Source organism: Leucopleurus acutus, assembly GCF_964270905.1.
Source record: "Leucopleurus acutus genome assembly, chromosome: 4".
NCBI lineage: Eukaryota > Metazoa > Chordata > Mammalia > Artiodactyla > Delphinidae > Leucopleurus > Leucopleurus acutus.
Window position 1 is genome coordinate 122,342,103 of NC_139146.1, and position 144,179 is coordinate 122,486,281.

The window sequence follows — 144,179 nt, forward strand, 5'->3', positions numbered from 1 at the left end:
AGGAGTTAGAGAAGGGGGTTGACACAGGCACTGGCAGATGACATTATCTCATTTGTGCGTCCCCCCCCCCAAGAATGCAGGAATGTGCATAAATACAATTAAAGACAGTATCTACAAATTGATAGAATGCATTTTTAGTCTCTTAAACCTCTGAATCACAGTGCATTGTGTTCTGTTTTCCAGCCAGACCTTGCAATCAATGAACATCCAACCCGTGGGTTTGTGTTTGGACTATCAATACAGTTATTAAACACACATCACGGGGAGAAGGCAAGCGGCTGCCAATACTTCTTTTGTGCTTCTTTTTTTCTACAATATTCTCTAGTTTTTGGAGCATCAGGATAGAAACCTGGTCGGCTTGGGATTGATGGCACATTAAAAGGCTGCACTAACAATCCCAGAGTGTTTTTTCCACAGGCAGTAATCACGGGTCTCTCAATGACAGCAACATATCCAGACCCAACCTTAGCTGTCATCCCACATGGGTCGTTCCGGCGCCATTTGGCTCTGACGTAGCTCCGAGCCCGCAAATCGTGCAGCTGCCCCCGGTTATCCGCAAATCCGGCCCGCGGCGCCGCCCCGCCCCGCCCCGCCCGCGCGCCCGCGCGCCCCGCCCGGCTCCGCGCCACCTCCCCTTCGTCCCGCGCTCGGTGGCGGTGCGTCCTGCGCTCCGCTCAGGCTCCGCGCTCGCTGCTTGGGTCTTACCTCCGCTGCCTGCTCCAGGCCGCCGGGAGGCGAGGCAAGGGGACCCGCGGGCTCTGCGCCCCGAGGCGCCGGGCATACAGGAGGCCGCACGGGAGACGCGTGGCGCGATGGCCGGGCGAGGGGGCCGCGCGCTGCTGGCGCTGTGCGGGGCGCTGGCGGCCTGTGCGTGGCTGCTGGGCGCCGAGGCCCGGGGGCCCCGAGAGCCCCCGGCGGGCGCGAGGCGGCGCCGGCGGCCTCAGGAGGACGGCATCCCCTTCGAGTACCACCGCTACCCCGAGCTGCGCGAGGCGTTGGTGTCCGTGTGGCTGCAGTGCGCCGCGGTCAGCAGGATCTACACGGTGGGGCGCAGCTTCGAGGGCCGCGAGCTGCTGGTGCTCGAGCTGTCCGACAGCCCCGGCGTCCACGAGCCGGGTAAGGGCGCTGCGCTGGGTGGGCTGGCGGTGGGGGAGGAGGGAGAGGGGCACCCGGGGTGGAAGATGGGACGTGGAGGGAGGGATGGCGATGGGGATTGCCGTCACCTAGTCTCGGCCAGCCGCCCTCCCCAGCCTCGAGGCCCCCCCTTGGGTGAGCACAGGCCCGAGGGGCTGCGGCGGATGGAGGTAGGAGCGCAGCGAGCAAATCTGCGCGCCTGCAAACCCGCTGTCACCCCCACTTCGCTGTACCGAAGACCGCAGGGAATAACTTCGAGGCCTCTGCAAGGAGGTCGCCCTTCCTTGCAGACAGGAGTAGAACGATAAGGTGCAGAAGGCAGGAGCTTGGAGGAAATGAGGAAAAGTCAATTATCATTTGTTTCCTAATTTCCAGTTTATTGGTGCTGATGACTCTACGTACCCGCCTCTACCTGTATGTGCGCATTAGGTACACGCGCTGCTGGGATACTCAGGGAATGTTAAGGATCTTGGCAACACTGGGTGGTAGAGGGTGAGAAAGTGGCCTCTGGCAGGCATTCCGATCTTGAAACTGCACACAGTTTTTCTAAGGAAAAAGGAATATTCCATTTTCTCTGCTCTAGCCCTTGGAGATGAGTAGTTTGTGACCAGGATTTTATTCCAACAGATGTTTCCATATGGCCATCTTATGCATCTTCCTCCTGAGTGTGTTAGGGCACGTTTTAACTTATGTTAAATGTTATGCATTTGGTATTAATAAAGAGGTATTTTAAAAAATGTTCTTGGTGCTTCTTTTTCATTGCTTTTTGGAAATGATATAACTCTTAAGGCCTGGTCTTATGTCTTATGATCATAAAGGTACTGTTGAAGTTATCTGGGCTAATGACATTAGTATGGGATGCTTGTTTTTTTGTTTTTAATGACAAAGAAAGCAAGAAAACAGGTAAAAATTCTCAATGTAGCACCAGGATAGTTTTATAATGATATTTATAAACTGAGAAGGGATGAAAATAGGTGATCGATGGAGACACTTTGATCTTGAAATGGAAATAGTATGGGTTGATAAATAATAAATCTTCAAATGGGAAATATCTCTTATCTTCAAATAATATATACAAAAATGTGTGATTTTGCAGTCAAAACCCTAAAATCAGATCCTAGAAAACATTTTCAGTAATGCTCTCTAGCAGGATTCAGCATGTAGAATTGGAAATTTGGAAAATTAGTTTCGTGTTTGTATCTAAAGATAAAGAAAAATTTTAAATGTGACAACTCATTTTCAGTTATTTCAGATAATCAAAGTCAAGACATCCTAGGCTTAGATAAAGATAATTTAAATATTTGTGATTCTCCTGCCTACTTAATTAGAACCTTTGGTTATTCTGTTGTAGATTACTCCTCACATTTTGTTAATTGTTTCTTCAAAGAGATTATATGAAAGCGAATGTTAACTTTTTGTTGTCTTGCTTCAAGTTTAGAAACAAGATTGTAAAGCGATATTACTGTTAGAATGCGATATGCTTTTGAAAATGAAAACCATAATTTTTTTGCTTAAATATCCGGAATGTATAGTCTGTCAAGATCTGCAGATCCCTCTCAGACTACAGGCTCCATGAGGTAGGGCTGTATCTCCAGCACCCAGCCCGGGTCTGGCACATAGCAGACACTCAGGTCACATTAGGGAAAAAATGAATCAGTCATTTGCTGAATAACACAATGCCTTCAATGTTTTATTCCTTTTAAACACAAAATACACCAATTAAATTCATTTTAAGAAGGTGGACAAAGAAGCGTTTACATGTTAAATGAGGGAAACTAAGTTCATGGTATTACTTAATAAATAGAATACAAAATGTCTACCCATTGTATTTTTAAAGGTTGAAGTAAACTATTATGAGCAAACACTAAAAAACCACAGGGTGATTTCCCCCTCCACCACCTTTTTTTTTTTTTTTCCACCACCTTTTTAGAGGAGATGAGCAGGTTGGAAATCTTCAGGGAACTAGTGTTAAAAAAAAATTCAACTGGGTAAATTTTAAAGATCTTATTGACTTTATTCAGTGATTCATGAATTAAATGTCATTCAGTCTAGCAGATAGAAAGGTGTTCTAAGATCTGTACAAAATGAAAGACTTTTATAGGCAGAAGGGAGCAGGAACAAGGAGGTTACACTAGGCAAAAGATGGATTGGTTATCACAAGGTTACTTTCTTTTAGGGGATGGCAGGGGTCCTTGATTACCTCACTTGTGCTGATCACAGGGTTCCTGATTGACTGGTTTAAGATTCCATTTCTGGGAGAACCAAAACTGTAATTAAATTTCAGTTTGGTGATGTGGGACTTAGCATAAGCGACTCCATTTGGGGCCTATTGTCTTGTTTTTAACATTAGTGAATGCAGAGATCTGATCAGTATATGAGTTTGATAGCACTTGTGGGGATTAACTTTTTAGGAAGTTTTGAATGAAGGAAAGTATTCACCATTCTTAAATGGCCTTCATATTCGTTTTTAGATTAAAATATTTTAAGAAATGAGAAGGGAATTTCCATACTTATTTTGAGATAGAAATGGATGCAATCAGTGTGTTTTGAACCATCCACACACTGTAGATGGGGCAAGTTGTATGGGCTGTGCAGCGATACACAGGATGGTCCTTGCCCTGTCGGGGATTGAGAATTGGGAGGTTGGAGGACAGTGTAAAGGTGGTCATTGCTGCAAGAAGGGAGTGGGGGGCCCAGAGAAAGGAGACTGCGAACGTTAGGTCAGGGCATTTGGTTATTGAAGAATAGATGACAAGAAGCCAGGAAATGTACAGATTAGTGAAATTTACCAATTCCAGTGTAGCTCATACAGATGTATGTTTTAACAGAGCCCCTGCTTTTGAAAGAGGGCAACTGTCTTCACTGTTTTCACATTATAAGTGTTTTGGGGAAGGTTAAAATAATGTTTCTGATGATGCTATTCAGAAATAATATTTAGCTTAACAAGTTCATTTACTTGACTAAAACTTTGATCAAGTTGCCCGTATTCATTTTATCCTCCAACAAGAGAGAAGTGTCAGGTTTGTTAGTCCTCTTAGTCTAAATTCTTTTTCTGAACTTTAAAAAAATAGAGCTAACGTCTAAGTATTTATCATAATAGAAAAACTCTCCCAAAACAAAACAACATATATACATCAAGTCTTTCCCTGTGGTAGAAGTTGATGTGGTTAGATTTGCAGATTATGGACAGAGGGAGTTCCTGGATCCCACCAGCTCCCTTCCTGAGCAGGAAAAAGTGATCATTGGACTTGTTTGGTACCAGGCCATGGGCTGAATTTGAACTGATCTCCTGAAAGTGATCAATTCTCTCAGATATTCCACATTTGAATTCATCAAAAGGGAAAGAAAATTCTATTTGGAATTGGTCAGGGAGGAATATCCATACCTATTCTGTCTGCTTGATTCCTGACCAGCTGGACGTTGGGTCTCAGTTTTCATTTTGATCACTTTGGAGGCCTGCACAAATCTACTGGAGGAGGGTGGTAGGTCTCAGCCATTCTCAGAAGAACTGCACGTGGTCTTGGCCCCAGTCTCATCTCCTCACACATCATGAATCTGGACGCCAGACGTGGGGCTGGGATGGAGCATTGGCTAAGATTGAGTCTCTGCTCTTGGGTATGTTCCCATGAGGTGTGATAACTGCCAAGCCTGATCATGTTTCCCATTTTTCTTTCTGCTTGCTTATATTTTATACATTTAAAATGTTTCTACACATAGGGACTCATGTTCTCAAACCCAAATGTATGCGCTCCTAGGCATGCATAGCAATTATTGCAGTACTCATAAAAGAAGCCTTTCTTAATTTATGACTAAGCAATGGAATCTGTATTCCCAGACCAATCATCCTAGGGTTAAACGTGAGTTAAGATTAGTTTGTTTAAAACACTAATTCTTTCACGTGTAGTTTAAGATTGCTCTTGGGGAGAAAATCTGATTTATAGCTAAAATGTTATCTTAGAAACATTCTTTAGGGCATAGATTTTCCTCTCTCAAAGGCTGGAATGATTATTTTGGACTTGTTCCTCCCCAAATATGTTCACATTTAAAGTGTATGAATGCCAGTGTGCATTTGCCAAATATCGTGAGCAACATTAAATGCTGGCAAAATTTCTATACAACTCAAAAAAAAAAAGTGGGGTTTTGGTTATTTCGTATGGCCTCTTTTAATACCAGATTAGTGTGAACTAGTGGGCAATGATTACAGCTGAGTAGCACCTTATAACTGGTGAATATTGACATTAGGTTGTGGAGAAGGATCTAGATATACCACATGTGGTCAAGAGTTATTTTGAGACCCAAGTGAGTCAATGTAGCTCTTGCCAGAAATAATGTACTTGATTGACTTGTGATTGGCTAAAGGAAGAGAGGAAATTGAGCTGGCCCCTAACATTATATCCTGTACTCAGACAAAGTAAGTGTCTTTCTATGGGAACTGATTTGAGAGGTGGCAAAGGAATCATCTGCCCGCATCTCCCTCATTGTGTAGCACAGAGGATATTCCAATACCCACCTTTACCGTTCTTTGGGAAAGATATTTTTGACAAATACAAAAACAGCTCCAGTAAGAAGCGGTGATACATAAACCAGCTTTCCCCAAAGTGTATTCGATGGAACGTTAGTTCAGCTTGGTTTGAGAAGGATTAAGTAAACAAAGATAAACAGGTTTATATATTGCAAGACTTATCAGAGCCTTTAATATACTAATGTATGTTTCAAACCTCCAACTTAGATGTTTGCTGTACAGTATTTTCCAATCTTTTTCAGCATGGAACTCCCTTTTATCCCCCAAGGAGCTTATTTTGTACCTGGTATTGCACTAGTTAGAGAAGCACAGCACTACCTCATTATTATTCATTATCATATTTTGAAGGATTGATTTGGTAATTCTGTAGCAGAGACACTCAAATAGGGAGTTCCTTAGGGGTGGGGAGCATATGTTTTCCATTTTTTTGCCCATAAACAGCTGACTTATTGATTTATGTAGAGTAAGCTCTTAAGTTATGCTTATTGAATTGAGAACATGATTTTTGAGGCAACGAGGCATAGGACAGATGCTTTCGATTGGAAAGATTAAAGTGACAAATGCATTACCATTGTTTTATTGTTACGTAGCTTCATGCTTTTAACTTCTGTGTACCTCCTTTTCTTGTCTATAAACTAGGAATACTTTAAAAACTCAAACCTCACAGGGCTGCTGTGAGGCCAAAGTAGTATAGAAAAGAATTTAATGAAGTTGCTTTCATCTAGTTATTAAGAACATGGGGTAATTTGTTAAAATGTTTCTTCCCAACTGGAAGTTGGTCCATCAGCTTTCATCATTGGGAGGGGGCCTCCTTGGTGTGTCATCACAGGAGACCTTGGATGCTTACCTGTTCCAGTGGAAGCCCATCTGCACAAGCCCGGCAGGCAGCCCTGATGGACTTCTACCCTCTCATCATCAATGTTTCCTTGTTCACAAACGTTTGTCTTCTGTCGATTTTTTTTTTATTTTTATTTTTTTTATTTTTATATATTTTTTTCTTCTATCGATTTTTAAAATGTAGGACATTCCTGCTTTGCTTCAGCTTGACATCTTATTTTGCTTCATTCAATGGAAACAGTGTAAGTGTTCATCGTTAGTTGATGAACTATATCTTCAGGTAGCTAAACAAATCTAGGGCAATTCCAGCATTTACTTTGGCAAACTAACTTATTTTTCTGAAGAATTTATAATAAAACTGTTCAGGTCCTGACTACTTTATTCTTTTACTGACTCAGTGTAAGTGAAAGATCTTCGAAACCTCCTTTCTCACCCCTCCCTAATTTTCTTACCCCTACTGGGGTCTTTTCTTTGTGTTTCCACAGTTCTTTGAAGAGAGGTGAGGTAGCATCAAGGTTTACAGTATATGCTTCAATGTCAGGGGACCTGAGTTTAGATCAGGGCTTCCTATTTTAAACTAAATGTTCTTGGGCAAGTCACTTAACTTCTCTCAAAGCCCCAGATTCGTCACCTACAAAATGACAATAATTTGATGATTAAATGAAGTAGTAAATGTAAAGCTCTTAAGTAAGTATGTCAACAATTATTATTATCTCTATTATGGCATTTTCTGTTGTTGGTATACATGTTCCCCCAGTAAGCTGTGAGATCCTTGTGGTCAGGAGTTGTATTTTGCACATTTCTTTATCCCAAATATCTAGTTCTATGCTTAGGACATAGCAGCCACTCAGTGAATGTTTGTGGAATAATTGAAATTTCTCAAACAGGCAAGAATGGGCATCACAAAACAAAGCTGTGTTGAAGTTCGGTGTTGAGTTAATACATGTTAGCAAGCCAGAAGCATGATATCAAGAAAGGATAGAAATGGTATTTTCCTTATGTGAACACTTGTATTTTGTTGTGATGCATCCGGTTTTGCATAATGGAGAAATCCATCTACTGCACGTCTTTTCGAGTGTGTTTATTGTAAGTGAAGTAGTATGAGGCTCGTTTCCTCTTGGCCTCTTTCGTCTTGAGACATTTTATTGATAGAACGTTAAGCTGCTTTTTAAGCGTTAAATAAAAGTTCTGAAGATAATTAGTAAAAATTCACTTAGTAAAATTTTTGGCTTTTAAGATATCTATTCTGATTCCTTAGTATGGCTGTTTTACACATAGAAGCCCATACATCTCCAGGTTTTAACTTTCCTTCCCTCATGAAAATGGCATTCAAATCATGCACTTGAAAATGCTGAAGAGGAGGAGATTTATCTGAAAGTTAGCTGATGGGTCAAATGAGCTCAAATTTGAGACATGTTTAAATTTGCTCTTTCCTTCCCATCTCATTAATTACAGGAATTGCTGCCAGTCCATTGCTCTGCAAATGTTTCTTTTGAAATTCAGGATGTGGTGTTTTGTAGGCCTTCCAGCAGCCAGCTCTTTCTAATACAATGTGGCCTCAGAGAAGAGACTGTGTTGCCAGTACCTCTTACTATGTTCCAATGCTTTACCTACAACTTTAACTGTCCCTACGTAGTAACTTTTAGGGTGGCTCATGTAGAGAATTACAAAGTTGATTCTTAAACAAAAATAAGTTAATTATGATAATAAACCCTGAAACAACTTTCTACTATGGGTAAATATTTTGTTTTTTTAATAGAAATCTGTTTACTATGAAATCACTCTGAGCATCATAGTTCAATAATAATAATGCCATTCACTTTAAAGGTGTTTGAGTTCAAACAGAAGCTGTTTATTTAAAAAGTGGTTACAGATTACTTATTTTTTAAATGGGACCTTTAACTTAAATCCAGGTTCTAAAAAAATCCCTTGCTGTGGTGATTCATGTCAAGGTAATTGGGAAAAGCAACAATTATCTCATGTATTTGCACATGCAGGCAGCTACTCAGATGTTCAGATCCCAAAGTGATGCCACCAGAATGGGCCTACACAATTTCCCTTCCTGCATAGCCTAAAGTATTCAAAACCAGAAAATCTTCCTTCACTGCCATTCTGTAATTTTTCCCCAAGAAATATCTTGTTTCTAGAGCTCAGTTCAGCAACTTGTACAAATCATAAGCTTTGACCATGAGTGCAGGGTAGGAAAACTTGAATATACAGGTTGGACCATCACATCCCTGACCAATGTCCTCAGTACTGTTATTTTTATTTTCCTAGCCAAGGGGTAATTTTTAAAACAACCTTTTCTCATAACCTTTATAAAAATTGCTGTGTATCATTCTAAGCTAAAATTGACTTTCCAAGAGGAAAAGAAACTGTAGGCTTTTGTCTATATAGCTAGTACTGTCAATTTAATTTAGGGAATAGTTAACAAATGCCCACTCTGTATATGCTATTTTACTCTATCTGCCGGTCACCCTTTTAAGCAGTTCCTTTGCATACTGAAATGTGTATTTGGATACTGGTCTTGGATTCACTCTTTCGCATGTTGAGCTTAACTGACGTGTTTTATAACCAGTGGACATATCCCTTGATTATACAAAATATATGCTGCATATAGATGCAAGGGTCAAATAGTTCCCTATACTATTCTTGATGTAGCAGATATAAAGACAGTATCTGTAGGTGAAACTACTGGGAATGTTAGACATTTGCAAAATAAAATGTTTTTTTGCCCTTTTTGTGTTTTAGGTGTGGTGTCGGACATCTGATTTTAAAGTACAACAGATCTATTGAAATAGTTCTATTTGTCTTAAGTCGTGACATTGTTCAGCATAATTTTTTAAAATTTTATTGGAGAAAACCAGTGTTATTCATTGTGGGAACTCAGTAAATGTCAGGCCAGATTCTGCACATAATCAGCATCATGGGAATTAAGTTAATGTACTTTTGGAAACAGCACTAACTCTACGTAATCAGCAGAACCTATACAGCAAAATATATAGAGAGAAATTGCTTGTTAAATGTATTTTCTGGAGTCAAATTCAGTTTTTGGAAGATGTTAAAGCAATACAAAATATAGGTAGATATTTCTCATGTGAATATTTTATAGATGTATAGTGACTAATGCTATATTGACACATGGACTGAAATACTGTATAGACATGTAGGTTTTGTCTAAGTCTTGATGACAGCAGGATAATCATGAGTGGAGCCGTCATTTTACAGTATTTTAAATTTCACTTGCATCTATAAAATTAATTTTCAATTTAATTGTTTTTAACTTCTTTCTATAGCTTTTATCAGGAATTGAAGAATTTTCTCTTTTATCTAAGTGGCTTATATATATGGAAAAAATCATTTCTCAAAAGGTTTTTTCTTTCAGAAAGTTTTCTTGGGCTCTTGTTGCCTTCTTTAAGTATGGTCAGATATTCCACCAGGATTTTAAATATTTGGCCAAATTTGCCTTTACTTTCACGAGGATTCTGACTGGGTACCCACTGAGGCGGGTTTGGAGACCCTAACAGATGGATGTGGCCCTGCCTGTTCTTCTCCCCCGTACCCCTCTGCTTCCTCCTCTTCTGTGGGTATTAGAATAAGAAAGGGTCATTGTCTGGGTGTCAGCTGGGAGGCTTTCATCTGATAAATGTGGGTCATGAACCCACTGGGACATGTGTTGGCTCATTTGTCAGCCATTTACTCGATGGTTCCCCATAAACAACCTCGTTTAGTCCTAAATGAACAGCTTTTTCATACCTATCACAGGTGAGGAAGTAGATAATATTTACCTTTATGGGGACTTAAAGATGCAGGAAGAGTCTGCCTATTGTTGAAAAGTATTTAAAAGAAAAATTAGAAACGTGGATTTTCTTGTTTTTTAAAGATCTTGTCACAATGATCTTAATTCCCTCTGAAAAGGTACATAAATTGCTGATATTTATGGTGTTATTATGCTGTTATTTATGTTTTGGAAAATCTTGTGAGTCTTAAAATATGCACATTTTGGTTAAGTCTGTGTAGTCATCCCTCATTATCTACAGGGGATTTGTTCATATGTGTGAGTTATACACAATCTTACTGTATCTCTCAAACCCACATTAGTGCCTCATTTGCTCTTCACTGGTACCTGTGGACTGGCCTGGAGAAACTTCGTTGACAGAGTATATTAATTTCACTTCAGTGTCTACATGGGGGGCTGTATGTTGAGGACAATGCTAAGCCTTGCACGAGTGGTAAAAGCCATGAACTATGTGATAAGTGTTTTTAATATTTTTGAGACCTCTTTTCCATTATTTCTAGATTTTTTGGTATGCTTTTCATAGTTGATTCAAATTCCTGGATAGATGGGAGTTGGGGGCACCTGGTATTCTAATAAACCATTTCCCCTTCTCTTTGGACTCTACTTCAGTTTGCACAAACTGTATTTTAAAAAGTGACATGTAACTTTTAGGAACATCAAGCATTTTTCCTGAATAGTTTTAAAACTTGTATTGTTGCTGTTGTTATTTTAACATTGAAGCTGAATCGCTGGCAGCAGTAATTCTATGACCTGTGTGCACAGGGAGAGGGAATGAATGAGAATGTGTTTCTGAAATGAACGTACAGAGGGTGAGACTGGCTGGTATTTTCCCCAAACTTATAGAATAAAGGTAGAATGTTTTATAGCCTCTGTAAAGACAGTAGCATAAGCAAAACATTCATACACCTACCAGCATTTCCAAGAGGCCAAGAAGGCTCTCCTTTATAGCCCATACCACATTTTCCATGGTGTCCTCAGTTCCCAGACCAGGGTAGTAACACTTTATTATTTTTAGACCCTACTAACAACTTGCAGGTATAAATCACCCTAATTGGACAAATCACCAAGAAAACTAAAGTCATTCATTCACTAGACATTTGGAAACACCAGATAGAAATGCTTTTAAATCAGTTCACGTTTAGAAATCAAACTCTTTTGAGTACTGCAGGTCAGAATGAAGTACATCTTTCATTACTGGTGTGTGTTATTATATTTGTAGTTCGAATGTACTTCACAAGAGTTGCCAAGTACCTGCTATATTAGTGACATTTTGCAAATTGAAGAGATACTTACAAAAGGAGCAACAAACAACAGTATTTTACAGAGTACTTAAGATGAAGATATTAATTCAATTTCCACAGGAAGTTGAGAGAGATCATCAAAGGAGGGCTTTCAGAAGGAGGCGGGGACTTGAGCAAGTCTTAAAGGATGAACCACATCTGGAAAGTAGAAGAGAGGACTTCATTCTATGCCAGTGTAAGATCATTCACGCTTCTTGTGTCTTTTCCTCCACTATCCCCCATAGCGGTGACATACCAATATTCAGTAAGTATTGTGACAGATAATTACATTCCATTAACATGTGAAATTTCCACCTTGTTAGAGAGAATATAGTTTTTAGGGTGTTGTCCTTTAGGGTTGATTTCCCTCATCATGAGAGTAAAACTATTTGGGATGGAGATTATGAGATATATATATATATATATATATATATATATATAATGATATGGCTATATATAATATAAATATAATGATATGAAGCATATAATGTATATTATATTGTAATAGGCAATAATTGATTACAATTCCTTTTCCCCTCTAGGTAGCTGTTATTGAACACTCTCTTGAAGGCATGGAGTAAAAAGATGTCAAGTAATTTTGATTTTATTAGGCCAATTTCCAGCAGTTATATACTGCTCAATTCATGTTCTGTTTTGATTATGCATTTCAAAAACTGTATTTAACAAAAATAAGAACCACAGTAAGAAAGTGCTATAGTCTGAGTTATTGAAGGAGGATGCAGCCCATAGCTGCATCCATGCCCTGCAGCCACTCCAGAGCATTCATCTAGCTGCTCTTGTCTAACACTTATATACGACCATGTAGTTTGTTGGATGCTTTTGGGAGAAAAATTCACTATGCAGAAATGTTTATTATTTAAAATTTCCAACTATACATTTTTGATTAGGGTAAATTTATTTTGAATCACTCCTTGTGTTAAGCCCAGTTTTCATTAATGTTACATAGAACTGTGAACATTGAATTATAGTTTTTTTTTCCTAGCTGGAAGGAACACTTTTATAGATGAATAAATTGAGTTTCAGAGAGATTTTAAACAACCTGCTAGAGCTTGTGTAGCCTCGGAGGAGGCTAGAACCCATTTCCTGATACAGGAAGTTGGGCATTCTTTTCAGAATATTCCTCACAGCAATGTATACAGATGGGGGATAAACATAACTTCTGTGGCCCTTGAGGGTCATGAATTATTTACGTGGACTGAAGTCTGTGAGGGAGTGTACAGGAATGTAACTTATCAGTGTGTTTTCAATGTCTTAGAGCAGTTTCCTGACCTATGTGCTGTAATGGGTATGGGTGTTTCCAGGTGGAGGGACCGGGCCTGGGTGGCGGGAGAGTATGTTGAGTGGCAAAAAAATCCAGACAGGATTGAAGTAAATCACTTTAGTATACTGTAGATATATACAGAAAATATTATTTTTCTTGGCAGTAGAATCCTCTCTCAAGGAAGAAACAAGCTTTTGTTGAAAGGCTGTTCTGATGAACTCTTTTGAGGTCTGGGCCTTCAGGGCTCAGGAATGGGCTAAACTTACTCAGTTTAAATACATAAAAATATTGAATAAAAAGAAGAGGCATATTTTCAGAGACTGGGTGGAGAGTCAGAGAGGGAGAAAAGACTTAATGGCTGGTGGCTTACAAGAACTTTGGGGATAACAGACGTGTTGAATGGTGACGTCACAGAATCTTCTATGCTCTGTGATGCTTTGTGTGGTAGATTGCTTTGGGAGATGGGATGAAGTACTTAATCTTGCTTCAAGATTGGCAAAACCAGAGGTTGTCCAAGGAAGGACAGTTACACAGAAGTTATAAAACAAGAACTTATTAACCTTATTAATAAAGATCAGATATATACTACACTATAGTGCTTCCTAGAAGACATAAAGGCAATTTTTTTGGAATGTCAGCCAGACATCCCCCATCTCACTGACCATTTACAGTGAAATCCCACATTCCTGAGTTGTGTATTCCAAATTGGAATCCTGATCCCAGGAGAATGTAAACACTGGGAGAGAGCCTTTAAGTTATGGTTTGTAAGCCAATTCGAGGTTCGTGTGCGCCAAGCAGAATGAATTATATGTTGGAGATTAGGGGCATGGAGTATAAATAACTTAAATTGGGTGAGGTTTCCTTTCAGGAAAATAGTGCTCATGTTGACCTGTTCATGTGTCTGCATTAAATTTTTTTTTTTTTTTAATAAATTTATTTATTTTATTTTTATTTTTGGCTGTGTTGGGTCTCCGTTGCTGCACGCGGGCTTTCTCTAGTTGTGGTGAGCGGGGGCTACTCTTCGTTGCGGTGCGTGGGCTTCACATTGCAGTGGCTTCTCCTGCTGCGGAGCACAGGCTCTAGGTGTATGGGCTTCAGTAGTTGCGGCTCGCAGGCTGCAGAGCACAGGCTCAGCAGCTGTGGCACACGAGCCTAGTTGCTCCACGGCATGCGGGATCCTCCCGGGCCAGGGCTCAAACCCGTGTCCCCTGCATTGGCAGCCGGACTCCCAACCACTGCGCCACCAGGGAAGCCCTGCATTAAATTTTAATGTTAAAAAAGTTATTTGTGCTAAAGAGGATTACGTATTTGTTCAGAATTTTTCCACACCAACGATCAGCATACAGTTTCTTAAAGAAGTTTCTTTCCATATTTGTGAATCCTTTATAAAACATTACTATGGTATAAGAATTATTGATATATTACATATCTAACAAACAGCCTATATTAAAAGAATAAATATGTATAGGAACTATACCTGGAATAAAGTGCCTCCTTAAATTATTGTTCAGGGGCTTCCCTGGTAGCTCAGTGGTTGAGAATCTGCCTGCCAATGCAGGGGACACGGATTCGAGTCCTGGTCTGGGAAGATCCCACATGCTGCGGAGCTACTAGGCCCGTGAGCCACAGCTACTGAGCCTGCGCGTCTGGAGCCTGTGCTCCGCAGAAGAGAGGCCGCGATAGTGAGAGGCCCGCGCACCGCGATGAAGAGGGGCCCCCGCTCGCCGCAACTAGAGAAAGCCCTCGTACAGAGGCGAAGACCCAACACACACACACACACACAAAAGTATAAGTAAAGTAGAAAATAAAGTTTAACGATGAAATAGAAAGGCTTTAAAAACAAGCGTATTTAAATGTTGTGAAAATAAAACGAGTATACTTTTTCTCCCTCATACTTAAATAATGCTTAGTATATGTCAAGTACTGTTTAAAGGTTTAACTCATCTAATCCTCAACCCCTATGGAGTTGATACTATTATTAACCCCATTCTATAAATTAGGAAGCTGAAGCACAGAGAGATAAGTGATTTGTTCCCTTACCTGAGAGATCATGGGCTTATAAGTGGCAAAACCAAGATACGAAAAATATATATATAGCTACATTGTTAAATAAATACAAAAAATCAGTGCATTAGATACCATTTGCTTCATCCCCTTTCCTTCTTCTGAATTGTCTCCTTTCTTCTTGCCTTTCTCCCTTTCCTTTTTGGAGAATTCTTCTTACCATGTGATTTGAGTGGGAGCTGCTGCCATGTTCTAAGATACCCTGTCTCCTTGCTTCCAAAGTAAGCCTCCTTTCCACACCCCCCCATCGTATCTTGATTCTACAATATATTTCCAAACATTATTTCAGATACCCTGCATTTTCATGAGGTAAAACAAGATCATCTCTCTTGGGGAAAATTATCATTTCAACTTAAAAATGAGGCTGTATTAAAAGTAAGATTTAATTGTTACTTTGAACATTCATATTAGGTATCTTAGGTAACAATAGGAATGTCATTCTGGTCTTTCTACATTATTTATTTTTTTGATTATTCTCTTGAATCAGATATAATAACAGACTGATAAGAGTATGTACCGGTGAAAAATTTCTAAGACAGTAACATTTGTCATTATATTTAGAACTGTTAGCCTGCAAGTATATGCACATACACACACCCCTTTAAATGGAGTGTGTTTATCTAGGAATAGATAAACAATAAAGTTAGAAAAATAAAGTCAATAAAGTTAGAAACTGAATGTACATAAATATTTTTAAATGGAAGGGCAAATGGCTTTTCATAGGTAGACCTGATTTGAGATGAGTGAGAAGATCTAGGCAGTTCTTTTAGCTGAAGTATCTGATCATAAGCTTGGAGGATACTGGAGTTTTAAGACGGGTGGCCCATTTATCTTGAAAATCCAATATTTTTTCTGAACTAGGTGTTGCCATGGTGACAGAAAGGCTTAGCAACTGAAGACTAATTTCATTGGTTGAGTGTCTGCGGACTTGCTTGTTGAGTAGCATTAATATGTTGCCTCCTGCTGTTTTGTTATTGAGGAGACCATCTGGCATTAGCCGTATTTAAAGGTACAGTTCTGTTGGACAAAGAATACCGGGTGACACACACCGAGGTGTTAAAAATAGGTTTTGCTGGCGTTCATTGTTTTAACTAGTCAGTGACTAAGAAGTTCTACTTCAAATCACTGCCTATTATAGCCAATTAGTAATTCATAATTCTAGGCTATGACACTAGGAATTAAAGGGCTTTACTTTTGAGCTTGCTTATGTTATACAAATTTAATTGTTTAAATATACACCTTTACGTGGTCACATTATTTTTGATGTACCTAAAAATGGACCCATTCAATAAAATGTTCTCTCACAGTGCATGTCCATAAACTATATAGTTAGAGATATATTTTTCAAAATAATGATTACTAAGGATGCTTAATATGTCAGAGCATGAATAGTCAGTTTTTCTTTTGTATTTGAGGGTGATAAACATAATGGATTTTCAAGTAAGGAATGAAAAGATGTCAAGTGCGTCTATTACACAAATGACAACTATCCATTCTAAATAATAAATAGCTGTTGTGTATCTATTAAGAGACATACCCTAATTTTAAGGAGCTTCCAATATAGTAGGGAGGATAATGTACATGTTATGTACATGTTATGATAATCAAGACAGAATATGTCTTAAGGACTTGCAGTGCCATAGAAATACAAAGTTGAGTTTGAGATGAAAGAATGGCGTGGGACATTCAGTAAGGATACCAAGAAGTCCCTGTGGAAGAAGTGGGGCCTGATTGGCCAGAATCTTAGCCAGTGTAAGATGAAGGGAGAATTCTAGAAGAAGCAGTAGCATTCATTAAAGTTATAACCCCCACCTCTCTAAGAGTGGGTTCCCACATAATGTGCAGTGAATACTGACAGAACACTTTGTGTCTAGAGCTTACTGCATGTGTAGTAGAAGCAAAATCTTAACAGATAGGCTCTAACCATACCTTGACTACCAGGCTGAGGGTTTAGATGTCATCTGTGTGGCAATTTGTAGAAAAGAAAACGTACAGATCGCTGGTTTACAAAGAAGGTAATGTGCAGTTTTGACAGGTTTGGTGATGTGTTGTGGACCAACTACTGGAGAGAGATGTATGGTCCTTCGTTTGAAATGAGGATCTTCATTTTAGGAGAAAGTTTTGAGGACAGAGGAAAAGATTTCAGACTCAGTTGTGTGACTGGTGAAGGTGAAAGTGGTGATAGTGGATGAGACCACGAGGGAGAGAGAATAAACAAAAGAGAGAAGGTGTCTCAGGGCAGAGACTTAGGATATATTGATGATTTTAAGGTTAGGAGAGGTAGATGAGAGCAGAGAGTAGTCAGAGAGATAGGGACGATTGATAAAATTCAGTGCCTCAAAATCACGGCAAGAGAGAGTTTCAAGGGCTAGCGGCGTAGGACAATGCAGATGCTGTGGAAGTGGTTGAAGCAGAGGACACTTATTCTCTGCCTGAGCTGGTTGGAAATCACTGGTGCCATTTGGGGAAGCAGTTTCAGTAGAGTTGAGAGGAAGGAGCCAGACAAAGGAAGAAGGAGGAAGTGGGGAGTGGATTCCCCTCCAACAGTAACCTTTTTGTTACCCATCAATCAAACCAAAGTTCTTGAAAGACTAGTCTCTCTCTCTCTACCTCTTCATCGCACATTTCATTCTGAACGCACAGCAGTGTGGCTTGCACTGCATCTCTCTATTGAAACTGTTTGTATGAAGGGCACAGGTGACCTCTTTACAGGGTGTCCATGTGTCCTGGTTTGCACAGGACAATTTTGCATGGTCCTGGGGTATTTGCTAATAGAGCCCTCTTTCACTTTGAAAACTGTTCAGGTTTGGATGATAAGTTCTGAGTCACCCTAGCTCTTAACCAACAATTCCAGTGAGCGGTTTTCAATCTTTACCTTACTTGACCTTACTTGATTTTTTTTGCTTTGTGGGTTGATCGTGCTCCTTAACTGTGACTTGAAATTCCTTTTCTCTGACTTGTGCTGGGTAACTCTCCTGGTTCTCCTCACATCTTCTCAGTATTTTCCGAGCTCCCCTTTTGCTCAGAATTCTGTTCCTGTTTTTTCTCTTTTTATTATACTCCCTCTCTGTGGACAAGCTCATTCTTAGAGATAGGTACAGCTAACCATAAGACAATAACTGCAAAATATCACTCTAGTTTCTCTTCTTGAATTTCAGATTTGCATATTCATCTGCCCAGTGGACAGTTTCGCTGTAAGTGAAATTCAACACGTGGGCAAGAATTTGAGTGTTGGAGTAAGACAGACATAGGTTGCCAGCTGTGCCATTTAGTTGCTTAGAAACCTTGAAGAAGATATTTAATCTCTATGTGGCTCAGTGTTCATTCTGTAAAATCAGGAAACCTCTCACACACACATTTATGTAGGGAGAGAATGAGATAGCACATGTAATGTGCTTTATGTCGTTCATGGCACATGATAATCTTTAGTAAATAATGGGGACTGTTATTATTCCCCAAACTTATTGTCTTACCATATATCCCACCTTGATGAAATGTAGAACACCTACCTATCTGAGTGGAGGAGGGTCCATGGTTGCAGGAACACAAAATATTTTTGAAAAGACTGAGTGTTGCCGCAGTATGTGAGACCCTGAAAGCTGGACAAAGAAGCTTAGAGACGATGGTGGATAATAGGGGCATCTGTAAGCTTTTAAGTATAGGGGTGGCTCTATGAAAAGTGGTGTTTTACTAAACTTAGTTATTTTATTATCAAGCCAGATGTATTAAAAGTTGGGACAGGGAAGAGGGCCAGGAGGCTGTTGAAATAATAGTGGCATAATTTGATGAGGACTTAGAAGAGGGTGGTGACAGTGGGATAAAGAGGAAAAGATAGGTAGGGGAAGGTGATAAATCTGTAGATTACTTTTTTTTCATATCAGTTTTTCAGAAGACGATAACTTCATTGATATATTTATTAAATATTTAGTAAAACTTCATTATAGATCAAGATATCATGATTTTTTTGAGCCACTATATGTGTGAGAGAGAAGGAGAATGTGTAATAATGATGGAAAATGTCTTCAGCCGGATTCACCCACTGTTTACTTAGGTGTTCATTTGCCTCTTCATATCTTGCATGACTTTTGTAAATGACTGTTTCCAGTTGTGATGTCTTTATTATTCTTACAGTTACAGAGACTTCTCCTGATACATAATTCACTTTTAGAGGATATTTGTACCTCAAGTGATTCTGGCCTGTTACATGTTACCATGTGAGTTAAGATATAGACTTTCAAATATATCACAGAAAGATTTATCTCTACTGAAGAGGAGGAACGATTCGATATGGAAATCTAATAAATTTGGCAAGTTGAAAAATGGAAAGGAGAAAACTACCGATGTCTTTAAAGTACTTGTAAAAGTTTTTATTTTTCTTTGGAATAATTATTGCTTTGAAATCTGGAATATAAATTGCCAGACTTCCTCCTCTTTTCAAGATTTGAAACAAATACTGGGAGATGGTCTTGAACTGAAGTGTAGACACACCAAATTTGAGCTCAGATTTAAGAAGTCCAGCACTGGGAAAGAACTAAAAATGAATGGTGATTATGAAGAGTTTTTAGGTTGCTACTTGATTCTTTTGTAGTTCTGTATAACTATCTAGACAAGATATTAAAAGGAAAAAGCTGAAGGGTGAATGGTTATGATATATGTATATCACAAAGAAAACCATCACCACCTACCAAAACAACAGAGGTTCAGATGAGCAAAGCTTGAAAAGAAGACTGTGAGAAAATTAAGATAAAAATAAATCTGCATACTTGAGGCCATAAAACACATGTTCCAGAAGACAACTTATTAGAACTGCATTAAGTAAACACTAATGTTTGCATACTAGAGGGGAAGTAATGTGGAATGGTATGAAAAATGGTAGAGAAGTTTATTTTTGTAGAAACTGGGAGTTGAAATAGACAATCACTAGGGCCCCAGCTCCAAAATCTTGCCGTTACTATTAATGTGACAATGGTTTAATTTTTGAACAAGATTTAAAGGACAGTATATGCCTTGGGAGATGTATTTTCTGGTTGCTAATGACATAAAAAGATGAAGTCACTAGCTCCTTGTAATTCACATTTTTAATCTCATTTTCATCTTTTAAAAAAATTTCCTTTGACACACTGTAATCAAGAAGAATATAATTGAACTGACGTCACAGTTTTTTTCCCTGAGATTTCAGTCATACTGTTATCAAGCTGTATCCTAAACCTTGCTTCTTTTATTTTAATGGCCAAAAAGCCTTGCTGTTTTATTATTATTTTATTACAGTATATTTATTACAATAAATTTTATTTATTGAGATAGATATCACACACCAAACAATTCACACATTAAAGGATGAAATTCATTGGTTTCAGTGTATTCACAGTGCTGTGCAGCTATCACCACAGTCAATTTGAGAGCATTTTCATCTCCCTAACAAGGAACCCTGTATCCGTTAGCAATCATTCTCCATTTCCCCATTTCTTCCAGCCCTCGGCAATTACTAGTCTACTTTTTGTCTCTATAGATTTGCCTGTTCTAGGTATTTCACGTACATGGAATCATACAATATGTGGTTTTTTGTTAACTGGCTTCTTTAATTTAGCATAATGTTTTCAAGATTCATCCATGTTGTAGCATGTATCAGTACTTAATTCATTTTTATTGCCAAATAATATTTCTTTATATGAATATTCCACAATTTATCCGTTCACCTTGATAGACATTTGGATTGTTTTCCACTTCTTGATGATTATGAACAATGCCACTATGAACATTCATGTACAAGTTTTTGTGTGGACATACGTTTTCATTTCTTTTAGGTATATTCCTAGCAGTGAAATTGCTAGGTCATATTGTGACATTTAGGTTAACGTGTATAGGAAATGCCTGACTGTTTTCCAAAGTGGCTGCACCATTTTACATTCTTACCATCAATATATGAAGGTTCCAATTTTTCCACATCCTATTGACCTTGTTATTTTCTGTCATTTTGATATGGCCATTCTACTAGGTGTGAAGTGGTATCTCATTGTTATTTGATTTGCATTTCTGTAATGGCTAATGATGTTGAGCATATTTTCATGTACTTATAGGCCATAGTTATATCTTCTTTGGAGAAATACCTTTTCAAATCTTTTGCCCATTTTTGATTAGGCTATTTGTCTTTTTAGTGTTAAGTAGTAAGAGTTCTTTATATATTTTGGAATCAAGTCTGTTCTCAGACATGTGATTTGGAAACTTTTACTCCTGTGGATTCTCTGTTCTTGATGGTGTTTGAAGCACAAATGTTTTTAATTTTGATGTAGTCCAATTTATCTATTTTATCTTTTGTTCCTTGTATTCTTGGTGTTACATCTAAGAAACTGTTGCCTAATCCAAGGTCACAAAGATTTACACCTATGTTTTCTTCTAAGAATTTTATAGTTTTCACCCTTTTACTTAGGTCTTTGATTCATTTTGAGGTAACTTTTATATGGTGTAAGATAGGGGTCCAGCTTCCTTCTTCTGCATGTGGATATCCAGTTATCTCAGCACCAGTTACTGAAAATTATTCTCTTAAAATAACCTTCCCCCACAGTATTTTCAGCTGTCATGAATGGGTTTTATTGGTTTCCCCAGATATCAGGGATAATTCTGTGAGGTCAAACTCTTCTAAATCCCGGACTACAATATGGGAGGAAAGTTAGCTATTTCCAACTGAAAGGAGTTATTTAGCAAATAACTGCTATAGTATAAAGTTTATGTGGGTACCATAACTTATTCCCAGTGAGTATTACAGAAGTTGGGAGATTGATGGGGTATTTATCTCTAACAGAGAATGGAATTCTTATAGTGGCAAAGATATGGCAGGAATTTGAGATTACAGGAGGGTCATTTTGAGACAAAGCAGTCAAGATTACTGACCTGGCATATTACCTCATTGGTGTTTTATGTGACTTTCCTCCTTATCCATTACCTGTATCTTTCAGTGGTGTTGCTTGCAGGTATACTACCGTTTGGTTCCCAGGGGTTGTGTCTATTCTTCTCATTCCATTCAGTTCATTTCATTCAATTAAGTGAGTAAGTATGGAGGGCAAAGTATTTTCACAGTGTTGACTAGACACCAGTTTTGAAGATACAAAATATAAAGGCAGTAGTATTTACTGAGGTCTTATTAGATGTCAGGCATTGTTTAATATTCTCTCCATTTCACAGATGAGGAGAGGCAACTCAGAGATGTCAAATGACTTGCTTAATGTCGTCATCAGTGGTACAGTAGGAATTAGATTGTCTGCTTCCAAAACCCAGACTTGTTCAAATATACCAGAGGTTCTCAAACTTGACCCTGCATCAGAAGCACTTAGAGAACTTGTTGAAACATAGGTTGCTGGGCCCTACCTCTAGAGTTTCTGATTCAGTAGGTCTGATTTGGGACATGACATTTTGCATTTGTAACAAGTATCCAGGGATGCTGATGCTGCCGGTACAGGGACCACACTTTGCGAGCCATTGTAAGACACTGTCATGCTTCCGCTATGTATGATTCCTGATACTCAAAGAACTTTCAGTTGGGATGGAAGGAGACTTGAGAGAAAATAAATAAAGTCAATATAGATAAAAGGGGGCTAGAGGGCACAGAGGAGGGAAACATTAATTCTGGTTAGACAGTTGGAAAAAGTTTCTGTAGGAGGCATTATGGGAATGGATTAATATATGGGTAAACTCAAGAGTGGGAAGAACAGGATCATATGGTAGCTCTATTTTTAGTTTTTTAACGAACCTCTATACTGTTCTCCATAGTGGCTGTACCAATTTACATTCCCACCAAGAGTGTAGAAGAGTTCCTTTTTCTTCACACCCTCTCCAGCACTTATTATTTGTAGACTTTTCAATGATGGCCATTGTGACCAGAGTGAGGTGATACCTCACTGTAGTATTGATTTGCATTTCTCTAATAATTAGTGTTGAGCATCTTTTCATGTGTCTTTTGGCCATCTGTATGTCTTCTTTGGAGAAATGTCTTTTTAGATCTTCTGCCCATTTTTTTGTTGGGTTATTTTTATTTTTTTGATACTGAGCTATATGAGCTGTTTGTATATTTTGGAGATTAATCCCTTGTCAGTCGTATCATTTGCAAATATTTTCTCCCATTCTATAGGTTGTCTTTTTGTTTTGTTTATGGTTTCCTTTGCTGGGCAAAAGCTTTTAAGTTTAATTAGGTCCCATTTGTTTATTTTTGTTTTTATTTTCGTTACCCTAGGAGACAGATCCAAAAAGATAATTGCTGCGATTTACGTCAATGAGTGTTCTGCCTATGTTTTCCTCTAGGAGTTTTATAGTATCCAGTCTTACATTTAGGTCTTTAATCCATTCTGAGTTTATTTTTGTGTATGGTGTTAGAGAATGTTCTAATTTCATTCTTTTACATGTAGCAGTCCAGTTTTCCCAGCACCACTTATTGAAAAGACTGTCTTTCTTCCATTGTATTTTCTTGCCTCCTTGGTCCTGCAATCCCACTCCTAGGCATATATCCAGAGACAACCGTAATTTGAAAATATACATGCACCTCAATGTTCATTGCAGCACTGTTTTCAATAGCCAAGGCATGGAAGCAACCTAAATGTCCACCAACAGATGAATAGATAAAAAGATGTGGTATATATGTACAATGGAATATTACTCAGCCATAGAAAAGAATGAAATAATGTCATTTGCAGCAACATGGATGGACCTAGAGTTCATCATACTAAGTGAGGTAAGCCAAACAAAGACAAATATCATGTGATATCGCTTATATGTGGAATCTAAAAAAAGGATACAAATGAACTTATTTATGAAACAGAAACAGACTCACAGACATAGAAAACAAAGTTATGGTTACCAAAGGGAAGGGGGGGGCAGGATAAATTAGGAGTTTGGGATTAAAATATACACACTACTATATATAAATTAGATAACCAACAAGGACCTACTGTATAGCATAAGGAACTATACTAAATATCTTGTAATAACCTATAATGGAAGGGAATGTAAAAAAAAGAATGCATGTATTTACATATATATGTATAACTGAATCACTTTACACCTGAAACTAACACAACATTGTCAATCAACTATATTGCAATACAAATTTAAAAAGTTAAAAAAGAAACCACCTCAAGCCTTTGCCTCCAGCTGGTGAAATCACGGAGCAGAACTATCATGTTTGTTTTGTCACAAATATGCCTAGAACAGCTGAGCTGTTGAGTGCATGGGCAAGCTTATTGTGGAGGGGGTGGTGGTTGGGGAGTGGTTGATGGGAGAAGTACAGAGAGAGCAGCTGGACTGTGAATCTGAATCAGGAAAGTAATGTGAGTGAGGCTGGTTATAATCTTCTATCCCACAGTCGGGTTCAGTGAATTGATGCTATTTGTATGAGAGACTAAAAATAAGTAATGGACTTAATTTGATGATTCTTTTTGGCTTTAAGTCTTTCAAAGTACAAATGAAATCTCGATAAAGAAAATATAAAAATAGCAGTGTATCAATGCTTTTCTAAGAAGCTATGAAATACTGTGGTGATCTCGCTCATCCTGCAGCAGACATGAATGGGCCAGTCTTTATTGTTTTACACTATAGTTTATTTAGACTTTATGCTCACCTAGTAACCTTCATATTGCTGAGTTCTGTAAATTCATTGCAGAAGCAGTATTAATGGGATTTACAGAATCTCAGGATTGGACTGGTTGCCCCTCTATCAACCATACAAGGCTTTTAAATTAATAAATTAAAAAAAATCAGAGATCTTGATGGATCAGTCTTGAACTGTATGAGCAATCCATTTCAGAAGAACAATTCAATTTATAAGGATCAAAAAATAATCATTGACGCCCAGAGCTATGAACTGATCCCTTTTTGATGCAGCCTGACTATTAATGGTCCTATTCACAGCTGTGCCCAAAGTAGAACTCACACCCTTGCTGGGTGAGTAAATGAAAGAGACCAGTAACTCTCTCAGCTGCCAAAGACCCAGCTATTAATGGAGATTTATTTTCATTATACATTTGGATGGATTCTTGTCATCCCAGAATGTGCTGAAATAGAATCTCAGTACTACTTGAGTTGAGACAGAGGTTTTATAAGTTTGCTGCTGTTAAAAAAAAAAAAGAAAAGATAACTAAGGGGAGTGGACCAAATTTGTCTTCACTTTTGTTCCTTTCCCCAAATGGAAGGTGCAATAATTTACTAACAGATATTTTAAAGGCTTAACTGAAAGCCTGGGATTAGTTTAGATAATGAGAAAATCTTGCTCTAAATTTCTTTTCTTTTCGCTTATGGTGCTACCTTTTGCCCCTTAGGTACATGGTTTCTGTGTGTTTGTTGGGGTTCCCTTTCTGTGGATGCTACCGGATTGAGGCTAAATGACAACAGTTCAGCAGGAAGCCTGTTTTGGGGGATGTCAAAGGTGATTGCCGGACTACATGGGGAGATGAATCCAGGACCAGAGAGGGTATGAATGGAGGGCATTACTGTCTTTCAGACCTGAAGGAAATAGGGAAGTGATTATTTCAGCATTACCGTAGGGGATCTTGACCACACTGTTACTTAAGATAATAATCTAACTCATTGTTTCTGAGAGTTGGCCTTTTTCTTCTCTGGAGGAAATATTTCTGCCCTTTTTCTCCTCTGTGAAGAGAAATTATTAAAACAAAGAAGTATTATTAGGGAGTTTTTTTAGTCACATAAGAGAGGGGCCGTCAGTACTTGTTTATTTAAGAATGGCCTTTCTTTGTCAACTTTTTTCCTCCATCTTTCCCATTTTCTCTTCCTTTTCCTCTTTCTCCCTCCCTTCCCTCCTTTCCCTCTCTCCCCTCCTCCTAACTCCTTCCTGCTCTTTCCCCTCAACTTCCTATAATCCCTTGTTTCATTGAGTTTATCTCATTCTGGGGCTCACAGTCAACCATCTGGTAGAATCCACTTGACATTGAACACAGTTGGTCAGTCAGTGCCATAGAAATTGCTAAATGGCCAACAACAGCCTTGATCAATGAATGTACCTTCCCCTCCTTATTCTCCATTGAATGAAGAGGGAAACCAGGGTTTCCTCTTTTTTAGGTATGGCTGCTTGAATTCTAATTCTTTATGGTACACAGTGGAAACCTTGTGATGTGATTGAAGCTGCTTTCTCATGGGCATCTAGCTGCCTGTCAGGGGGTAGGGGTACATGGCAAACACATTTTGTTTATGATCAAGTGATTAATTCAATTTTATTCAAAGTGAAGAGTTTGCTCTTATTACAGTACATGGTGAATTGTTCAGTGGATTCTGGCCCTGCTGGATGAAGCACTACACCTGTTGCTGATGATTCGAGGAGAAAACCCTTCTTTACCCGAAAGAGTGGGGAGAGGGGTATGTGGAACAGTAGGGTCTTAGTATCTCTAAATTCCTCCATGAGAATGATCCCTCTCTTCAGATATGAAAGCCCTTTCTTTCTACAGCGGAACCATCTTTTTTGTAATCATTCATAACTTTTGGCACAGCAAGTGGCTGCCATCACCCAAGAAACAGCTCTTCTGGTGGAACAGCGTCTGTTCATGTGCAGAGCAGTTTTAGGTGATGTTAGAGGGCATTTGGGCCCCAGCCAGCCTGAAACTTACGGTTAACAAATGCATTCAACAGAAGGGATTTTGTTTGAAAGAATAAAGCACATTATGGAAAAGTTAAGGAAGAAGCAAAAGAGAAGGATGTAAACTTACATTTTATGTTTAAAAGAACAGATGTGCTGTTAACAAAGATTGTGGATTTTTTTAGTACAGTTTGTTGGTGGGGAAAATTGGAGATGTTAAATACATTTTATAGTTATGGTGACTCCTTACAATTACATAATCCTTTATAATTTTCAACTTAATATTAACATTAATAAGCACTTACTACATACCAGGCACAATTCTAGATGCTGGAGATAAGGCAATAAATAAAACAGGCATTATTCCATTAAATCCTGTCAACAAACACAATTTATTAGGTACCAGTACTATCTCTATTTCACACATTAGGAAACCGAGACACAGAAAGGTGACATAACTTGCCCAAAGTTTCATAGAGAAGGCAGAGCAGACAGGATTGGAACCCAGACTTTCTCACTCCCAACTCTGTGCTCCTACGCACCGTATGGCCCCGTCCAATGCAGTCAGCACCCCGATTGTGTGGTGTCTTAGCCTTAATGATGGCCCATGAAGCAGGCAGGGCAAGTATTTTTCTTCACATTTAAAAAGTATGAAAAAATAAAAAAATTGGAAAGTGCCCTATTTGAAGAGGTACATCAGGGAAGTTCTGGAGACTGCTCCTCCATCTGTAGCTTGGTTAATGCCCCAGGCTGCTCACTGGCTTCCCAGCCTCCAATCAGCACATCCCTCCATCCCCTTTCACCCCACTGTAGCAGAGTGGTTTCCCCCAAACACAAATCTATACTGCTTCTCTGCTCAAAACCCTCCAATGATCCGCTTGTACTCAGGTCGAACTCAAACTTCTTAGCATGCTCTCTCTCTCTCTCTTTTTAAATTGAAATTTAGTTGACATACAACTTATAATGGAGAGTCTGAGGGACTTCGTAATCAGATAGCTCTTAATTGAATTATGGCTTTATCACTTACTACTTTTGAGACTTTAAGCCAGTTACTTAACCTTTCAGAGCTTGTTTTCTCAAATAAAAAAGGGATGACTAAAATGGCTTGGAAACTTTTGTGTGGGAAACTGACTTAACATAATTATGGCGCATGATGCATATTATGGATGGGATAATGCTGTGGGAACACAGAGGACGGCAGCTAGGGCAGCCCAGGGGTCCGGGAAGCCGACATTGAAGCTTGTCTTCATCTTCCTTAGAGCTTCTGGCATAGACGTGCCCAGAGATACTGAACATTGGCCAGCTGTTTATCTCTCTGGAAAAGTGTAGTCCAGGGTCTTTCTGAGTATTGGGATAGAGTAAGTGATCTTCCATTCATGCATATTTATGGTTCTATTCTAGGTTAAATTATTAATAGCACTTGGAGACTACTGTTTTTAATATGGACAAGAAGAATGTTCAGTTTGAAACATTTTCTGAGCTTGCTTATAGCTTACTGGGAAAAAAAAAGTCTTAGCTTTATTATTTTCTCAAAAGATTTGTTTATTTTTCCTGGAATAGAATAGCAAAATAAAATCCATGAAGGATTTAGAATTTTTAAAGCTATGTAATTCACATTTTAAGTTTTTACTCTTTCATCAGTTTTCCTAAAATAACTTGAGGAATTACTCCTTGAAGAGGCTTCATGTATCAAATTGGTCAGATGAACATATTTTGAAAATAGTTTTGCCTCTTTGGATAAAATTTATTGTATTCCAAAGGAAGCTTTTTCATGACAAATGCAAGCAAAGCTATAAATTTTAAAGAATCTTGTAATGAATAGGATGACCTGCTTTAAAGAAGGGTGAATTTAAATAATGAGTGTATTTGTATACAACTTAAAGCCAGATGTTCTTATTGAAAAACAAAATTTGTTATGCTTCTAAGAATAGCTTTTATGTAAGAAAAATAAAAAGTGATGCAGTCAGGAAGCTCAGAATATTTTTCTTGCGTAAATTGTGTGTATTAACAGGCTGAACAGTGATCCCTTGAAGGCTGCCTGGCTCCATCGTTATAGTAGTTTGACAAAAATCAACTGGTTTATACTATTTGTCCAAAGAAATGTTTGACAAAAATAACCTGGATGCCATTATATGTATATATACATACATGTGTGTGTGTGTGTGTGTGTGTGTGTGTATCTATGGAGTAAAGTAATTCAGAGAAATGCATCCAGAAATAAAATTGAGCTTAAAAAGTACCACCTCACATGACCGCAGTGACAGCTGGTCATTTGCTTAGAATAATATTTGCATTTTGAAGTGAATTTTAGTGACTTTACAAAGTGCCAGATTGGGAGGGCAGGAAGACAATTTTTTTGTTTGTAGCAAAATTAACACTAAGAATGAGTTTTCCAGTAATTACTTCATTATTATAAATTAATTCCAAATTAATATGTTTGAGGGCTTCTCTGGTGGCGCAGTGGTTGGGGGTCCGCCTGCCGATGCAGGGGACGTGGGTTCGTGCCCCAGTCCGGGAGGATCCCGCATGCCGCGGAGCGGCTGGGCCCGTGGGCCATGGCCACTGGGCCTGCGCGTCCGGAGCCTGTGCTCCGCGACGGGAGAGGCCACGGCGGTGGGAGGCCCGTGTACCGCAAAAAAAAAAAAATATATATATATGTGTGTGTGTGTGTGTGTGTGTGTGTGTGTGTGTTTGAAAGAAACATTGGTCTAGAATCTTTATTTCATCCTTAGCCTTGCTGATCACAAATCTTAAACAGGTAAAATTAGTGAAAATGTTAATAATGCCAAACCTGAAAGTTTCTCTGCATCACTGACCTTCTGGTTGGGAAGACCTTCACAGAAAGGTTTTTACAGGTTTCTGTGGCAGTGAGCTAATCTGCTTCTAAACACACAGGAGTGTGTTTCTTCCCATGTCACTTGTAGAATCAGTTGTTCTCTAGGGAGCGATTGTGTAAGAACAGACTTGGATTTTCTTTTAAAGCTACTACTACCTGGAGGGTAATTTTAATAAATTATTTTACCATTTGGATTAAATACAGCAAAATGAAAGCGTCGTTATTTAGGGTAGCTGTCACCACAGTCTTTAATGCTTTCTCAGTATTATTTTCCCTGAAGGTATGTTTTGGGATAATTAACAATGACTAATACTTAAATTTTCACCACAAGTACAGCCTTTTTGGTGATCATTTATATTCTGTGTCTGTCTCTGTTTCCCTAGCATCACCTAATTATTTCATAACTTGAAAGTATATAATCTTGATTATGTAGAAATGTATAGATCAAAATTAATTCAAGTATATCTTTGTCACGCATAAGTCCTTGTCTGCTTTGTAAGTAATATGGGAGAACTGGACTAAACTTCATTATCCTATTATATATAGCTCTCAAAAGGAGACAGCCTTTTTGGTTGTTTGTTTAGTTTAGGTTTTTTTTTTTTTAGGATCTAGATCCACTAGATTTACACAGTAAATGTAAAATAGAGAATTTGAACTTGGCTTGGGTTCTCCAGTTCTAGGCATGGCACTTATGCTGTTTTGGAGACTTAGGTGCTGGTCCAGGTGAGGCACGTTCCCACTTGTGCTCCCTGCCAGCTCAGTCACCATCCACACTCCTGTGCCAACTCAACCATAACTTTAACTGAGACCAAATCAGTGCCTTCTGGTTCAGTGCCAGGAGACTCTGGCCTCTTTAGTCAGCCTGATCTTCCATGCTGGGTGATGGAGGGAGATGTTTCCACGGAGGTTGTAACCAAGCCTGGCCCTGACTCTGCCCACTCTCCTCCACTCACCTGCCCCTCTGTGCTCTCAGTAGTTATGCTGTCACCACTGGGCTGGTTCCGAGGGGCTGCTCTCCTAATGCTCTCCCCCACGTGGGGACACAAAATACTCTTTCAAATTTCCAGTAGCACAGCTCATAGCAGGGTGAAGCACTTACACATGGGGGAGGTAGGGTTAACAGATTGGAAACCAGAAAGGGGAGAAAATGCAATAGACGATTTGAGCCCTTCCATGTAACTTGCTTCATTTCCACTGCTCCAAAACACTGTTCCATTCCAGGCTTTGCACATGCTGTTTCTTTTGCCTAGACTACTCTTCCCACCATTGTCTGACTAGCTTCTTCTCATTCTTCAGATTTCACAGTCAGTAAGATGCCCCCAATTCCCAAGGCCTGGCTTAGACTGACCCCATAAGCTCTAGTAAACCCACAGCTGCCTGCTTATCACTCTCTTTTGCAGTCACACATCCATTAGGCCTTCCATTTGGAGAGGTGGGCACTTTGTCTTTTCCAGCACTGTATCCTCAGCACCCAGAACAGTGCCTGATGCACAGTGGGCATTTAATAAATAGGACGAGAAAAGTCAGAATCATAAATCATTTTCTGTTCAGTATTAGCAAAGTCTGACTTTTTCCCCCCCCGTGATTCTGTGTAAGGGGCATTTCACTGAATGTAAATTATGAAGGACTTCAAGGGCCAAATTCAAGTGCTACTGTTACACTCACTGTTGGAATGAAATTCTGAGAAGAACTGAGTTTCTTGTCCTCTACACCTTTACTCTAAGACGGAGGATTCCAGGACTTCACTGGTGGTCCAGTGGCTAAGACTCCATTCTCCCAATGCAGGGGACCTAGGTTCGATCCCTGGTCAGGGAACTGGATCCCACATGCCGCAACTAAGGGTTCACATGCTGCAACTAAAAATCCTGCATGCCACAACTAAGCGTCCGAATGCTGCAACTAAAAGACCCTGCATGGATCAACTAAAGATCCCACATGCCGCAATGAAGATCTTGCACATGACAACAAACATCCTGCATGCCTCAACTAAGACCCAACTCAGACAAATAAATAAATAAATATAAAAAAGATAACAAGACAGCATACCAATGCAGCAGTCATTCAGAATAATAGATACAGGAATTTAATAAATGTGTTGGCTTAAAACGCAAGCATCATCAGCTGGCAGCAAGGCAAACACATTTTGTGTGAATGAGAGCTTAGCCCATTGATTGACATTCAAAACCCACTGGAAAAACCAGGAACACATGAGTACAAAGAGCTGAGGCTTGATCAGACTGCAGCAGCTCTCCAAAAATACAGAAGGCCAGGAGGTGGTGAGAAAAATGCCAGACAACAGACTGTGCAGAAAAGGAAGCAAGCCAAGAAATGTTCTGTTTGGCCTTAAAAGAGGCAGAGGGTGACAGGAAGTATTCAGTGAGCAGTGATTGTGCTAAAAATCACAGACTATAAAATTATCCATCGGTATTTTGAAGTTTTGGGGAAAAGTTAAAACTCTTGACTAGTATTTATTACAAGAAAGGGCGATAGTACAGAAACAGAATATTAAGTGTGTATTTGTGTCAGGATGCATTATTCCATTAGAAGTTTTGTTTACTTAGAGATTGTGATGAAAATTATTTTAAAAGTTTTGTTTTTCATAACAGGAAGGACTGATTTGTATTAAATCTGTCCCTTTCACATTTTTGATGTAAGAAACAATTCTCCTAAGAATGGTAATAAGTTGCTAGGATGGCAATAATAATTTTCCAACTGAAAGAATATACAAAATATTTTTTGATTTTTTTTCCCGTAGAAAGGTCTTTGGTGTGGGATATAGAAAAGGAGAAATAAAAATGTTGAGACTTAAGGTACAGAATTTTAATTAGAAAGTTGAGGAAAAAATATAACAGTGAGAACCGATCATTTCGCATTATTGGGAGAATTTGAAAAAAAATTCATTGTCAATATTTTAAGGCAGATGCAGTCAAAAAACATTTAGAATTAGGATTTGTTTTTAAGTAAATTAGGACCTAATTCTCTATGCTTCAATTTTTTATTTATTTATTTTTATTTATATTGCTTTATTGTCTTATTTTTGATTTTTCTGTGGACTTCCCCCTCTTGACTTCTTTTTGTTTTGAATTTTATACAGCAGGTTCTTATTACTTATCTGTTTTCTACATATTAGTGTATACATGTCAATCCCAATCTCCCAATTCGTCCCCCCCCACTCCATTTTCCCCCCTTGGTGTCCATACGTTTGTTCTCTACATCTGTGTCTCTATTTCTGTCTTGCAAACTGGTTCATCTGTACCATTTTTCTAGATTTCACATACATGCGTTAATATACAATATTTGTTTTTCTCTTTCTGACTTACTTCACTCTGTACGACAATCTCTAGGTCCATCCACGTCTCTGCAAAGGACCCAGTTTCGTTCCTTTTTATGGCTGAGTAATATTCCATTGTGTATGTATGCCACATCTTCTTCATCAGTTCATCTGTCGATGGGCATTTAGGTTGCTTCCATGACCTGGCTATTGTAAATAGTGCTGCAGTGGACACTGGGGTGCATGTGTCTTTTTGAATTATGGTTTTCTCAGGGTAATGCCCAGTAGTGGGATTACTGGGCCATTTGGTAATTCTGTTTTTAGTTTTTTAAGGAACCTCCATACTGTTCTCCATAGAGGCTGTATCAATTTACATTCCCACCAATAGTGCAAGAGGATTTCCTTTTCTCCACACCCTCTCCAGCATTTGTTGTTTGTAGATTTTCTGATGATGCCCATTCTGACCGGTGTGAGGTGATACCTCATTGTAGTTTTGATTTGCATTTCTCTAATAATTAATGATGTTGAGCAGCTTTTCATGTGCCTGTTGGCCATCTGTATGTCTTCTGTGGAGAAATGTCTATTTAGGTCTTCTACCCATTTTTTAATTGGGTTGTTTGTTTTTTTAATATTGAGCTGCTTGAGCTGTTTATATATTTTGGAGACTAGTCCTTTGTCCGTTGATTTGTTTGCAAATATTTTCTCCCATTCTGAGGGTTGTTTTTTCATCATGTTTATAGATTCCTTTGTTGTGCAAAAGGTTTTAAGTTTCATTTGGTCCCATTTGTTTTGTTTTTATTTCCATTACTCTAGGAGATGGGTCAAAAAGATCTTGCTGTGATTTATGCCAAAGAGTGTTCTGTGTATGTTTTCCTTTAAGAGTTTTATAGTGTCCGGTCTTACATTTAGGTTTTTAATCCATTTTGAGTTTATTTTTGTGTATGGTGTTAGTGAGTGTTTTAATTTCATTCTCTCACATGTAGCTGTCCAGTTTTCCCAACACCACTTATTGAATGGGCTGTCTTTTCTCCATTGTATATCCTTGCCTCCTTTGTCATAGATTATTTGACCATAGGTATGTGGGTTTATCTCTGGTCTTTTGATCCTGTTCCACTGATCTATATTTCTGTTTTTGTGCCAGTACCATATTGTCTTGATTACTGTAGCTTTGTAGTATAGTCTGAAGTCAGGGAGTCTTGTTCCTCCACCTCTGTTGTTTTCCCTCTAGGTTGCTTTGGCTATTCGGGGTCTTTTGTGTGTCCATACAAATTGTAAGCTTCTTTTGTTCTAGTTCTATAAAAAATGCCATTGGTAATTTGATAAGGATTTCATTGAATGTGTAGATTGCTTTGGGTAGTATAGTCATTTCCACAATATTGATTCTTCCAATCCAAGAATATGGTATATCTCTCCATCTGTTTGTGTCATCTTTGATTTCTTTCTTCAGTGTCTTATAGTTTTCTGAGTACAGGCCTTTTACCTCCTTAGGTAGGTTTATTCCTAGGTATTTTATTCTTTTTGTTGCAATGGTGAATGGGATTGTTTCCTTAATTTCTCTTTCTGATCTTTCGTTGTTAGTGTATAGGAATGCAAGAGATTTCTGGGTATTAATTTTGTATCCTGCAACTTTACCAAATTCACTGATTGGCTCTAGTAGTTTTCTGGTAGCATCTTTAGGATTCTCTATGTATAGTATCATGTCATCTGCAAAGAGTGATAGTTTTACTTTTTCTTTTCCAATTTGGATTCCTTTTATTTCTTTTTTTCTTCTCTGATTGCAGTGGCTAGAACTTCCAAAACTGTGTTGAATAATAGTGGTAAGAGTGGACATCCTTGTCTTGTTCGTGATCTTAGAGGAAATGCTTTCAGTTTTTCACCATTGAGAATGATGTTTGCTGTGAGTTTTTCATATATGGCCTTTATTATGTTGAGGTTGGTACCCTCTGTGCCCACCCTCTGGAGAGTTCTTATCATAAAATGGATGTTGAGTTTTGTCAAAAGCTTTTTCTGCATCTATTGAGATGATCATATGGTTTTTATTCTTCAATTTGTTAATATGGTATATCACATTGATTTATTTGCATATATTGAAGAATCCTTGCATCCCTGGGATAAATCCCACTTGATCATGGTGTATGATCCTTTTAATGTGTTGTTGGATTCTGTTTGCTAGTATTTTGTTGAGGATTTTTGCATCTATATTCATCAGTGATATTCGTCTGTAATTTTATTTTTTTGGTATCTTTGTCTGGTTTTGCTGTCAGGGTGATGGTGGCCTCAGAGAATGAATTTGGGAGTGTTCCTTCCTCTGAAATTTTTTGGAAGAGTTTGAGCCTTCTCTAACTAGAAGAGTTAGAGCCTTCTCTAACTCTTTGGTGTTAGCCCTTCTCTAAATGTTTGACAGAATTCACCTGTGAAGCCGTCTGGTCCTGGACTTTTGTTTGTTGGAAGATTTTTAATCTCAGTTTCAGTTTCATTACCTGTGATTGCCCTGTTCGTATTTTCTGTTTCTTCCTGGTTCAGTCTTAGAAGATTATATCTTTCTAAGAATTTGTCCATTTCTTGCAGGTTGTCCATTTTATTGGCATAGAGTTGCTTGTAGTAGTCTCTAATGACGCTTTGTATTTCTGCGGTGTCCATTGTAACTTCTCCTTTTTCATTTCTAATTTTATTGATTTGAGTCCTCTTCCTTTTTTTCTTGATGAGTCTGCCTAAAGGTTTATCAACTTTGTTTATCTTCTCAAAGAACCAGCTTTTAGTTTTATTGATCTTTGCTATTGTTTTCTTTGTTTCTATTTCATTTATTTCTGCTCTGATCTTTATGATTTCTTTCCTTCTACTAACTTTGGGTTTTGTTTGTTCTTCTTTCTCTAGTTCCTTTAGGTGTAAGGTTAGATTGTTTATTTGAGTTTTTCTTGTTTCTTGATGTAGGATTGTATTGATATAAACTTCCCTCTTAGAACTGCTCTTGCTGCATCCCCTAGGTTTTGGATCATTGTGTTTTCATTGTAAATTGTCTCTAGATATTTTTTGATTTCCTCTTTGATTCCTTCAGTGTTCTCTTGATTTTTTAGTAACGTATTGTTTAGCCTCCATTTGTCTGTGTTTTTTTTTTCATTTTTTTCTCTGTAATTGATTTCTAATCTCATAACGTTGTGGTTGGAAAACATGCTTGATATGATTTCAATTTTCTTAAATTTACTGAGCGTTGATTTGTGATCCAAGATGTCATCTATCCTGGACAATGTTCATGTGCACTTGAGAAGAAAGTGTAATCTGCTGTTTTCGGATGGAATGTCATAAATATCAATTAAATCTATCTGATCTGGTCTATTGTGTCATTTAAATCTTTTGTTTCCTTATTAATTTTCTCTCTGGATGATCTGTCCATTGGTGTAAGTGAGGTATTAAAGTCCCCCACTATTACTGTGTTAACTGTTGATTTCCTCTTTTATAGCTGTTAGCATTTGCCATATGTATTGAGGTGTTCCTATGTTGGGTGCATATGTATTTATAATTGTTACATCTTCTTCTTGGATTGATACCTTGATCATTATGTAGTTTCCTTCCTTGCCTCTTGTAACATTATTTTAAAGTCTACTTTATCTGATATCAGTATTGCTACTCCAGCTTTCTTTTGATTTCCATTTGCATGGAATATCTTTTTACCTCCCCTCACTTTCAGTCTGTATGTGTCCCTAGCTCTGAAGTGGGTCTCTTGTAGACAGCATATATACGGGTCTTGTTTTTGTATCCATTCGGCGAGCTTGTATCTTTTGGTTGGAGCATTTAATCCATTCATGTTTAAGGTAATTATCCATATGTATGTTCCTATGACCATTTTCTTAATTTTTTCATGTTTGTTTTTGTAGGTCCTTTTCTTCCCTTATATTTCCCACCTAGAGAAGTTACTTTAGCATTCGCCGTAGAGCTGGTTTGGCAGTGCTGAATTCATTTAGCTTTTGCTTGTCTGTAAAGGTTTTGATTTCTCTGTCAAATCTGAATGAGATCCTCGCCGGGTTGAGTAATCTTGGATGTAGTTTCTTCCCCTTCATCACTTTAACTATATTGTGTCACTCCCTCTGGCTTGTAGAGTTTCTGCAGAAAAATCCACTGTTAACCTTATGGGAGTTTCTTTGTATGTTATTTGTCATTTTTCCCTTGTTGCTTTTAATAATTTTTCTTTGTCTTTAATTTTTGTCAGTTAGATTACTGTGTGTCTTGGCATGTTTCTCCTTGGGTTTATCCTTCTTGGGACTCTCTGTGCTTCCTGGACTTGGGTGGTTATTTCCTTTCCCATGTAAGGGAAGTTTTCGACTATAATCTCTTCAAATATTTTCTTGGGCCCTTTCTCTCTCTCTTCTCCTTCTGGGACCCCTCTAATACGAATGTTGATGCATTTAATGTTATCCCAGAGGTCTCTTAGGCTGTCTTCTTTTCTTTTCATTCTTTTTTCTTTATTCTGTTCCGTGGCAGTGAATTCCACCATTCTGTCTTCGAGGTCACTTATCCGTTCTTCGCCTCAGTTATTCTGCTATTGATTCCTTCTAGTGTAGTTTTCATTTCAGTTATTGTATTGTTCATCTCTATTTGTTTGTTCTTTAATTCTTCTAGGTGTTTGTTCTTTAATTCTTTCCATGTTTATTAAACATTTCTTGCCTCTTCTCGATCTTTGCTTCCATTCTTTTTCCGAGGTCCTGGATCATCTTCTCTATTGTTATTCTGAATTCTTTTTCTAGAAGGTTGCCTCTCTGTACTTCATTTAGTTGTTTTTCTGTGTTTTTTTCTTGTTCCTTCATCTGTTACATAGTCCTCTGCCTTTTCATTTTGTCTGTCTTTCTGTGAATGTCGTTTTTGTTCTACAGGCTGCAGGATAGTAATTCTTCTTGCTTCTGCTGTCTGCCGTCTGGTGCCTATCTAAGAGGCTTGTACAAGCTTCCGGATGGGAGGGACTTGTGGTTGGTAGAGCTGGGTGTTGCTCTGGTGGGCAGAGCTCAGTAAAACTTTAATTCACTTGTCTGCTCTTCAGTGGGGCTGAGTTCCCTCCCTGTTGTTTGTTTGGCCTGAGGCAACCCAGCACTGGAGCCTAGAGGCTCTTTGGTGGGGCTAATGGCAGACTCTGGGAGGGCTCACACCAAGGAGTACTTCACAGAACTTCTGTTGCCAGTGTCCTTGTCCCAGTGGTGAGCCACAGCTGCCCCCCACCTCTGCAGGAGACCCTCCAACACTAGCAGGTAGGTCTGGTTCAGTCTCTTACAGGGTCCCTGCTCCTTCCCCTGGGGTCCTCACAGTGAGCACACTACTTTGCGTGTGCCCTCCAAGAGTGGAGTCTCTGTTTTCCCCAGTCCTGTTGAAGTCCTGCAGTAAAATCCCACTAGTCTTCAAAGTCTGATTCTCCGGGAATTCCTCCTCCCGTTGCCAGACCGCCATATTGGGAAGCCTGACATGAGGCTCAGAACCTTCAATCCAGTGGGTGGACTTCTGTGGTATAATTTTTCTCCAGTTTGTGAGTCACCCACCCAGTGGTTATGGGATTTGATTTTATTGTGATTGTGCCCTTCCTACTGTCTCATTGTGGGTTCTCTTTTGTCTTTGGATGTGGGGTATCATTTTCGGTGAGTTCCAGTGTCTTTCTTTCAATGGTTATTTGGCAGTTAGTTGTGATTCCGGTGCTCTCACCAGAGGGAGTGAATGCACGTCCTTCTACTGCACCCTATGCTTAAATTTTTTAAATTGAAATATTGTTGACATACAGTATTATGTTAGTTTCAGGTATACTACATAATGATTTGACATCTCAGTACCTTATGAAATGATCACCATGATAAGTCTATTTACCATCTGTCCCCATACAACATTATTACAATATTATTGACTATATTCATTATAGTGTATTTTACATCTTAGGATTTATTTATTATATAACTGGAGGTTTATACTCTTAATCCCCTTCACCAGTTTCCTCCACCCATTCCCACTGCCCTCACTTTTGGCAACCACATTTGTTCTCTGGATCTATGAACCTGTTTTCATTTTTTTTTGTTTGTTTGTTTTGCTTTTTAGATTTCACATATAAGTGAGATCACGCAGTATTTGTCTTTCTCTGTCTGACTCATTTCCCTTGGCATAATACTCTCTAGATCCATCCATGTTGTTACAAATGGCAAGATTTCATTTTGTATGACCGATTAGTATTCCATTGTATATATACACCATATCTTCTTTATCTATTTATCAATTGATGGACACTTAGGTTGCTTCCATATCTTCGCCAGTGTAAATAATACTGCAGTGTACATAGGGGTGCATATATCTTTTTGAATTAATATATTTTTTTTCTTTATATAAATACCTAGAAGTGCAACTGCTGGATTGTGTGGTAGTTCTATTTTTAATTCTTTGAGGAACCTCAATACTGTTTTCCATAGTGGCTGCACCAGTTTACATTCCCATGAAGAGTGTATCAGGGTTCACTTTTCTTCACATCTTCACTAGCACTTGTTATTTGTTTTCTTTGTTGATAGGTGTCAGGTGACATCCTGATAGGTGTGAGGTGGTATTCCATGGTTTTGATTTGCATTTCGTTTTTGGTTAGTGATGTTGAGCATCTTTTCATGTGCCTGTTGGCCATCTGTATGTCTTTCCTTGAAAAAATGTCTATTCAGATCCTCTGCCCATTTTAAAATCGGGTTGGTTGTCTGTTTGATGTTGAGTTGTGAGTTCTTTGTGTATTTTGTATATTAACCCTTTATCAGGTATATAGTTTGCAAGTATCTTCTTCCATTCACTAGGCTGACTTTTCATTTTGTGGTAGTTTCCTTTGCTGTGCAGAAACTTTTTAGTTTGTTGTAGTCCCATTTGTTTATTTTTGCTTTTGTTTCCCTTGCCTGAGGAGAAAGATCCAAAAAAATATTGGTAAGACTGACATCAAAGGGTGTACTATGTTTTCTTCTAGGATATTTATGGTTTCAGGTCTTACATTTAAGTCTTTAATCTATATTGAGTTTAATTTTGTGTATGGTGTGAGGAAGTAGTCCAGTTGGTTCTTTTACACTTAGCTGTCCAGTTTTCCCAATGCTGTTTATTGAAGAAGGTTTCTTTTCCACATTGTACATTCTTGCTTGCTTTGTTGTAGATTACTTGACCATATACATATGGGTTCATTTCTGGGCTCTCTATTCTGTTCCATTGATCTATGTGTCTATTTTTGTGCCAGTACCATACTAGCTTGATTAAAGTACCATTGTAGTAGAATTTAAAATCAGAAGTTTGATACTTTCAACGTATTTTTATTTCTCAAGTTTGCTTTGGCTATTCAGGGTCTTTTGTATTTCCATACAAATTTTAGAATTATTTGTTCTAGTTCTGTGAAAAATGACTTTGGTATTTAGATAGGGATTGCATTGAATCTGTAGATTGTATTGGTTAGTATGGTCATTTTAATAGTATTAATTCTTCTAATCTACAAGCACAGTATATCTTTCAATTTGTTTGTGTTGTCTTCAGTTTCTTTCATCATCTTATAGTTTTCTGAGCACAAGTCTTTTACCTCCTTGGTTAGATTTATTCCTAGGTATTTTATTCTTTTTGATGTAATTGTAAATGAAATTGTTTTCTTGATTTCTCTTTCTGATAGTTTGTTGTTAGTGTGTAAAAATTGAACAGACTTCTGTATACTAATTTTGTATCCTGCAACTTTACTGAACTTATTGATGAGTTCTAAGTTTTTTGGTGATATTTTTAGAACTTCTTATATATAGTATCAGTTGTGTGCGAACAGTGACAGTTTTACTTCTTTCCAATTTGGATTGCTTTTGTTCCTTTTTCTTGTCTGATTGCTGTGGCTAGGACTTCCAATAATATACTAAATAGAAATGCCAAGAGTGGGCATCCATATCTTGTTTTGTGATCTTAGAGGAGATGCTTTCAGCTTTTTTCCATCGACTATGATATGGCCTTTATTATATTGAAGTATGTTCCTTTAGGTGTAAGCTTAGAATGCTTATTTGAGATTTTTATTGTTTCGTGAGGTAAGCTTGTATTGCTATAAATTTCCTCTTAGAACTGCTTTTGCTGCATTCCATAGATTTTGTACCATTATGCTTTCATTTTCCTTTGTCTTCAGGCATTTTTTATTTCCTCTTTGATTTCTTCAGTGACCCATTGGTTGTTTAGTAACATATTATTTAGCATCCACATGTTCATGTTTTTAGAATTTTTTTTGTAGTTAATTTCTATTCTCATTCTGTTTTGGTAAGAAAATATGTTTGATATGTCAGTTTTCTTAAATTTGTTGAGCCTTGTTTTGTGGCCTAGCATGTGATCTGTCCTGGAGAATGTTCCATGAAAACTTGAGAAGAATGTGTATTCTGCTGCTTTTGGATGGAATGTTATATATATGCTTATTAAGTTTATCTGGTCTAATGTGTCATTTTTAAAAATTTTTATTTATTTATTTTTTTGTGATACATGGGCCTCTCACGGTTGTGGCCTCTCCTGTTGCGGAGCACAGGCTCTGGATGCGCAGGCTCAGCGGCCATGGCTCATGGGCCCAGCTGCTCCACGGCATGTGGGATCTTCCCGGATCGGGGCACGAACCCGTGTCCCCTGCATTGGCAGGCGGACTCAACCACTGTGCCACCAGGAAAGCCCTAATGTGTCATTTAAAGCCAGTGTTTCCTTACTGATTTTCTGTCTGAAGTATCTGTCTACTGATGTAAGTGGGGTGTTAAAGTCTCCTAGTGTTCTGGTACTTCTATCAATGTATCCCTTTATGTTTGTTAATATTTGCCTTATGTATTTAGGTGCTCCTGTGTTAGGTGCATATAGTTTACAATTTTATATCTTCTTGTTGGATGGATCCCTTTATCATTATATAATGTCCTTCTTTGTCTCTTATTACAGTCTTGTTTTAAAGTCTGTTTTATCTGACATTAAGTGTTGCTTCCCCAGCTTTCTTTTCATTTCCATTTGCATGGAATACCTTTTTCCATCCTCTTACTCAGTCTGTGCTTGTCTTTAGATATGAAGTTTGTCTCTCGTAGGAAGTAAAAAAATGGGTCTTGTTTTTTTAATCCATTTACCCAGTCTGTCTTTTATTGGAGTCCTGTTACCTTTAAAGTAATTATTGAAGGTATGTACTTATTGCCATTTTGTTAACTGTTTTCTGGTTGTTGTTGTAGTTTTCTATTTCTTTTTCTTCTTTTGTTCCCTTCACATGTGATTTGATGAGTGTCTTTAGTGTAATGTTTGGTTTCCTTTCTCTTTTGTGTGTGTGTGTGTCTATTATGGGTTTTTGTTTTGTGGTTACCATGAAGTTCATACATATATGAGATTATTTTAAATTGATCTTCTCTTAAGTTTGAACACATTTTAACAACCCTGCATTTTCACTCCCTCATTTTCATTTAATATTTTTGATGTTATATTTTACATCTTTGTGTTTTTTGTATTCTTTGACTACTTATGTAGATATAGGTGATTTTACTATATTTACTTTTTACTGTATTTACTTTTGTCTTTTTAACCTTCCTACTAGCTTTACATGTGGTTGATTTACTAGCTTTATTATATTTGCCTTTACCAATGAGATTTTTCATTTTGTGATTTTCATGTATCTAGTTATGGTCTTAGAGAAGTCCCTTGAACATTTCTTATAAAGCTGGTTTGGTGGTGCTGCACACTTTTGGCTTTTGCTTGTCTGTAAAACTTTTGATCTGTCCATCAAATCTGAATGAAATCTAAATGAAAGCTTTGCCAGGTAGAGTGTTCTTGGTTGTAGGTTTTGTCGTTTCATCATTTGGAATATATAAAGCCATTCCTTCTGGCCCACAAAATTTCTGCTGAAAGGTCATCTGAAAGCCTTATGGCAGTTCATAAGGTTTTCTCTTGCTACTTTTAAGATTCTCTCTTTATCTTTAATTTTTGCTGTTTTAATTATAATGTGTCTTGTGGTGGACTTCTTTCAGATCCTCTCATTTGCAACTCTCTGTGCTTCCTGGACCTGGATGTCTGTTTCCTTTCCCAGGTTTGGGAATTTTTCTGCTATTATTATTCAAACAAGTTCTCTGCCCCTTTCTGTCTCTCTTCTCCTCTGGTACCCCTGTAATGCAAATGTTAGTACACTGATAGTGTCCTAGAGGTCTCTTAAACTATCCTCATTTTAAAAAATTCTCTTTTCTTTTCAGCTTGGGTGATTTCCACTACTTTATCTTCAAGTTCACTGATCCATTCCTGTGTATCATCTAATCTACTGTTGATTCCTTCTAGTTTATTTTTTATTTCAGTTATTATATTCTTCAGCTGTTTGGTTATTCTTTATATTTTCTAACTCATTTTAAAATTCTCACTTCCTTTCTTCTCCTGAGTTTATTGAGCATCTTTATGATCATTACTTTGAAATCTTTATTGGGTAGATTTCTTACCTCCACTTGATTTGGTTTTTTTTTTCTGAGGTTTTGTCTTGTTCCTTCATTTGAAACATATTCCTCTGTCTCCTCATTTTAATTATCTGTGTTTATTTTTATGTGTTAGGTAGGTTGTTTATGTTTCCTGATTCTTGGAGTTGTGGCCTTATATAGGAGCCATCCTTTGGAGCCCAGCATCACTCTCCCCTCTGGTCACCAGAGCTGTATGATCTAGGCATGCCCCCTATGTGTGCTGAGTGGACCCTTCTATTGTGGCAGGGTTAACTACTATGGGCATGCTAGTAAGCAGAGCTGGCCACTGGCATACTTAGCTGCCAGGATCTGGTTCATGCAGTGGCTGCTGGCCCACTGGTGGATGCTGCTGGGTCCAGGGACAGCTGGCTGTGGGGCTGGGTGCCGAGTGGTGGGCAGGGCCAGGTCCTGGGGTGGCTGCCTGCCAGGGCTGGGGGTCCCATGCTGGTTTTGGCTCACTGATGGGTGGGCCCCAGTCTTGGAGTGATTGGATGCATGGGCTTGGGGGTCTATCCTTGCCTCCTTGTGGGTAGGTAAGCCTCCAGTGCTGATAGGCTACAGGGATGATTCTGAAATGGCACTTGCCAGTGCCATTGTCCTCATGGTAGAATGAGATCCTTAAAATGGCTGCTGGCAGCATCTGTATCCCCAGGGAAAGTCCCAGTTGCCTCCCACTTCTCTGAGAGGTTCTCCAAGATCAGCAAGTGGGTCTGACCCTGGCTCCTTTCAAAATGCTACTTGTGCCCCGAGTCTCAGCACATGTGAGATTTTGCACACGCACTTGAAAAGCTGAGTCTCTGTTTCCTACAGCCCTCTGGCTGTCCTGTACGGAAGCCCTGCTGCCCTTCAAAGCCAGACATTCTGGTGTCTCACCTTCCTGGTGCAGGACCTCTGGGATGGGGAGCCTTATGTGGGGCTCAGATGCCTCACTTCTTGGGGAGAAACTCTGCAATTGTGATTATCCTCCTGTCTGTGGGTCACCTACCCAGGGGTGTAGGTCTTGAGTATACCATGTCTCTGCCCTTCTTTTCCTTCTTGTTGAGGTTCCTTCTTTATGTCTCTAATTATGGAAAATCTTTTCTGCTAGTCTTCAGGTCATTTCATAGGTAGTTGCTCTGTAAATAGTTGAAATGTTTGCTGTGTCCACGGGAGGAAGTGAGACCAGGTCTTCCTACTCTGCCATCTTGGCCATGCCTCCTTCTATGCTTAAATTTTAATTCAGACCTACTTATTTCATTTTTTTAGGGCAGTATCCAATTTAAGGAATCAAAGAAGTCTGAGTTTTTATAGCCTTCTTCTAGACCACCTAAGCATTTCTGCTGTGAGCTTGAACATGTCTTTGATTTCATATGTAAGAAATATTAGATGCTTCACTCTCCTTCTTTAGAAGAAATTATTAATAATTTAATATATTGGATTCTTATCTATTTTTGTTGATTTTGCTCTTGGATTTTTAACCATACTGACCAGTAAGTTTTGTGTTTTAAGTTTAAATGGCTACAGTGAAAGGCTGGGGGGTGGATTGTATAGTGGTGCTTCTGCCTTTTACCTTGAGAACTGAAGGCAAAAAAGCATATATAAAGTTGACCCTTGAACAACATGGATTTGGACTGCACGGATTCACTGATAGGCAGTTATTTTCTCAACAGTAAGTACTACAATACCTCTTGGTCCTCAGTTGGTTGAATCTGCAGATACAGAACTGCAGACAAGAGGAACTATGAATATGGAGGAACTTCGCATACGGAGGGCCGACTATAAGTTGTACATGTATTTTTGACTGTATGGAGGATTAGTGCCCCTAACCCCTGCATGGTTCAAGGGTCAACTGTATCATGAAAATTTATTTTACTTTTTAAATACACGGTTTTCCAGACAGAGAAACAAGCTTGTGTATTGGTATATTTTTAAATGAACCAGAATCATGATATCTAGACACTTTACGTAAGTTATTTAATCCTCAAAATAACATTTTAACAGTTATTATCTTCCCTACTTTATAATTGAGGAAACAAAGGATCATAAAAACCAAGTCAATGTCTTCACCTAATAAGAAACGGAGTCAGGATTTGAATTCAGTTTTGTTTGTCTCCCAGCTCTTTCCATTGGTAGTGCATCTTAATAGGGGGAGGGGTTTTGCAAATAAATCCCATTGTCCCCTAGACTGCTTGTCCTTTACACTTGTCCAGGGTAGAGCCTAAGCATATGTATATGGAAAAAGTTTCAGAGGAGGTTCTGATTCCAGCCTTCAGTTGGGAAATGCTAAAGTTCAAAGTTTCCAAACCAACCAACCGACCAACCCACCCATCCACCCACTAAGTCTTTATTGTATGGTGGTACGTGCAGACCTAAACATTATTTTCTACAAGTTGCTAGCCAATTGATCCAACCTCCTTTATTGAATACTATCTTTAAACCACAGATTTAGAATGTCTTTTTATCAGGTATTAAGAAATGTAATAGGTTATTTCTGAGAGATATATGTACATATACACATAATTGTTTCTCTCTTGTGCCCATATTTTTTTCACTTTTATGGCTTATATGTGTGGGTATCTCATAATATCTTTCAGGACTAGTGCTTTCCTCACCCTCATTCTCAGATCTCACCTCTTTAATTATTTTTTTTGTTTTGTTATTCTCACCATTTCTGTTCTATAAGAGAACTTCAGAATCATTTTATCATGTAACAAAAATATCCTCTTTTATACTGACTGAAAATGCATCAAAGAACGAATCTAGAAAAAATGAAAATATTTTATACCTTTTGTTTCTCAGAAAATTGTAGCAGTTTATTAATATTGGTAATATACTTTTCATTATAGTCATTCCTGTATAAACAATATTTTTATTACTACTGTAGATGAATTGTCTTTTAATTATATTTTAAAGTTATTACTGGAGTATAAGAATTATTGATTTTTTGTATATGTATCTTATTTTGGGCCATTTTGCTGAACTCTCAAGTCTAATAGTAGTCCAGTTGATTCCTTTCAGTTTTCCTGAATATATGATATAATTTGTATACAATGTTTGCATTTTATTTGTCAAAGTTTATATATCTTAATTTCTTCACGTGTGTATATTAAAAGTTAAGAATTTCTAGTGCATTGTTACATAATAATACCATTAGGTGTCTCTTTCCTCTGGCTTTTGAGAGAATCGCTCTTCTGTGTCACTGCATCATGGTCCACATGCCTACACTTCTGTACTTGCAGATTCAATATGTTAAGCCTTTACAATAATTAATTAGTTTTATCAAATGTTGTTTTGACTTGAAATGAGTTTTTATTTAAAAGATATTAAAAACTCTGGGGCAGATTGTTCTTCTAATATATTCTGTTTTCTGATATTTCATTTAGATTTTTATATCTATTTTCATAAAGGAGATTGGCCTTGTCAATGAAAAAATGTTGCCTGCCATATCAGTAAACAAAGAGTGTTGCAGCCTTCAAGCCATCACATAACAGCCACCCTGACAGTGTGCACTGAGGGGACTCAGGATAGAAACAGGGTGCCCTGCCATCTGGCAGTCAGACACTGCAGCCAACCCCCACCTGTGTACCTGAGGGGATTCAGGATGGAGAAAAGCAGGATATGGCCCTAGATAGCTAAGATGTGTATCAAAGAAATGATTTCAGTGAGCCCAGACTCTTGAATCTTCCCATATAAAGAAAAGTGCTAAACTCATTAACTTGAGATGTCTGGTTGTCTTTAATTAACAGTAATCTTTTGATGTTCCGACTGCCTGGTCTTTGTTGCAAAAACTCCTGTGTAACCTGGCTCCTCCCTGACCCCTTCAGAACCATCTTCAGAGCTGCTGAGACCTGTTTCCCCAGCTTAAGTCCTCAGTTTTGTCTGCCAAATAAAACATAATTCTCAACTTTAAGGTTGTGCTTTTTTTTTTCAGTTGACAGCCTATACTTTTCTATTTTATATAGTTTTTGTCAGATTTGGAATTAGAGTTGTAATTTATTTTCAGAAAATTATTTAATGGAGATCTACATATTTATTAATGTAATGGGAAATGTACTTAGGTCTGTATCATACAGGAAAATTACATAAGTATTACAGTTCTTAATACTCTGCTTTAATTGCCTAAGACTGGTCAAATTAAGCATGATCTTAAGGCAGACATTTAAGTGCAGTAGTAAAGTAAAAAATATTTTATCATCTAAATCTGTTTTTTTCTACTCTCCCTGTAGTAGGATTTGGAGACTTTTCATTGCTGTGCTCTGTAGGCTGATGGTTTCTTCAGGGCAGAAAACAACAGGTATATTGAAAGATTTACTTTCAGGATGTGCATGCCAGGCTCCTTTTCCTCCAGTGGGCAGAGAAGGGATTGAATCTTAATTTTTATGTCCCTTGTGTGGCTGGTCAGCAAATAACCTCTGCCCCTATTCCATTCCCTGAACTTGGCAGTTTAAAGCTCCCGTCCTGGTGTCTCACTGTCTGAGGTAGGGCTTATTCCCAATGGGCGAATTCCCTTTTCTTCTCCAAGTTTGACCAAAGTACCCCTAACATTTGCCTAACAAATCCCCTATCCTTGCTTTTAAAAGAGGAACACTTGAAAACACCCTTCAAATAGCCTATCTTTTCACCTGGGAAAGGACAATTTGAACTGCAGTTATAGAATGCTCACTTAAAATTGGATTTAGGCTAAATATTTTGTGCTCACGTTTTCTTCCATCTTATAATCCTAATTAATATCATGTCCTGATTTAAACCAAAAGTTAAAATGAGAAGGCAATGCTTTCTTAGTGTGTTCTCCCATTTTAATTAATGTGTGTGCATAGTACCCCATTTTAACACATTTTTCTCTATATATTATTTCCATTTTATTGTTTCTAATCTGATCATTTCTGCTTTTTTCATTAATAGTTTTGCTAGGGGTTTGTCTAGTTCAGCATTTTGCAAGCTATTCTCAGAATACTAAAAAAGAGGGCAAATAAGCTTGGGAAATTGTAGTAAATACCCTTCTTAAGGATTCAAAGTACATATTAACATAAGAAAAGATCTGAGAAGTTTCAAAGTAAAAGGGAAAACTTGTGAAGTCTATTTAATGCTTTAAAGAACTTAAAAATAAAGAACTTATTTGTGTAGAGGAAGACTTTTTCTTGGCACAGTTACTGACTTTTTCCTTAACACCAATTTGGCAAGTGTTAGTCTATTTCATCAACATCATTATTTCTTCAAGTAAGGAGTTTTGGAATTTGTTTATTCAAGTCATAGTTTTTCTCTCTAATTTTTTTTACTTTTAATTATTTTTAAAGGAATTTTTCTATCATTTTATAATTTAAAAATAGATTTGTCCATTTATTTTAATATTTAAATATGAAAAAAATAATGGCAGTGTCTCTGAGTACATATACTTTTGACCAATCCTAAAGGTTTTGATAAAACAAACTCATTATTGCTATTTGATTTTAAGTTTTTCTTTAATCTCATTTTGTAGGAAAACGTTTTAAAATTTCTAATTATATGCCTCTTTTCAAACTTTTAATTTCCAGTTTTATTGTATAGTTATTAGAGAATGTGATCTATAGTCTTATTTATACAATTTTGCCTTTTGAAATTTCTCAAAAATGTCTTTATGACCAATTATGTAATTAGTCATTATGTTTCATTTGTAAGTTAGAAGGTGAATTTCCCATTTCTAGATTATCAAATTGGATATGTTTTGATTAATTTTCATCTTTCTTTTTAAAATCTCTCCATCCTTCTTTTTGTCTGCTTGACCTACTGAAAACTGGTGGAGGACAGTTGGTCTCTTATGTAAGTGTACTTTGACCATTTTTTACTTATATCTCCAAAGGTTTTTGTGTATATACTTTTCTTGATGCCTTATTCAGAGTTATATGTACTCAGTAGATATTGTAACTTCAAAATATTACTTACTTCTTAGAAAAAGATAAAGTCAACTTTGCATAATTAGTTCACTTTTTTATTTTTGGGTTTGCTTTATATGCATTATACATATTCTTTTTTAAAAAAAATATTTCCATGTTATTTTATTTTAGGTATATTTACCAGAAGTTGTAGAATTAGGCTTAGGCCTTTATCATTTTGATAGTAAAATATAAAAGATTTATAAAAGTAAAATATAAAAGAGTTATATTGATTGCCATAATTATTATGTTTGATTTTATTATTCTTATGGTTTTATTTTTCATTACTATTTACTTTCTATTTTGCATTTTACAACAAAGGCCGTCATCTTTATTTTTAGCTTATATAATGATTTTAAAAGTAGAAGCCTCTTTTTAATTTCACTGTTGCTTACCATAAAGATAATATAGATTTATAATCTTTTTATTCTTATAAAAGTATAAATCTTTCAACATTGGTTGGTTCTGTATATTTGTTAGGAGTTTTTACTCTGATTTTTTAGCTTCTATGCTTTTATCTTGTTAAAAAACTGCTACAGGTCTTTTTTTTACTGCATCTTCTGGTTCTTGAATTAATCTCCTGAATATAAGGAATTTGTAGAACTCTGCTCAAGAAATATTTTGGATTAATATTCCCTTTATGTGCCTACAGATAGAAGATAGGGTGAAAGCTTTGCCTGATTCTTGCTTAGGAAAATAGAAAATTCAACCTGCCTGTTTCTTAGTTGGATAAAGATGAGCCAGAAACGAAAGATAATCTGTCAGAGTTGCTAAGATATTGATAATGCACTCACAATCATACAAAGATTGCTCAAAGTCAGATATGTTTACAAGCAAAATATTCCTCTAAAAACTACTTAATACCAGTAAGTTCAAGGAGATGTTTTAGATTAGTGGTTTTCAAGGGGAGATTTTGCTCCCCAGGGAACATTTAACAATGTCTGGAGACATTTTTCATTGTTACAGCTCATGGAGAGGTGTTACTGGCATTTATTGGGTCGAGGCCTTAGGTGCTGCTAAACATCCTACAGTGCATAGGACAGCCCCACAATGAATAATCTGATCCCAAAGGGCAATAATGCCGCAGTTATACCTCCTTTAGCTTAGGTGATACCTTAGATTAAGTGGTTATGTATGGTAGTAGATGTTGTTTTTTTTATAATGTTGATGTGCATTGTATAACTTTTCTAAGACAGAAGCAAAAATCCAAATACCTATCCATGCCTGAATGAATTGCATGAAGACGTCAGCAGTAAACTTTTCTGTATTCTCTGTATTTTGGATTTCAGGACTCTTACTGTCTATGATCTCGAGTTTTCAGCCAAGTCAAAATAACTGGTAATTTTACCACACTGAAAAAAATTCTCTTGGAGAATGCCTTTCAAGAGTAGAAATTTAAGGCTCTATTTTAGTGGCTCAACAAAAGCCTATGTAAATCTATAAATACTGTTTCTTCAAGAAGGATGTGAAGCAAACTTCTGTATTTTTAAATTTTTTTTATTTTTTTGCGGTACGCGGGCCTCTCACTGTTGTGGCCTCTCCCCTTGAGGAGCACAGGCTCCAGACGCGCAGGCTCAGCGGCCATGGCTCACGGGCCCAGCCGCTCCGCGGCATGTGGGATCTTCCCGGACCGGGGGACGAACCCGTGTCACCTGCATTGGCAGGCGGACTCTCAACCACTGCGCCACCAGGGAAGCCCAAACTTCTGTATTTTAAAAAAGTAAAATTGAAGGCTAGGTTATTGGAAAATTTCTTTTTACTGAGTTAGTTTCCAAGGTTAGCCTTTGTTACGTATGGTGATTCATTCTGTTTAAACAGGTAGGAAAAGTGCTAAATCCCACATCCAGTTATAGCGAGTAAGTCATCTCAGGTGCTCCACGCCACCTGCTCCCTGTTTCTTTCCTTGCTGCCTAAAGTGTGGTGCCCACCCCGCCCCCTCTACCAGCAGCACTGACAACACCTGCCTTAGAAGTGCAGGCTCTCAGGCCTTAGACTCACTGGATCAAAGTCTCCGTGTTAACAAGGTCCCAGGTGATTCCTATGCACAGTAAAGTTTGAGACACCTTTTGTTGGTCTTGGTTTTACTTTTCAATTTCAGTGTCTAGTTTATGTAATGTTAAATTATGTAAGCTGCCTCAAATTCTTTTAGAAGTAGGAAGAAGTAAAAATCTCCTGTGTCTATCTGAGGTGGACCATTTCTGGTTTATAAAAGAAAGACATGCACATACATTTGGGAAAATTAAAAATATAAATAACCACAGTAGTGCTTTGGCATTACTCCTTTTTTTGTCCTCTTTCCATGCATATGTGTATGTAGATATTATAGTTTTGTGTATGTAGGTGTTATAGTTTTGTCTTGCCTTTTTAAAGCATTTTATCAGAAACATCTCCTCAACCATTTCCTATAGGGATTTGGAAGACATATTAATGGTTGCATAATACTCCATTTTATGGATGTAGCATAGTTTACTTGTTTTGTGGAGAATATTTTCTGAATTAAAAAGAAAAAATTATATGGACATTGGGTAAGAACCTACAAAATTTTTTGATTCTTTCTTTCTGAATATTAGATCCTCTAAAGGAGACCCTGTCTTCTACAGAATGGACAGAACTCCCTGCTGCTGATGCTTTACATCTCTAAGACTCTGTCAGCAGTATCCATTATCCTTGTTACATGAATACAAGTGGAAATAACTCATCTCAGTAGTTTTCATCGAATTTCCTCTAGCAATAGGGGATAGTGATTTAGAATCTCCAACAGTCTCAGAGTGTATTCCTAAGCACCCATACCTTGTACATTTGATATTTATTTTAGGTGTAATTTTCTTCTTGAAAAAAATCATATGAATTTGTATTGCATTCTATAACATAAAAATAATGTGTTTTAAAAAATTTATTTATTTTTATTTTTGGCAGTGTTGGGTCTTTGTTGCTGTGCGTGGCCTTTCTCTAGTTGCGGCGAGCGAGGACTACTCTTCATTGTGGTGCGCGGGCTTCTCATTGAGGTGGCTTCCCTTGTTGCGGAGCACGGGCTCTAGGCGCGCGGGCTTCGGTAGTTGTGGCACGTGGGCTCAGTAGTTGTGGCGCACGGGCTTAGTTGCTCCGTGGCATGTGTGATCTTCCCGGACCAGGGCTCGAGCCCATGTCCCCTGCATTGGCAGGCGGATTCTTAACTGCTGCACCACCAGGGAAGCCCCCAAAATAATGTTTTTATTACTTATTAGTGAAGTGGACTCTTTCCTTAAGATTATGTACTTTATGGTACTTTCTTACTCCTTGGCAAGTTTTAAGTATTCCAAAGTGAAAACACTCAAAGAATGACCTGCTGCTCAAAGAAAAAAGATTTATCTGTAATGGCAGATAATTTTTCCTTTGACGTCATACATAAAGACAGCCTGTCTCCCATATACATGCGTTACCCATTGTATTAGTTTCCTGTGGGTTCTGTAACAAATTACTTGGTGGTTTAAAACAACAGAAATTTATTCTCTACAGTTTTGGAGTCCAGAATTTCAAAATTAGCATCACTGGGCTGAAGTAAAGGTGTTGGCAGGGCCATTGCTCCCTACAGAGGCTCTAGGGGAGAGCCCCTTCCTTTCCTGTTCCAGGTTGTGGTTGCTGCCAGCATTCCTTGGCTTGTGGCCACCTCACTCCAGTCTCTGCCTTTGTAGTCACACTGCTTTCTCCTCTTCTGTATGTGAAATCTCCTCATAACATATGGAGTCACTTTTGCTGAGCCCCATATCACCAAACCAAGACTTAATTACAGTTTCAGCTCTCCCAGAAGTGGAATCTTAACCCAGTCAATTAGGAATCACCTGATCAGCACTAGTAGCACTAGTAACCTGCCTGATAGACCCCTGCCATCCACTGAAGGAAAGTAACCTTGCAATAAGCAACCTGCTTCTTTTGCCTATTATAACTTCCTCATTTGTGCTCCCTTCTGCCTGTAAAAATTTTCCATTTTGTACAGCTTCTTGGAGCTCCTTTCTATCTGCTAGATTGGATGCTGCCTGACTTGAATCGATTTTTGCTCAAATAAACTCCAAAAAATTTTAATATGCTTCAGTTTATCTTTTAACAACATCAGTCTTTACTGTTTCTCTTAACCAGTGTTGTCACTCTTCTCTCCTGTATTAGTTCGTTATCTATTGCTGCATAACAAACCACCCTCAATACTCAATGACTTAAAAACAATCATTTGATTTTTTTCATAAATCTGTAGGTCAGCAGTTTGGGCTGGGCTCAGCTGGGCAGTTCTTCTGGGTTTGCCTGAGTTCACATAGAAGCTGGTGGGTTCATGGCTGCACTTATATCTGCCTGTGCAGGCTGTGGGTTACCAGCAGGCCAGAGGGGATGGCACAGGATGTGGACTCAGGCAGTTGTGATTCTTTGAGAGCCATTAATTTAACAGTTTCTAACAATTCCCTGCATCTCCCATATTTAATACTTTTGGAAATCCAAGTTTGTACAAAAGCATTACCAGGGTAAGTATATTCGGAAGATTCTTTGTTCTTTTACACACACTTTAAAAATTATTAAGCTTCTGTCATGTTACCAACACTTTAAATTTATGAGAAAGATTAAATATACGTACATATAATGTAAAAACAATAAACCACCACGACAAACCATAAGGGATTACAAATTCTTGTTTATGCTGTGCTTGTGGTTCTGGATTATTTTTCATGCTGTATATATGACTAATGGTTAGGTAAAAAAGGTTTTATGCTTAACTTCTAATCCCTGGGGAAGTCATAACCTCATCTGGCATGAGTCCAGCCAGGATTGTGTTGGGACTCATTATAAAGCTGAGTGTAAATATCAAAGAAAAATAGAAATAATGTTATTATTGCTACCATACTCTTTACAATGGATTGATTTTAGTCTTTTTATCTTTGTATCAGTTTTTAATAGATATAGATATCACATAGCCTAGAGGTAGTTTTCATTTAAAAAATTTAACTTATTTAATATAAGTAACCATATGTGGCCACGTTGATTGCATGTGCTGACTCAACTTTGGGAAGAAGTAATCTTAGTCATACTTGCTACAAGACTTCTTGTTCCTGAAGAAAATGTCACTTTGGGAAGTTCGCACAATTTTTTTTTAAAGCAGTGCAAAACAATGTGTGACAAATTAACAAAAATATTTTTGGGGGGCCTGATTCCAAACCTAAGTGCTTGTGTGGGATTTCAGAATGATGTTTATAGATATATTCTGCAAGATCCCATTTCAGTGACATTTTGAATGATGTTTATACATATATTCTGCAAGATCCCATTTCAGTGACATTTTGAACAGACTAGAACTGTTGTCAATTAATATTAAGCTTCATCATTTCTAGCACAGATCCCAAAAGGAAGATGATAAGAGCTGTCTGAAATTCACAGTATGATTGATGGTTGAAACTGTGTGCTGGTAAAATGTATAGTTTTCATTCCATGTTGGAGTTTGAAAAAAATATAGATCTGTATGAAAGTGATTTTTATTTATATCTACTATATATGCCTTACAAAAGAAATGTAAACAGAAAGTTATTTCAGGATATATACTTTTCAGGCTTACTAAGGGAGAATGAAATTTAGAGTGAGGAAGTTGTATTTCAGAAAAAGCAAAAGGAACAATCAGAAAATGATTTCAGCTAAATATTTGGATTTAGGTTGAAGGATGCTGACACAGTCCAGAGGAAACTAAGGACTGAATGGGACTCTGGGCAAGTCCAATGCAGCACCTGCATCCTGTTACTGATGCAGCACCTTCCCTACTAGAGGAAACTCTGGCTTTGGTGGTTGCTCCTGACCAGCCCTGCGCTCTGGCCTTTTCCAGTAAACTGGCCTCCAAAGATAGCCCTTCAGCACGTGGCCTCAGCCCCCTGCTGCACCTGCTCACTCTGGAAAGACGGAGCCCCAGCCCCATTTCCTAGTGAGTTTCCCACATGTCCCCTGCCTTTTCCCAGCCTCCTGGCTTTTTTCCCTTAGATCTCCTTATATTGATCTATGAGCCATATTTCCTCTGAGCTCAGGAGCTGTAGTGTTGAGTGACATCCATACCTGTCAGATCCTGCTCTGGTACGACTCCCTCGTCCTGAGGGGACACCTCTGTTGCCCACTGTCCATGCCTACATTACGCCACCCAGGTTAGCATCAGCGTTTGTTTTTGCATCTGCTCCCTACCTGTCTGGCTGTGCTTTAGGTGTGTTAAAGCTACAAAATCACCCTTACACAAAGGATAAAGGGCTAGCAGAACTGATTGTCTTTCTGTATAAGAGAGAGGAGGGGAAGGGAAGAAGGGGAAGAAGATAACTTGGGGGCACTTTCCATATGTAATCTCTGTTTTTAATTCCTTCAGCTCTCTATGAAGCCGGTATTCATAGCCCCATTACGTCAGGACACAGAGTTAATAATAGGAGGAATTTTTCTGACAAAAATCATTCTTTTTCCACCACAACATGCTGCTGCCTTACAAGTTTGAAACATTTGAAATGGAAAGTTTCTGCTTTTTCTGTATAACATACAATGGTGATAACTGAAATTAAGTACTTGAAGAACTTGGAATTTGGGGTAGAGACTTGTGAAAGCTGATTAGGCTTCTGTTTGAACATGAAGGCATTAAAATATGGTAAAGGATGATAAAGATCCCAGAGTCATAAGAACAGTTAAATATATGAGAAAAGATCTGAAGGGAAGGGCATATATTTAGGGCTTCACAGAATAAAGTAGATATTCCCATCCATGGCAGAGGCTAATAGAGAACATAGGTAACAAAGGCAAGAGAGAAGAATGTGGTAGATAGAAACACAGAACAAAACACATCCACAGGGTTTGGTGTCCTAGCCATGGTTTGCTGAGGATCCTGCTTTACACTGTGGCTAGTGATGCTTCTTAAATGCAGAGTGAATGGTGTCAGGCCCCTGCTTAACGCTGTTTAATTGCTTCTCGCAGCTCATGGGAGTAAATTGGAAATGCCCGCGTCTTTGTTCTGCTTATGACCCCCTTCCTTCAGATCATTTTGAGCCAGTCCTTTTGGCCTTATTTCACTGAGGTCCTTGAAAGCTCCAAGTTCCTTCCTGACTTGGGGTCTTTATACAAGTTGTTTTCCTTTCCCTGGAAACCTTCGCTTTCCTAACTCTCACTCAACTCTCAGCTTACATGTCACTTTCCCAGGGAAATCGTCCCTACCCCCTTCCAAACTAATTTAGTTTCTTTCTGCTATATCCATACCTTTTTTTCATAGTTTTAAACTCAATTTAATTAAATAAATACTTGTGTCATTGTTTTTTGTTTTTATTTTTTGGTTGCACTGTGTGGTATGTGGGATCTTAGTTCCATGACCAGGGATCGAACCAGCACCCCCTGCATGGGAAGAGTAGAGTCTTAACCACCGGACTGCAAGGAAGTCCCAATTGTGTCATTGCTTGTCTAACATTTAGCCCCTTACTAGACAGTAAAGCCTGAGGGTCAGGAAACATGTCTGGAGTTTCACCTATGAATTCTCAACATCAAATCCTGTGCCTTTATAGTAGGCACTTAGCAAATATTTGCTAAGTAAATAAATCTATAATTGCTATCTGTAATGTGAAAATTGATATTAGAGAAACTGTTTCTAGTTTCTATTATCAAGGTGAAATGGAGATTGTTGTAGTGTTTGGCTAGCAGCTATGGAGGACATACAGATTTTGCAAGAAAAACTTTCTGCAGAGGCTGAACCATATGAAACTGCTTATTTGACTATCCTTGACCTACAAAAAAGGCAATTTCATGTGCCTCAATCTGATACTAAATATTGTGTGCCCTCTTTCTTATAGCTTCTTACTTCCAGCACCTAAAGGACTCATTGGAACCAACAAACACCAACGTAGGGATCACAGTGCCCACCTGGACCATATTGCCTTGAACACTGGGTTTAATGAGCTATTGACGGAGATGAAATCCTGGAAGTAAGAGTGAGGGAAACTGCCTGTGAGCAGGTACAAGAGCTGTAGCAACACCTGGTGATTGATGTGTGATAACAAAAGATCCTTGGAGCTAGTTGGTCAAACCTATAGGAAAAAAGATGGAAAAGTTACAGCCTCAAATACTGTATACAGCCTCCATGAAATGAAAAGAGACCGTGATTTTGCACGTCATGACTTTCTGGGAGAATTGAAATGCTAATGCTTTTTGGGCTATAGGAGAAAACATACCTTGAAAAATAATTCAGAGATGCAAAGGAAGAAAGGATGAAAGCTTGAGTTTGTGTTTTTATAAAGAATAGATATATAATTAACTCATTAGTGGAATATGTTATGGGTTGTTTAATTATAGGAAATAATTATAACTATGATGTGAAATATTAACAATTCCTGAAAGTTTTGGAAATATGAGGACTGTGACCTCTTGTGTGCCCTCTTAGCTTTATGATTCATAAAAGGTATAGAAAGGGAGCAAAAAATAATATGACATATACATTTGAACATATTTTATATACCATGATTGATACCATGTGTACTGACATTTACTCACTTCATTGGTGTCATGTCCCTCACACATTTTAAATATCAATCTGTGCCATTTTACTGCAAAACCTTTGTGTTGGAATCTTGGCTTTCCTTCCTGTTGAATAAATTCCAGTTAAGCTTTTGCTCCCTCAACCCCAGTGAAAGTTACCATCTCCATCACTGTCAAGACTGTCATTGCCCACGTTGCTGATACGGTAGTAATTGAATTAGCAGTTGACCTTGCTGGTCATTTCTTACTTCTTCAAACAAACACTTTTTTAAAAAAATTAATTAATTTTTGGCTGCATTGGGTCTTCGTTGCTACATGCGGGCTTTCTCTGGTTGCAGTGAGCAGGAGCTACTCTTCATTGTGCATGGGCTTCTCATTGCGGTGACTTCTGTTGTTGAAGGGCATGGGCTCTAGGCGCGTGGGCTTCAGTAGTTGTGGCATGTGGGCTCAGTAGTTGTGGCTCGTGGGCTCTAGAGCACAGGCTCAGTAGTTGTGGCACACGGGCTTAGTTGTTCCATGGCATGTGGGATCTTCCCGGGCCAGGGCTCGAACCCATGTCCCCTGCACTGGCAGGCGGATTCTTAACCACTGTGTCACCAGGAAGCCCAAACAAACACTTTTTGACTTGGCTTCCAGGACTTGGTTTCTTAGTTCTCCTCTTTCCTCATTGGCTGATTCTTCTCTATCTGCTTTATAGTTCCCTTCAACTCCCCAGACTCAAATACGTAGGGTATCTGGGACTTTGTTCTTGAGCCTTTTCTCTGTCTGTATACATTTCCTAGTTCAGTGACTTTCAAACTTATTTCGATTCCTAGGTAGTTAAAAAAAAATACATTTTATGACATTCCTGAGTACACACACGCACACACACATACACACTGAGTCAAAGTCCTCACAAAACAATGCACTTTGATTTATTCTTTTTTCTATTTCATTAAAAATTCTCTTCACATCCACTAAATTGATTGCACTACCCACTTATGAGTCACAACTAGCAGTTGAAAAAACATTTTTCTGAGTAGGTGTCACACAGTCTCATAGCTTTAGATGCCACTTTTGTGCTGATGATATGTAAATATATAGGCAGTTTTCACTTTGTGTGGCAGTATAGGATCATAAAAATGACTGGTCATGCAGAGCAGTCTTCATGATCAATGGGAAAACTTACAATCTTTAAAACTTTTTTGTTAAAACATTAAAAACTCTTACTCCTGAATTATATAGGGAAATGAAAAAATAGTAAGCTTGCTATTTTAGCATGAAAACTGGGAAGAGGCAGAGATGCTTGGACTGACTCCAGTGCTAAGACTGACCCCTTTCACACTGAGCAATCTGGCTTAAGACACTCCTGTCTAATATGTGTCCTGGTGTTTTAAAGAGTAAGTGTATTTTTCAGAGGTGACTCATTTGCAGTCAGGAAGAGACTTAAACCTTCAGAGAGTCTGGCTCGTATAATTGACACAGAAAAAAAGGAATAATGAGAAACCCTTCATTTGCCTGGTTTACTAAAGATGTTTTTGGATAAATAGTCCAGCTTCATGTTTGAGAAAAACCAACCCAACCAACTCAGTTAACAACCACCACCAAACAACCCCACCCCCAAATAGCAAAAACATAAAAACCAGTTGTCTGGTAATTGCCAAAAGTGGCCTTGGGTTAAGCCAATTTTAAAATTTGGCAAGGCAACAAAAAGATCATCTGAAAAGGGAAATAGATAAGGTAGAAGAGGGGGAAAAACATAGAATTAACTGGGGAGGGTTAGGGTTAGGGAGGACAGTATACCGTGACTTTGTTGTTTATTTTATTTTATTTTTTTAAATTTATTTATTTGTTTTTGGCTGCATTGGGTCTTTGTTGCTGTGCGTGGGCTTTCTCTAGTTGCGGCGAGCAGGGGCTACTTTTCGTTGCGGTGCACGGGTTTCTCATTGCGGTGGCTTCCCTTGTTGTGGAGCACAGACTCAAGGCATGCGGGATTCATTAGTTGTGGCACGCGGGCTCAGTAGTTGTGGCTCACAGGCTCTAGAGCACAGGCTCAGTAGTTGTGGCGCATGGGCTTAGTTGCTCCGCGGCATGTGGGATCTTCCCAGACCAGGGCTCGAACCTGTGTCCCCTGCATTGGTAGGCTGATTCTTAACCACTGCGCCACCAGGGAAGCCCTGTTTATCATTTTGATTTATAAGTCAAGAGGTGGGTCATAAAAGATCTTGCTGTGATTTATGTCAAAGAGTGTTTTTCCTATGTTTTCCTCTTAAGAGTTTTATAGTGTCTGGTCTTACATTTAGGTCTTTAATCCATTTTGAGTTTATTTTTGTGTATGGTGTTAGGGAGTGTTCTAATTTCATTCTTTTACATGTAGTTGTCCAGTTTTCCCAGCACCATTTATTGAAGAGGCTGTCTTGTCTCCATTGTATCTTCTTGCCTCCTTTGTCATAGATTAGGTAACCATAGGTGCGTGGGTTTATCTCTGGGGCTTTCTATCCTGACCCACCTCCTAGAGTAATGAAAATAAAAACAAAAATAAGCGAATGGGACCCAATTAAACTTAAAAGCTTTTGCACAGCAAAGGAAACCATAAACAAGATGAAAAGAGCACCCACAGAATGGGAGAAAATATTTGCAAGTGAAGCAATGGACAAAGGATTAATCTCAAAAATATACGAACAGCTCATGCAGCTCAATATCAAAAAAAACAAACAACCCAATCAAAAAGTGGTGGAAGACCTAAATAGATGTTTCTCCAAAGAAGACATACAGCTGGCCAAGAGGTACGTGAAAAGATGCTCAACATCACTAATCATTAGATAAATGCAAATCAAAACTACAATGAGCTCTCACCTCACCCCAGTCAGAATGGCCATCATCAAAAAATCTACAAACAATAAATGCTGGAGAGGGTACAGAGAAAAGGGAACCTTCTTGCACTGTTGGTGGGAATGTAAGTTGATACAGCCACTGTGGAGAATAGTATGGTGGTTCCTTAAAAAAGTAAAAATAGAACTACCATATGACCCAGCAGTTCCACTACTGCGTATACCCTGAGAAAACCATAATTCAAAAAGACACATGTACCCCAGTATTTATTGCAGCACTGCATGGAAACAACCTAAATGTCCATTGACAGACGAATGGATAAAGAAGATGTGGTACATATATATAATGGAATATTACTCAGCCATAAAGAGAAACAAGATTGAGTCATTTGTAGTGAGGTGGATGGACCTAGAGTCTGTCATACAGAGTGAAGTAAGTCATAAAGAGAAAAACAAATATCGTGTATTAACGCATATATGGAATCTAGAAAAATGATACACATGAACCTATTTGCAGGGCAGGAATAGAAAGGCAGGTGTAGGGAACGGATGTGTGGACACAGGGAGAAGGGGAGGGTGGGATGAATTGGGAGATTAGGTTTGACATAAATACACTACCATGTGTAAAATAGATAGCTAGTGGGAACCTGCTGTTTAGCACAGGGCGTTCAGCTCAGTGCTCTGTGATGACCTAGATGGATGGGATGGGGTGGGGGGAAGTCCAAGAGGGAGGGGATATATGTATACATACGGCTGATTTGCTTCACTGTACAGCAGAAAGTAACACAGCATTGTAAAGCAATTATACTTCAATTAAAAAAAAAAAAAAGCCTGTGCTGGAAACCCTCACTCCAGAGGAGTGGTTAAGAGCAGAGTTTGGAGCCAGATTGCTTAGGTTTGAACATTGGTGCAGCTCTGACTAGCTGTGTTTCCTTGAGCAAGTCACTTAACCTCTCTATGTCTATGTTATGGAGATTAAATAAAGCATATATGTGAAGCATTCAGAAAAAATAAGGCAAGAGGAATTCATTTTGTAGTTAAATTGTTAGAAGTAAATTATTCATCTGTGTTCTCTATTGCTAATTTACCACATAGGAAAAACAAAGTATTGTGGCAGAAGTCTGCTGAAGCAATTTTATATGTGACTTTGAAGATTTACTTCAGTTTTAAACTTATTTCTCATGTAACAGAAAATTCATGCTGCATTTTCTACTCATAAAAAATTCAGAGAGACTAACAATAAAAGGATACTATTACTAATAATATAAATCTGCAGTTGCTGCTAGAACTTTCCAGAAGATTGGGGCAGCCATCTGGTTAGAAAAGGGGAGCAGATTTCTTAAATTGAGAGAATGTCAGTGTAATAGGTAAAAGAATGTTGAGGTGATGGGGAACTGATGGAGTTATGAGTGAGCTAAACCATTCCCAAGATCAGCTCATTAACCCGATGAATGAACAAAATGCAATTTGCTTGTTTGAAGATTTACTTCTCTGCTTTCTAGAAATTTTTAGATTTTTTAGATTTTTTTAAGATATTTTTTCTAGAAATTTTTAGATACCTTAGCTCAAAGACTATCATTTGCATAATATAATTAGGCTGTTATGTAGCTTCACATAAGACTTCCACATCAGCCTTTCTTGCTTTGTTTAGTTTTTCCTACTAAAAACACTGTGTGTATATGTGTGTTTTCTGTTTTTATTTTCTGTGTATCCTCTCCAAGTTTTCAACATGCTTCTCATGCTGTGATGTCTTTAACCAGAAAGGCTCCTATTTTTTTTGTCAGTGCTGAATCACTGGGCAGCAGGAATATTGGTGGTTTTAGAGTTAATCTTCACCATCACAGAAAAGAACTTTGTCTCTTTAATTATTCAGAAGTCAGATCAGCTAAGCCCCTCTTATAACATACATGTTGGCAAATGGAAGTATTACCAAGGTATTCATTTGCAGCAGAAATGAACAAAGCATAAGTTTCAGAATTCCCCCAGCTACTGCCATACCCCTTCCCAAGCTGTGGCTTCTGGAGCAGTGGCATGACTTTCAGGGTTTTGGGAAATGTCACTGATTTTATGATTCATGTAAATACCATGCGAATGAACAAGAGTAAATTTTTATAATAATTTACATACTTTAAGCCTTATCCACTTTACAGGATATCCTCTTCATACCCTCCCAATTGAGCTCCTTTATAGTGTCACTATGACCTATAGTCCTTAGTAAATATAAGCATCAGTGCTGGGGGAATTCCAAGGAGTGTGCAAGAAAGTATGGCCACCTGTGTCTGTATTTCCAATGGGGAAATGCTTGCCTTGAGGGGCTTGCCTCAGGGACCTGTGAATTTTTTTGTTTGTTTGTTTGTTTTTGTTTTTTTTTTTTTGCGGTACGCGGGCCTCTCACTGTTGTGGCCTCTCCCATTGCAGAGCACAGGCTCAGCGGCCCAGCCGCTCCACGGCATGTGGGATCTTCCCGGACCGGGGCACGAACCCATGTCCCCTGCATTGGCAGGCGGATTCTCAACCACTGCGCCACCAGGGAAGCCCCAGGGACCTGTGAATTTTTGATAAGCACTGGCTACTGAATGTCTGACATCCCTCTCTGAGGTAGGGGCTTCTTGGTTCCCAGTGAGACTCCCATGCTCCTTATCGCATGGACAGCATTAGCAAATGTCAGTATGAGGTAAATCTTAAAAGTCCAGCCCCTACAATCTAATCTCATCAGTAAAAGAAGAATGTAAAATGCTGTTACCTTAAAGGAACTGCAGGATGTCACTGGATGGAAAATTTCATCAGTACAAAGGAGACAAAGTGAGGGAGATACAGGTGCTGAAACATCTCCTGACCACAAACTGAGGCCTTTGCACCAGATGCCCAGCATTGCTAGCATAACCACCTATCCTGGTTTGCTCAGGATGGGCTGGTTTATGACTGTTTCCCTGGAGTAATTAGTCATTGAGAACTCTTGTACTCTCAGGAGTCCCAGTTTGGTTGGTTATCTGCTGAATGTTGAAGTGTTTTTAATTGCTCAAATGCATAAGTATTGTTTATCCAGAGAACTGAAGCAACTTGGAGAAGAGGTGGCTCGTGTATATCCTGAACTCATAGAGAAGGCTGATCAGCACTTGGTGGATCTCAGCTTTCCTGTGACAGAGGACATCACAGTAACTCAGCTCCATTTTGCTAAAGAATGATGTCATCATTTGAATGTCCTGTCAAGGCCTGCCTCTGGAGTAGGCCACTGTGGTCCTTTGAGTCTTCAGGCACTCACTTGCAAGCCAGCTCCACACACGCACTAACTCTGTTTTCCAGGTAGCAGTCTAGAACCAATAATAGTAACTTTCAGGGTGGGCATTTTCCATAAGGTCCTGGTTTCAGTTACTCTCAATTATTTAACACATCATATTTGGGCTTTCTTTACAGATCCTTTTTATTTTCCTTTGGCTTCACTCAGAATCTTGGGTTTGACTTTCATCACGAGCTGGAGGGTGTGGGTTATGGTTGAGGACCTATGGATGTTTTGACCACACCAAAATGACCTCTATTGCTTCCATTCTCTTGCTGCTGCCCTAGGTTGTGGATGCAGATGTGTTCAAGGTGACTTTTGTAAATGGTTCTAATCATTGGTCATCTCTGCTGCTAAAAAAAGGGAGTAAATTCTTATTATTCAGATAGAATTTCTGGTTTGGCAGAACCTTTTAAAATTTCCCCACTAAGGACAGTTTCTTTCTACAGCAAAACAATGAGTTTTTTATTCCAAAATATAAGTGCAGCTTTTGCTTGTTTGTCCACAGTAGTACTTCTGAGTTTCCTTCCAGTACTCCTCAAACCTTTCTTTTTGTAATGTAAATAAACTCAGCATACAGGGAATTCATACAAAAGTGCCAAATTCGGTTTCCAGATTTTAACAAACAAACAAAAAAGCTGTAAGGAGTTTAGTCTTGTGTTCTTCAGTATGATAGCCACATCTATTTAAATTAAAATTAAGTATAATTAAAAATCCAGTTCTCAGTTGCACTAGCCACATTTTGGGTGCCCTCGTGTTACTATACTGGACAGCACAGATGTAGAAGATTGCCACCAGTACAGAAAGTTTTACTGGATGACGATGACAAAGAGGAATAGACAGAGCTTGTATAAACAGTCCTTTTATTCTCTGGTGAAAATATAGTTGATCAACCTGCAGTGTGTCTTCAGTTCCGAGTCTGTGCCAGTGAGTCAGAGCTCTAGGAGACGCCCTTGTGTTAGTTTGAGGAAGAGCAATGAAACCTAAAAGTGGTCCCAGAACTCAGAACCCAAGGTCCAGGAGACTTGAAATTTCATGAACGTAAGGTCTACGTCTGCTTTGTTTTCCATTGTAATTCCAGGGCCTGGCTCATAGCAGACACTCAATAAACACTTCTGTGAGTGAATAAATGAAAGAACTCAGCAAAGACCAATTAAAGGGTCCTTAAGTACAAAGATGTGAGCATCTCTTGGGGTTTGGATCATTTTGAAGGTTCTCTAGGAATTATGAGAAGGAGCAGGTAAGAGTCATTGGAAGTGTCTTCCATGTAGAAGTCAGAACAAAGAATTTAGCAGACAGTTTTCTGAGTGCTTCCTCCTTTTTCCTCTCTTCCTTCTTCTCCCGTCTGTCCTCCCTCCTCTTCGTCATCATCATCATCATTATCAAATAGTTAACCTTTTGGGGCATTTATTACATGCGAGCCATTATGCTAAGTGCTTTTAATAGATTTTCTAATTTAATCCTCCCAGTAGCCCTATGAAGTAGTAGTAGTGTTATTCCTGCATCCGAGTTGAGGAAACTGAGGTACAAGGATAAATACCTTGCCCAAAGTCTCCCAGCTGGTAAATGATGGAATGCAGATAAAAATCTAGCCTGTATGCCTCCAGAGCTTGCATTTTTAACCCCTTGGAGAGGTACTGCATTTTCTTAAGCTGGCAACCCATTTGGATTTGAAATGTATTAGAAAGAGAAATAGCTGTTGATTGAGGTGGAGCTTTGGGGGTGATGATGACCAAGTGGGGAAAACAGGTCACAGGTTAGATGTAGTCCCACTTGTTTATTTATCTTTTGTTGCTTTGGTTTTTTACTACTAATAAAAGTTATTTTAACTTTGTCTACATTTATAGTTCTTTTTCCTTTTTTCTAATAGTATGTAAATTTCTTTTATCTTTTATTTCATTTCAGACTCAACAGAATTTATATTTTATTAATATTTCCTATCTTAGTGGTTAATTTTTGCTTGTAGCTTTGAAAATTCCCTACCTTCTTTTGTTGATTTTGACATTTTCTTTGCATTTGAAAAAATAAAAGAAACAACAAAAAAGTTAACAGTTTTTTAAAAATAGTAGCAATAATAAGTTACATATCATATTGGAAAAATATTCCTTTCACAGTTATATATCCATGAATAGATTTAACAAGAAAGGCGCAGCTTCTATGTGAAGAAGGATGTACAGTTTTATTGAGAGGAGTTGAATAAATGGAAACTGAATTCACAGAAATACTTAAAATCATGAAATAGTAATTCTGAAACTAGTAATCATGAATATAGTAATTCTTCCAAAATGAATGTGCATTTTTAATGAAATTCCAGCCAGAGTCTTATGTTCCTTATGAAGGAAATTATTTCCACTTTTAGAATGAATGAATGTATCCACTTTTAGAAGAATGAATGTATCAGAATTCTAGAGAAAATCTTGGAAAAGGAAAATTATATTGTCTTACCAACTGTTAAAATATACTTTTAAGATTATCTAATCAAAACAGCATGGTGTAAAGTCCAGAAAGAAATAACTAGTAGTATAGAAGGACATCCAGAAATAGACTAAAGTATATATGGAAATCTAATTTGTGATAAATGTATAATTTAAATTCAGGGGGAAAATGATGTTGGTGTAATTGGCCTCCATCTGGAATAAGATAAACACTACCTCACATCATATTCATATATGGAAGTGGAATAAAGATCTAAATGCAAAAATTAAAATGATACAGTAATAGAAGAAAATTTAGGATTACATTTGTTTAATTTTTCTTAAAAGAGAAGAAAAATCTAGATGCCATTTAAGAAAAGAGTTGGATAGTTTTTGACTAGCAAAATTAGGAATTTTTATGTGGGAAAATATATGACAAAAAGTAAAAAATTAAAATTATAGACTGAAAATATTTACAAGACTGCATGATAAACTAGAAACTTGTACTTAATGTACTATGAGCTTCTATAAAAAATAAGAGAAACAGAAACGTGATAGAAAATAGGCAAAGCTTGCAATTAAGCAAGATACATATGATGGAATGCAGATGGCCAATACAAATGAATGAAATATAGGAAAAAGGTTCAACTTCTTTAATAAAAGAAATACAAGTTAAAATGAAATTGAAATTATTATTAAAATTAAAAACAGACAATAAGCTCCATTGCTGGCCATGGTATGGGTAAACAGATACTGTCTTACATTGCTTATGGGCGTGTGAATTGCTATAACCTTTTGGAAGAAGCTATTGAAATATACTTATCTATCTGCGTAGATAGAACTATATACATTTTTGTTTGTTTTGATTTCATGCAATTTCATGTGCAATTTTTTTGTTTTTTTTTTGTTGTTGTTATTTAATTATGTTCCCAGAAAAGAAATTCTTTCTCTTGTTGGGCTTGGGATACAGTTATTTTTCTTTTTCTGAGCTGTTAAGCAATTAGAAAATCTTTTTAAATGGAAAAATTTGATACACATGATGATTTGTATCATTAAACTTGAAAGCAGACAACTTTATTTTGTTCACCAAGAAATGTTTCAGTAAGACTGTTTTTGACAAGATATCTCAAACCATCCAAATACAAAATCTTAAATAGCTTTAAAAGAATTGTGAATAAAAACAATGATAGCAAAAACAGTAATAAGGTTCAATATAAAACTTTTTGTTGACATTTTGGGATTCTAGATATGGTTTATTTGTGATCACATGAAATTAAAGATGATTAGTTAATATTTAGCACATTATTTCTTCATTGTCTTTATTTCTTCATTGAAGCCATGTGGCTTATATTTTATTTAGCAGAACATTTCAATATTATTTTTACTTTTGAATGCTTGTAGAACATTTATTTAAATTAACATAAAAGAATCCCTAAGGGAAGGAAAAGTTAAAATACTAATATCGATACAAACTAATATAAAATATTATAAGATCAGAAATCTCTAGTCTTTTGGGGGCCACATGTATCTGTTTAGTTGTCTACTTGACCTCGTATGAGATTTTGTCCCTTATTTTACCTCTTCTCTTCATTGCAAAAAACCCCCCACAAATTCTCTATAGGTTTTATCTTAGTCTCCGAAGAAATAAAAAGGGTAGCAGAAAATGGGTGAGATGGAGTGGGAGGTAAAATTAGAATAGTTTCAATCAGTGAAAATCTTGAAAGTACTTTAGTGAGAGAACTATAAACAAAATAAAAATATGATAGTACATAATCCTATATGACTCTAATTACTCAATTTATTCATAACTATAATAAAAATTTAACCCTGTGTATAATTATTTAATGTATATTTAAAGTGTAAACATTGATATTAAAATCGAGAAGAGCAGTGTACTTTCCTATGATCTGAATAGTTCCGGAGCATTATAGGGTTATTTCAGTAAGCCCTGTAATAGTCTGCCATCTTCCCACATCTAACACTGGGTTCAGTGTACACCAGCAGATACTTTTTTGGTCATGCAGTTTAGCATTTATTGTGAATCTTAGACCTAAGGCCATGTCATGGCCTCCAGAATTATGTTGTGTCCCTTTGGGGAGGTAGGGACTCAGGTTGGTTGGAGTAACCCAACAATAAGAAGCACTCAAGTTTCTAAAGGGTTTTTTTGTTATTTAAAAGTCAGTCTCTCTTGCTCTTTCTCTCCACTACTCTTGATTTTAGAGGTTTCAAATAGTCTTTCTACACTGAAAGAGTGGTCCATAGACCAGCAGCAGTATGTCTGAGGAGATTATTAGAGCTTCAGCCTCTCAGGTCCCACTGCAGACCTACTGAATCGGAATCTGCATTTTAACAGGATCTCCACGTGATTCACATGCACGTCCAAGCTCGAGGAGCCTGCCATATGGGATAGGTTGACACTAGGCTGAAATTATTATCTACACTCCTGGAAGGACTGGTTAGTTTTCCAAACCCATTTACATTCCATAGCTCTTTGAAAGATCCCAACGCACCTCATATTCCTGTTGGAAGCTTCTAGCTTCTGTATGCCTTGAGTAGAGAAGATTGTTCATATTATAACAGCGTGGGTCATGGGCAATATTATTTCCATTTATTGGTTACCTACTATTTGTTGGGCATGGTGCAGAATGTCTTGTCTATATTTTCTCATTTAATCCTCAACAACTCGACAAAAGAGGTTTTAGTAAGCCAATTTATAGAAGAGAATACTAGGGCTCAGGGAAGGGGTTGCTTGCAGAAGTTTAGATATGTTAGAGCTGAAATTCAAACCCAAGTTGGTCTCACCAAAGTCCATGCTCTGCACCTCCCCAACGTTTTAAAACAGTGCCAAGTTGCTTCTGTGCTGCCATGTTCCACGTGCAGGAAGGAAGTGCATGCAATAGTCTCCTATTTGTCTGGAACAGAAAAGAAACCTGTGTAAGAGATTGATATTTATGGTGGCTATGATTTCCCCTCTTTCTTGACACATAACTGTTTAGTATAATATTCCTTAAGTTTGTAAGATCTTCGCATAATTTTGTGGATTTTTTTTCCTTGCAAATGTGAGGGAAGAGAATTCATAGTTTTGTTTAAATCAACTTCTCAAAAAAAGTCCACGACCCGCAAATTGTTAAGAACGATCACCCTACTCAGGCCGTATCCTGATGGAATTGGCTGTTGGAATTCCTACCTGTCTGCTGGCATTATCGACCTCCTCTCTACTTTTAGACTTTCTCTGCACCTACCTCCTTAACCACTCCTTCTCAATCCTGGAAGGGCATCAGAATCACCTCTAGATCCTTTAAAAAATACATGTGTTCAGGCCCCTTCTCAGACCTTTTGAAGTATGATCTTTGGTAACGGAGCTCAGAAATCTGTATGTATAGGAAGTCCACAAATGATTCTGACCTACAGAGCTGTTAAGTCAGCACACTTTTCTTTAAAATCTTTGAAAAAAGAGGATACTTCATGCATGCCCTGCTATGGAGTAATCTCCTGGAGGGAGACCTGGAGTAGACTCAGTCCTCCCACAGGTGAGTCATCACCAGCTAGGTATTGAGGCAGCACAGAGACCAGACTCCATTTGGCCCTTTACTCATCTTTGAAGATTCTACTATGTTGCCCACTTCTGCTGAGACTGGTATATATTTAGCACTGCAAGTCTTTAGTTATGATATTGCAAAAAATAACATCTTGAAGATGTTTTGACAAATAAATTTGACTTTTCAATTATTCCTGAGAGAGTTAAAAAGAAAGTTCCAAGGAGTTTCTGGGGAGAGATTGTTCAGCTAAGCTTTTACATTGCTGATTTTGCTTTAGGTAGTTACTTGTGCTACTACTTTATCTGCTTATTAGCAAATTGAAGTTTTTCTTCTTCATTCATCCTTGTCTGCTGGAAATGCTTGTCATATTCCACCCGTACAGGTTCTGATGACTTCACTTTACTCATCCTCTCAAATATTCATCTTTGAAGTAAGATGAGCTCTTTATTCATGGGCATAAAGAGAGATGATTGGTAGAAATGGACTCGTGCTTTTCCATTATATTTCATAATCATGTCTTAGTTCACTATGATGATCCACCATTTTCTCTTTCAGAGAACTATCAAAATTGTCAACTATCATGTATTGAGGGCTATGATTTGTATAGGACAAGTTTAGAAGCTTGAGTATCAATAGTTTGTCAAAGGTCCTGTTTCAGTGGAATCATAGGATGTTTTAAGAGACCATCCAGTCCAACCTCTATACCGTATCTCTGAGATAGCTTTGTGCCTTCCAGGGGAATTAATGACTTCATTGCAACCATTCTGTCTTCCGAGAGCTCTAGCTGAAAGAAGGTTTGCTCTTCAGCTGTATTAAATGCTCTCTCTCTGAACCTTCTAGTTTCAATTCTAGTTTTGTCCTTGGACTTTTGCAGAGTCAAATCCTTCCCCACATAACAACCTTAGGAAACTTAAACTTCAACCTTCAGAAACTTGAACGCTGCACCTAAATTTCTCTTCTCAAGCTACAAAAAGAGTTCCTCATAAGCATTGTTTTCCAGAATAAACATACCAGTCACAACCAAATACGTTAGTGAGAGTTGGCAAAGACCTGAATCATAATCACTTGTCTGAAACTGGGTCCTTTCCTGTTTCCTCTCTTCTAGTGCCAGTTCATTTAATTCTGTTCCTGGCCTCTTAGATAAATTTAACTTTACATTTTATTTTATTTGATAAGAATACTGGTGAAAGACAGCAGAATCTTTTAAGAGAGTTATCTAAAATAACTAGAAATTAATATTTCTGAAGGATGCTTTAAGGTCCAAAAGCCACCTTTAGTAAATGAGTGTACAAAGGCATCCTGCCAAGCATTTGGGGAGATCCATAACTGTTGCAGTGCTTTAAAGCAATTCTGTGATTAGTATTACAGAAAGATAATCTATCATGAAACTACATCATTAAAATAATCTCTGCCATATCTCATTTCTGTATTAAAAGTTCTCTGTGTTCACTTCAAGATGCTCTTAAAGATTTTTCTGAATCTAAAGGCTTTTGTAGGCAGTCTCTCCTCAGTAATTATAAAGTGTTTCATGTTACTAATTTTAATTAAAAATTTTTTTTTAAATTTATTTTATTTATCATTTTTGGCTGCATTGGGTCTTCGTTGCTGTGTGCGGGCTTTCTCTAGTTGCGGCGAGCGGGGGCTACTCTTTGTTGTGGTGCGTGGGCTTCTCACTGCAGTGGCTTGTCTTGTTGTGGAGCATGGGCTCTAGGCGCGTGGGCTGCAGTAGTTGTGGCACATGGGCTCAGCAGTTGTGGCTCGTGGGCTCAGTAGTTGTGGTGCATGAGCTTAGCTGCTCTGCGGCATGTGGGATCTTCCCCAACCAGGGCTCAAACCCGTGTCCCCTGAATTTGCCACAACTGTGCCACAAGGGAAGCCCCATGTTACTAATTTTAAATAACTGATTTCTGTGAGTGGGCACAGAAATTATATTGACTTTTCCACTGTAAAGATAGCCTTATAGGTCAAGACTGTAGGAAGAATAGAGGAACTTTGAAAATGTGAAACTGCTGATAAATATTTTAGAAAAACTATTGACTAGGTCAAATTTTTTTCATTGATTTATTATGGGCAGATTTAGAGCAAAGGGTGATATAATCCAGTGCATTAGTCCCTTCTGGGATAATTAACTCAACCAAAAAAATTCCCCACTTCTCTCTATCTTCCCTTCCTCCTAGAATGAATGGATGATGGTGCAGTGCTTACGAAAACAGCTCTATATCAATACAAGAAAAAACCCAAACAAACCTCTTTTAATTCTTCCTGTATAAAATTAAACATAAAGAAAGACAGTAGAGTAGAGACTAATCTCATTATATTTCTTATCATGTGTTTGAAAAGTCTTCAAATATCCTAGACTTCAGATTCCCCTTCTGGAGAACTTATGAGGAAACTGGGAGCCATACATCCCAAATAATTGCTGTCCAGTGGTGTGCTAGAGTAGGCTTGTACTGGCTTAGGAGACCTATTTTTACTATTAAGTAAATTTGTGAGCTAATTGACCTCATATAGATAGCTTCAAATTGGCCATGGTAGGAGTATTTACACCATGGAAATTGGCATATGCTACAGATCAGAGCTGGTTGTTAAACATTTACCAGCTTCTCACTGTATCTGACATACTCATGTGAAAACAAACATTTTAATTAAAAAAATTGAACGTATTCATTAATATTAGAACTCTTATATTGTTTTATGGACATGTATGGCTAGAAATATCTTCTGGTCTTTTGTTTACCCTCTTCAAGTAGAATATTACTAGAAACATTCTGGATGTCATATGTAAGAAAACTTTAAAATTATGTATAATGGCTAATACATAATATTTTCAAAAACAATTCTGTAATGCATCTCTACAGAATAATTCTGTAATGTATTCTGTATTGACTGCCCATTAAAAATCAGGTTTCCCTTTCAAGATGTCATTTAATTTAATTATTTAAAAATATTACTCTGAAGGAGGGAGTGAGGGGAGATAATATAATCTTCTAATTCTGTAATTTCTTCTGCAGCTGTTTTTTATACTTTTGCCTTTCCTTGGTTTCTCTTTCTCCCTTCCTTCTTTATTTGCTCCTCATCTCTTCTGTAGAAGAGGAATCATTTTTTATAAGCGTACCCATCCTCTTCCATTGTTTCTTTGGACCCTGAAGATTTGCATTTCTTTTAGGAATTTGCTCAGCATTTTAGGTTGCTAAGATGTGCTAAAACAGGAACCAATTTATGACGTATTTGTCCACGAGTTCTAGGAAACTTGCAGGGTTCATTCTGCAAGAATGATTTACAGGCTATAATATGTTAGAATGTCAAACAAGTGGAAACCATTACCAGCACTAATGTCTTAACCCCAGTTTCACAACTGAGGGAGGAACGTCATCGATTATAAAGGTCCATCTGTTCCAAAGGTGTGTTTGACTTGCTTGCCCAGTGTTTTGTGAATCAAGTCAGTTCAGTGATTGTGCTGCTTGCGTAACTGCTTATCAGTTTCTCAAAATCATTGGTTATGAGAGCATTTTACCATGATATCTTTGAGAAATGGGGTTTTGTTTTTAGATGCTATAGTTGTTCAGCAATGTGTTTAGTATATTACATGTGCCAGGAACATATATTTTGAAATTGTCCCTAGCTCTAAGAATTATGTAATCAGTAAGTTAAGTATATACACTTCGAATGAGTTAGTGAACTTATATTTTGGCAATAATTTGATGTTGGAGGATTCATCTCAGTGTGAGTTTCATCTCTATTTACAGGATGAAAGATGAAGGGTTCTGTTACTATGATCAAGTTCTTTCTTAAAATACCCTTAATCTACTTATATTTTCTAAATAATGATGCTATACCTCTTAGATAGAACTTCACAATTTACCACCCACTTTCACATTTATCTCATTTTCCATTAGATATTTTCCCTCTGCAGTTTTCTTCCCATATAAGGTCATTGAATAATTGACTCTGAGATGTGAAAGGGACCTTAAATTTATCTGATCAATTACTCTACCCAATAGTCAGCCTGTCTGTTAGCTATTTCGAGGAGGAGAAAATATTAGAGAGACTAATTGGGTCAAATAAGGAGGTGAAAGTAAATTTTGCTTTTTGTGGGAAAGGCAGACAGTATTATTTTTTTACTTTTGCCCCTTTATTTGATCATTTTTTTCAGGATCAGCCTATTGAGTATGGATTCTGCTTCAGAGTCTCTGGTCACTTTGAGACCATTAATTCTCCCATTTGGGGGCTTTGCCAGTCTGCTGTCAGCTGCAGACTTGCCTCAAATGCTGAGCCTAAGGGTGTGGGGTTCTGGGGTGTAAAATACTTATGTTTTATTTTTAAAGCAATAGAAATTAATTCCTCCCTCCCTCCCTCCTTCCCTTCCTTCTTTCCTTCCTTCCTTCCTTCCTTCCTTCCTTCCTTCCTTCCTTCCTTCCTCCCTCCCTCCCTCCCTCCCTCCCTCCCTTCTTCCCCTCCCCATCTCCCTCCTTACTGATTTAGTTATTTCAAATTACATCAATACACAACGGGCAAATTAAGAGTTACAACAAGTATGGAATTTAAAATTATTTGCTTGCTCCAGGTGGGGATTTATTATTTCTGACTTCAATAAAAGTTTGGATCTTATGTTTAAAAAGTCTTATAAGTTATTCTTATCTTGTTCTGATGAAGAAAATGCAGATCCACTCAGGTACATTGATTGTTCTACGGCACAGATGAGGAAGATAGAAACGCAGCCCAGCCAGGCTGAATGTGGTTTGTGAGTTGATTGTCTTTTAATGCTAGCTTGACTGATGACTGTGTGCCATGTGAAGTGACTGGAAAACTGATAGTTACACAAAACTGTGGAAAAATTGGTGCAACAGGGAAACTGTACTTCCTGAGCCAATGTGATGCAGGCTGTGCAAGTGTGATTCCTCAGGAACAGGGTAACTACTTCGTAAAAAGATAGTGAGGAAAGTAAGATGAAGGTAAAAACAACTGTCCCCCAGTGTACTAGGAAGAGTGCCTGCTGCCTTTTCCTCCCGTTGCCAGGAGAGAGATGAGCCAGTGCCTGGGTACATGTGCGTCACCAGTTATAAACACAAGGAATGACGTCTTGGTTAAACCTGGCATCTGGTCCACGCAGACACTATAAATAGGAATGCATATGTCATCCTGTTGTAAACTCCATCTTTATAGCCACAGAAAAGAAAATTAAGTGCTGAGGAAAAGCTGTCACCCCTTTGTTAAACAAATTGAAAGTAAATTGACAGCGAGAGGCTTATTCCAAAATCTTCCATTTTATCTCTATTTCTAGACTAAACATTATGAAGGCAAAGTCTTTTCAGAACCCTTTGTTTAGACCTTACAACAAAAATAGCCTTAGGGAAGTGTATGCCTGGAGAGCTTTATGGTCCTCTGTGACCATGGAGATTAATCTTTTTGGGAAATCAGCTATCCACAACACTGCTGCCTTCCTCCCCAAAGAATTTCCATTCCTGTCTGAGAATGCGGGATGGGGCAACAAGCACTGAGGACTCAGGGCTCAGCCTCCCTGACACTGCCTCAGGCCCCCTTCAGTTATTCAGTTATTCCCTTCACTGTTCCAGAAAGGAACATCTCAAGGGGAAGCTCTACTCTCAGCTATGCTGCTGGGAGCATGGGATTTAGGAAAAGACCATTCCTCTATTCATTTAGTCATGAATTTATTTAACTGATGTATCTGTGCTCTCACTGCATAGATGCCAGGCACAGGTGATACACACATGAGCTGACATAGACACCATCCCACTACATACAGTGTGGGATGGGGATTAAGCACATAATCACACTGATTAATGTACATTTTCTAACTGAGTTATTAAAAATAACAGAGGAACTGGACTTGGATGAAAGATACTTTAAGGAAACCATAGTTATCTGTGATCAGAGGGATGAGAGGGCAAAATATATGTGAGGAGTAGACAGCATCACAGAAGAGCCCTGTGCTGAAGGAGGTATGGCTGGAAGACTGGAGAGGAGTTGGTGCCTCAGGAGATGAGAGGTCCTCAGGCCAGGCCCCTTGGGGGTTAGAGATCCTATTGTTCTTGTGAAAGTAAGGTTCTTGTCTCCTCACAGAAAGAATTCAGAAAGGAGACAGGGAGGTTAAGAAAGTAAAGTGAGAATTTATATAAGCAAGAATACGCTCTCAGAGGGAGAGTGGGCAGACAGGTAAGGAGCTGCCCTGGGTTTCTTTGGCAAGCCAGTTATGAGGGCCATGCAAATGAAGGGGTGGAATTTCACTGGGGAAGGAGAGGTTTGGGGGTCGTCTTCCCTGATTTTCATCCCAGCTCCACCTTCCCAAGGGGAGGAGGGATTTCTGTCCTTATTTAGCTTTGATTGGAAGTGTCATAGCTTTGGTGCGTGATGGGAATTTCTTATCTGCAAGGCTAATTTTATTGTAATGAGAGCATAATGAGCAACAGGTTACATTCAGACACTGGAGATTCCTGCCTTTTCCCACCTTTCTTTGTCTGTTTCCAGGACACTTATAACCCCAAAATGTGTGGTTTCCTTTCAGTCTGGAAGTTCCTGCTTTTCTTTATCTGCCCATGAACCCGCACTGTTTACAAGAGGCGTGGTTTCCTGCCACCTGGCCCCTGCCCCCCTTTCTCTGCTCACACTTAGTTACCTGCCTGCTCTAACACTATGGAGAACTTTGGTGTTTATGGTGAAGGCCAGTGGGAAGTTAACTGATGGATTTTCAGGTAGAGGGAACTATCTTTTGAAAAGATAGCTCTGGCTTTGCGGGGATAAAGGGCCAGAGAGAGGCCAGAGAGGTGGAGGTAACATTTCATTTTGGAGCCTTGAAGCTGGTTGGTTGTGGATCCAAAGTTCCTGCATGGTTGCCTCCCTCATAAACACTGTTCGCATGTCAGTGCCCTCCTCCAGACCCTGTGTTCCCTGAGTTCAGGAATGCTGCTTTACTTGCTTTCAGGGTCCCTGTAGTATCTGACACTGGGCTTTGCATACATTCAACAAAGGCTGTATTTAAACTGTGGCTCTTCCCCAACTCACAAGACGTGTCAGTCACCTTAAAAGATCACAGCCCTTCTGTATTCTGGTGACAGTATTATCTAGCGATCTAATTTGTTCCTTAAGACAGAGGAAGTGTATAAAAATACACTTTCCTTTTTTTTTGCTAACTCATATATGCCTTGTACTTTATTTCCACACGTTAATATCTTCTATAAAATGACCTTTAGAGTCTATCTTTATGTCAACCTAAAGCATTGCTAGTGTCATTACTACCTCCTTACAAATATAATAGACATATTGGGAAGATTGGTTCCTGAGACTTCCTACAGAGCAGGAAGCAAAACCACATTGGAAATTTTCTGACTCTGGAAACATAAATAAATAAAGCAGTGATATGGAGTGGTACGGCCTGTGGCAGACTGGAAAAAGCACGCTCTATCCCAAGCATTCAAATTCAAACACAAGATAGTCTCTGATAGCCAGACAAAACACTGGGATGCTAAGTTTAGCTGCGTGACTATGAGTTTGCTATTCCTCCTTCAAGTGATTAAAGAATTTTAGTTTTTCAATCCAGAGGAATAATAGGAAATTTCAATGTGCTCACGTACTCATTATGAGTTGTGGGCCAAGCTCTTTTGAGTGACGAAAGCTCCAAAATTGTGTTGGGGTAAAGCAGCAGGACCAGAAAGCCTCCAACACTGCAATCTTCTCTAATAACTTTGGGAGGCAGGCTTCTGAGACCCCACTGGCTTCCTGGTCTCTTGCTTTCTTCCATAGTGGACTGGTGCAGTGTCCCCTGTGCCTCAATCCCATTAACACACACACTGAAGGGGTGAGTTTGACAGAAAGGAGGAAGATTATTATGACTTGAAATCAGAAGCAAAGAAAACATCTCTTCCCACATGCATACCTTTGGCGCGTGTCTCTGGAGGTGATTTAAGTGAGGCTTTCTTTCCCTCTAAGTGAAAAATGAGGGACATATAAATACAGCCCTGACCCTGCTCCCACCTGATCCTTAGATTAAGATTAGCTTCAGCTCAGGCTGAGAGGTCACACAGGACATGGTTTCTGCAGCTGGCGGTCACTCAAATCACACACCCAGAAATCTCATGCAAAGAATATTTAGGTAACATATTTCTAAGAGAAGGATAATTCCAACTTCTTTTTTTTAACCAGGGGTGGGCAGTCCTAGTGATTTTGTAAATGGGAGGATCTTGTTCACTGCAGAAATTGGGTCTTTTGGATGGATGAAGCAGAAAGGAGCAGAACAATAGGATTAATTAAGATTATTTTGGATTTTGGGGGCCGGGTGCGGAGGTGATTGCACACTCAGGAGAGCGCGGCGGCAGGGGTGGTATTGGCAGCGTTCGTGTGCTCGGGTGTGAATCGCCGAGGGAGGAGGCGGTGGAGGAAGAGGTGGCGGTGGTCGTAGTGGTGGCAGAGGAGGCGGGCACGAATCAGCTGCGGGCGGAGACATGGCCAACATTGCGGTGCAGCGAATCAAGCCGGAGTTCAAGGAGGTGCTGAAGAGCGAGGAGACGAGCAAAAATCAAACTAAAGTAGATCTTGTAGATGAGAATTTTACAGAATTAAGAGGAGAAATAGCAGGACCTCCAGACACACCATATGAAGGAGGAAGATATCAACTAGAGATTAAAATACCAGAAACATATCTATTTAATCCCCCTAAGGTCCGGTTTATCACTAAAATATGGCATCCTAATATTAGTTCCATCACAGGGGCTATTTGTTTGGATATCCTGAAAGATCAATGGGCAGCAGCAATGACTCTCCGCACGGTATTATTGTCATTAGAAGCACTACTGGCAGCTGCAGAACCAGAAGATCCACAAGATGCAGTAGTAGCAAATCAGTACAAACAAAATCCCGAAATGTTCAAACAGATAGCTCGACTTGGGGCACATGTGTATGCTGGAACACCAGTTTCTAGTCCAGAATACACCAAAAAAATAGAAAACCTATGTGCTATGGGCTTTGATAGGAATGCAGTAATAGTGGCCTTGTCTTCAAAATCTTGGGATGTAGAGACTGCAACAGAATTGCTTCTGAGTAACTGAGACATAGAGCTGCTGATATAGCCAAGCTTGACCCTTCTTGAGGAGCGTCAACGTCTGCTATTTTTAGGATTCTGCATAGATTTCTTTTAAACTGGCATTCTTGCCTAATGATGTTATCTAGGCACCATTGGAGACAAAATAATCTCTGCTCTGTAAATAAAGCTAATTAAACATCTCTGTAAATTAAAAAAAAAGATTATTTTGCTGCCATGCTCTGCAATTTTATTACTCCTCCTAAAACGCAATGGGATAGGCAGCATGATTTATGTTTGAATTCTGGGGCCTTCAGCAAAATTTATCCTCTTTGGCTGCATTTCTACAATAATGATAATAAAACTATCTGTCTCCTGTATTTTAGTGGGCTGTTATAAAGAGAAAACTAGATTATGTATGGTAAAGCACCTTACAATGACAAGACAATGTGATGTAACAATAATAATATTAAAAAAAATAGCAAACACATAGCACTGTTTTTTGCCAGGCACTGTTCTAAGCACTGACACTCATTATTTAACTTTATAATAACCTTATGAGGTAGAATCTAGGATCTCATTTATAAATGGGGAAACAGAGCCACAGAAAGCTGAACTAACTACTTGAGGCCAGCCAGTAAGAATTGGTGCCAGGATTTGAAACTACCCAGTCTGGCTCTAGAAGTTAATGCTTTTAGTCACTATGGTTTAAAAAAGAATGAAAAAAAAGTAGATTTTTAACTAAATGAGAAGATCAGCGTTTGAATCCTGGGTTAATTGGCTGTGTAACTGAAGTCAGGCCTCTCAAGCAGTCTGAACTTTAGTTTGCTCACCTTAAAATACAGATGGGTAATAATACCTATTTTTAGCTGTTTGGTGGGGACTAAATAAGAAAACATGAAAGTTCACTGTTTAATGGTAGGATGCACACGATGTACAATCTTCTCTAATAACTGATATGGTGTTTAATTAGTTATTATGGGGGGTGTATATTTGTCTGCTCGGGCTGCCATAACAAAATACCACAACAGACACTTATTTTCTCACAGTTCTGTAAGATGGAAGTCCAAGGTCAAGGCACCTGCAGTTAGTTTCTGATGAGGCCTCTCTTCCTGACTTGCAGGCAGCTGCCTGCCTGAGGCATCCTCATATGGCCTTTTATTCATGCATGTGGAAAGAGAGACAGAATCTTTGGTGTCTCTTCCTCTTCTTATAAGGACAATAATCCTTCTGGATTATGACCTCATTTAACCTTAATTACCTCCTTAAAGGTCTTATCTCCAAATACAGTCACATTGGTACTTAGGGCTTCAACCTATGATTTTGGGGGGCATAATGCACTGCATAACAAGTGGGAAGCTGGGGAGAGAGAACTAGAAGGACAGAGGGGCATTTGGAATATTTTATTTTTAGCGCAGATTTCTTAGGCATCAGCTGTGGAGGGCAAAGAAGTTATCAGCTGTGTGTAATAAATTGGTAACTATACAATACTTTTTACACTATATGTCATTTGCCTTCTCTTTGGTGTGATAGAAAAAGTCTCCATACTATCTATTTTTGTGCTTTTAGGTGAGCCTGAATTTAAATACATTGGGAATATGCATGGCAATGAGGCTGTTGGACGGGAACTGCTGGTTTTCCTGGCCCAGTACCTGTGCAACGAATACCAAAAGGGGAATGAGACAATCGTCCAGCTGATCCACAACACCCGGATCCACATCATGCCCTCCCTCAACCCTGATGGCTTTGAGAAGGCAGCATCTCAGGTGGGTGTGGGCCAGCTCACAACAGGGCATGCTTGCTTTTTTTTTATGGTTTGTACATATATGCTCACATATAAGGAATATACGCTCACGTGAAGCTTACAGATAGTGCAGGGGCGGGTATAAGTGATATGGTGTTTAATTTGCTTGTAAGGAAAAAGTGCAGAAGGTAAGGGATGGTGGGTGAGGGTTTCTTCAGCAGAGATTGTGAATGAGAGATTTTGTTAGTCAATATTAAATTAATGTTTTGTTTTCGTTGTTAAATGAATCATATTTATTCATTCATGTGTGTGACTAGGTAAATTTCTTCCTAAAAATCTAGAAGTTTGAAAACTATCTACTGCCATGTATTGAAGAGTGAGGCCATTGCTGTCTCTGAATGAGGCGATATCATAGCGCCCTCTACTGAAATCAAGGAATGAGGATTTTTGGCCAATGTTTCACTGATGTTTAATCCTTAACTATATGTGATGTGTAAAGTAAAAACAAACAAACAAATCAAAACAAAACCCTCCTATCTACAAATCAAAATTAATTTAATACATTTTAACTGTTAGAGAAGCTGGGAAGTAATTATGTTTTCACAGTTAAGTGTGCTCCCTTTTTGTTTAGACAGGGATGGAGGACATTTTATTTTCTACAGTTTGAAATAATTTTCTTATTTTACGGGAACATATTAAAGCATATATTTAGTATGTTAATCTATAGTTAAGAAGTTGTTTTGTACCTTAAAAATAAAAGATCAAGTGACCAGACAGTGAATTTCTGTAAGTATAATATTGATATAATTTCTAAAGTTATGAGAGAAAAATTCTAGTAACATAGAGAATTAAATTATTGACTATTTTAAGGTGATATTCAGAACTGTAAGACAGGATAGACAAAAAACTGTCATTGCTATTTTCTGTCTTATAGGTTTTGATTCCTCACAGTCTAAGGTATCTGAGTTTACATGACTTTAAGAATATGGGCATTATCTCTATATTAGAGATCTAGTAAAATTTAACAGTAAAACAGGAAAATCTACATTATGGAATATAACTGAATATTCTGGAAATTTATTAAATTTCCAGATTGTATCATTAGCGAAATGAAAGGTTTCAAATTGAACAAAAAATTTTCAACTTACAAAGTTGAAACAAAAGTTCTAGAGCTCATATATTTTCATGAAGACGGTAAGAGAGAGGTATATTATTAATATGTAAACAATTCATGTTAAACTCATTTTAAGCATCTAACCTTCTCTAGTAATTTATTCTTTTGAATATTTAGAAGTAGTTGCTGTGGTTTTCAGAGGCAGTGAGTATTTTACTTAAACCAAGTACAGAGTGGCATGCTGTGAGATGGCATGCCATCTACTACTAACACACATGGACTTTTTTTGCAGTTTGATGTTGAATATCTTTTAAATAAAATTATTATTGACATTTAAAATATTGTTCATTGAGAATATTTTCAAAATATCCATAATATATACTTTAAACCTGATACTTTCATGTGTATATCAGTAAGATAGTGAAAATGCCATTGTAGGAGGATATTGTTGAAATGAATAATCTTAATAAATTATTTTAAAAACCATTAATGAAGACCTTAAATAGATGGTAACAATAATAATAAATAACTGATGATTTTCCTCTGATTTTTTTTTTTTTTTCAGCCTGGTGAGCTGAAGGACTGGTTCGTGGGTCGAAGCAATGCCCAGGGAATAGATCTGAACCGGAACTTTCCTGACCTGGACAGAATAGTTTATGTTAATGAGAAAGAAGGTGGTCCAAATAATCATCTGTTGAAAAATCTGAAGAAAATTGTGGATCAAAACACAAAGGTAAAGAACATGTATGGTTTTCCTGGGTTCTGTCCTCCAGCCTAAGGAAAGATGTCTATTATCTTCATCACAGTGAAGGACACAGGAGTGTTGTGAAAGCTTGTATGGGATAGTTCACTATGGCTGTGAAAGTCAAGGCTGGGACGCCTGGGGCCTGGAAACTAGTCCTGCCCCTAGAAGTGGTCAGGGGTTTAGGGAGTGGGAGGCAGGGACAGGGGTAGGAGGGAGAACCCAGTTGTCTAGAAAGTCTTTTTGGCCTCTTTAGAGGCCCTTTATCAGCACATCTGATTAGCAACTCCTACAGCATTCCACCTTGTTGAACTTTTTCTTATTTTCCAGAACTTCCTCCTCTTCTGCCTTGCACAACTGCACTTCCTCCTACCTCTCCTAGTACCTTTCAAACCACTCCTCAGTTTCTTTCCCTGCTTCTTCTGCCTTGGCCTAAATGCTGGCCTTCAGGGTCCCATCTGCTACCCTCCTGTCTCTCCTTGGGTTTCCATCCTCTCCTGGACCTTCAGTGTTGTCCATTATACAAATTCTCCCAGATCTCTTTTGCCTGCTCACTGAGTCCCTTTATCTGGTGACACCTGGGGCCTCAAGCTCAGCATGACCAGAAATAAATCATTCCCTAAGAAAACACTATTCTCTCATTTACTTGATCGTCAAAGCCTTGATTTTTCCGTCTCTGTCACCACTCACCACACATGTAACCAGATCTTGGCGATTTGGCCTCCTGACACCTTTCAGCCTCTCCTTCCTCTGCCAACTCAGGCCCTGTGGTTTGCTCTGACGAGGAAGGGAGCCCCCATTCCTGTTTGGGGTTCAGCCTCTCCCAGCTCCATTCAGTCTTCTCAAATTCCTCCAGAGTGATCTTCATACACAAATTATTGCTCTATTGCTGAAAAACCCTAACCTTGCCGGGTCTCCACCGCCCAGAGGACAAAGGAAAAGACTCAAAATGTCAGAATAGTGTGATGGTTTAGCGTGGAGGCTCTGGAGGCAGCCACTTTGCTTCAAATTCTGGTTCTGTCCTTGCTGTGTGAGTTTTGCAAAGTTCTGTAACCACTGTGTGCTTCCTCCCCTTCATCCGAAGTGTGGACGTGACAATAGCATCCAGCCCATAGTGAGCTTATGAGGATTGGATGAGCCAGTACATGTGAAGTGCTGGAGGCCAGGACCTGGAATTGTTACTGCTGTGTCAGCGTCATTGCTCAGTGCTCTGTTACGGACCACAAGGTCAGATGGATGCACACACCCACTAAACACTGGGTTTGAACACTATTTTCAGTTCCACAGAGGGGAGGCGAGCCCATCACAGAGGAACGGCAAGGACTGCTGGGGGCAGCCCCCGCTGCGTCTTGTGTCTTTCCAGGCAATTCAACTCTGGCTTATCAGCTTCTTCTAGTATTTTTCCTAAGTGAGAGCTTGGAAAAGACGGTGTCTCCATTTTATTACAGTTCCAGGGCCATCCAAGTTTCCCTTGGCTGCTGGCAGCTGCCAGCTCAGCCACTCTTTAATCTGGCTTTGATATGCCATGTACTCCGTAAGCATACTGTCTTCTACTAACTTTATGTTCACAGTGCTCTTCCCTTTCCTTCCATGTCACCTCCTCTGTGAAGCCTTCCTCTCCTCCTCCAGACAGATCCTGTTGAGCCTGCCTTTATGTTCTTTATATATATTTCCAGTCTGGTGCTTATAGTTGTATAGAACTTTAGAGATGTTATATTATTATTTGTTTACACAGCTGTTTTTCTTTGTGATTGTAGATTTCAGTCCCTTGATTACAGGAATTAGAATTCCTATTTGAGTCTGACTCATAGTAGGCTTGAAGCCTATTATGAATGAGTGCAGTCCAGCCTGGCAAGCAGATCGCAACACCAGCTGCTGGAGTTCCAGACACGCACTCAGCACGTGGCTGGGACACTGTGTAGAGGATCCAGGAGAGAGGGAGTCTCAGCTTATTGGTCTAAAATTCTTCAAATTCTCCTGCCTGTATTTAAAGTTCATCCCAGAAACCTGGACTGAGCCTATAAGTGGGGACTGGTCTGTGAAAAGGGCTGCCAGGGGCTGAGGATTTTGGCGGAACTTGATAAGTGACTCAAACACTCCTGTTTCTTTTTTTTTTTAAATTAATTAATTAATTTATTTATTTTTGGCTGTGTTGGGTCTTCATTTCTGTGCGAGCGCTTTCTCTAGTTGCGGCGAGCGGGGACCACTCTTCATCTCAGTGCGCGGGCCTCTCACTGTCATGGCCTCTCTTGTTGCAGAGCACAGGCTCCAGATGCGCAGGCTCAGTAGTTGTGGCTCACGGGCTTAGTTGCTCCACGGCACGTGGGATCTTCCCAGACCAGGGCTCGAATCTGTGTCCCCTGCGTTGGCAGGCAGATTCTCAACCACTGTGCCACCAGGGAAGCCCCAACAGTCCTGTTTCTGAGTCACAGATTTGCAGTTTCTCAGCCCCTAAACTATCTTTCCCTGGAGAAGGGAGAGCTGGAAAAGCAAAGGGCAGGAGTAATTAGAGGGGAAAAGAGGGTAGTCTTGTGTGATGACCTGTGAGGCCTAAGACTGAAATGAAAAACTGTTCTGGAAGCCCAGTGTGGGTATCAGCCCAAACTTTCCCCCTTGCCCATGCTGTCTGTTAAAACTAAGGAATGAGAGAAAGAATTCCTGTCACCTATCATAGAAGAATTGAGAAATAAACTCACGTTGACAGGATATGAGATTAGCAGCCTTCATGTAAGTACCTTCATTTTCAGCCAGCACTGCCTTCCTCTTCCTCAATGGGACTTGTATAATATTTATATTAGATGTTTTCATATTTCTAGTTTAAGCAATACTTTTGAAAAATGATGTTTGTTCAAGGCACTTTAAAAAAATTAGAGCTTTTATTTTAAATAGTCTCAATGTCAATACTTTTTCTGGGTAAAGGTAAAATTAAAAAAATGCATAAAAATTAAATTTTAGCCTCTTTTCTGGAACAGAAGTAAGATTTGTTTACATTTTACTAAATCTTCAGTAAACCTGCTTAAATCACGGGATGATATTGCCCATGTCTGGCTCATCTCCTTTTTCCATCTTTGTCAATTAGACACAGATAGTGTTTGGACCCAGCCCAGTACAAGATACATAGTAGATATTTCATTAATGTTATTACACATCACCCCTTTCTCACTTCGCCTTCTTGGCCTTGTAGTGGTGTGTGTGTTTGTAGGTATGTGTGTGTGTGTGTGTGTGTGTATGTATTTACTGAGATATAATTTATAGCATTATTTAATTTGAGGTGTACAACATAATGATTTGATATCTTATATATTGTGAAATGATCACCATAATAAGTCTAGTTAACATCCATCACCATACACAGTTACACATTTTTTTTCTTGCGGGGAGAACTTGTAAGATCTTCTCTCTTAGCAACTTTCAAATATACAGTACGGTATTATTAACTATCTACTCTATGCTGTACATGGCATGCCTAGGACTTATTTATTGTTTAACTGGAAGTCTGTACTTTTGACTCCCGTCACGTATTTCATCCACGCCCAGCCTCCTGCCTCTGGCACCCACCAATCTGTTCCCTGTTTCCTTAGAGTGGTTTTAAAATCTCTATGGTTGTAGGAATCAGGGGTTAAATATACAGATTCCTTATTTACAACAGCCAAGATATGGAAGCAACCTAAGTGTCCATCAACAGAGGAATGAATAAAGAAGATGTGGTACATATATACAATGGAATATTACTCAGCCATAAAAGAGAATGAAATTTTGCCATTTGCAACAACATGGATAGACTTGGAGGGCATTAGGCTAAGTGAAATAAGTCAGACAAGAGAACGATAAATACTGTATGATATCACTTATAGGTGAAATCTAAAAAAAGAACAGGCTAGTGAATATAACAAAAAAGAAGCAGACTCACAGATACAGAGAACAAACTGGTGGTTACAGGGAAGGGGGAGGGGCAAGATAAGGGTTGTGGATTAAGAGGTAAACTACTATGTATAAATAAGTAAACTACAAGGATATATTGTACAGCACAGGCAATATAGCCAATATTTTATAATAGCTACAAATGGAGTATAGCCTTTAAAAATTGTGAATCACTATGTTGTACACTGAAACTTACATAATATTGCACATCAACTATACGTCAATTTTAAAAACTGTAGATTCCTGTGATTGCTGAACCAAGAAGCCTGGGGTGTATATGCTATGGGAATGAGTGATAGAGAGGAGCTTACATTTTACCAAGTCCTCCAGAGGCTCTCCTTGCTCTTCCGAACCTCTCTGAATACAAGGTCTCTCCTGCTCCCCGGAGTTCTTCCTGCTAAGTCATTTCTCATCTGCTCTCAAGCTCTTCAGCCTGGTCACTTCCACTATTATCTGGGCTCGGTACATGAGCCTTGGCTTGGACTGCATGGAAACAGAGTGATTAAATCCAATAGTTATATTAAATACTTGTCTTTAATGGCTAGAGTGGTGAAGAAAATGGAATAAATATAGCTTTGATATATTTTAAGAGCCAAAGCCATCTACTTATAGAGCATAACATTTGAGTTATATTTACAGTCTTTATGTAGTTTTTTTTTTTGCTGTACGCGGGCCTCTCACTGTTGTGGCCTCTCCCGTTGCGGAGCACAGGCTCCGGACGCGCAGGCTCAGCGGCCATGGTTCATGGGCCCAGCCGCTCTGCGGCATGTGGGATCTTCTTGGACCGGGGCACGAACCCGTGTCCCCTGCATCGGCAGGCGGACTCTCCACCACTGCGCCACCAGGGAAGCCCATATTTACAGTCTTTAAATGGAAGTTTTAAAGATAGGTCATAATTGGCTCTGGATTCTGTTAAGGGCTCCATCTAAGAGGTGCTCCAAAGCCTTCTCTATGGATTAAATATGTGATTACAGTACCCAGGAGATTTCAGCATTTAGTCAGCCTAAAAGACTCTATTAATAGTCAAAGAGAAATGAGTTCAACTTATCAAATTGTGGAGTTTGCTTGCTTGCTTTTGAACATCTAGTAACATGAATATTAGCAATAGTGTATGTATAGGAACTAACAATAGGCTAAACCTAATAGCCACATACGACTTTGTGTATTCAGGACTGCATCGTTTTTTTTCTTTTTCTCTTTTAAAAAAACAGGTTTGTTGAGATATGATTTACATACCATAGAACTCACCCATGTGAGGTGTACAATTCAGTGGTTTTTAGTACATTCACAGGTAATGAGCAACCAATACCACACAGTTTCGGAATATTTTTATCATCTCAGAAAGAAACCCCATACCCTTTAGCTATCACCCCACTATCCCTCCACCCCCACTCCAGCCTTAAACCACTAATCTGCTTTCTGTTTCTATGGACTTCCTTGTTCTGGTCACTTCATATGAGTGGAATCATATAATATGTGGTCTTTTGTGCCTGGCTTGTTTCACTGAGCATGTTTTCAAGGATCATTTATGTTGTGGCGTGTGATATTTCAGGACTGTATCTTTAAATTTGCTTCAAAAAACATTTTCTTTAAAAACTTTTTTATTAAAAAATTAATATTTTATTATAAACAAAAAGATAAAGCAAATATAAATAAGCAGAAAAATAACCCATTACCCAGCATTCTTAAATGACCACCATTCACATTTTGGTATGTGTCCTTCAAAATTATTTCTTACACATGAATCAACATATAAATATATGGAAACATGCCATTTTGAACCTTTTCAGGTGAATAATAAATACAAGAGTACAGTCTGCCGCAGAATGGTGTTGCCTCCTGAGCTCACATTCAAACCTATCCTTCGCTCCAGGGAGTATTTGCTTGCTTCACTATCCAAATCTACCTTATTTTTCCCCCGAGACATTGTGAAGTTCCACCTCCTTCCTGAAATCCTTAGTGATTTTCCAAACCACAGAGATTTCTGTCTCGTCTGAACTCAGTGAAATATTTGTCAGAGCCAATCACTGGGTTTTGAATAAATAGGAAAGATGGGGCAGATGTACAAACAAGAGGACTAACAAGAAATTCAGCAGTAAAAGAAAAACTTCTGAACAGAATATTATAGAAGAATGTGTGACAAACCCATATCATATAATATTAATGCCATTCTTGAGCAATCGAGCCTAATAAACCGTAAATTCGTTGCAAAAAAAGCATAAACGTTATAGATTTTTTGATTAAATTGTCCTATATTAGTTATTTTAAAGTTGATTTAAATTAAAATTTAAACTGGATTTGATTTAAATTAATTTAAACTTTAGAAACAAATTTAAGTGTATATAAGAATTTAGTTTATGAAAAGGGAGTGTTTCAGATTATTATGGAAAGAATAGATTATTCAATAAATGGAATTGAGACAAATCCATCTCACAAATATTAGCATAGATCAAAATAAAATCTAGATGTATTATGACTTAAATATAAAAAGTATGAACCTAGTAAAAGAAAACTTTGGTAAATTTGTCATTTTTGGAGTGCGATAGAACTTTCTAAATCCCAGTATAGAAAACTGGCATATGGTGGCCGCTTAATAGTTTTTGAATAAAGGAATGAAATATAAAAGCAAAGGACAAGACCATAAAAAAAATCAGTAGATTTGACAACATAAATATCTTAATGTTTTATATTTTAATTATTATTATTATTAAATTTGAAAGGCAAATAAGAAACCTGGAAAATATCTATAATATGTAGTAGATAGAGGGTTAATGTTTTTAATAAATAAACAACTCTTGCAAATTAATAAGAAAATATGCATTTCAATAGAAAAATCAGTTAAACCATGTATAAACATGTCACCAAAGAATAAACCTAAATGGTCACTAAACATATAAAAAACTGCTCTAGTTTTATTAATCAAAGAATGAAAATTAAAAAAATTCTATTTGTCATGTATCAAAGTGACAGACTTAAAAAACACATATCCCATGTTGGTAAGAGTAATTACAAATGACAGGTTTATTATAGTGTTGCTGGGTATATTGTTGTATCTTTCAGGGGTGCAGTCTGGAATACATTTAAAAATTTTTTTCTAAATGTGCTTAGTTTTTGGTCAATTCTTTCCATTTCTAGGGAAATTTCCCTTAAAAAAATGTGGATCTGCACAAAGAGTGCAGCTACAAGTGTGTTCACAACATTTTTTTTCATAGTAAACAAGTCAGTACCCAGCAATTGGTGATCCACCCCCCACAGCTTTATTGAAGTATAATTGACACATAAAAATAGTATAGATTTAAGATGTACAGTGTGATGATTTGATATACGTATGTGCTGTGAAATGGTCACCACAATCAAGCTAATTAACACATCCATCACCTCCCGTAGTTATCTTTTTTTTTTCTTTTATGTTGAGAACGCTTGTGACCTACTCTCTTAGAAGATTTCAAGTACACAATACAGTATTATTAAGTCATCTGGGGATACATTAGATTCCCAGAGCTAATTCGTTCTGTAACTGAAAGTTTGTACCCTTTGACCAACATCTTCCTATTTTCTCCTCCTCTTCCACCAAGTGGAGGTCCCTAGTGCTCGTGTAGTAGCTCTGAGCCATACTGCTGGGTTTGAGTCCAGTCCTACTACTCCCAATGAGGTGGCCTCACGCTATTCCCCGACTTCTCTGTGTCTCACTTTACGCATCAGTAAAATGGGGGTATGTGCAGTCCCTATCTCATAGGGTGGATGTGAAAATTCAGTGTGTCACACAGTAAGTGTTTAATAAGTATTAGCTGTTATTTTTTCCATGTTTAAGAATATGTCCATACATTGGATACTACTCAGCCATTGAAATAATAATTCAGTGACATGAAAAAGTGTTATCTGTTGAGCAAAATAGGTGGCATACAAAATGGTATATAAATGATATTAATTTCTTTATCTCCTCTACATTTTTTACAATGAACATATTTTTTATAGTGAGAATAAGATAAACCAAACCAAACAAATAATAAAGACAATGTCCTATTCTAAATCACAATCACACTTTTCCACAATTAGAAGTAGCCTACATGAAAAATAGGATAGTTTTGATACATTAAAGCTAACATACTGAAAATAATGTGGGATTTATAGTTTATATACTGGATTTGAATCTTAAATGTCTGAACTTGGACACGTCATTAACACTCCCAACTCTCAGATTCTCCCCTGCAAAATGCGGATGTATATCCCCTATCAAATGGGGATGTTGTGAAGCTCAATAAAATAGTGTATGTGAGAGCTATTCATAAACTGAACAGAGACATACAAATACAAGATCTAATTATAACCATCAAAACCTACTGATGCTTTTAGTTATTCTGTCCCAAAGAACAATATGAATCACATCTCCAGTAAAAAGCTTTCTTTTTTTTAAATCAGAGAGGTACTTGGTAGTTTGAGAGTCTTCCTAGTTGCTACTAAAAACTCATCACATAAAGTATCAAGCTTTTGGCTCAGTTTAATTCTTTGGTATACATTTTGTTCCTCCTTTGTTTTGCTTCCAAGGTATGAGGGGCTGTGAATCATTCAAAAGACAACATGAATTCCTGAAACTTTTGCCTTTGTTTTAAAATTTAAGATGATCATCCCAAAGTAAACTATTTGATGATGAAATCTGGAAGAGACCCAATTTAATTTTTTTCTTAGGAAAAATGTTTAAAGTAGTTGAAGGGAATTGGAAAAATAGTAAGCAAAAATTGGAAGAAAAATCAACCATGTTTCTTCAGTTGCACCACCACAGAGAAAGAACCCTGTTCTGCGGCTCAGCTATTTTCTTTTCTCCTTGTCTTATCCTTAATTATTATTAACAAAGATCAGATGGAGTTGTGCCCAAATTTGTAAGTGATTTGTATGCTGTTTTTCACGTTACAAAGGAAGAAAAGCTGGCAGCTTTTAAGTAGAACTTTCAAGGAAATCGAAATATTTTTTATAAGTCTGAGAAAGATAGAGATGGGGAATGCTGCTCCTTTCTTTCTACGAAAACAATCACAGAGTTCTTGGAATATGACCAGCTTTCAGTTGTTGTTTTTGGTTTTTGTTGTTGTTTTTACCTTTTCTATGTCTTTTCTGTCAAGTGATCCCACCAATGACTGCCACATTTAGAATCTTTTTAATCTCTAATCTTTAATACAGCTTGCTCCTGAGACCAAGGCTGTCATTCATTGGATTATGGATATTCCTTTTGTGCTTTCGGCCAATCTTCATGGAGGAGACCTTGTGGCTAATTACCCATATGACGAGACACGGAGCGGTAGGTGTCCTTCCTGCTTCTCTGATTGGTTCAAGGTTTACAGTTCGTTTACAAGAGTTTATTCGATGATTTCTATAATATTCTTTTAAGGGACTGGTCATTCAGTGATTTTGCCTGTAGAAATACATCTACTGAACTGGAATATCCCCTATTTCATGTGGTATTGGCATATATATCTGGCAGAAAAAGACTATAAATTAAAAAAAAAAGTTTAGGTGAAGAGAAACATGATCTTGACTGAATACTTAGAGAAGGGAGAGGGAGAAAACAGACGTCATGATCTTGGGTCACTCTTGGACTCTGGTAAAATGGAGGAGTAATGGAATTTATGTAGGTTTATGTACAAGATAGCTTAAAAATGGAGGCAGCCTTTTGCCGCTCCATCAGGGCCCATATACATCTCTGCATGTGTCTTTTTGTGCACTCACACTTATGTATTTGTTTTTTTTTGCTGTACGTGGTCCTCTCGCTGTTGTGGCCTCTCCCGTTGCGGAGCACAGGCTCCGCGCGCAGGCTCAGCGGCCATGGCTCACGGGCCCAGCCGCTCCGCGGCATGGGGGATCTTCCCAGACCGGGGCACAAACCCGTGTCCCCTGCATCAGCAGGTGGACTCTCAACCACTGCGCCACCAGGGAAGCCCCCACTTCTGCATTTGGAACTGTTTCTTGGTGGTGTCAGGGAGGGGAAGTGATGCTTTGGTTTCCTTTAACTAGTTTTAGTTAAGCTTTAACTAGTTTTAGTTAAGCACAGCAAACTTTAGCCAGATAGATATTATCAGCTTAATTTTTGTTGTTCCAGGAAATTTCCTGCTTTGAATGGATTCTTAGGAGCCTTTGAAAAGTTAGGTCTTTGTAAACACAGGATAACTGTAGGTATTGGAAACTGAGTTTTGAAGAGTCTTTGGTAAAACATCCTTAAAATTTGGAGATTTTGTGGTTTGTCAGTAGCTGGAAATTTAAAGGACTGGCATAGTTGATAATACAGAATAAGAATACCGTGTACTAAAATATTTATTTATTTCAGTAATACACGTAGGAAATTTTTTAAAACTGTAAATTTAGATACTGAAAAATATGTGTGAGAGTGGTTCATAGTGCCTGTGAAGTTAACAATGGAAATCTCCTTGCTGTCTTCCCAAGTCAAATTTACTATGAACTTGTCACCTTTTCTTGTGAAGCTTTCAATTCATAAGCAGAATGTACATTCTACCCAGTTTCTGCTTTGTGGTATTAGGAGTGGACGTTATACAACCTAAAACCTAAGGTGTAATTGTTGAGTACGTAAACCTTCACTCCTTTCCCTTAGTGATGTAGCTAAAAAATACGTCAGCAAGAGATCAACACCAAATCACTCTTCAGAAAACACGCAGTGCTCCTCAGCCTGTGTCAGTTTCTTTAGTCTTGTGGGTTTATTTTCCAGGTAGTGCTCATGAATACAGCTCCTGCCCAGATGATGACATCTTCCAAAGTTTGGCTCGGGCGTACTCGTCCTTCAACCCCCCCATGTCGGACCCGGCTCGGCCCCCGTGTCGCAAGAATGATGACGACAGCAGCTTCGTAGAAGGAACGACCAACGGCGCAGCGTGGTACAGCGTGCCTGGAGGCGAGTTTCCCTTTTGCTCTTTATGTGATTAGTGGCTTTTAAAAAATAATTACCGTTTACATTTAGGGAAACTTCAATCTTCAGTCATTAAGAAATAGACTGAACCTATAGTTCATCCATTAAAATTAGTCTACTTTATGCATGGATGATTGCTATTATAGTTTTTTGTTGATTTTTAAGAATCAAGCTGCTAATTGAAGAGCTGTAGTAAACGAACTGAAGACATCCGCTGGGGAAATATAGATTGAATATTGTTAATTACCCTACTTTTCAAATTCTGGCCTTAGGGAATAAGATACCATCCTGGTTATATGTTAGTCATGCTTCGATTGTAGGTAAATGTATATTTTAGAGGGCTGGCTTTGGCCTTTAGTATATCTTGGTCCACATACCATTTGTTTTTATTTAAAAAATTTCACTTAATGTGGAATGTTTATTTTGTATTCACTGCTGCAGTAAACACTATTATTAGATCAGGAAGCACTTCACCTTTTATTGGGTCTGAAAAGGGAAAAGCCCACCTCAGCACAGCTGGAGGAAGCATCTCTAGACACCAAGGCAGCTCATGTGGCAATCTAGCATGGACTTTGAAGAGCTCTCATTTTTCGGGCTGGATCACTCATAGTTGTGTAATATTGCCTCTACCAAGGATGAAGAGTGAAATGTAAAGATACTGATTTTTTTTTCCTCTGCCTAAGAACAATTTTCTGTGGCCTACCTGGAAGTGAAAACAGAATTTAGGACAGTAGCAGCAGTGGCTAATTATAGGATTTTGGTTTGTTTAATATGGTTTTTTTTTTTTGGTTGAATTATGCCCTGAGAAAAATGTTCTTCCAGAGTTTTTCTTTCTGATATATGTTTATTCTGTTTTTTTAAAAAATTGAGGTATAGCTGATGTACAATATTATATAAGTTACAGGTGTACAACATAGTGATTCACAATTTTTAAAGGTTGTACTCTATTTATAGTTATTATAAAGTATTGGCTGTATTCCCTGTGCTATACAATATATCCTTGTAGCTTATTTTATATATAGTAATTGTACCTCTTAATCACCTACCCCTATCTTGCCCCCCACTTCCCTCTCCCCACTGGTAACAACTAGTTTGTTCTCTATGTCTGTGAGTCTGTTTTGTTGTTGTTATAGTCACAGCTTTATTTTTTAGATTCCACATATAAGTGATATCATACAGTATTTACCTTTCTCTGTGTGACTTATTTCACTGGGCATAATACCCTCCAACTCCATCCATGTTGCTGTAAATGGCAAAATTTCATTCTGTTTTATGGCTAAGTAGTATTCCATTGTGTAAATATACCACATCTTCATCCATTGATCTGTTGATTGACACTTAGGTTGCTTCCATATCTTGTCAATTGTAAATAATGCTGCTATGAACATTGGGGTGCATGTAACTTTTTGAATTAGTGTTTTTGTTTTTTTTGGATATATACTCAGGAGTGGAATTGCTGGGCTGTATGGTAGTTCTATTTTTGGTTTTTTCAGAAACCTTCAAAATGTTTTTCACACTGGCTGCACCAATTTAAATTCCCAACAACAGTGTTGGAGGGTTCCTTTTTCTCTGCATCGTTGTCAACATTTGTTATTTGTGTTATTTTTGATGATAGCCATTCTGACAGTTGTGAGGTAATATCTCAGTTTTTTGTTTTGTTTTGTTTTGTTTTTTTTGCGGTACGCGGCCCTGTCACTGCCGTAGCCTCTCCCGTTGCGGAGCACAGGCTCCGGACGTGCAGGCCCAGCGGACATGGCTCACGGGCCCAGCCGCTCCGCGGCATGTGGGATCTTCCCGGACCGGGACACGAATCCATGTCCCCCACATCGTCAGGCGGACTCTCAACCACTGTGCCACCAGGGAAGCCCTCAGTTTGGTTTTGATTTGCAATCCTCTGATGACTAACGATGTTGAGCATCTTTTCATGTGCCGTTAGGCCACCTGTGTGTCTTCTTTGGAAAAATGTCTATTCAGGTCTTCTGTCCATTATTTAATCAGGTTGTTTGGTTTTTTTTGATGTTGAGTTGTATAAGTTCCTTATGTATTTTGGATATTAACTCCTTATGCAATATATGATTTAAAAATACTTTCTCCCATTCCTTAAGTTGCCTTTTCATTTTGTTGACCATATCCTTTGCTGTGCAGAAGCTTTCAGTTTGATGCAGTCCCACTTATTAATTTTTGTTTTTGTTGCTTGTGCTTTTGGTGTCATACCCAAAAAACTTTACTAAGACCAGTATTGGGAGCCTTGTCTCTGTTTTCTCCTAGGAGCTTTACAGTTCAGGTCTTGCATTTAAGCCTTTAATCCATTTGGAATTAATATTGGTGTATAGCATAAGATAAAAGTCCAATTTCATTCTTTTGCACATGTGTATCCAGCTTTCCCAAAACTTTTTTTTAAAGAGACTGTGTCTTATTCCCATTTAGTATTCTTGGCTCTATTGTCAAGTATTAGTTGAGTGTATATATCAGGGTTTATTTCTGGGCTCTTGATTCTATTACAGTGGTCTGTGTGTCTGTTTTTATACCAGTACCATTACTGTTTTCATTATTTTAGCTTTGTAGTATAGTTTGAAATCAGGAAGTGTGATGCCTCCAGCTTTGTTCTTCTTTTTCAAGATTGCTTTGGCTAGTCATTGTCTTTTGTAGCTCTATATGAATCTTAGGATTGTTTTTTTCCCCCCATCTCTGTGAAAAATTCCATTGGAATTTTGATAGGGATTGTATTGAATCTATAGATAGCTTTGAGTGGTATGGACGTTTTAACAATATTAAATTTATGAACATTGGATATCTTTCCATTATCTTTGTATCTTCTTCAATTTCTTTTATCAATGTCTTATAGTTTTCAGTGTACAGCTCTTTCATCTCCTTGGTTAAATTTATTCCTAAGTATTTTATTGTTTTTGATGCTATTGTAAATGAGATTGATTTCTTTATATGTTTTTTGGATAGTTTGTTATTAACATATAGAAATGCAACTTATCTTTGTATGATGATTTGGTATCCTGCAACTTTTATGAAATATTTTATTAGTCCCAACAGTTTTTTTTTTCTTTGTGTGTGTGTGTTTGTGGAGTCTCTAGGGTTTTCTATACATAAGGTCATATCGTTACAGACAGAGATAATTTTACTTCTTCCTTTCCAACTTGGATGTCTTTTATTTATTTTTCTTGCCTCATTTCTCTGCCTAGAACTTCTAGCACTATGTTGAATAGGAATGGTGAGAGTAGGCACCCTTGTCTTGTTCTTGATCTTAGAGAAAAAGCTTTAAATCTTTCATCATTGAGTATGATGTTAGCTGTGGTGTTGTCATATATGGACTTTATTATGTGAAGATATGTTCTTTTTATACCCAATCTGTTGAGGGTTTTTATCATGAAAAAATGCTGAATGTTTTCAAATGCTTTTTCTACATATTTTGAGATGATGATATCATTTTTATCTTTCATTCTATTAATGCAGTATATTACATTTGTTGATTTGTGTATGTTGAACCATCCTTGCATCCTATGGATAAATTTCACTTGATCATGGTATATGACTTTTTTTTTTATGTACTGTTGAATTCAGTTTGCTAGTGTCTTGTTGAGAAATTTTGCATCTGTATTCATCATGATAATTAGCCTGTAATTTCTTTTCCCGTAGTGTCCTTATCTGGCTTTGGAATCAGCATAATGCTGGACTTGTAAAAAAGAGTTTGGGAGTGTTCCCTCCTCCTCAGTTTTTTGGAAGAGTTTGATAAGGATTGGTGTTAATTCTTCTTTAAGTGTATGGTAGAATTCACCAGTGAAACCGTCTGACCCTGGGCTTTTCTTTTTAGGAAGTTTTTGATTACTGATCCAATCTCCTTACCAATAATTGGTCTGTTTTGATTTTCTATTTCTTCATGGTTCAGTCTGGGTAGGTTGTATGTTTCTGTGAATTTATCCATTTCTTCTAGGTTATCCAGTTGTTGGCTTATAATTGTTCACAGTAGTCTTTTATGATCCTTTGTATTTCTATGGTATTAGTTGAAATGTCTCCTCTTTATTTTCAGATTTTTTTGAGTCCCCTCTCTTTTTTTTCTTGTTAAGTCTAACTAAAGGTTTGTCTATTTTGTTTATCTTTTCAAAAACCAGCCCTTAGATTTGTTTATCTTTTCTATTGTTTTCCTGGCCTCTATTTCATTTATTTCTGCTTTGATCCTTATTATTTCCTTCCTTCTGCCAATTTTGCCCTTGGTTTGTTCATTTTCTAGTTTTTTGAAGTGTAGGAATAAATTGTTTATTTTACATATTTCTTTTTTCTTTTAAATGTAGGCATTTATCATAATAAAATTCTTTCTTAGGACTGCTTTTGCTGCATCTCATAAGTTTTGGCAGGTTGTGTTTCTGTTTTCATTTGTTCAAGATATTTTGGCTTCCCTTTGACCCACTGCTTGTTCAAGAGTGTGTTGTTTACTTTTCTACATGTTTGTGAACTTTTCAGTTTTACTCTTGTTATGATTTCTAGTTTTGTACTACTGTGGTTGGAAAAGATACTTGGTATGATTTCAGTCTACTTAAGTCTGCTGAGATTTGTTTTGTGACCTATCATATGATCTACCCTGGAGAATGTTTCATGTATGCTTGAGAAGAATATTTATTCTGCAGCTGTTGGATGGTATGTTCTGTATGTCTGTTAGGTTCATATGGTATAAACTATAGTTCAAGGCCAGTGTTTCCTTACTGATACTCTGTCTGGATGATCTATTTATCCATTATTGGAAGTGGGGTACTGAAGTCCCCTACTATTATTGTACTATTGTCATTTTTCCCTTCAGACCTGTTAGTATTTGCCTAATATATTTAGATGCTCCAATGTTGAGTGTTTATATATTTTTGATAGTTATATCCTTTGACAAATTGACCACTTTATCAAAATATAATGACCTTCTTTGTCTCTTGTTTCAGTTTTTGGCTTAAACTGTATTTTGTCTGAGATAAGTATCACTACCTCTCCTCTCTTTTGGTTTCCATAAGCGTGGAGTATTTTTTGTCATCCCTTCAGTTTGAGCCTACATGTGTTCTTAAAGCTGAAGTGAGTTTCTTGTAGGTGCCATATAGTTGGGTCTTATTTTTTTATTTATTCAGCTACTCTATGCCTTTTTTTTTTTTTTTTTTTGTGGTACTTGGGCCTCTCACCGCTGTGGCCTCTCCTGTTGTGGAGCACAGGCTCCGGACGCGCAGGCTCAGCGGCCATGGCTCACGGGCCCAGGCGCTCCGCGGCATGTGGGATCTTCCAGGACTGGGGCACGAACCCATGTCCCCTGCATCGGCAGGCAGACTCTCAACCACTGCGCCACCAGGGAAGCCCCACTCTATGCCTTTTGATTGGAGAATTTAATCTATTTACATTTAAAATATTGATAAGGACTTCCCATTTTATTGTTTTCTGTTTTGCAGTTCCCTTGTTCCTTTCTTCCCCTCTTGCTGTCTTTCTTTGTGAACTGATGATTTTCTGCAATGGTAGGCTTTGATTCCTTTCTGTTTAGTTCTTTTTGCATCTACCATAGGATTTTGCTTTATGGTTACCATGAGGCTTACATAAAACATCTTATAGCATAACAGTCCATTTTAAGCTGTCAACAACCTAACTTTGATTGCAAACAAAAACTTTACCCTTTTACCTCCTTCCCCCCACATTTTATGTTTTGATGTCACAATTTACATCCTACCATTTTGTGTATCTATGAACAAATTATTGTAGCTATTGTTATTTTTAATATTTTTAAACCTTTATACTAGAGTTAAGTGATTAATACACTACCATATTAAAGTATCAGAATATTCTGAATCTGACGATATACTTACCTTTACCAGTGTGTTGTATATTTTTATATGTTTGCATATCACTAAATTAGGTCTCTTTGGCACTGAGCTGTGCCACCTTAGAGAAGGGGGTGATGCACACTCCCTTCAATGTGTCCAAGCTTGGATTTTTTTTTTCTCCAATGATGTGCTTTAACTTTTCCATTAGATTCCTGAACTTCCACAAAGGCACTCTATTCATGGGTAATTGTCAAAATTGGTGTTCTTTGGGGAGGGAAGACAGTAGAAAACTCCTATTTCACCATTTTAATGACGTCACTCTCAGTCTTCAAAGCTGATTCCAGCATTGTGGAATGTGGCTGATACTTGCTTTAGCACTGTAAAACAGCAATGTGTTACACTAAATGACTGCTTAAGAACCTGAGAGAGTTTGTGCTTGTGAGGTGGTAACTATTTCCCAAGTATGTTGTTCCATCGCTTATGGAAGGTGATTTCACTTGTGATTTCCCACAGTCTCCCCAAGATGCACTGGTTGGTACATATTTTACTTGGCCCTCAGCAGAGCAGTCTGTGTAGGGTTTTAGTCACCACATGCATATTTTGACTTTTCATTTCTTTTTTTTGGCAGGAATGCAAGATTTCAATTACCTCAGCAGCAACTGTTTTGAGATTACCGTGGAGCTTAGCTGTGAAAAGTTTCCACCTGAAGAGACTTTGAAGAGCTACTGGGAAGATAACAAAAACTCCCTCATTAGCTACATTCAGCAGGTAAACACAGTCTCTAGCATAAAATGGGAGATTTAAGAACATTTAAACCTGGAGTACAATAGTTTCCTAAGAGGATCCCAGCCTACAGGATTCCATCTGACCCAGAATGAGGATGCTGCGTTTGGAAAATGTATCAGTAGTGATTCAAATAGGCTTTCATTTGTCATAGGTTTTGTGGTTCATGAACATTCACTGAGAACTGACTAAACTGGAGAGTTGTGGAGAAGTGAGGTGACACCCTACTTTCTTTCATATTGTACTAAGCAAGGGCAATCCTAGGATCCTCCTCCACCCTTATCACCTTGTCTCTCAGGCATCTGAGGCAGGACCAGAACTAGAATGAGGTAAGTGAGGCACCTGGGATGCAAATTTAAGGAGCCTTTCACTCTCAGGGTCATGCAGGTATAGGATGTGAGTATCTCCTTAAATTCTGTGCCCCACATGCCTAACTTGTCTCACCCTAGACTCAGTTGGATCCATTATCATCTTCTACTCCCTCATCATCATCATCCCCGAATTAAAAATGAGGAATCCGAGGCACAGAGAAGTTAAACAGCCAGAATGTCTAGTTCCAGAATCACCATGCCATGTTGCCTCTCTTGACATAAGCTTAGATCTTTACCAGAGAGTCACTGTACAGAATTTGGGGGAATCTCACAATGTGTCAGAATAAAATACCTACCTACTCAGACTTAAACCAGGCCAGTGCCCTGATAGCCCTAGCCCTCTGTACCAGGTAGACACTGGCACCAGGGGCAGTGCTGGTGGGAAAGACCTAAGGACTCTTTTCTTTGCCTGCAGTGCCTTGACAATTTCACATTCCATTCTGTATGCGGCCATTTACACCCAAAGTCAGGGAGAGTAATGTTAGTTTCACATGCTGGCAGGTAGTCCAGACTAATGTTTAAGCTAATTTAACATAAACAAATGCTGTTTGCATATATAGGTACATATAAACATATACACATGAACCCAGTGCATTAAAAAATGTAAAATCAGGGCTTCCCTGGTGGCGCAGTGGTTGAGAGTCTGCCTGCCGATGCAGGGGACACGGGTTCGTGCCCCAGTCTGGGAAGAAACCACATGCCACGGAGCGCCTGGGCCCGTGAGCCATGGCCGATGAGCCTGCGCGTCCGGAGCCTGTGCTCTGCAACAGGAGAGGCCACAACAGTGAGAGGCCCGCGTACCGCAAAAAAAAAAAAAAAAAAAAAAAGTAAAATTAGCTTAAGAATTCTTTTACACATGTCACGTATACATATAATACCTTACCAAAAGGGATTATCATGGAATAGATCCAATGATGACAGACAGTGATTAAAAAACACCCATTACACAGGATTTTTTTAATCAGTGGGATCCTGCCGCATGTTAACATAAAAAGGCATTTTTCAACAACAAAACTAAGGATAATTAGCCATGGTGACCCTGGAACAAACGTAGTGGGTACCCCTGTAGAATGTCCTTTGAGGAGAGCTATATTTGGATGGACCTTTATTTATTTATTTTTTTTGCGGTACGCGGGCCTCTCACTGTTGTGGCCTCTCCTGGTGGACACTGCGCCACCAGGGAAGCCCTGGATGGACCTTTTAAGAGCAAAATTTAAACATATAGTTTTAGGCAGAGGAAGTAAGATGGGCCAATTTGGTGTGTTCTTTGCCTGGGTATCAAAGAATGCCTCCTTAATACAATGCTTTTCATTTTATGTACATATTTTTTCAACAAAAATTAAGCTATTTTCATGTCCTAGGTACCCTGTGAGGTACTGGGGAGAGTGCCCTCAAGAAGGCTTTGTATTAGTGAGGTTCAGATATCAATACCTAATTACAAGAGAGGATGATAAATGCTAAAATAAAGAGCAGTGGCAGTACACAGAAGGGTCCCTATCCCAGTCCTGCCAGTTCAGAAAAGGCTTATTGGAGCTATGCTATAGGATTCCCTATAGTCCATGTCAATAAGATTATTACCCTGTCAACAATTAAAAAACTAATTCAGCTGCTACTTAAGTTCTCTCTTAGTTCTTGAGAAAAAAAATGCAATATAAAACAAAACCCAAATGTGTGCCATTGGAAAGAGGAGAATGCTTGTCATATTTATGGTGGCAGGTGCATTAATTCATCTAAAAGCTGTTACAATTTATGTAAGAATAAGCTGAAAAGAAGAGGGACCAGGTCCTGTTTTATGCCACTTGGAATGAGAATTTGATCTGTCCACAGATACCTGTGACCCACCCTGGCATGACATCAGTGTTATGGTGCAGACTATATAGAAGCAGTAAGAGTGGTATTTGCAGTGAGCTCACACAGCTTGCCTCGGAGGACACTCTAGTTTAGGGAATCAAAGGCTGGCGGAAGATCAGTGAAGACTGCCAGAAGTTCTGTGTTGAAATTTTCTTGACAATGGAACAATATGGTGGTGATTAATGATTGAACACCTGGGCCTAAAATCTAAGTGTGGACTAATTTTACAACTCGTGGAAAGTAGGTGATTAGGGGATCCAATTCAGTAATTGGTTGAGAGGAAATCTCTTGCAGAGTTTTAAAGGAATGTTTGCAGGAACTGGAACTGTAAAGTTAATTAGGGTAAATAGTTTGCTAAGAAGAGCTCCCACACAATAGCTTTGGAACCATCTAGTTCTCAAAATTTCCAAAGAATTTTTCAAGAATGGTTCATGAGCACCTGCATCAGAATCATCTAGATTCTTGTTAAAAACGAGTTTCCTGTCCCAACACTGAATCACACTCTTAGCAGGGCAGGACTCCAGAGTCTCCATTTCAGCAAGCTCTCTGGGGGGCATTTAAGTATTCGAGGATTTAAGGGCTATTGACATAAACAGTTCTAGTAACAATGAAGAATATTCTGGATTTTTTTTTTAAAGCCTTGGTTGATTGAAATGTCCTGGAATCTGGGGAGAGAGAATTATAGGAAGGACAAGTGTAGTAAAATAGCTTCCCCAGGTATGAGTGAAATTTGAACTTCTGGGATTTCTTTTGCAAAAGTCTTAAAGTGACAGTATTTTCTAGTCTGCATTCCTGTGGAGTCGTGACAGCCTATAACACTTCAGTTGAGATTTATTCCTACAGTGGAAAATTTCTAACAGAAATATTGTGCTTCACAATTGGCATATCAGAGATAGACATTTACTTATTTAACTATTTGTTAATCACATACTGTAATTTAAGTCTTGGGTTGCAGAGGCAGAAAAAAGTAAAGTTATGAATATTAACTGGGTATATTTGTGCCTAATGTAGGTGCATTATATGTTTTTGAAATGATTGATTTATTTTCCAAAGATGAGGAAGTTTAAAACTTTCATTTCTTTAAGGTTTATAATATATCAGGATTATAGTGCCTCAAGATGAATAAATTCATCTCCACAATTTTTCTGATCCCAGTGACTTTTACCATGTGAATTTCATTCAGAAAGCTAACTTTTCTTGTTTCCAGTGGCTAAATTTCAGCCTCTTACAATTTTGGTTAGCTAATCCATAGGTAAGTCTTGGGGAAAAGTCTAAGAATGTCTTTTTGTTTTAAAAAAGTGTTTACTCTCTTCTCACTATACTGGTTGCCATTAAAATATTGTTTATTATTACTGACAACATGTATAGCTTTTTACCATTGGTAAATTGCCTTTAGAGAAAAGAATTGTGTGTTACTTTTATAGAGTTTCAGAGGTTTTGCTTTTTTAAAAAATAGCAAATGGGGGCTTCCCTGGTGGCGCAGTGGTTGAGAGTCCGCCTGCCGATGCAGGGGACACGGGTTCGTGCCCCGGTCCGGGAAGATCCCACATGCCGCAGAGCGGCTGGGCCCGTGAGCCATGGCTGCTGAGCCTGCACATGAGCCTGTGCTCTGCAACAGGAGAGGCCACAACAGTGAGAGGCCCGTGTACCACAAAAAAAAAAAAAAAGCAAATGAAAAAAGAATTTGCTGATATCCAGGGCTATCTCTTTGATAAAACATTGTACCGCTGCCAAATTTATTCTCCAGTGACAAAGGGATACATGAGACTTATTCTACTTTCTGTAGGGAAATATTCAAATATCATCAATAGCAAAAGAAAATTCATTTTCTGGGGCCAGATGAGTGAGGAGCAACTGGAGCATTGGGGAGGGGGATGTTTTGTTAGGTAATCAAGCTTAATAGATTATCATTTGATATTTCAGAAGCAGTACCTTCTCAGAGACCTTAAGTGGCTCTCCGTCACTTCAAATACATATTGACTTAGTTGAATTATCATTTAAAAATAAAGCTGTTTCTGGGGCTTCCCTGGTGGCACAGTGGTTGGGAGTCCACCTGCTGATGTAGGGGACATGGGTTCGTGCCCCAGTCCAGGAAGATCCCACATGCCACGGAGCGGCTGCACCCGTGAGCCGTGGCTGCTGAGCCTGCGCGTCCGGAGCCTGTGCTCCGCAATGGGAGAGGCCACAGCAGTGAGAGGGCCGCGTACCGCAAAAAAAAAATAATAAAAATAAAAGAAAATAAAGCTGTTTCTGTAGTTTGCATTGCAGTAGTTAGTTGATGACAGCAACTTAATTCACGGGCTTGTCTCAATAAAAACTCTTCCATTTTATTTCTAAACCCAGTTTTCAGTTAGTAAGTTCACTGACCTTTCATGCACTGATTATCAACCAAAATGATATTATTAATTGGTTTAATGCAAAAGTATTCACAGTGTATATCCTTTTATCTAGAAGTAAAAAGTATTGAAGGGCTGTAATGTGGTTATCTTTTTAACTGACAGCTGCCATATAAAGTATACGCAAGTGACCAAATTTAAAATAGAGAGAAAACAATGAAATGTGCTAAGACCAGAACTGTTTTACACATTGACAGACCTTTTTGTTTTGTTTTTGTTTTGGTGGTTTGTAAGGTACTTCAAAGTCTTCTTTGACTCAGAACAAGATATCAGTTTTCAGGGGATTACTTCTCATTTGTCTGCTTGCAGAAAAGCAGAGTAAAGAGTACACAGAAAATTCAGTGGCTTTTTTTAGCTTGTTTTGATTCTTAAACAGTGGGGATCTGCAGTATTTTGCTAGAAAATAAGATGTTTGATTGAAGCATGTTTTTAGGTCGTTTCTAATACAGATTTTTTGGTTGTTCTTGACCATCACAGATACACCGAGGGGTTAAAGGATTTGTCCGAGACCTTCAGGGTAACCCAATTGCCAATGCAACCATCTCCGTGGAAGGAATAGACCATGATATCACATCTGGTGGGTGTTTTCTGCCATGATCGGAGGCTCTAGTATTGCACACGAGAGCGTGGTTACTTCTTAGCATAGTTATACTTCTTACACTGTTCTAAGCAAAGCAATTAAATGCGTCATGTCTCTTTACCCTCTCTCTCCCCCCAGCTTTGATCTAGTTAAATTTTTTCTGGGGAGCAGGTCAAGCAATTACTTAGGATGGCTGCTGCGCTTAGAAATTGGGGTGCAGCAGGTGGCGCCCTTTCCTCAGCTGTCTCACCCCAGAGCTGTGAGGTGGGGCCATCTGCGGGAGTCTCTGCAGTTGTCGAGGCAAAGGAAGATGAACCAGCTGGAATTAAAATACTGATCTCTTCTAAGAAGAAGTACTAATGAGCTGTTAATTGGTGAACCTCAGGAGGGAGCAGAAGAGTAGGAAGGACGGTAACTGCCAGTGTATTGTGTGTCTAGGATTTCCCATCCATTTCTTCATTTAATCTGTATCATAAATCCAGATGTATTCAAGGCTGAACAGGATGTTACAGGATTGAGGTTGATGTTAGTTATTTCTAAGTTTAAAGCCTCATTTCCATTTTCCTACTTTGGGGAAAATGATGTATTTTCCTGGCAAACCTACCTACTCCTGTTAATAAATATCTATCCAGGTCGTTTTAGTGTAACTCTCATTTGTTGGGATCTTTTCAACAACAACAATATCTTTTTAGCTATAAACTCTACATGTTTGTAGACCTTAGCATTAATTAACCTTTAGTGCCCAAACATCCTATACCATTACCTATTTCTTAACCTCCACATTTATAATGTGTATTTTTAAAATTCTGAATATTTGTTCTCTAAAACTCCATTTATTTATTCATTAAACAATACTTATCAACACCCCATGAAGTGCCAGCCCAGCTTCCAGACCAATATGCCAGAACCTGTGCCAAGTTATTGCTCCCTTCGCCCCCAGGGAGGGGCTCCTGAAGGACCCAGGCCATGTCCCCTGTGGCCACAAGTAACTGCTTCTGTTAACTCTAGCGTAACATACAAACATTATTTTCTCTGCATTCCAGCTGTGAAAAATTTAGAAAAATCTGGACGTTGGGAATAATTATAGGTAGAAAGGAATGAAATCTGAGGAGTGGGCTCTGGGACACTGCAGCTTTTCTAGGGCAGGGTGAGGTAGTAGGGAGGGATGAACAACGGGGTCTAAGGTGGAGAGAAAACCCAGTGCCTTGTTCAGGAAGGCTGGAATGTTTCAGGAGGGAGAGAGTGTGAAAAGTGTCAGGAATGAGGCAGAGTGGAGAATCTTGTGGATAAGGCAGAGTGGAGAGTCTTGATGAGTCTATTGCAATGGACCAGCGGAGCCCGATTGGGGAGGGTCTAAGGAGAGAGGAGGAGACACATTTGATTTTTCTGTAAAGCAAAGAAGATAAATGAGGCACTAGCTGAAAGGAGATGTAGAGTCCAGAGGTAGAATGGAAGAGATGGTGATGGGGGTTTATTTTTTTCTGATGGTTTCCATATTCACAATGAAATACAATGTGAAGCATCAACAGAGAGTGAGGATGAAGAGGATGCTTTACAGGTGTTAGGAAAAGGGAGACTGTCCACTAGGTCCTTGGTATTCAGAGTATGACCCCTACCAACAGCTGAATTCAGCATCACCTGGAGCTGGTCAGAAATGCAGAAGCTCAGGTCTCATCCCAGAGCTAGTGAATTAGAATTTGTACTTTACTGTTTCCCAGGTGATTGATGCACACTAATCTAGGAAATGGGAGAGTGAAAGGGCTTGGGAGGAAGACAGGGCAGGACCAGAGCCTGTGGAAGGCTGGTGTTTGTGGACAGGAGACAGCCCAGCTTGGGTATGTGTTTTCCCCAGCCCCTCACAGCCACAGGGGCAGGCAGACAGTAGAGGAGGTGGGTGTTACTCAGCGCTGGTGGTTTGCCAGGCCTATAAGCAGGTGGGGAACAGCACATAGGTTGAAGGATATGTGTATCGTTGACTGGGGTGCCCAGGAACCTAAGCTGCTCAAGGAGAAGACGGGGGTGTGAGGGGAGGAATGGGAACAGAAGTCCTCTGGAGGGCTGATTGTAAATGCAGTTCCTAGAAGGCAGCCAGACCAACTATTCTGAGTCTTTAGAAATTTAAATTTCTAACAAGTCCCTGAGGGTTTCTGACAAGGTGCCTTCAGCCACACTTTCTGAGACTGACCTAGACTCAGACCGCCGGGTCTTCACAGCCAGATGCTCGGCAAGAATCAAAACATGGTGCCAGATGGTGGGATCCCACTGCCTGGGGACTTGATATATCTGTTAACCTGTGTTACTCCTGACATGATTATGATGATTCATCATATTAGAAGATTTATTAGATAACTTAACATTAATGTCTGTAAAATTGCTGTAAGTAACGATGCCCTCTAGAGAGTGTCATGCTCTTTTCAATGGAATTTCATTAAATTCAGTAAACATCTACTTTTAAAACAGGGAATCAAAATTGAACTTAGATGGCATAACTATGCATTTCATATATGTGCCTGTGACTTGAAATTTTGTTGCCCTGCAGCAAAGGATGGTGATTACTGGAGATTGCTTGTTCCTGGAAACTATAAAGTTACAGCCTCGGCACCAGGCTATCTGGCGATAACAAAGAAAGTGGCAGTTCCTTATAACCCCGCTGTCAGGGTAAGTGATCGTGATAATAGCTAAAATGTATTAAGCACTTACCATGGGTCAGGCATGTTTAAGTGATTATATTTAGCTCTCATAATAATTCTGTGAGATAGAAGCCATTATTATCCTGTTATCCATCTGTTAAAAGATGAGAAAACTGAGGCCTAGCAAAGTTAAGTGACTTGCCCAAGGGCTCAGTGATTGATTTAACACCACTCAGTGTGAAGCTCTATTACCATTTCTCAGTTTTTGAAGAGATCCACCAGAAAATCAAATAAAACCTTAAAAAAAATGAAGCTTTTATTTGCTGACCTTGATTTCAAACTCAATAATATTCTGTTCAATTTATCTTTTTATCCCTAGCACCTAGTATAATACCTTACTCAATAAGTATTTGGAAAAATAAATTAGGCCTGCAAGGTAAATTTAGGCATTAACTAAACATTTATTAAGCACACACTATGAGCAAGGCCCTCTATGCTAAGAACTATCAAGAATGATACCTATTTAAGTAAATACCATTTATTTTACTAGGAAGGTGGTGGTGATAAGACCAAAACTCCTTTAGAGAAGGATTTTACTATTGTCCTTGTATTACGTTTACTATGGAATGGCCTACAGAGTTTCCAATTAAAAAGCTTGAAAAGAATTTATTGTATTTTTGTTTATGTCCCCAAAGTTTGGAGTATAAATGCTTAGTTTTGCAAACTAAATATCCTGAGGTTTTAACTGTTGCTTTGGTTTCGATTGTGTGTATGTATATATTAGGCTGGATATGTATTAAAATCAGGAGGTAAATTTGGGCAAATAAAACCTGGACAAAAGTAGCTCCAGAGCCAGGTTGTAAAAGGTTCAGCTATTTTGACCCTTAGCCTTTCTAGCCCGTGTGAGTTCAAGGAGGTATTGAGTAGTCACTTTCTTAAATAACCACAGGCTCAAGTGGCCAGATCAAAGAACTCTTAGATCCATGTGGAATGGGGCATGGCTATCTCCTGGGCCCGGGGAGGACTGGGGTTTGGAGCTGCGTATTTTGAATAGTCCTTTGTGCAGAAGTGTATGAATTCTCCATAGACCTGATGAGGATGCCCAGTTCATAGGAGAGTTGAGTTCCTGCACTACTGGCCTTCGTGGTGGTTTGGAGATGTGTGTATTTCCATCATTTTTTTTTAGCAGATTCAAGGTTCTAGAAAGCAGAACCTTGTGGATTGGAACACCAGGACACTGAACTGCATTCTTCCATATTTCCCCAGCTTTTAGGAGAAAATTTAAGGTTGGCAGGAGAAGCTCACTGAATAGTCAAAGGCAGAAAACTAATTATAAGTTACAACTTTTTATGGGGGAAAAACTGCCTTTAAACAATCTGCCTCTAAATAATCTGCTTTCCAATAATTCTAGAAAGCTATTAGATCAAAGCACATTTGAAACATAATGGCTTTTGATATTCTTTTTCCCTAAAAGTGTCTTGTTGCTTATCATGAGAGGTTTTTTAGGATATATTTTAATTCAGGTGGCTGGATTGAGCTTATTTTAATAAACTCTAAACCTGCTGTTCTTTTCTCAGTTTTTAAAGGTACGTAATCAGTTTGATAACAATATACCCTTATTTCCTCCTTTAGGTTGATTTTGAACTGGAGTCATTTTCTGAAAGGAAAGAAGAAGAGAAGGAAGAATTAATGGAATGGTGGAAGATGATGTCAGAAACTTTAAATTTTTAAAAAGCCTTCTAATTAACTGCTTTTAATCTATATAATGTAGTATGATGTAATATGGCCATTTTCTTTTAGATTTTGTGCAGTTAATATTTAACATTGATTTATTTTTTAATCATTTAAATATTAATAGGCATTACTTAAAATAGACTCAAGTAAAAATATAAGAACTTGGTCTATAATGTTCATTTTCCTACATATAAGACACAGAAGACCATAGAAGAGATTTAAGTGATTTTGCCATTTTAGGTGTAGATGCAATAGTCCATGTATTATTTGCAATACAGAACTTTTTGAGTAATTCTAGATTTTAAAAGTTAGTGAGTCCTTTTAATGTAATTGGTGACAATGTCACATAATGAATGCCATCGGAAAGGTCAACAGCTATAGCTTGAGTTGTGAGCACTCTACTGCAAGACTTAAACCAGACCTGTGTAAATTGTCATTGTCTCTTGTGCTGACTAGCTATATAAGCATGATCTCGTTAATGCATTCTTGATGGGAAGAAAATGTAAACGTTTAGCAAGAGGTTTTATGAAAGGAATGGAAATTGACTTCTTGGTTGTACATATCGGGGCAATACTGTTATATTATTCAGCTGGCTAACACTGCTTCACAGTGTAGGGTTTCTCTTGGTTGTCGATTGTCCCAGAATTGCATTCTGAATGATTAAATATTAAAAAATTCCTATGATATATATTTTAATTCTCTATGATTTTTGGTCTAGAGTTGTGGTCTTGTGATAAAAAACATATGTATTCCCTTGAGAGTGGCCTCTCATTGGTTCATCCTGTATATTTTTAAATTTATTAAGTGACTGTTGTATGCCAAGCACCGTGCAAGCTCTGTGTGTATTATTTTGGTGGACAAAAGGTTCTGATTCCATGGATCTTATGGACCAGTTGTGGACATAGACTTTAAATAAATATACACACAAATGAATATGTAATTAAGCATTGTGATGAGTAAAGTGACAGGAAGGACTAGCGTGTGGAGAAAGAGAATGTCAGCACAACTTAATTTAGAGTGGATGAGGGGATTCAGGGATGGCCTCCCAATGCGTGTAAGCCCAGACCTAGGCTATGAGTAGGTGTGAGCAATGCAGAGTTACTGAGTGTAGGGGTGCATGTGTGTGTGCATAGTGGTGGTGGTATGGTTGAGCAATGCTCCAGGTACAGGTTTTTGATTAAATAGTGCTAACCATTGTAATAATAGACCCCCAGATATATACTGGCTTAAACACAATAGAAGTGTATTTCTTACTCAGGTACCGTACTGGGCAGAAGACAGAAAGATGAGATAGCTTTTCTCCACGCAGTCATTCTGAGTCTCTTTCTGACAGATGATCTTCCATCTTCCACATGTGGCTGCGAGAGTTGCCTGGTGGTCATCTCCATTGCAGCCAATGGGAAAGGGGAAAGAGCACGGAGGAGCATGTAGGGGATGTCTGTATGGGCCAGGCCTAGAAGAGGTATACGTGACTTATGATCACATCATATTGTCTAGAATTGTATCCTCTGGCTATAATGACTGCAAAGGAGTCTGGGAAATATAGTCTAGCAGCACACCTAGGTAGGTGAAGAGAATGTGATCTTTGCTGAGCATGTAACAGCCTCTGCCAGATAGAAGGAAGCGTAGGTGAAGATGCATTAGGGTAGGAAAGAACATGGCTTGCTGGAGGACTAGAAAAAGGACAGAATGACTGGAGCAGAGATGTGGGAGGTGGGAAGTAAAGGCCAGGAAAGTTGACAGGTACAAAATCATGCAGGACCTTATGGACCAGAATTGAGGATTCTGTTTTTAGAATCACTGAATGGTCTGAAGCTAGGAAAGGACATGATCTAATTTAAGTTTTAAAGGTCATTCTTGCCGCTGTGTCCAGAGTAGAAGCAAGAGTAGAGACTAGTCAGGAAGCTATTGCAGGGCCCAGAATAGTGGCGACTTGGATCAGGTTGTGGCAGTAGAGATGAGAAGATGTGCGTGGTTTGTGATGTATTTTAGAGGTGGAATTGACAGGCCTTGGTGAGACATTGGATGTGGGCGGTAAGGAGGCAGGTGTCACAGATGACATCATGTTTCTAACTTGACCAAATGGGTCCATGGCATGTGGCATATTGGAGAAGCAGCAGATTGCAAAGGTGAGAAGAAAAAATTTCAGTATAGGAAATGTTAAGCTTGAGATGCCTATGCTTGTGATATATACAAATGGAGGTGTTGCTTGTATGGCTGCATTGTCTATGTGTGAAGCTCTAAAAGAGGCCTGGGATTGGAAATAGAGATTTGACAGTAGTTGACATATAAATAAGGTGCTATATTATTTAATTATCCGAACTAGGGCATATTTGAGAATGAAAGGGGCACAACTAATTTTGCCAGGATGGCAAGTACAGCTCAGAGCTGCCAGGGGCAACTTGGGAGTAGGCTTACCTACCTATAGATGGTATTTAAAGTCATGAGAATGTATAAGATCCTCTAGGAAGAGCCCATAGAGTTAGAAGGAAAATAGGATCCGGACTGATCTCTGAGGAACTTCAGAATTCTGCTCCCTGTGTTTCATCTCAGACAGGATAAGCTAGGCTATGCTGCAGTAAGAAGCAAAACCCTAAATCTTAGTGGTTTAACTTAGTAATTTCATGAAATGCCTATAGGTCCCTGTAACTTTCCAGGAAAGTTGTCCTGCAGCGTGTAGTGACGCACCAGGAATGTTTCCGGCTCTGCTGTGGCTCTGCTGTCTCAACATAAAGTTTCCTTAGTCTCTTGTCTTAGATACAGGGACAGATACCTGGAGTCACTTCCGTCCACAGCTTATTGACAAGACCTCGGCACTTAGCCTCTTTGAACCAGAGCATTTGGTGAGCAACACTGTCACCACCTTAGTCTTCCCTTCTGGCCACCAACATACCTTTGCTCTTCTTTTTCCAAATATAGATTTCACCTAGCTCCTCCACAGGGGAGGCAGCTTAAAGTCACAGCAAATCAAGGCTTTGAGCTTCAGGTTTGGGATTTTTGAGGAGTCCCATGATAGCCTCTGTATGAGGTCTGCATATGGTCACTCTTGCTCCAGAAACTTGTGAACTAAAAAGAGAGGTTCTTTGCATCCCTCACACCCAACATACAGTGACAGAACAGAGTCAACACTCCATTCAGAATGGTAAGGAGTAAGAGGTGCCCAGCATTCACTGATCTGCAGCAATTCTGAAATCTTGCTGAACAGATATTTTACAGGCCTCCTCTTCAGGGGATGAAGAATGTTCCTGGATTCAGAATTGATTCTACGCTCTGGGAAGCACTTCCTTCCTCATTGTTCCCCGTGGCCATGGCCTTGCCTTCTTGAATGTCTCTCTCATTCACTCAAGACCTAGGTTGACAGAGGCCCCAGGTCACTGCAGCAGTGGGTAAGAGAGACCCAAGAACCAAGAACAGACTTGCCTTAGGCTGCAGGTGACACGTCAGCCCTGCTCACAATTCACTGGGCAGGACTAGACACATGGCCTTGCCTAACTGAACAGGATGCAGGAAATACTGGGGGGCAAGTAGAATTTTGGCCTCTGCCACAGGGCCATGCAGACAAATCCACCACTCATTTAGCAGTTGGAAGGAAGGTGTTAATTTCACATAGTTCTATCCTTACAGCAATTTGTGATTATGATACAGGGTTTCAAAGGTCCGAACTATCCTGGTCATGGTGTCAACATGCTCAGATTTTATCTGATGAGGAGTCTAGAATTGAGTGTTGTTGAGAAGGACTCTCCTTTCATTTGGTTAACGTTTCTATGTTGAAGGACCCCTACTGGAATGAGACTCTTGGCCTCTAGTCCATCCCTCACTCACTCTTTCCTACAGAGAAGCCAGCCACTCACTTGTTAGGTGATAACTGGTGAGCTAATTGGGTGGAACAAATCTATTAATATAAAAGGACAGTAATCTTCCCTTACCCTCCCTTCCCTGCCCCAGGCAGAGGCAGCTCCAGACTCTCCCCCAGTCACTGAGGGAGGCTTTGTGTGTGTGGGCGGTGCTGGGATGCAGGAAGGGCTTGTAGGGTACAGTATTAATAGGCTCTTTTGTCCACAGATCTAAGGTCACTTTCTCCAATCAGTTTATCAGTAATAAAGCTGACAGTTTAACCTGTTGGTCTCCTGTGTCTTATTTTTTGGCTGGTTCTGAACTCAGGAATGGAAGAATCCCTAAAACCTTTAAGAGATATAAATAATATGTTAGGTGTAGTGCTTTTTTTTTTTTTTTCAAAAAGTGAAATGGGACCAGCACCTCTTGCATTCTGAATATTGTACTTCTCTTATCTCTAGGATGATACTTACCTTTTTTGGAGGTTATGTTGCATTGTTGCCTCACATAAATTTGGCATAAATGTAAACTCTGAACTAAGGGTTTTGATTTGGTTTGAAACTACAGGTTAGAGCAGACAAGAACATGGGGGATATGAGAGCTGAGCGTTAAGCAGATCGGACTGTGAACAACAAGACCAAATTTTTTTAGGTAACGAAAATCAGAAAGGGAGAAGACTGGGCAGTTGATTTTAATGAGATAATGAACATATTTGAACTTTTTTTTCCCTCATTGACAAAATCAGACATTACTATGGAAGGAATAGCTAATGTCAACTCACATTTTGATTTTCAATTCTTCACATAAACAAAGATAAACTTGTGGAAGGGGAACTATGAACTTCGATATTTATATTTTATTTATACAACCTCTGAAATCTTTCAACAATTTGGTGTTGTGGGAGAGTAAAAACCCATCATTTGTTCCAACATACGACTCAACTTGTCTTTTCAAAATTCTCATGAGGATTGTCTTCTGTGGCGGGATTGGATGGCATTTGGGGTGTCTGCCTCAGGAAAGTCTGACAGAATAATCCTGACTTTCAGGTCTCACTTTATGTCTGCACTACTTCCTGCTTTTGCTGTTCTTAGGTAAATATCATTCTAGGTACTTATGAATGTTCTGATTCTTTATTTCTTTCTACTAGACAGCCAACTCAGTTATAACTTGAGTTTGTAGCATAGTGTAGTACATACCTTTAGTTTCATGTGATTAATTTAAATCATTGCAAATTCCCTGAGAATCAGTGTTTTTAAAAACAGAGCAAAACTTAGTTGGGTTAAGGGTCCTCAGTGCAACCCAGGCAGATATTGAAATATTCTGCAATGGCTGAGAAAAGAAAAATGAACTTATGAAGCTTCTAGGAAATGTTTATGATGCCAGGGGCCACAAGGCTGGTTTTGTATTGCTCTACTTTTTTCTGCCTCTTCTAGTTTTTAAACTATCTTAGCTCTTTTTCCCCTTTCCCTTCCTTTTCCTTTTTCCATTCTTCTCTTTTGATGTTTCATTCATCAGTTACCAAATGCTCATCCTGTGGTCTCTCCCAGAGAGCCAAATAGCATATCTCCGTGGTCCATGGCCATGGCCACGGTCATAATCATTACATCACTAGCGTCCTCACCACTACTGAGCATGTATTTGTGCCACACTCTGTGCCAGGCACTTTGAAATGCCATATTTTGAAACCCCACTGCAGCACTGAAAGATAGAAGTGTCGCAGCATTTCTATTTAACAGATGAAGAAACAGATGCAGAACTTAAATTCCTTACCTCATGCAGCTGGTAAATGGCAGACCAACATTAAAACTCCTAATTGCTTGACGCTGAGCCTGTCCTGTTACCTCATTTCTCTAGCATGACCCAGAAAGAGTTGTATTCTTCCTGATTAAACATATTGTTTTATTCTTTTGATTACTTCACATATGCTGATTGCTATGCTTAGGGTTTCTGGGGAGTATTTATTACCTACTCTGAAAGAAGCCCTTTAAAGATAATTTTAAAACATTTTGCAAATAAATACAATAAGGTCCTGTTTTATAGTTTCTTGCTACATGGAATTAGTATGAATCAGTTTGTTCCATCAAGTACCCTGTGGACATGGTGATGTTTGGCCCTGACATGAATGCCGTAGAGAGATGCATTTCAGGATTTACTAGGACATGTCAGTAACTGACAGCAAAGCAGGGCCGGTGAGGAAAGGAGAGCTTGGCACCACTACTGCCCCCTATTGCCCCCTTCCTCTGAGGAGGCAGGGATTCCTGGGCAGCTGACCAATTGCAGGCTCTGGTTGCAGAAGTTGTCTCTCTTGAGGTTGTAGTCAGGACAAGCTACAGCAGGAGTGGATGGGAGGGTATAAAATGAAATGCTAAGGGCCCTAAAGTCCAGTAGAAATTGATGTAGACAATAATGGGATGAAGGGATCAAGACCCTTAGTGTTAAGGCTGCTTTCCATGCAGAGAGAGGCTTCTGCTCGTGGACAAAGTTCCCAGTCGGTTTACAATTCTAGGAGGAAAGCTGGCAAAGGGGGCACCTCCGATGCACATATTAAATGAATTAATGTGTGTAATGCATTTTGAAAACTGCCTGGCATGTAGCAAGTGCTCAAGAATGTAATTATTGCTATTATTATTCAACGATGAGTTATTATTACTCAAAGATGTGTTATTATTTTTATTACTACTGCTGTTATTGCAAGGTAGGTTATGAGATTTGGTACTGAAAAACTGGGACCATGGAAGAAACCCCGGTAAAAGACCCACAGGTGGGACCAGTGCTTGGAAATGAGGTGAAAACCTAGTTATCAGAACTGCAATGGTGTAATATCGAGATGGAGATAAGACTCTTGGAGCTGTTTAAATATCCCTCTGTTAGATCAGGATCAGTCCAGGCAGCTGAAGTTGACTTGAGTCTGACGGTGGTACCAGTGGGCAGAAAAGGGAAAAAGATGGGGGCCTCATGCAAAAGGGTCTTCTTCCTTTTGTTTTATTTTATTGTAGAGTGTCTAGTTTATTATGAAAGGGTTCTCCCAGTATGTACACAGGAACCCAACTATAAGTTTATCCTGCCCACCCCACCCCCACCGGCATACCAGCAGCAACAGGGTTCCTTCGCGGTACCTAGAAGAACCGCAGAACTGCTGGGGTGAAAATATCATCAATGTTTTAAAGTACCTGTGAAACAGATGCAATGTTTAAAGTGTTTTTAAAGTACCCTGTGTTGTGTACTTTACACACTCTGAGGCAGTGTGATAAGGCTCTCAACACAGCGGCCTATCCAGGTAAGGTCATCCACCAGATGCCTTCTTCCAGGGCTAAGAGAGATTCTCACTACACACGAGGATACTGAGACCCAAACTCCAAAAGCCAGAGCTAGGATCCAGGGCACTGGTTCTTCTACAGCACCAGCAAGACACATCAGAATGACTGGGAAGCTTTCAACACTACACCTGCAGGGCCCCACTCGGAGTCAGAGGGTTTGGAGACACCGTGACCAGGTGCAGAGGAGTGAATGCTCAGAAAGCAGGGATGCAGGGCGTCATCATTCCTTGCCCTCCTTTTTTCACAGTTGTATATAACCAGATACATACAAAAACATACAGTTCACTTTTATTTATAATCAAATGGGCACTATGCTTTCAAGTGCCTAATTCCCACTTTAAAACTTCATGCTGTGGCACAGGGATATTGGCTCGGTGCTTTGTGACCGCCTGGAGGGGTGGGATAGGGAGGGTGGGAGGGAGGGAGATGCAAGAGGGAAGAGATATGGGAACATATGTATATGTATAACTGATTCACTTTGTTATAAAGCAGAAACTAACACACCATTGTAAAGCAATTATACCCCAATAAAGATGTTAAAAAAATAATTAAAATCAACTATATTTCAATAAAAAATTAAAATAAAATTCTAAAAAAAAACACAAAACTTCATGCTGGATGCTGGTGGCAAGCCAAGATACTACTTTTTTATGCATTAAATCCCACACTGGGCTTCAGGAGGTGGACTATAAGAGAAAATAATTCACCGTCATCCCCCTTTGCCATGAGACCGGTAGCTCTGTTCTGCCAGGTATTGATAAGAGAAGGCAGCAAATTGGTGGACAAAACTCTTGTGGGAGAGACGCCTGGCTGGCTGAAATGCCGGATCCCACCCCAGAGGGAAACTGGCCCCTCTTAATCTAGAGTTATTCTCGGACCAGCATGGACAGCACCTAACCAACCATCTGCTACAATGAAAAGCATTAACTGACACCCATCCCTAGAAGCAAAATCAGGTGGGGGTGAAAGTTTTCTTTGCAAAACAAACGTGGCCGTGTATACAGCTTATCCTCCAGCAAGGCTAAGTTGAGGGGACTTGAGTATCAAGGGTAAGGAATTTAAGCCATTGATCAGGGTGCCACTGGGACTAGAAAAAGAGGTGTTACTATAAATTCCCTACAACAAAAAGAGGTCTAGAGCTTAATAAGGTTATGATATAGGTCTCCTTTTTCTTGACATCTCAGCCAGTTCTTCCCTGATGTGCTGCAGAGAAACCTCATCTCTTTTCAGCTTTGCTCGCTTCAGCGCTTCCTGGTAGATCTCTTCTGCTTGTGCATATCGTTCTCTGTGCATCAGGATCGCAGTTAGATTCCTGAGCAGCACGTGGAGCTCAGGGTGCCCCACCTGTCTCGCCAGGTCTGATGCCCTCTGCGCGTGAACACAGGCCTCATCCGAGCGGCCCTGTGCATCCAGGGTGGTGGCCAGGTCACTCAGCAGCACGATGGTCTGTGGGTGTCTTTCTCCTAGTATTTCTTCAGAAATCTGCAAAGCTTTTTCATTCATCCTTTGTGCCTGTGATGGCTGATTGGAGAACAGAAGGTAGCGGGCATGGGTGTCCAGGCACGTGCCCAAGAGGAGGTGGGTGTTGGCTTTCTCTTCCACTGACAAAGTGTCTTCTGATAATTCCTTTTCTCTTTCAATTTTTTCCTCTAGAGTTGAAATGCAGAATTCATAACCAACAAGAGCCAATTCCTGTCTATTCTGAGCAGCATAAATAGTGGCCAGCTTTAGAGAGATTTCTATTATTGCATTGTCTTCCTGTTCCATGGCCCTTCCAAGCAGGTAACTCATTGTTGGTTTAAAAAGTTTTCCCACCCAATCGTAAGTGTAAGTGATGGCCTTCTTGTTATCACTCTTATAGGCAAGATGAAGAGCATCACACAAAATTAGCTCTGCCTCTGCTGGCTCATCTTTCATGATGCACAACTGCCAGCAGTGGCAGCAGGCCCGGACCCCGGCCACGCGGCGCCCCTCGGCACGGCAGCACGTACACCGTGGGCGCCGGGCCTCCTGCTGGCCCCGGCCCTCCTGCTGGCCCCGGCCCTGCCACCCCGCCGCAGCTGGTAACAAAAGGGTCTTCTTTGGTAATATTTTTAGTGTCAACTATAGCAGTATTTGAATAACTTAAAATGATCTAAAATAATTATTCGTATTTTTTCTACTCATTTCTGTGTTTAATCAGCAACGATTTAATATTAAGGCCAGAATGATACAATGAAAAAGAGCAATAAAACCATAATGAATTTATACTTCAAGATTTGTGAGGTTAGTGTCCAACCTCCACTGTGAAAACTTGGTGTTTCTGAAATGTCATCAGCTAAACATCCATGTGGCGAGTACAGTGGTGGAAGATGGTGGGACACGGGGTTACTGGGCATGGGTGTCTGTCCTCAGGTATCTGTTGGAAGGATGATGATGTGAGAGAGGAAGGTGCATGGTGTCAGGTGAGCAGCCTCCCCTTGAACAAAGGTGTCCCAACATCGACCCACAAATACAATCAGAGCCTGATCAACAGCAAGCAATCCATCTGACATATTTAGAAAACTTACGGGGAAGAAAACACTGATGAAATAATAGACACAGGGCTTCCCTGGTGGCGCAGTGGTTGAGAGTCTGCCTGCTGATGCAGGGGACACGGGTTCGTGCTCCGGTCCGAGAAGATCCTACATGCCGCGGAGCGGCGAGGCCCGTGAGCCATGGCCACTGAACCTGCACGTCCGGAGCCTGTGCTCCGCAGTGGGAGAGACCACAACAGTGAGAGGCCCGCGTACCACAAAAAAAAAAAAAAAAAAAGACACAAATAAACTTGCCCTTTTTACTATATAAACACTTAAAATGTACCTACTGCAATTGCTATAAAACTGGAAGAAATACAGTCTTTTTCTCATATTTCTTTCCTATATGATTTTTCAGAATTAAACTGTAACTGGCTCTGTGTCTTAAAATTGATCTGGCTGAAAACCTATTCATGGACTTAAAAAAACTGACTAGTGAATAATGAATTTCTAAGAAACCACTAATTGATTACAATAAAACAAAGCATAACACATGTACAAAATATGTAAACAATGATACAATGACTTTTTGAATAGCTTAATCAGTGGATGAGTTAGTCAAATTTCATGAGTTTGAACATCCTAATAATGCATTCTCCTTGTCTTGATTAGATGACTTATGATTTTCCAGTGAACGAACATTCTGGCTAAAACTGCTGTTTCTTCTCACATTTTACACTAATATTTATTCTAGAAATTCCTGAAAAATCAGCCCTGACACCACCACGCCCACTTCCATCCCCGCCCTTGCAATGAAACAGTCTACAAGCAGCTGGCCACAGTCATTTGCCCACTGCTACCCTCCAGAAACTTCCCTGCAGATTTTCCTTTGTGTTTATTTTAAACCTTAAATTTGAAGAGCAAGATGGTGAGGAAAACATGTTGAGCCTGACCAGGGCTCTGTGCAGTTGTTGGAGTCCTGGCTCGTCTGGTCACGTGAAACACGGCTGTGGGATTTGGAGTCTGGTCAGAGAAGATTAAAGCGGCGGTGGCGCAGCATTCTTCACTTTAAACCTCAATATACTTCCCTGTGCACTAAATACACAGAGGTATTTCAAAGCCAAGTGTGTGTGTGATTAACGTAAGAAAGCGCCAGCTATGTGTGTCCACCTCAAGGTCCGGCCACATGTGCTCTTTCAGTCTGCAGGAGGCACCGACAGACAGGCAGAGCTGACAGGCAGATGTGGAAAAGGGATTAGGTGCTGGAGTTTTGGCCGAGTCCTTCACCAAGTGAATGGTCCTGCAGGCTCCTGCCCGCACAAACTTGGTCATGGTATCTCTTCTTCCTTTTATTCACCCACACAGAAATGAGAATGCGACCCCCTGGCAATTACAGCACGAGATAACATAAACTCTAGCTTCGTATCTGGGGCAGCTGTGAGCCTCCATAGACTGTATGTGGCCTACGTGGACAGATTCTTTGGGATTATATGTAAACAACGAAATGGAAAAGCAGAAAGTTATTTTTTCCCCACTTAGGAGTCACTTTCAAACCTGGTATCATTATTTTTGAGTTTTTGCAACATAAAACATGCACCCATTTCTTTCGCATTTCTTCTTTTCTGTTTTCCTGATCACGTGTGTCTCAGGCACATTTTATCTGTCATGGGTCTCCATAACTTCCCTTCGCCCGTGTCTTTCTGTCTCTTCTGCCGCCTCTATCCTTACCCCCATCCCCCGCACTCTCCCCCTCTGCCCCTCTGGTCATCTCTGGGTCACGACTGCATTTAGCCAAGATAGGGCTGAGGTCAAGCAGCCTAGGTATCTCCTTCCTCCTCCTTCCCACAGGCCCTCCCTCTGGGAGGGGCCATCCTCAGTCTCAGCCTTTATCTGGCAGCTCGCCCTCTAGAGGACCGCATGGATCTTCTCACAACCTCTAACCCCAGTAACCCCAGCCCTGACCCTGGGAGCCCAGATCCTAATTCTGGAATGTGTCTGGCTTATCTGCAATCAGGTCCCTGAGTGAAACAGAAATTTAGTAGAGAATTAAGTTGCTTCCTTCACTATTGACAAATGAGAGACTGCAACCTGACTAACTTAACACTGGGAAAAATGAGCTCAAAAGAGAAAGCCCTGGGCTCTGCTCAGGAGACCTCACTGAATGATAGGTGGGGTGGGCTTGACACCTTCCGGAAGCTCAGTCTCCTCATATTAACTAGAAGACAGTATAGTTGTTATTAAGATATTTATTAAAGTTCTTTTCCTGATAATCCCATAAGCCTACAAATAGGAAATTCTCTATAGAATGTAAGGGAAGGTAAAAATGGAAGGCACACTAAAATCTTTAGGTTGTGGTATTATGTTTTGGTTAAAATGTACCGTGGCTCAGACATAGCTTTGTAAGGGCCAATAAAATCTGGCCATAAAAAAGTTATGGCTCCTAAGTGTCAGTAACATGACTTCCTGAGCAAGACAAGCACTCAAGTCCTTAGACACACTCCCTCCACCACACACCCCTCACAGAGGGGATCTCAGGAATGTAAAGAAGCCCAGAGTCTGGTGTAACAGCTTTAGGGGGAGAGGAATCAGTGAAAACTGGTGCTATAATGAAGGCAAAGGGCAAGGCGAGGAGGTGGCAGACTGCGTACTGCAGCTGGTGTCAAACTGGGAGATGGTGCTCTGGGTACAGCTCCATGCTCCTGACACAGGAAGTATCTCTCTCTCCATCTCCATCTCCATCACTGTGTCAGCTATGCCCAGGAGCTGTTAGCACGGAGCCCTGAGAGGATCCTGTCCTGGAAACAGAGATGTGAGAAAAGAGGACAGGTAGGCAGATGGTGGTGCCATTTCTATCTTTGTCTACTCTCTATTATTAAATAGACCTGTTTCTTTTTCATTATTTAGGATCTTGCATTAAGAATGCCCAATTCTTAGACAGAGCTGAAATGAGGGGTCTTTAAACTTCTCACCATAGCTTAGAGTGCATTTTAAAATAGTTTTCCTGGGCTTCCCTGGTGGCGCAGTGGTTGAGAGTCCGCCTGCCGGTGCAGGGGACATGGGTTCGTGCCCCGGTCTGGGAAGATCCCACATGCCGCAGAGCGGCTGGGCCCGTGAGCCATGGCCGCTGAGCCTGCGCGTCCGGAGCCTGTGCTCCGCAACGCGAGAGGCCACAACAGTGAGAGGCCTGCGTACCGCAAAAAAATAAAATAAAATAAAATAGTTTTCCTGTTACTTATCAGAATAGTGTTGAAGAACAAATGAGATTATGAGATTAATGAGATTATAGCTACTGTGCTATTATATTGATACATGTGAGATCCTGATGACATATATTTCCATATATGCATGTGTGCCAAGTAAGAACTAAACAGTTAAGATGCTGTGGGTGGAAATTGTGCATAACTGTTTGGGAAAAAAGTATTTCTGAATTTTAAAAGGGATATTATTGATTTTTTTCTTGCAGTAGGTTGTTTTGCTAAAAGACAAAAGCAAGTACGTAACAGCAGCCAAGTGATAAAAAAGATACTCTGGCTCCAGCTGCTTTTGGTAATCTGCAGCCACAAATATTCTTCATGGTATAAATGCTCTTAGTAGAGTTCAGACAGATCATGCAAATTTTTAGTTTTAAAATATTGCCATTTATGTGAACTTGTGATGTTTTTTGAATGTCAGACTTTGTCATGGTCTTGCAACTCTTTTTTTCCCTTTCCTTTAAAGACCATCATTTTGGAGACAAGAAGGAGGCTAGAGGATGAGGGTCAGCCAGTGACTAATGTTGCAGGATGCGATATAACCCTAAACAACAGTAGCCCCCACTGCTATTCTGCGGCATTCGGTGCCTCGTGTTTGCTGGAAGTCAAATGTCAGAGGAGGTTCCTCACACTCATTCTTTTCGTTTTTCTCAATACAATTCCATACTGCTGACGGTCGGTGAAAAGTTCTTGGCACAGGGCCTGGGTAAGTGCTCAACAAATGCTACGTGTTAAATCTGCTTCTGGTTTATTCTGCACCCTTTCAACGGTGAATTACAGGATGTGAGAGAGAAAGAGAGCATCACAGTCTGTCAGGAAAACAAGCCCCGCTGGGTGCCCAAGATCTAGAATAAATTAAGATGCGAGAGAACGAACTCAGGTTGCATGAGGGAATGAGGGCAAAGGACAAACATCCCTGTCCTATTGCGCAATCCTGTTGGGTTTCTTTGGAATCCCCTTTGAGATAACCCCAGGCATTCCTGCCCTCTGAGCTCAAAGACCATCAGGGCCTGGATGGCAGGGTGGGTGGATGATGCAAATCACATGTGAAATAAGGGGCAGCAAAGTGGTGGACTTGGTACCAGGATGAGGCCTGGGATGTTTCACAGGTGTTTTAAAAGCTGTTGGAGAGAGTCTTTGGTAAGAGAAGTGACTGCTCTTCATCAGGTTTTTGCTGCAGATGAATTAAGTAGAAACTCTGTAGCCCAGTGGGGATACTCACTGCAATCACCTCCTCAGGTGTCCACCCCTGTGAAGACCCAGAGCACGGTGAGTCCGGGCAAGGGCACTGGCTCTGGGGAAGGACAGCTCTGGGTTCCAGTCCAGGCTCAGCCACTTAGAAACTGTGATGTTTGGCAAGTTATTTAATCTCTCAGGGACTTAGTTTCATAATCCAAAACCAAATAAAAATACCTCCTTTGCCTGGTTTTTATGAGGATTACTTGAGATAAAGTATACAAAACCTCTGCTTATAGAGACTGAGCCATATCTTTTTCCATGATTTAGGGAAAGCAGCCTTCCACCTTTTTAAAAGACCTATGATAAGTTAAAACAAACTTAAATAAGGTTACCAAACCATGTAACCAGCTTAATTTGCATAGAAACAATAGAAATGTTTCTTAGACACACTACTGAGCAGTGAAAAATCCAAGATTGTTCTGGCCAAATTAAGAAAAAAACAAATAGAGTCTAGGGATGTTTTTCATTTTATGTATGAAATAAGGAAATGGGAAAGGAAGACTGAGGCTGTCTTAGCAACGATCGTTCAAGGAAAGCAAGACTTCCATTAGCATTTAGCTGCAGGTTAATATGTTTTGGTGAGAGGATTTGGGGTTAGTTTTAGAATTTTTGTCTGAAATCAGCAATTCATTTTTCCAGAGATCGCATGAAGTCAGGTAATGTCAAAACAGTGAAAACACAGAAGTGAGATGAGAGGTTATTCTGGACCAAAATATTGGTGGGGTGTATGGTCCCCAAGACTCAGGTAGTAGCAGTTGTAATAATACTCATGTTGATAATAATAATGATGATAATAATAGTTGTAGTTGGCATTATAGGGGAAGTTACTGTGCAACAGGGAACAGGTCAAACACATTTCCTGCCTTTGCTCCTTTACTCACCCTAACAACACTCGGTACTATTTTTGATCCCCATTTCACAGATGGGAGAATCAAAGCACGGTTAGAAACGCTGTCAGTGCACAAGTGAGATGGGGACTGGGGAGCCTGCATTTGCAGCTCCTGGTGAGAAGCGTCATCTGGCATCTCTGAGATTACGGCTTCTGATAAACTTCATAGGGTTAAAACGGATTTGTTCACTGTTAATGCACTGACAAATTATTTTCCCACCTCACATTCCTGCAATATTCCTGTGGCTCAGGGCTTCTCAGCCTCAACACTGTTGACGCTTTGCAACAGATAATTCTCTGTGATGGGGGCTGGCCTGGCAGCTGTGGGGTGCTTAACCGCCTCTGTGCACTAGATATGAGCAACGCCTCTAATTGTGACTACCAAAAACGTCCCCAGACATTGCTAAATGGCTCAAAGTGTGTGTGTGTGTGTGTGTGTGTGTGTGTGTGTGTGTGTGTGTGTGTGGTTGGGAGGGGGGTGCTAATAGCCCTTGGCTGAGGACCACTGCTTTAGAGTATATAGAAATGCTTCTAACATAATCCCACAAATGTCATATATAGGTTAGTTATAGGAAAAGTTGCCTTGCCCAGGAACTGGTTATCTAGAATGGTCAGCACTACAGAATTCATGAACACTAGTAAGCCCACTGCCCTTTTCTTTTAAAACCACAACTCGTCTTCCTTTGCAGGAGCATTGCTGCTGGAATAATCTTTCATGTGTCATATTTTGTCTGAAACACAGGAACATTTGATGCTAATACAGGATCTATATATCATCTATTGTATACGAGGTCTATTAGTTTTCTGTGGCTGCTGTGATAAATTACCTCAAATTTGGGTGACTTAAATAAATTTATTGTTTCACAGTTCTGGGGACTGGAAGTCCAAAATCAAGGGAGAAGCAGGGCCTTGGACTCTTCAAAGCCTCTAGGGGAGGACCTTGTCTTGCCTCTTCCACCTTCTGGTGGCGGCTGGCCATCCTTGGCATGTTTTGGTTTGTAGGTGCATCTCTCCAGTCTGTTCTGTAGCCACATAGCATAATCCCTGGTCTGGTTCCAATTTTTCCTTCTAAGAACACCAGTCATTGGATTAGGGCCACCCTATCCAGTATGACCTCAATCTGCAAAGACCCTATTTCCAAATAAGGTCACATTTATGGGTACCAGGAGTTAGAGCTTGCATGGATCTTTTTTGGGGACAAAATTCCACCCACAGCACATGGTGTATTCCCACATAGTATAGAGCACGTATTGACTAATTGTGTTTCTCCTTCCAGACCCACTTGCAATTTTTCATGCTCTGTTCTGGGCTGCATCCGCCAGCTCCTTGGTCTTCAGACTTGTGACTGGGTGACGCCAGGGGAAGGCCTCAGCAAACAATGGGTGGTCAGGAGGAATGCGTTAATTCCCTGGGCTACCTCCCTGCCCTGACACTGTGGGCTGGCTGTGCTGTTCTGTCAAAGCCCACAGCTACTGTCAGAAGGCCCTCTCGGTACATCTGCTGTCTCCAGGGCCTCTTGCCTCGCCCTGGTCCCAGCGTGGTAGTGAGTCGCTTGGCCATTGGCCCTAGTGAGGCACCATCCCTGTTTGTTTCCCTCAAGCCTATCTCCCTGGGCCAGCAGGAGTGTGCCCTCCGAGCTCTGCCAGACCCTGACATTGCAACACTGAACACAGCAATAGTTTGTCTAGAAATGATGGCTGTGCCTGCCTCTTTAAATTACAGCCCCAAACCTCATTTGAAATTCCTATTTCTTCTACCTCTTACATGAGCAGACAAAGTTCCTGACAGATTGGCTCTGCACCACGTCAGATGAAGACACGCAGTCTCCTTCTGTTTGGTCTTTGGGACGGATTGTGGTAAAGTCGCACCGGCCTTCGCAGGAAACAGGCTTCCATTTCAGGAACAATGCATGTTGCTTTTTGGCTTCTGAAATCTCATCTGCCCTCAGCAGCAGCAGAGCACAGGTGAGGAAAATTGGTCTCTTCAGCACTGAACCATTCAGAGCTTATCAATCATTCATCAAAATGGGAAGAAATTGCATTTCTGGGCTGGCCCACAGCATCTAGAGCTGAGTAAGGTGCCATCAAGCAGCTCTCCTTGGGGGGTAATGAGTGTCAAGGCTGGAGCTCTGTGGCTCCCTCCTTCCTTCTTGCTTCCCTCCCCCCTCCCTCTGTGAATGAACAGACCTCCCAGGTACCAGGTCTGGGCTACATCTGACCCTACTCACTGAGCTTTGCTAGAGAAGTACTAGTGATCATGAAAGGATGCCAATCCTGCTGATGGAAAAGGCAGTGCATGATAACTAGTCACCTTCTTTCTTCCTTCTCTCTTCATTCTCCCTAAGTTCAAAGGAAGCGGGGAGGGGGTCTGGGGCAGGAATGGGGGAGGGGAACTTTGGAAGGAAGAGAGAAGACATTATAGGTCCTGGAGAATAGAAGGCAGAGTGATGGGGTTGTGGAGTTTTTGCAGCTCTGGTGGCTTACGGAGTGTTTGGTTTGAGTGCACCGTCCCTGTCCTCTTATGTCTACTTGGCTCTGTGGAGGTATGAGGTGCTGAACTGAACTGGGCCTGGTGGAAAAGAAGCAGGAACTGCCTTTTAAGACTTAAGGGAAATCCTTCCTTCCTAGTTATCCAGCCAGCTCACTGGGGCAGGAAAAGAAGAGGGCTTAGGGCTCTGCCCACTGGCTGGAGCGGGGCGTTTCTCCCAGAACTCCAGGGAGTGAGGGAGGGTGACCCAGCCCAGCATCACGTTTCATAAACAAAGAGGTCTTAGAGTTTCTGAAAGGACAAAAACTTACATGGGACAGTATATCACCCTTATCTGTCAAAGTACTGTATATTCTAAACAAATTTTTGAAGCTCTTATCTTCCAATTAAGTATTTATGATTGAATAAGTGCTAAGGAGAGAGTATAGGAGTAAAATATCCCAAATGCTACTTAATCAAGAAATGGAGAACACATAAAAGTACTGAGGGGAGTTGGAGGAGGATATTCAGTGATCCGTGTACAAATTGTTCCGTTGATTTGGATGTGACCTAAAGGACACTTCCTGTGGCACATCGATCACTTTCTTCAGCACTTTCCAGGGCTCCAGTCTCCTGGGGATAGAAGTTCCAACACCTGAGGGCTTAACTTCACCATTACCTTTGATAAACTTTGCTTAACAAGGATTTTCACATATATGTGAAATCCATTCTATTTTACAACCCTGTGAGGCAGACCTGGCAGGTGTGATATCTCCATGTTTAGATGAGGGACTTGAGGCTCAGAGAAGTTAAATGGCTTGCCCTAGATAAGAGATCTGATGAGGGCTGGAACCAGCTTTTCTACCAGTGCTTGACCCAGTGGACTATCCACTGTGATGGGCTAGTTCTCCTGATAATAGAGAGTGTCTGCTCTTGAAGATATTGTGCAATGAGAATTATCGAAGAACTCTTTGGAATGTGGGGTTTGGAGGCAAGAGTTATTTACAATATTTGAGCCAGACACAGAAACTACTCTAGTTTAGCAGAAATCTCAAAGGATTCTCTAAAGTGGGATTTTTTAAATCTAGAAAATTGTTTCACCTTTTATGAATTAAGACCTAAAATTCATAAGGTTGACATGATTATTCTCATTTTATAGATGAGAAAACTGAGTCTCAGAGTTGTTAAGTAACGTGTAGTAAAGATTTTGGACTTGTCCAAAGAGAGTGCTGGCCTTTGCCCTTGACTTCTGGGAGGTAATCTATATCACACCCGGTAGAATGTGTTAGTTTATGGTGGGGGCTGAACACACCTGACAGTCTTAAGGTGGGAGCTGGCCATACCAAAGAGACCAACCATGTGATTTAGGGTGGGGGCGAAGTATTATTTGACCTGGATGCTGAGTTCAACCGTGAGGGTAATCATTCAATCCTGTCTAAGTAATGGAGCCTCAATAAAAACTCTTAAACTGGAAACTTGCAGGAGCCTCCCTGATTGGCAATACTCTATGTACATGATCACACATGGATGCTGAGAGGGTAGCAATGTCCTGAGGACCATAGAAACTTCACATTTGGAATCCTTCCAGACTCTGTCCTTTGCCTCAATTCACTTTCTGATTTTAATATGCACCCTTGCCTTTTAATAAACCATAACCAGAAATATAACAGCTTTCGGTTCTGTGAGTCCTTCTCATGACTGTCATACTCGAGGGTGGTTTTGGGAATCCCCCAAACTTGCAGTTGGTGTCAAAAGTAAGGGTGGTCTTGTGTGGACTTTCCCCTCTAACTTTGCAGATGGTGTCAGAGGTTTTGAGCAGACTTGGCAGCCTGCAGGACTATGCCCTTGAACTTTGCAGTTTGACTGACTCCAGGTAAGTGACCTATCCAGAGTCACCAGAGCCAGAAATGGATCTCACTTATAACACAAATACATAAATCTGCATATGTAATCCAAAATGCTGCTAATGCTTTACTACAATGTACCCTACCAGGAATATCCCAAATAGTGCAGAAACTGCAAAAGCATCTTGCAGTAAAAACAATGGCAATCAGAGCATCTAGAATGTGGGAGGAATATGGAGAAGTCAGTCCACCAGGGCATGAAGCAGAGGCTTTGAAAAGGAGTAGTTGGGAGGTCTTGGAATTGGTTCAGTTGGCATGTGGCAGCAGGTACAGTGATGACTCACATATCCTACGCTTCGTAGATCTTCAGGAAAACTCTTAGCTGCACTTAGCTGTGCTTCCATCCATCAAAAGCAGAGGTGGCTAAGCCTCTCTAGCATTTCATCCAAGAGCTAGCTGATGGGCCAAGATACAGTGATCAGAGACTCCAGCTTTCTAAGTCCCATTTCTATAGGCTTGTGGGCTATGCTAAGCCAGTGGAATGAGTTATGATTTGAAAGCATCATACATAATGTTATAACTATGGTTCATCCCAGGGGACTAAGTAAGGAATTCTGAGGTATGAACTAAACTTTCTTTCTGATTCATAGGATATGTGTGTGTGTGTGTGTGTGTGTGTGTGCATCTGTGTGTCTGTGTGTCTGTGTATCTCCCTGCCCCCTCAAGTCAAATAGTCATTGTCCAAATGTGTAGAATTCAAATGAGTTCAACACATACTCACTAAACATTAATTTGTCCAACCACTTTTTCTCCTTTTCATAGGAAAGATTGGTTTCAATTTATGAACAGCAATGAAAGGTTAGTTCACTTATGTTGTCTTTCTTATATAGTTTATACCCAGAATTGTGTTGACACTATCTCTTGAATATATACATACTATAATATGCTCAGTGTTTCACTTTGAAATGATTTCTGCCTTATGATGTCTGTGTTATGTATTAATAATAGGCAGCCTGCGGAGGCATGGTAGATTTGGCGCTGAGTAATTCTACCAGCTACACCTTACATAGAGTGCCCCCTTCAGGCTCTATTTTTGAACCATTTCATTCACCTAATAATTTCTTAATGTACCTCATTCAATCCTTTGACTATAAAAGGATGTCCTTACCTTTAGTGATTGAGGCTTCAGTCACACAAATATTTATTATATGTCCCAGGAGCTGAGCCAGGCATTGAGGATAAAAACACTGAACCTAACAGACCTGAATCCTGCCCTTGGGGAGCTTCTGTTCTCGTGGGACACCTCCACCAAAACTCCTAATGTTGAGTGTCTAAGCTGGGTGTGTGGCAATTTGATTAGCAGATTATAGTGTGTCAAAGTAGGATGTGAGGGACTTACAGGGAGTCTTTGCTTAAAAAAACAAGTATTAATTTAAATATCCTTCTGATTGATGGAAGACAGGTAAGAGATATATAGCCACTCTTTCCTCCTTTCCCCTCCTGTGAGATGGATTTTTTAACTCATAAATAATGAATTATAGAAAAAAATGTTTTACAGAGATATTTAAAATTAAACTATCACATTGTAAACTCTAAAATTAAAGGCTATTCTCAAGAATTAAAAAAATTTTCCCTTTGTACATGTACGTTATATGTTTCATGTGGATACCACTGGGATAAAGATAGTTTCTCAAGTTTACACAGCCAGCAAGTGAGAGAGTAAAACCTCAAACCCAAACTAATTTCATTATAAGACCAGTGTTCAGTTCTCTAAACTCTGGCTGACTTTCTACATCGCTACACATAGTTTTAACACAGTGATTACTATTGATATAAAACCCTGAAACTTAGTGCTATCTTGTTTTGAAACTTGCAGTGGCAAACAAGGAAAATACAAAAGATAGATTTCAATGTCACTGTAAGTCTAAAATGGAGACAACCTTTTAGGGGTATAAAATATATCTCTTGTGGGTCACATTAAGACCCTTTCTACTTGTTAGCTATATATCAGCTGTTCTCAAGTCAAAGAGCAGTTCAGATAGGCCTGACACTGCTGCTTAGAATACAGTTTGCTTTGGAGACAACTCTTTTCTTGTTATGATAGCATTTGGCATGAAAACAATTTCTGCCGCTTTAACTTTTTACTGAATTACATATCCAGAGGTAGTTTGACATGCAGATCCTATGATGCCAAATACAAATCTTTGCATAGCTGTAAGATTTCAAAGAACAATTTAAGAAATTACTATCAATTTGTTTTTTATGTATCTGCTCTCTTATAATCTTATGAAGAAATAAAACAATCTCTTTAACACTGCTTTTGGAAAATTTTAAAGTTATCAAAAGAACAGATCTGAGAATAGAGAATAGGTATCTGCTATTGAAATGGTATTAGAACATCTCATTATCCTTTTATTGAGTTTGGATGTTGTTAGCAGATTGTTATCAACGTTATCATAAAATCTATTTGTAAATGTTTTAATTGAAGAAACACTCTGTCTTGACTTGCCAAAAAAATTAGAAATTGGAAAAGAAATTGAGCAACATAACCCACTTTTCTCAGGTGGGAATTACCCACACAGGTGTTCGGAAAAGGGGAATTTGGCATGACTATCAAATGGTCATGGGTGAAACAAACCAGAATTTCAAGTGTAGCCTGGAATTTGTCAACATTACTGTTGACAACACGCTTCTCTGCTTTTTGCTAGCATTATAAGAGAATAGTTTTATTGGATAAACCCAGACTATGAGGTGTGAACATACTTGTTCGGTTTTATATTCTAGTCAAATATAACTCGTAATAAAAATATGTTTATGATATATTATAACTAAGCTGTGTAATAATTAAGCACAACTAGTAAACAGTTTCCATAAATGATAAAATGTGTGTTCATTTACTGAGACAAATTCCATTTCTACTTTTTCTACTTATTTTTTAAAAATTTACTGCACTAATAATTAGTTTCGTATTTCCTATTTGGTCTAATATATGTAGGTTTTAGCATCATTATGTTCATCATAATGTTCATCATCATCAAAAAAAAAAGAACACAAAAAGAGAGAGATTCTGGATTTTACCTGGAAAGGCAGGGGAAATTGGTTGATGTTACACAACATGGACAGTGAGGATGCTCTTTGGAACTCAGAGGATCCTCTGGGGAGCCTCTTAGCATTTCCATATCCATTCATAAAAGTTAGTGGAAAATGACAGCAGCAAAAGCCAGAGACTGAGGATTCAGACTCTTCTAGCATGAAGATTTGGTCATCCCGTTGGTTAAGAACCCTGACTAACTGAGGTCCTAGTTGAGGGTGTAAAATCTTGGAATTAGAAATGGAAGAAGGAAATTGTAAACATCAACCACAGGGCTCCCAAACCTCCCAGGTTTCTAAGTTTTAATAATTTCAACCTATTCCCTTTATTCCCTCAGTTCTGCTTCCTGCAGTGACTACACTTATGATACTTCTTTTTATCCTTTAAAAGAATTTTTTTTTTACTGGAGTATAGTTGCTACAATGTTGTGTTAGTTTCTACTGTACAGCAAAGTGAATCAGCTATACATGTCCATATGTCCCTTCTTTTTGGATTTCCTTCCCATTTAGGTCACCACAGAGCATTGAGTAGAATTCCCTGTGCTATACAGTAGGTTCTTACTAGTTATCTATTTTATACATAGTATCAATAGTATATATATATGTCAATCCCAATCTCCCAATTCATCCCATCCCCCCCCTTTCCCCCTTGGTATTCATACATTTGTCCTCCACGTCTGTGCCTCTATTTCTCCTTTGCAAGTAAGATCATCTATATGGGGATATATATATGCATATGGCTGATTCACTTTGTTGTACAACAGAAACTAACACAGCATTGTGAAGCAATTATACTCCAATAAAGATGTGTAAAAAAATATCCTGTAGTTCTTCCCTGGTGGTGCAGTGGTTGAGAATCTGCCTGCCGATGCAGGGGACACGGGTTCGTGGCCCGGTCCAGGAAGATCCCACATGCCGCGGAGCGGCTGGGCCTGTGAGCCATGGTCACTGAGCCTGTGCGTCCGGAGCCCGTGCTCCACAACAGGAGAGGCCACAAGAGTGAGAGGCCCGCGTACCGCCAAAAAAAAAAAAAAAAAAATCATGTATACAGTTTTTCTGGATTCCACATATATGCGTTAATATATGAATTTGATTTTCTCTTTCTCATTTACTTCACTCTGTATGACAGTCTTTAGGTCCAACCACATCTCTACAAATGACCCAATTTCACTTTTTTATGGCTGAGTAATATTCCATTATATATAAGTACCACAACTTTTATCCATTCCTCTGCATGATGGACATTTAGGTTGCTTCCATGACCTGGCTACTGTAAATAGTGCTGCAATGAACATTGTGGTACATGACTGTTTTTGAATTATGGTTTTCTCAGAGTATATACCTAGCAGTGGGATTGTTGAGTCATATGGTAGTTCTATTTTTAGTTTTTTAAGGAACCTCCATACTGTTCTCCATAGTGGCGGTATCAATTAACATTCCTACCAACAGTGCGAGAGGGTTCCCTTTTCTCCACACCCTCTCCAGCATTTATTGTTTCTGGATTTTTTGATGATGGCTATCCTGACTGGCATGAGGTGTAGTTTTGATTTGCATTTCATTGTAGTTTTGATTTGCATTTCTCTAATAATTAGTGATGTTGAGAATCTTTTTATGTGTTTGTTGCCCATCTGTATGTGTTCTTTGGAGAAATATCTATTTAGGTCTTCCATCCATTTTTTGATTGAGTTGTTTGGTTTTTTGATATTGAGTTGCACAAGCTGTTTGTATATTTTGGAGATTAATCTTTTGTCAGTTTCTTCATTTGCAAGTATTTTCTCCCATTCCGAGGGTTGAATTTTCACCTTGTTTATGGTTTCCTTTGCTGTGCAAAAGCTTTTAAGTTTCATTAGGTCCCATTTGTTTATTTTTGGTTTTATTTTCATGACTCTAGGAGGTGAGTCAAAAAAGATCTTGCTGTGATTTATGACAAAGAGTGTTCAGCCTATGTTTTCTTCTAAGAGTGTCTAGCCTTACATTTAGGTCTTTAATCCATTTTGAATTTATTTTTGTGTATGGTGTTGGGGAGTGCTCTAATTTCATAATTTTACATGTAGCTGTCCAGTTTTCCCAGCACCACTTACTGAAGAGGCTGTCTTTTCTCCATTGCATATTCTTGCCTCCTTTGTTGTAGATTAATTGACCATAGGTGTGTGGGTTTATCTCTGGGACTTCTATCCTGTTCCATTGATCTATATTTCTGTTTTTGTGCCAGTACTGTACTCTCTTGATTACTGTAGCTTTGTAGTATTGTCTGAAGTCAGGGAGCCTGATTCCTCCAGCTCCGATTTTTTCACAAGATTGCTTTGGCTATTCGGGATTTTTGTGTTTCCATACAAATTGTAAAATGTTTTTTCTAGTTCTGTGAAAAATGCCATTGGTAATTGATATGAATTGTATTGAATCTGTAGATTGCTTTGGGCAGTATAGACATTTTCACAATATTGATTCTTCCAATCCAAGAACATGGAATATCTCTCCACCTGTTCGTGTTGTCTTTGATTTCTTTCATCAGTATCTTATAGTTTTCTGAGTACAGGTCTTTGCCTCCTTAGGTAGGTTTATTCCTAGGTATTTTATGCTTTTTGTTGCAGTGGTAAATGAGATTTTCTCCTTAATTCTCTTTCTGATCTTTCGTTGTTAGTGTATAGGAGTGCGAGAGGTTTTGGTGTATTAATTTTGTATCCCGTGACTTTACTAAGTTCACTGATTAGCTCTAGTAGTTTTCTGGCAACATCTTTAGGATTTTCTATGTGTAATATCATGTCATCTCCAAACAGTGACAGTTTTACTTCTTTTCCAATTTGGATTCCTTTTATTTCTTTTTCTTCTCTGATTGTGTGGCTACAACTTCCAAAACTATGTTGAATAAGAGTGGTGACAGTGGACACCCTTGTCTTGTTCCTGATCTTAGAGGGAATGCTTTCAGCTTTTCACCATTGAGTATGATGTTAGCTGTGGGTTTGTCATACTTGGCCTTTATTATGTTGGCGTATGTTCATTCACTTTATGTCCACTTTCTGGAGAGTTTTTTACCATAAATGGATACTGAACTTTATCAAAAGCTTTTGTTTTTGGTATCTATTGAGATGATCATATGGTTTTTATTATTCAATTTGTTAATGTGGTGTATGACACTGACTCATTTGTGGATACTGAAAATTCCTTGCATCCCTGAGACAAATCCCATTTGATCATGGTGTATGATCCTTTAGTGTATTGTTGGATTCGGTTGGCTAGTATTTTGTTGAGGATTTTTGCATCTGTGTTCATCAGTGATATTGGTCTGTAATTTTCTTTTTTGTGTTATATCTTTGTTTGGTTTTGATATCAGGCTGATGGTGGCCTCGTAGAATGAGTTTGGGAGTGATCCTCCCTCTGCAATTTTTTGGAAGAGTTTGAGAAGGATATGTGTTAGCTCTTTTCTAAATGTTTGATAGAATTCACCTGTGAAGCCATCTGGTCCTGGACTTTTTTTTGTTGGAAGATTTTAAATCACAGTTTCAATTTCATTACTTGTGATTTGTCTGTTCATATTTTCTATTTCTTCCTGGTTTAGTTTTGGAAGGTTGTACGTTTCTAAGAATTTGTCCATTTCTTCCAGGTTGTCCATTTTATTGGCATGTAGTTGCTTGTAGCAATCTTTTATGATTCTTTGTATTTCTGCAGTGTCAATTGTAACTTTTCCTTTTCATTTCTAATTTTATTGAGTTGAGTCCTCTCACTTTTTTTCTTGATGAGTCTGGCTAGTGGTTTATCAATTTTGTTTATCTTCTTAAAGAACCAGCTTTTAGTTTTATTGATCTTTGCTGTTGTTTTCTCTGTTTCTATTCATTTATTTCTGCTCTGATCTTTATGATTTCTTTCCTTCTGCTAACTTTTGTTTTTCTTTTGCTCTTCTTTCTCTAGTTGCTTTAGGTTTAAGGTTAGGTTGTTTATTTGAGAGTTTTCTTGTTTTCTTGAGGTAGGATTTTATTGCTATAAACTTCCCTCTTAGAATGGCTTTTGCTGCATCCCATAGGTTTTGGGTCATCATGCTTTCATTGTCATTTGTTTCTAGGTATTTTTTGGTTTCCTCTTTGATTTCTTCAGTGATATCTTGGTTATTTAGTAACATACTGTTTAGCCTCCATGTGTTTGTAGTTTTTACAGTTTTATTTTTCCAGTAATTGATTTCTAATCTCATAGCTTTGTTTTCAGAAAAGAAGCTTGGTACAATTTCAATTTTCTTAAATTTATTGAGGCTTGATTTGTGACCCAAGATGTGATCTATCCTGGAGAATGTTCTGTGTGCACTTGAGAAGAAAGTGTATTCTGTTTTCGGATGGAATGTCCTATAAGTATCAATTAATTCTATCTGGTCTATTGTGTCATTTAAGGCTCGTGTTTCCTTGTTGATTTTCTCTCTGGATGATCTATCCATTGGTGTAAGTGGAGTGTTGAAGTCCCCCAATATATTGCGTTACTATTGATTTCACTTTTCATAGGTGTTAGCATTTGCCTTGTGTATTGAGCTGCTCCTATGTTGGATGCATAGATATTTACAATTGTTATATCTTCTTCTTGGATTGATCCCTTGATCATTATGTAGTGTCTTTCCTTGTCTCTTATAACAGTATTTATTTTAAAGTCTATTTTCTCTGATATGCGTAATGCTACTCCAGCTTTCTTTTGATTTCCATTTGCATGGAATATCTTTTTCCATCCCCTCACTTTCAGTCTGTATGTGTCCCTAGGTCTGAAGTGGGTCTCCTGTAGACAGCATATATATGGGTCTTGTTTTTGTATCCATTCAACCAGTCTATGTCTTTTGGTTGGAGCATTTAATCCATTTACATTTAAGGTAATTATCAATATGTATGTTCCTATTACCATTTTCTTAATTGTTTTTGTTTTTGTTTTTGTAGGCCTTTTTCTCCTCTTGTGTTTCCCACCTAGAGAAGTTCTTTTAACATTTGTTGTAAAGCTGGTTTGGTGGTGCTTAACTCTCTTAGCTTTTGGTTGTCTGTAAAGCTTTTGATTTCTTCATCCTTGGTGGGCAGAGTAATCTTGGTTGTAGGTTTTTCCCTTTCATCACTTTAAATATGTCCTACTACTCCTTTCTGGCCTGCAGGCTTTCTGCTGAAAAATCAGCTGATAACCTTATGGGGATTTCCTTGTATATTATTTGTTGATTTTCCTTTGCAGCTTTTAATATTTTCCCTTTGTATTTAATTTCTGTTAGTTTGATTAATATGTGTCTAGGCAGGTTTTTCCTTGAATTTATCCCGTATGAGGCTCTCTGCACTTCCTGGACTTGAATGACTATTTCCTTTACCATGTTAGGGACGTTTTTGACTATAATTTGTTCAAGTATTTTCTCAGGCCCCTTCCCCTTCTCTTCTTCCTCTGGAACCCCTATAATTTGAATGTTGGTGCATTTAATATTTTCCTATAGATCTCTGAGGCTGTCCTCATCATTTCTTTTCATTCTGTTTTCTTTATTCTGCTCCACAGCAGTCATTTCCACCATTCTATCTTCCAGCTCACTTATCCTTTGCCTCAGTTATTCTGCTATTGATTCCTTCTAGTGTATTTTTATTTCAGTTTTGTGTTGATCATCACTGATTGTTTGTTCTTTAGTTCTTCTAGGTCCTTGTTAATATTTCTTGTATCTTCTCAATGTGTGCCTCCATTCTGTTTCTAAGATCTTGGATCATCTTAACTATCATTACTCTGAACAGTTTTTCAGGTAGGTTGTCTATTTCCTCTTCATTTTTTTGGTCTTGTGGGTTTTTACTTTGCTTCTTCATCTGCAACATATTTCTCTGTTGCCTCATTTTGTCTAACTTACTCTGTTTATGGTCTCTTTTCCACAGGCTGCAGGGTCATAGTTCCTCTTGCTTCTGTTGTCTGCCCCCTGGTGGGTGAGGTTGGTCCAGGGGCTTGTGTAGGCTTCTTGTTGGGAGGGACTGGTGCCTACACTCTGGTGGATAGAGCTGAGTCTTTGCCTCTGATGGGTAGGGCCTCATCAGGTGGTGTGTTTTGGAGTGTCTGTGATCTTAGTACGACTTTAGGCAGCCTGTCTGCTGGTGGGTGGGGCTGTGTTCCTGTCTTGCTGCTTTTTGGGCATGAGGTGTCTAGCACTGGAGCCTGCAGTCAGTTCGGTGGAGCTGGGTTTTGTGTTGAGATGGATACCTCTGGGAGAGCTCATGCTGATTAATATTACCTGGGCCTGGGAATTTTCTGGTGGTCCAGCATACGGGATTTGGCACTTCCACCCTGGAGGCCCAGGTCCGACCCCTTGCTGGGAAACTAAGAGCCTTCATGCCATGCTGCCACAGGAAAAAGAAAGAAAAGAAAAAAATAAAAGGAAAAGAAAACAAACAAAACCCAAGACAAATAACAAAAACAAACAAACAGCAACAACAACACAACACATGCACACAAACAGAAACACCAAATCCAAGACAAATGATAACAACAAAACCAAACTAACAGAAAAAAAGAGGCAGACAGAAAAGAAAAAGAAAAAGACAAAAAGCAAAAAACTAAGAGAATAAACAAACAAAAAGAATTTAAAAAATGAGAACAATCAATAAGGAGTTAAGTAATAAAAACAAAAAATGAAAAATAAAATGAAAACAGAAAGCAAACAAAAAAAGCAAAGAGAATATAAAATAAACATATAGAAACAATCAAAAAAAGAAAAACTAAAATAAAATTAAGGGCTTCCCTTGTGGTGCAGTGGTTGAGAGTCCACCTGCCGATGCAGGGGACGCGGGTTCGTGCCCTGGTCCGGGAGGGTCCCACGTGCTGCGGAGCAGCTGGGCCTGTGGGCCATGGCTGCTGGGCCTGTGTGTCTGGAGCCTGTGCTCCGCAGTGGGACAGGCCATGGCGGTGAGAGGCCCGCATACCGCAAAAAGACATAAAATAAAATAAAATAAAGTTAAAAACAAAGAACAAAAATAAAAAGGTACAAAAAGACAAAAAAGTAAAGTAAAATAGAAAAATATATATTAAAAAAATAAAGGATAAGAAATAATAAAAACAACACCACCATCAACTGAACAAAATGAAACAAAGAAAAAAAAAGAATAATAGTAATAAGTATATTTTCCTGGGGCCTCCTCTGTCAGTGTCCTTGCTCCTCAATGAGCCAGAGCCAATCCCCACCTCCACTGGAGGCCCTCCAATACCTCTAGGTCAGTCTCTGGACCTGCTGTGGGCACTGTGGGGCCAGCTCAGACTCTGACCTGGCCCACTTCCTGTGTGTACTTGCCCCCAGAGTCCACTGCTGCTAAGGCTAGACCCGTCTCCGTTGTGGGAACACTCATTGTCTATTCAGATATTCCACAGACACAGGATTTACCAAACCAATCATGGGGATTTAATCTGTGGCTTATGCAGGTGCATAAAAGATTTCCATTCCTCTTCCTTAGTCACACCGTCCCTGGGGCTAATTTTTGGTTTTGGCCCCACCTCTGCATATGCGCCACCCACATCTGTTCCCTGCCCAGGTGAGAGGGAGTGAAAGCAGCAGCTGATTGGGGCACACTTACTCCCTCAGGCCAGCGAGAGGTACGGCAGCCACAATTGGGATGTGCACAAATTGCCATGGCGATGGGGACCAGCAGGCAATTGCAACAGACTGGGATGCGCTCGCTCTGGTGGGAGTCCCTCCCAGTGTCCACAGAGGCAGAGGTTGGCATGTGGGGGTGGTGGCGGCCCCACCCCTTGCACACCACTCAACAATGGTGCCTCATTTCCTAGGCAGACCACACTTCCTCTAGGGGAGTTCCTGGCCACAGAGCCTCTTACTCCCATCCCCTTCTATTGTATCTGGGCAGCCAACAGTGGTCCTCTCCCCCAATCCACTCTTTTAACCCCACACTTTAGCACTCAGTCCCCACCAGCATTGCCGGATTCCTGTCTCAGGCTGGGGTGCCCAGGGCTGATTCCTGAGGGGACTTTGGGATGGGCAGCGCTCAGGACCCCCAGGGCCTATGCATGTGGAGACCTTGGCTTGAGGGGTTGGTAAGCCTGCTCAGATGGTTGCCCCTCCCAGTGCCTGCAGAGGCTGAAGGAGCCAGTGGGTGGGGAAAGGGGTAATTATGGCAGCCCTGCCCCTTGCACACTACTCAGCAATGATACCTTGCTTCTATGGTGGAGCACCTTACTCCTGTCCCTTCAGGTTGTCTTTTCACAGCCAACAGCTGTCTCCTGCCTGGGTCCATGCTCCAAACCCCACTTTCCAGCAGCAAGCCCCCTCTCTGCAACAGGAGACTCATGCCTCAGGCTGGGGTGTGCAGAGCTGCGGTGCAGACCATGCATGCAGTTTTTACTTTGTCCTGCCTTCCACAGACCATCTGCTGCATTCACCTTTGATCTCCCGAAGGTCCCTTTCTGTCCCAGCTGATTTCCTTACTGTGAGGGGGTTTTTCTGAGTGCGGGGACCTCCCCTCACCTTCAGGTTCCCACCAAATTTGCTGGTCTCTTTTTTGATTCCTCCTTTCCTTTTTTCTTTCTTTTATCCTACGTGGTTGTAAGGGGATTTTTCTTGTCCTTTTAGGCATCTGAAATCTTCCGCTAATGTTCAGCAGGTGCTCTGAGAGAACTGTTCCATTTGTAGATGATTCTTGATGTACTTATGAGGAGTGACAAATTCCTTGTCCTCCTATTCTGCCACCTTCACTCCTCCTCCTCAGAGCAGGACTTTGAACCTAGGTTTAAAGGATTCTAGCACCAGTACTCTTCACCCATTTCACCCTGGGCCCTCATTTCCCCTAAGGATCAGACAGTTTAAATAAAGACCAGTTTTCCTCTCCCTTAGTCCACAAAATTCTGCCAGATCACTGTGAGCAGGACACAGCAGGTACATTTGGCAACCCTGAGACATGAGTGGAGGAAGCTTCTCGGCACCCCTCCCCAATGTGACCCAAAGACGCAAAAGTCCCAGTCTGCCCGCTTGCAGGAGAGAGAGGTGCCTGCCTACCAGGCTGAACTAAAGCCTGTCCACAGTTGACTAGGTCTTTCCTGCACCCAGAGGACCCTAAGGCTTCAGCCCACTCCCAGCCTGGGTACCCTGGACCCGCACTCTAGGAAGCTGCAGACTGGGATCGACTGCACGGAGGTCGTGGATGGGAAGCTGCGGGCAGGGGAAGAGGCCTGTCCCCAAAGTCACTTTCAGGCCTCTCGTGGAATCCTGGATGTTTCCACAGGTCGTGGTTGGTCAGCTTTTCAAGAATGCCCCCGCTGCTCTAGCTGTGTCTGAAATGGCTGCAGGACAGTGCATTCTCGGGTCCCTCCAAACGAGTCTCCTCTTCCTCCTCCTGGGGACCCTGTGCTTCTTTCCAGGTGGGAACCTCAGTGTTTCTGCTCTTTTTATCCTTTTAGTTACCTATTTAACAGCTTTATATCTAATTATTATTTATATTAAATTATCTCTATTCAAACATCCAGTGTAGTTTCTGCCTTCTGACTGGACCTTAATGTATATAGTTCTCTTATTCAATACTTCAATTTTATAATCCTTTCCTGTTTCTTAAAACTCTAGAGGCCTTCAGCATGACTTCCCATCTTCCTAGTTGTCTTACTAGGCCTACAGCACTGTTCATAGATCAGCCTGTCTTCAGCTGTGCTGTGAATGTCAGAATGTAGGACTCGGGGAGCTATTGAGGATTCTTGCACCGAGGGTGGTGTGAGAGAAGCTGAGAAAGGGGAGCAGGTGGGGAGATCCCACAACAGGCAGACTCGCTGGGAGTCTGTTGCAAGTCCTGTGCACTGTGAGGACCATTTGTTTTGGGGCTGTAGCAGTGGGAATCACACTGCAGACCCCGAATGCAGAGTGAAGGGAGCGCTGTGACAGAGGGCTTTAGCAAAGAAAGTTTTATGCCTTTTCTCCTAGAAAGCCATTAGCTTGGATGTAGGGGGAAGAAGGCAAGTCAGTCTAGATTGTAGTGGAGCTGGGTGTGGGCTTTATTGGTGCTTTAGTGAATCAAAGTCTTTACATTCCTTAGTGGGTTACTGCCCTGTGCTTAGGATGAGACCTGGAGCATGAACCTTTCTCTCAGCATCTTTGTTCCACTCTCAGATTTCAGCTGCTTTTGCATGACTGTGCCATGGAGGGGTGTATCTCCATGCCATCTACTGATGGTAGATGACTGTTCTTCGGTATTTGCTGTAACACTTATCATGGGGAGAAAATGTTTCTTGGTTTTCCTGCTCCAGCCTCAGTCTCAGGGAGGCCTATGTGCTTGAATCTCAGGGATAGGATTTTTTAGAAATTCCTGATCCTCCGCAACAGGAAATGCCCTCTGCCTCTGACTTGGTATAAAGTCTGGAGTACCGGCAAGTTTCCTGTGTCTCCACAGAGGCAGGGGAGCACTGCCTTATGCCAGTGGAGTGTCTTGGATGGTGGATTTCTTACTTATATTCCTTCCTCAACAGCAGAAAATGAAGGATCTGGGAACAGAAGGTAGGTTCCTGCTCTTCCTTCATTGGCTGACAGCTTTTGCTGGTCATATTAAGGGTACTTTGTAGTTTCAAATTGTTCCTTTTTCCAGAAATTTGTGTGGACTACCTCAAGAGTTCCCCAAAGTAAATACCAAGATTTGGGGGCTGACTTTGAACTTTTGGAAAAGCAAATTCTTCTAAATCATCCCCATCGTTCTTCTTGACCACTAGATTCTCCTTGTAGATTACTTATAGTTTATTTTTCTTTAGTTCTCACAGTTCAGGTAGTTCCTCATTTCACCCCCTGCTGCTTTGTAGATGAGAAAAGGAATCTTAAGCAACTTTTCAATTTAAAAGGGTGAAAATTACTCAAGGTTAAAAGAGTTAACTGCATTATTCTTCATTGTAGATATCTGAAAGTTATATATTGTGAACATTCAAGTTACTTTAAAATAAAAAAAATAATTGATTTAATGTTTTTCTGTTTTTAAGTTAGATTTGTGGGCTAGGATGAAGTTGGGAAGAAGGGAGTTTTTCTAAGTACAGTGCTCAGTTATTCTGAGGAAGTAAGGTGCATGAGGATAAAAAATTCTTCTGTGCATCTTAGAAGGGCAGTGGCAGTTCTTCATGACTAGGATGATATATGGAAACTGCTTTTACCATATGGTCAATTACATTTGATGCAGAAAAATTCACAACTGCATGTTTCTGGGACATCCAAGGTTAAGATTTTAAGATCACTTAAGATTTTTGAACTGATCTCTTAGAAGATTGACTTCTGGTCTGCCCTTTTTCTCCTGTGGGATATACTTTTTTTTTTTTTTTGCATTAATGATGTTCAGGTATGTGCTCTGTCTTTCCTTTTAGGTACTGTTTCTACAACTTGGATCACACTCTTAGGTCATAGACTTCTGAAAGAATTAAATAACTTTGTGTATCTTTTCAAGTACATCTCATTATGTACAAATTTTGTAATAAGAAAAATAACACTATTTTTTCTGTGAGAAATAAGGATATATCAGTCTGAAGAAATAATAGTGAGTCCCTTGCACCTGTTTATAAAGTGGAGATATCTTCATAATTCATCATCCTGGCTTCTGTAAGTGTCATGTCTACTTTGTTTAAGGGAGTCCCTTGTCCTGCACAAGGTGTAAGTTCATAGGCAAAATTTTCAAAGTAATTATCTTCACCATATTTTACACTGTATTTACCTTTTTCTTATTTCACTTAACAGAATGTCCTGTAAATGATAAAGAAAAGAGAGAGCATGATTTTTAAAAGTAAAATGAATGTGTTCTAAGAACTTTTGAGGTTCACTTTCAATGAAGTTATGGTTACTTGATTCTTACTGCCTTGGGCTTTGCTCTGGTGCCCCCTTGGCTTCTAAAAGAATTGCAGTCCAAACTGGCCTTGCAAGTTGGTACCAAGAGGTCTCTGAAAGGCAGACAACACATTTGCATTTAGCTGTTCTTTCTCTCTCTTAAACACTTGTGTTTCTGAGGACATGTGTTCTCCCTGTGTGCTAACATGTGTTAGTGTCCACAGCCATGCCATTCTGTGATGCCAGCCAGCCCTACTCTCCTCCTTTTTCCTGAATTACTCAACATTTTTGTGCTCTCAGAACCTTGTAACTCTCTCATTGAATGTATCACACATCATTAATTTTTGTTTATATTCTTATTCCCAGTGTAAGCTTGATGGCAGAGAACATGCCCTATTTTTTTATTGACAAAATCTAGAGTAATAGTTTCTCAAGAAATATTTGATTAACTGAGGTGCATGGAGTGTATTATTTATTGGAGGCAGTAGTGCAGTATTTAGAAATCACAGGTCTTGGGGACTCCAATATCAGTTCTGGATCTTTATTCACTAGCTGCTCTTACTTTTCTAAACCTGATACATAAAATACAAATTTGCTATCTGTGGAGACAGAGTTAGAGCAACTGGCATATGATCCATTTCTACTCCTGATACTCCTGATTAATACCCAGGGGAAACAAGAGAAGGCAGGCCACGAGTCCAGTCTCTTTATAAACAAGGCATCTAGGCCTCCAGGCCAACAGATTAGTGATGCTCACTAAAAGGAAGAATCCTTATCTCTGGTATGTTTTCAGCAGGATGTCTCTGGTTTAAGGCTGCTTGTAAGACCTACAATCTATGTATTTATGAGGCATGGCTCCCTGAAGAATGTCATACAAGCTGCACAAAACTCCAGATTAAAATGCACATGTTTCATAGCTTAACTGCTCCTTGCTGTGTGTGAGGTAAACTACAAA

The 144,179-nt window shown here is 39.2% G+C and overlaps 3 protein-coding genes across 3 annotated transcripts; 2 read left to right on the forward strand and 1 right to left on the reverse strand.

The window, feature by feature from the left end:
- Positions 1-812: 812 nt before the first annotated feature.
- CPE (carboxypeptidase E) lies at positions 813-109,044 on the forward strand (the record flags this gene model as incomplete). The annotated part of the gene is made up of 9 exons (XM_082838950.1): positions 813-1,116; positions 80,052-80,248; positions 81,906-82,073; positions 91,176-91,297; positions 92,717-92,895; positions 99,331-99,470; positions 104,581-104,680; positions 107,223-107,341; positions 108,946-109,044. 9 exons carry the CDS (start codon positions 813-815, stop codon positions 109,042-109,044), a joined length of 1,428 nt encoding a protein of 475 aa, XP_082695076.1.
- On the forward strand, positions 77,908-78,546 carry LOC309961194 (ubiquitin-conjugating enzyme E2 K-like; the record flags this gene model as incomplete). The annotated part of the gene is made up of 1 exon (XM_082838205.1): positions 77,908-78,546. One exon carries the CDS (start codon positions 77,908-77,910, stop codon positions 78,508-78,510), a length of 603 nt encoding a protein of 200 aa, XP_082694331.1. The 3' UTR covers positions 78,511-78,546.
- An 8,303-nt stretch (positions 109,045-117,347) lies between the features above and the next one.
- On the reverse strand, positions 117,348-118,130 carry LOC309961045 (tetratricopeptide repeat protein 19, mitochondrial-like; the record flags this gene model as incomplete). The annotated part of the gene is made up of 1 exon (XM_082838074.1): positions 117,348-118,130. The coding sequence occupies exon 1, from the start codon at positions 118,113-118,115 to the stop codon at positions 117,348-117,350; it is 768 nt and encodes a 255-aa protein (XP_082694200.1). The 5' UTR covers positions 118,116-118,130.
- Positions 118,131-144,179: the final 26,049 nt, after the last annotated feature.